This window comes from Ptychodera flava, assembly GCF_041260155.1.
Source record: "Ptychodera flava strain L36383 chromosome 23 unlocalized genomic scaffold, AS_Pfla_20210202 Scaffold_23__1_contigs__length_28996876_pilon, whole genome shotgun sequence".
NCBI classification, from domain to species: Eukaryota; Metazoa; Hemichordata; class Enteropneusta; family Ptychoderidae; genus Ptychodera; species Ptychodera flava.
Window position 1 is genome coordinate 4,180,982 of NW_027248277.1, and position 113,179 is coordinate 4,294,160.

The following is a 113,179-nucleotide window of genomic DNA, read 5'->3' on the forward strand; positions in this document are numbered from 1 at the left end:
CACTATTAGTCATACAAATTTATGATTATTAACACAGTAGATAAAAATTTAGTATTTCTGTCATTATTGCATACTTACAAAGGAGCCCTACTGTACTCAAATCCTGAATAATCAGTTTTTATACCAAATTCACACATTTGTAGTAACAGACCTTGTTATTTACATATTTATGATAATGAACAATTTTGCTAAAAATTTACTCATATTTCTGTCGCTATTGCATACTTGCAAAAGTACCCAACAGCACTGAAATCCTAAATGATGATCAGCATGTATGCCATATTGCCTAAATTGTATTGTAGCAGACCCTGAGAAATACAGTCAATATAATTACACCTGTAGCATTGTGGTCACAATATTCCCTTGGACTGAAAATCTGTTGCTTGAGGGCGCTGTCTACACTCTCCTTTGTAAGGGAAGGGAGTGTAGAGAGTGCCGTTGAGTGACTGATGGATCTTTCAGTTTAATACGCCTTCTGTACTCCCTTTAAATAAACAATATTATCAACTGTATTCATACTCATAAATTTATTGACTTTTTACACTTTCTATGACTCCTTATCCCCCTGTGCTTGTTCTCAACCATCTCATACCAAAGACACTTGTCAAAATATATTATTTGAATTTACCGTTTCTCTGTACAATGAACTTTTTTGAGGGTTATGGGAGTTTTATATCGTTTTACAAAATTTTATCAATGTAGAGTTTGTGTTTTATAAAAGTTTCAAAAGACAAATATTTTCTTTTTTCCCAAGAATTACTTCAGTTATCAAGAACCTCAAAAAAGTCAAAACGTATAATCCTTTTAGTCATTGACAATTTTCAGTGTAAAACTTAAAGTTCATTTATTTACGATGCTTATTTATTTATTTATTCATTCAGTCATTCATGTAATCATTACTTTATTTCCTTTAAGGTTATTTTGCTGGGATTCAGTGATTAAAAAAAAACTGCCATGAAGCATGATTTTATTTAAAAATACACAATCCTTGGGATTTTATGTAAGTTTGAATGAGACTTTCTTCATTTTCAATTTTTATCTTTCATTAGATTTATATTTCATATTTTGACTTTGCTGTAACTGGCTACCTATTGGCACTGTTACCAAGAATGAAATAAAATAAATTACATATGATATTGTCATTCAGCAATAATATTCCTTAAAATTCCGTCAGAATTGTTAATTGATCATTATACATAGGTATTCTTACCAAAGTCGAGCATTACAGATGGCAACAATCAGTAAAGAGCAGGATTCTCTTTTGATGGTCTGTAAAATGTGAAATCTCTTGGGACAGCCTAAAAGTGATCACTACCGCTATATATAAGTGGTTGTTCTGCATAATTGATCGGCAAGACAGGTTTGACAGTGAATGAAACATGAGAAATCACCACAGACACAATTTGCAAACGTAATAGACCAGTACTAAAATCATGTCAATAAAATATACACAGGTCACTAAACAATCTTACATCATTCTACTAAGAAATGTGGCAGATTTCTACAGCTTAAACACATACCTGTAATACTACCGGGTACACAAGCCAAAGTAAAGTTTTAGGTTTTATTAAAAATTCATACTAGAAATACCTCAAACGTTGAGAATGTATGAGTTTTGCTAATGTCATGAAGAAACAAGAATTTTCTGTCCTTAAAACAATTAAATTTTGTGTAAAGTATTTATTGCATCACTATCTCAAATGATTGCTGTGGTGAGAAGTCAACTTTTTACCAATAATGCATTTTAATATTCTGTGGTTTGCCCCTGAAGACGAGGCAATATTCAGCAGTGAAAATGGCTGATACAGAACATTGTTAACCACGCCGTGAAAGTAACTTTCTCGTTTGCATTGTTCCTCTTCTGTACTCATACACATGTATACACAATACATAGTATTACACAAAATCATAAGAAAAATCCAGCAAATGAGAAATATATCTATACTAGTGATATCATTTTTAATATTTACATACTGGAAACATATATACTGGTCACTTTTACAAAAATTTGAATAAAAAAATTTAAACTTGCAATGCAAAATTGTAACTAAAATAATATGGAGTTGTTTGTTCATCAGTCATGTCCCAGGACGATTATTTCACGGAGTTGACAATACAAGTCAGACATTCCTTTCCATACAGCAGTATTGCTTTGGCACATTTAACACCGATTATTGAGCAACTGTAGCATCACATGTATGTTTGAAGGCAGAGTATTTTGGAACTGTCAGAAACTGTCTAGAGCAAAATGCTATCTACCGTACAAGAATTTATATTGATGGTATCACACTCCTGTACCAGCCACATCCAAATATAAATTTAGGTGCTGTACATGATGAACTACACCAATGGAATAAAATGAAATCACCTTTGAAATGATAAGACAGAGAGAGAGATATGGATGTGGCTATTGCTATCACATGAAGCGCTGCTACCCAGTATATTCTAAACTAATTCTGTCTGGAAAAATATATGTCTGTAAGACAGACAGGTCCATATCAAGATAACCGATTTAACCATTTCACTATTGCGTATTTATGTTTGATTTAGGGTAAGCAGATTACCATCATTCTTTGTTCAGACCTGATGTGTATATTCTAGTGTATTGAAACAGATTTCCCTTCAGATAATTTACATTGATATCCAACAAGTTACATTGCCAGGGTTTCTCATCGCTATTTGCAGACTTAACATGTGAGTCAGCAAAACCTTTAAGTTTAAAACGCAAGGACATAGTTTGCATTTGAATATGGGCTTTTGATGAGTATGCAAGCATGGGCTCGTAAATTAGAAATTGATTTGAAGCAACGCCCACAAACATCACAAAGATATTCATGCTCGGTGCAGTCCCTAAGAAGATGCATGCTATTGTGTTCAGATCTCTTATAGAAACCTTTGTAGCATTTCTTGCAAGTTTATTCCTTGGACAACTCACCATGGCCTTTACTTTGAAATGACTATTCAATTTATCCTTACTGTAAAACCTCTTTTCACAATAGGAAATAGAAGTTTTTGGTACAGGTGCGCATGCATTAGATGGTTAGACATCTGTGACCGTTTGTCAAATTTTTCACCGCAGACTGTACAGACAGCCGACACTTTACTGTGCACCCTATTTTCATGTTCTGTTCTCATCCCTTGTGTTGTATTGTTACTAATGGAGTTGTCATCATCACTTGTTTCATCATTTTCTATGTCACTGTTTCCATTGTAACTTCATCCTAAGTTTGATGTTGATGCATCGAGAGAGCAGCTTTCCTTGTCGTCATCATTCTGAAAAGCAGTTGAGAAAAAAATGTTACATAATGCACAACTAGTGTGAAATTCAGTATTGCCAATTTTGTAATTGAAGCTTTTAAAGCATCTAGGTCATACATATCTTGTCTTTTGGGGAAAAAATCTGTAGGTTACCTTGGCTTAGTTTTTAACAATTTGGCAAAATGTAGTAAGCAATTCACAATTTGCATTATTTCTCGTGATTTTCATTTTGTGTGCTCTTCAGCAGGCTGGCCAGAGTAGGACTACTCAAGTCCACTTCTAGCAGTCGTGTAAATCAAAAAAAAACCAATAATACATTTAAAAATCAATCTACTTAAGAACTTGCTTTAGGAATATGGCTCCACAAATAGCTGATAACAGGAAATGTTGAACATCTGTGAGCAGAACTGTGCAATTCATGTGTATTTTCTGTGCATACATCCCTAATAAATATGCGGTTATATGATAATTTGGGAGGACTTGAAACTTTTGATCATATAAATTGGAGGGGGGCGTGGACACGAACATATTTTACATGAGTATTGAGGAGGGACCTGTAAAAAATATGATCAATCACGATCACCCCACCCCCCCCCCCCACCCCCACCCCCACATTGCAGCATTGTTCAAACTCTGGCAACCTAAAGCACGGTGAATGGAAAGAATTTTGTGGATAAACTAGAAATTCGGTAACTGGATTTGATATAAATAAAAGGATATTGCCTGTAGTTTTATTTGTAACAGAACAGCCATGTATTTATTACTCTGATTACAATCTGTACATTGGACATATACCTCTGAGACTATGAACTTTGGTACCATTGAAGACTATCTAATTATTTTTAATGGGAAACAAGAAACTTTCAGACGTAATACTTTAATGCCTTATAATGTAGACGCCAGTCAAGTCCAACAAAAACATTTCTTGCTGAATCAGATTATGATATAAAATCACAAAAAGCAAGAATAAACTGTTACAAATTGAAAATGTCAAGTTGTCCCTATGTTACACCCCTAGCCAAGATTTGGAATGTGCCATTGGAAGATTGCCAGGCATTGTCTTACCATAGACCCTCCAGAAAGGGTCTATGGTCTATTAAACAGCAGGGAGTGCCGCCAGCTGGCAAATTTTATGAATTTCGCAAAATCATCATCAAAACATGTTTTGAAGGCCGATATACCAATTTTACTTATTTTTGACCTTGGCCTAAACTTTGGAGGGGAAAATAGAGCTGTTCACAACTGCCCTCCCACTGGCATACACGGAAAATATGCCCTTCCACTGAATTTTAATGCCCTGCCCTCCAGTATCTATGGTCTGCCTGATTCTAACTCCCCACAACAATTTAAGCTCCCCACTGCCCTCTCCCCACTACTGAAATTCCCCATTGCCTAATAGATGCCCTCGAGGCGCCCAGAAAAACGCAAAACTGTGCGAGCAGCTTTTAGTAGACCTTAGAACACAATGTTCTCCTCTAAGTTAGGCGCTTATAATCTCCCCTCAAGTTATATCAACCAATGGCTTTCCCCTCCCTCTATATGTATTTTCCGGTACCCCAGTCAAAAATTTTCTCCCACCCGCTGAAAAAAAAATTCTTTCTGCACGCTGATTAGTTTTGAAATTTGCCTGCCTGCTGAAAAACTGCACAGGAACACCTTTTACACGAACAGCTTAGTTGGCCGCACCTGTAACAGCTAGAATCATGTGAATTGATTGTTGTATACAGTCTGTTGTGGTATTCATTATTGGTTTGCTGTATAAATTTCATAACACTATTGCAATATAAAGTTCATAATACTAAATTACTCCAGAACACAGATAAACATTGTTATTTTAATAAGAGGACAAAAATCTAGTAGTGAAATGACACGACAATGTGTTTGTGCCCACCTACTTTGTGGCATTTTTGTGTTACCTACTGATTATACATTGACAGTGATAAATAACATCAGATTAAACTGTCATGCTGCAGCGCTGGTTGGTATTTTGGTATTTATCATTCATCAGGACACTGTAAATGATTTATTGCAAATGATTTGCCAGATATGTGTCTGCTAACAATCGCTGTCACACACAGCTTGACCAAAAGTGGACTTTAAACCTATTACTTTACTGTTTAAACAAAGTAGCACAGTCAGTTTGTTATAAATCACATGACAGGTAATTCCAACATAGCTACGTGTGCTGACCAAACACAGAAACTTCCCTGACACCTTCAGAGTCAAATTATACCAAATTCAGGAATATTTCAAAACTTTCTATTCACATTCTGCTACTCAAAGCTTCAATAGAGTGATCTGTATCAGTAACTCCTTCTGTTGATAGAATCCATCAAGCCAAATCAACCAAGGTATGTTATATTCTCTCTACCAGGTGTCATTTAATATATGTTGGTGTTTTCATCAAAATGCAGCTTGTTCAGCTTCAATGGACCTCCTGACTTTCAGTGAATATTAACAGTTGAATATTTCTGCACATTCAAAATGTAAACCATGTTATGAGTCATCATTGCTACTACATGTATTTGAAATTCGCTAGGTTAAAACCAAAGGTATAAGAATATACTATTTATAGCAAAGTCAGCTTAAGACCATTTTCTTATTCACTACATTAGGTTGACCAAATATTTTGCAATCATTGTGATTGCGGATGTATTTTACAGGAAATGGGAGTAAGCAGGTAATAATTTGATCACCAACTTCTGCTTAAAATCATGTTGTGTCAAGACAATATCATATATCAGTTACTACAAAAAGCACTTTTAACATAAAGGAAATGGCTTGTTTACCACAGCTGGTTCATTTTGATAATGTGAAATCCTGCCTCATAAAATTTTGACATTTCTAGTCATTATGGCAATCAACAAAAACAGGTAATAACAAAGACATTAATCAGCAAATCTGTCATTACCCTTGAAAAAGTGTCCAGGGAGAGTCAGTTTACAGACTGACACTGCAATTTCATTGTTGTTGTTGAGAGATTATTATTTGACTGTGGTTGTTCTGTGTTTGAAGGAGCACTGTTTGCATGCATCAAACTGAGTTTGAACATTTATTTCAAAATGCACACATAATTGTTAAATACACTGGCACAGCTCCATTTGGCAGAACTAAGGAATGTAATCATTATTTATTGTGTTGCATTGATAAAAGGCACTCATTTCTATTTTCAATATAAACAAACATAACTAAATTACCAAATTGAAACAGGCAAAGTTACAACAACTGCTATGTTAGTTTCAGTACTGTTAACAGACATGACCTCCAGTAACCTTTTGACTTCATCTGTCTTTTTATGTCTTGTATATTATCTTATTTGACTTCTAAGTTTGACAGAAAATTATTATGCAAATCTCTTGCGATAACAAGTTCAGATTTCTTCAAATTGTGATGAATTCTGTAGACTTTTGCTAATTTAATAAAAAAATCTTATCATTCAAAACTATAAGAAAATTACGTTACAGATTTTATTTAAGTCCCCAGTAATGACATAGTTTAGATATGTGCAAACTGTGATGAAATCTGCAATGTGTTTAGGACTTGAACATCTTAACGGGACCAGCAAAGTCTGAATTTAGAATGTTAATCATTTTCACACATCTTTTTACCTAGTGTTGTAAACTATGAGTGTGACAGTGTAATTGCTGCTCTTGATAGCTATTACAAACATATCCAAAGACCTAACTTTTAACTGCTCTGCCAACATTCTTTAACCTTAAAATGAAATTTTCAAGTCCCTATGACCTTGTGGAGTCTCTTGTTATTGTACCTTATGCTTATTTTTAGCTCACGTGTGTAAACACGTGGGCTATTGTCATAGCGATGTCTGTCTGTCTGTCCGTGTGTGTGTGTGTGTGTGTGTTAGTGTGTGTGTGTGTGTGTGTGTCTGTCTGTCTGTTTACACGATAACTCAAAAACGCCTGAACGGATTCAAGTCAGATTTGGTACACAGGTACCATATGCTACTTGCAAGAACTGATTAGATTTTGGTTAGTGTGGCTTGCATATTAATGAAGTTATGCAATATCGTTTTTTTCCGTACAATGGTTTCCCTATGGAGACGGTAATGACAGTGTAGACACATATCAAGAAATACTGCACAAAATTTCATGAAACTTTACACAGATGACAATCTCAGAACATTATGATGATACTGTGAGTGTCATGTCAATTACCTTCTCATTTGCATATTTAATGAACTTTTGTTATTAGTGAGATAACTCTGAAATTACTGCACCAAACTTGATGATACTTGCAACAAATATTGATCTAATATATATCTAATTATACTTAGAAGCATTGGGCAGTGTCAAGTTAATAAATAGGTCATTTGCATATTTTATGAAGTTTTGTAATTAGTCATATAACTCCGATATAACTTCACCAAATGTGATGAAATCTGCTGCAGATACTGATCCGACTGATATCTAAATGTAGTGTAAAGCATTCAGTAGTGTGAAATTAATTAAGGGTTCATTTGCATATTTAATGAACTTTGTATTAGGTATATAACTCTGAAATTACGGCACCCAAGTCAGTGAAATTGGGTACAGATATTGTTTTGATAAATATCTAATTGTACTGAGAAGCATTTGGCAGTGTCAAGTTAACAAATAGGTCATTTGCATATTTTATGAAGTTTTGTAATTAGTGATATAACTCCAAAATAACTGCACCAAATGTAATGAAATCTGTTGCAGATACTGATCCGACAGATATCTAATTGTGGTGTAGAGCATTTACTTGTGGGAAGTTAATTAAGGATTCATTTGCATATTTAACGAACTTTGTAATTAGTGATATTACTCCAAAATTACAGCGTTAAATTTGATGAAACTTGCTACAGATGTTGATCTGATAAATATCCAATTGTACTGAGAAGTATTGAGCAGTGTCAAGTTAATAATTAACTCATTTGCATATTTCATGAAGTCTTATAATTAATCATATAACTCCGAAATAACTGCATCAAATGTGACGAAGACTGCTGCACATACCGATACGACAGATATCTAATTGTGTTGTAAAGCATTAAGTAGTGTAAAGTTAATTAAGGGTTCATTTGCATATTTAATAAACTTTGTAATTAGGTATATAACTCTGAAATTTCGGCAGCAAAATTTTGTGAAAAGATGCTACAGATATTGATTTGATAAATATTTAATTGTGCTATGAATCATTGAACAGTGTCAAGTTAATTAAGGGTTTATTTGCATATTTAATGAACTTGGTAATTAGTGACATTACTCTAAAATTACAGCATTAAATTAAATTAAACTTGCTACAAATGTTGATCTGATGGATATCTAATTGTCCAATAAAGCATTGAGCATCAATAAAGTTTTGTAATTAGTGATTAAACTCTGAGAGTACTGTGCGAAGTTGAAAAAAACCTGCTACATATAGTGATAACATATATCTCATTGTTCTGTGAAGCGAACTACTATTAATGAACCTGTTGTAAAACACGTGAGCATATTCAGTTCATATCTGGTTAAATAATTTTCATGACTTTCACAAATATTTATGTGTATTTTTTAAAATGATGAAAATGGCTTCAGACATACATTGTAAGCATCAATGTAGTCTAATAAACATGAGCTGTCATACTTGGAACACTAATTGGTTTACTCATAAAATACAATTATAATATTTTTAAATTTTAAAGCAATTTTATTGTCTATTGTTTAGTGTGTTATAGATGTTGGTTATACAAAACTTCCTGTAATCATCACCAATATTCACGGCAGGATGAAATGTTCTTTGTCTATTTGATGTTCTAGTGACAATTAACTGTGGTGAAAACAAGGATTGATCCAAAACTCTAGATATTGTATGACAAATATTTTTAAGTATGTAAATCCACACGTTAGCATATTTTAATTTTAATATATTTCAATTACAGATTGGAAACAAACTTCATGCCACTGTTTTTATGAAACATGTATGATAGTCATTGCTTATTTTACAAAAATCATCACATATTTCCTATGTTACTTATTAATTAATTAATTATTTATTGATTAAATTTTCATTCCTCCAGGGAGGATGGCAAACACACTCTCTGAAGCACTGCTTGTATTGACATCATGGAATACAGCATCAGATGACCTGACATCACAACCAACTAGAACACTGGTTAAAGATTTCTGTGAAAACACACTGAAGTCTGATAAAGTTTCTAAACTCTACTGTACTGTCCTTGATGTGGAAGTCAGTGAAAACAAGAAGAAAGATGCAGAGAGTGTTGGAGTTACTCTGATCCCAGCTACAAGATTTAAATGGTCAGATCCTGAAGGAGACCCACCTGCACCAAACTGGTTACTCCATCATTACACATACTACCCAGGGCTGAAGAAGTTGAAGCATATTAAACATGTAGTCAGCTTTTCTCCCAAGACAAAGAATGCAGCAGCTGCAATCCATGAAAGTCTTTTCCCTCAAGCTCAGCTCCATCAACTCTCTGTTCCAACTCCTCCTGGTGTAGTGTTTGCTTTTGATGCCTGGAGCAGAGATGCCTGTGGTCTGACTGGATATCACAGAGCTATAATCCAGGATTTCATAGCTAGGAAGGCAGAATCAGGAGAATATCTCAAAGCATATTCCACTGTGGTTGATGTTGAACTCAGTGCAGATCAGATAGAAGATGCTGAGAAGTGTGGTGTTACCTTGATAAAAGCAGAAAGACAGAAAGGAGTTGATGAGATGCCAAACATTAATTGGTTGATGTACCATTACAGCCACTTCCCTGACCTACAAAAGTTACAGAATATCAAGTATGTGGTTGGTTATGCTCCAAAGACTGGATGGGCTGCTATAGACATACGAAAGAAACTATTCCCTGCTGCAAAGCTGGTGTTGATCAACCATGTCTGTCAGGAACAAAACTGTCTCTTGGTGAAGGATGAATTTTCAGAGTTAGAACAGGACATGTTGCAGATGGCAAGTCAGGCTGATCTACTGTTTTCCATTGGTCCTCATTTATATGACCACTTCAAGAGTGCATACAGAGCTGTAATTGATGGAAGAAAGCTGTCTGATATCCCTCACAAAGAAATACTTCCAAAACCTGCGCAGGTATATTTTGACAATGAATCACAGGGCAATACAGAGGTGCTTGAAAGTGGCCATAGCATACTAACATATGGTCAGCTGAACACAGGGAAAGCCTTGAAAAGATGTGACTCAATAGCAGCTTCCATTGGTTCTGCAGTGGAAAAACATAAAGACTTTCTCAGAAAGCCACCTAAATGGAAGATACACGGAGTCTCTAAACAGGCGTACAAAGCAACAAAGAGATTTCTTGACAAAAAATTGGAAAATGGTATGATAACATCACACAAACATTATTCAGCAGGAACATTATTACAAGCTCTCCAGCAGTCTGACCTTTGCCTTCCTCCATCATGCTACACTGAGTACAGTTTTGAAGGCTTGGAAGCAATGGCAGCTGGTCTACCAACAACAGTCCAGGATGATTCACACATTGCTGCAATGATTGACAGACACTTTCAAAATCACACGCATTACTGTATTGTCAGTAATGACACTGTAAAATTGACTTCTAAGATAATTAGAAATCTGACAAAAAGCAATGTAGCTGTCCAGAATGCAAAACTGCTCAAAGAAGACTTAGCTGAGAGTGAAGCTGTGACAGAAAGTTTAGCAAGGTTTGCTTCATCATTGACTGATGAAGATACAGAAACACAAACCTCTGTTGAAAACGGTAGGTGTTTCCTTGATTGTCTATTTTTTATAGCAAATTGTGAGCATAAAATCACAAATGATGTTGTTTGTGTGTACTCGATAACTGACATTGTAATGACTGGTCACTTACAGTTACACAAATAAATTTCAGATTGTTTGAGCCACTGTATTTAGTTATATCTTCATGGCAGCAGTATAATGAAATACCGGAAAAGAATTTATACTCAAAACAGTTCTTGATTTATGTGCAGGTAAAACTGAAATGAAGAAGAATAGACAAGAAAAGTGTACAGCTCTGGTGACAGAACCTGTAATGGCAATTATCGAAGGTTCCACCACTACAGAAACTGATGCATTAATATCATCTAGGCCACCAGTCAACAACAATGAAAAGACAATAAAGACCACAGGAGTGGAAAGTGAGACCTGCACTGTCACAGATTATGTGGGGACTACAGAAAGCACAGCAATACAGTCTGGAATCTCAGTTACAGAAGTGATAGAGACAGCTGAAACCTGCAGAACTGTAATTCCAGGGATTTCAGTTACAGAAGATATAGGGTCTCGGTATACACAGGCCAAAGCAGTGCAACCTGGAATATCACTCACAGAAGGACTTGAAACTAAAACCACCACAGCACTGCAACATGGGATATCAATTATAGAAGATATAGAGACTGCAGGTACCACAGAAGTGCACCCTGGGATGCCAAGCACAAAAGATATGGATACTACAGCAAGAACTGGTAAAGCAGTGCACCACGGGATGTCAGTCAGAGAAGGTGTAAGTACAACAAAACCCACATCAGTGCAAAATGGGTCAGGATTTGAAACATTTGGACAAAAGGAGAGTGAAGCAGTGAAACCCAAAATACAGAGAATAGGAAGAGTCAGTAGAAACCCTGGAACACCAGCACCATCACCAGGGTCAATAGCAACAGGAAGTGACAATGGTATGTAATACTTTTACTTTTCACCATTTATAAACAATAATATCAAACTGTGTGACAGTTATGTTTTCATTTCTAACACAGTGAAGTGCATGAAATAAAAAATGTAATCTAACAAACGTTTATGATTATCGGCATCACTCTTTCATTATAGAGAAGCATTATTGTCATCAACAGATATGTAAAAAATTACAAACATATGTATTCATCTATGACACTTAAAAGCCTAATGCATGTTTTTCTCCTAATTATGTTTAGATTCTACTGATTTTTCGGTGCATATTGGCCTTAATGGGGAATCTTATGAAGAGCGGATGGGAGAGCTTGATAAACAGGAACCAACAGGTGGTGTTAGAGATGAAAAACAGAAACTTAATGCCACATGGGAGGAGTGCAATGGAGAATTTGAGACAAATGCACATGAGGTGACCATCAGTGAAGAAAGCCAGCAGATTATATGCTGCCATTGTAGGGAACACTTAAGTAAAGTCAAAGTCAAAGGCACTGAACAGGGTTCATTAGCAATCCACGTGGACCTACCCACTGTGTATAACCTGTACAGATTAGAACACACATGTCTATCTGGTAGTTTTCCTGACTCATTTGAACCACTATTGATAACTGATAAGATGAGAGAGGAGGCTGACAAAGTTGGATTACAACTCAAGTTGAAAGCAACATATGACCAAGCCAGATTTGATGAACTGGAACTGTTCTTCATAAATAGTAAGTTTACAGTGTATAGTGATGTTCCTCATATCTCAGTATTGTAACCACTGGACTTATCATACACCTGATGTTTCCATTTGTTTTATCAATTCTTCAAGGATGTTTACTTCTGGATATCAGGTAACTCTGACCTAGTATTTGAATGCAGGCAAACGTCTGTGTTGTATGCTAAATATCTGTCAGACAAACAATCTTAGACTTTGGATTACCTCACGATGAAAATGATAACTGATGTCATTCTGACATTCACTTCAAATTCAGGTTTGTGGTTGAAATTATTGTGAAACAATTACCCACCTTGAATATTTGCATTGTGGAAAATTTTAAACAGCAGTTTGTCTGAACAGCTTGTAAATTTTTGTCATTCAGGAGATGGTGGTGGACTTAAACCAGTCAAAGTCTTTGATGATGTCATAGAAGGAAAGGATGCTGAAGAGATACAAATTGATGTAAGTGTAAGCAATCAGTATGACCTTGGCGATACAGGAAAGTAAACAGCCAATTCACTGCAGCTGTAGAGAATTTACAATATCATACATCAAAATTTAATTGTCATAGACATGAGAATAATGATACCATTAAACCAATGAAACAACAAACACATAAACCCTGTTGTACTTTAACATGAACATTTCAGGATGAAGACACTGATGAGAAATCTGACACTGTAGTCACAGGAGGAGTTGATAATGGTTCTCAGATTGAACCTGGACAGTGTAAGTAACTGAAAATTAAGTTGTTTTATTTCTCATGGACAGAACCTGTATTCAGATGCAAATCAGATAAAATTTACGTCCTCAGTGTTAACAATTGTCTGCAGAGAAGTGTATCACTAAAGGCATATGGATCCTCATATATCCCACAATGCAATTGTTATCTTTTGCCACACTACCTTTCACTCCAGATTATAATCCACAGTACTGTTTGAGGTAGAGTGGGCCTCAGGGACAGATATTTAGACTCCAAACTTTTGAAATTATTTTTGATCAACCACTTGAGGGGCTCATTTTAAAGCTCCCTGAGAAAGAAAAAAATTCACTATCTTATTTTTTTTTAATCAAAGATTTTATTCTTCCAGATAAAGTTGACACAAGTCTTTGGCCATTATTAATTTAAAATAGAGGTATATGTTAGACAATTTGTTTTGCTAGTTCAAAACTTTGCGTTGTGACACCTGATTTTTCGTCTTGATTTGGTGAAAGAATAGTTTAAAGTTCCATTGACAAAATTTGAGCAAGTCTTTCACTTTGTAGGCCAAACAATGAATGCGGTCATTGACAGTGATCTCAGAAAACACTATTATAATTGTAGTAGAATATATTCTCTTAATTACACAAATTACCATTGATCAATACATAAAGTGAAATGTTTAACATTTATGATTGGTATAAACTTGTACATTTTTGTCGCTGCCAGCCCTGGAAAGTATCCAATCGAAATCTAAACTTGAGAGGGCAAGGGAAACTCTAGAATCTCAACTTAAGGAGGCAAATGAAGAGAAGGCTACGTTGGAAGAGAGATGTAAGGAACTGACACAGAAGTTAGAGAGTAGTGATAACTCTTTGGTCAGTCAACGGATTGAGAACAGTGCAAAGCAGAAGACACTACAGTCTGAACTTGAAGAGAAGAAGAGACTGCTCAATGGACTTCAGGATAGAGTGGCAGAAATGGAACATAAATTGGAACAATTTGAACTGAAGAAATCAGGAGAGAAAGGTACAGTGTCTTTGCATGTGTGTCATAGATTAATTTGGATATCTTTGAATGCATCATTTGCTGTTCAAAGTAACTGATTGACTCTGTGTGAGTCAATATGTGTCTTCTGTTTGGTTGTGTTTAAAGTCTATACTTCATGAAAATTAAGCATGAAATAAATTTAAAATGACGAACAGCGACCTATCATTATTTGGAATAAATTAAGTTTCCAATTACTTTACTTTCATTTCTCATCATTAAAAAGAACATCCTAAATAATTTTGGAAATCTGAAAATGTTGCCATTGTTAAATATCATTTGAATCCTTAATAATTTTAATGGTGTATACTCAAATTTGTTTTTTTCTGGTAACATTAAATATTTGCTGTGAAACAATAATTGTTTACCCGGTCTTTGGTTTTAATTTAACTGCCTTGGCTAACAGATGAAATCCACTGAATTAAATCCTGGTCAACATGCTTAATAGATTCTATTGTTTCACTGACACATCAGAGAATTTAAATCCGAGTAAAAATGTCTCCTACATCAAAATAGTGACATTAAATCCTTGTGAAAATGAATGCTTTTTCAGTAATCCTGCTTTATTTGCATATTTATATATCCCTTTGAACCTTGACCTCATTGTAACTTATGATAATATTGATATGTTTAGATTTACAGGAGGTATGTAAGGGTGCCAGAAATCGACAAGTGCGGGGCCAAAGTGAGGGCCAGCACAATCAAAGTGCGAGCGAATGTGAGGGCTTGAAGTGAGGGCTCTCACAATCGAAGTGCGAGCAAATGTGAGGGCTTGAAGTGAGGGCTCTCACAATCGAAGTGCGAGCGAATGTGAGGGCTTGAAGTGAGGGGCGCCTTGAACCGATCAAATTTGGGCTCAGGCATACGAAAAATGAGAGTCAAAGTCGTTTTCAACGTTGAATGAAAACTTACTATCTCCAGAACACAGTCGCGGCGCGGCATAGCTCTGTGAACAGTTGAACGGCTGAGCGCTGAACGAGTACACAATGACCTGCGTACAGATCATGACCCATTACATCACTTCCGTCTTTTTCGTTAACCTTTTCTTGTTTTTAGTCATTGCATTTCAAATATCACAGTTATCCTTTTTATTATTAATACATGCAACTCAAGGGAGCGATACTTCTTCTGGTACCATTGTACGACTATAGCGCAACTGATAACTGTGACTTCAGTCAAACCAGTTCACGACCTGGTCACGTGAACTCTGATACTGTTTATCCGACATGGCGTCGTATGCGGAGTTTTTGCCGGAGAATTTTCGAAGAAAGAGGAAACTTTTTTGAAGAAATTTTAGAGTGGCTTGTTCACCAGATAAAGTAAGATCATGCCTTGAAATAAACATTAACTCTGTGACAGGCATGTAGGATGCCAAAGAAATTTTGTGCATTTACGTTTTACACTATCGCCTACTCATTGCCGGGACTAGTTCAGGAAACGGACACACACAAGCAAGAAATGCCGTTCAAACAATAAATACATTTATTACATGAGAAAAACTATGTGCAAAATTGATAAAACATTAACAAAAGAAATTCAAAGAATTTTCAGTTCATGCACGGAAGAAACTTCGGATGTCGCGTTTGTCGATACAATTGCCCTCTTCATCGAAGTCAAACCCGTCGAAGTCTATATCGTCATCTTCCCCCTTGTCATCAAACACGAGTCCTACGGCTTCATTTGAGAAGTCGTCATCGAGTACCGGAATCTCCTCGGAAATCATGATGTCTTCAGTTCCGTCGAGCGCATTCGCGATACCCATGGAAAGGAACGATTTTTTTCACCACGTGAAATGAGCGAATCGTACTTGATCGACACGTTCAAAAACTCGACTATCGTAATGTTCATGTTATGGTAGCCAAATGGCATTGAAATATTCGATTCGTACTTGATCAAGATGTTCAAAAATCTGCTTATTTTGACAGTAGCAAAATGACAGTTACGAAAAGACGGTATTGTACTAGATCGAGACGCTCAAAAACCCAACTCTTATAATGTTCATTTACATAGCGAAATCCAAGTGGAATTTTATCGCCAGGAACGATAGAACCGTTCCCGATTGAAATGTTCCAACATCAAATAATAGTGTGCTTGTTTTGAGGTTTGATACTTCACTTTGGCACTTGTTTGTGACTTCGATAAGCAACATAGGTGTCTTGGATATCCTTGTCTCATTACATGACAATGGCTGTATTGTTCCAGTCAGAATTTGGGTGTACCCCCTTGGGGGCGTTATAAACGAACTAACAGCCAATTACGAATCGAGCGGGGTTTTAGAATCGGAGGAATACGGTACAACAACTTAATAAAAGACTTAGTCGATCGTAAGGTGGTGTTCAACTGAACGCAGTGGCTACTATTTCCCAGTAAGATACGTAACTTTCACAAACTCTCACAAACTCTCTCTCTCTCTCTCTCTCTCTCTCTCTCTCTCTCTCTCTCTCAGCTTGTATAAAAGTCGAAAGTTTTTGCTTCCGAAGGGGCGCACGCATAAAATACTGAACGTGTAACTAAAACTCACCGTTGAAAATTTTCTGACTTTCAAAATTAAGCCGGTTGTACTGTCAACAATAAATAAGACTTGGGTCTTGGGGACTTTAGTCCAAAGGTTAGTTTTCTGTTAATTAGTTGTAGTTAGGTTGCCGTATGTTGTGGGTTCGAATCCGATTGAAAACTATCCGTATTTGCAGTGTTTGCCCCATAAGCCAGCGACTAATGCGAAACCACATCACTCGGTTTCGAAACGCAAGCGTCAAAGGGCCACTCTATCAACTTTGTAACACCATAGGTCCGGCTGCGTCTCGCCATAAGCTTTCCCCACACAAACAAAACGTTACCGTACACACCAATCTAAACTTCCCTACAAATATCTGAAGCGAAACAAACATTTCAATAACACAAAAATCGGATAAGAATGTAGGAACACATGCATTTTCGAAACGAATCAAACACAAACTCGACACAAAAACATTTTGGATAGTTAGGTGGGGAGCCTCTCTCACATTCTTTGCATTCGAGTCAGTCCTTGAAAGTCGGGTTTGACGAGAACTGTAAGGTGGTGAAATCTCCGATATATATCGGATATTTACCCGCGATTTGACAGAATCTAGTATCGAAGCTAGAGTCATTTCTTAGAAGTCGGGTTTGGCCAGAACTGTGAGGTGGTGAAATCTCGATATATATATCAGATATTTACTTGCGATTTGACAAAATCTAGTATTCTCTAGTATCAAAGCTAGAGACAATCCTTGGAAGTCGGGTTTGGCAAGAAGTGTGAGGTGGTGAAATCTCTGATACATTCGGATATTCGATTGCGATTTGACAGAATCCAGTATCGTCTAGTATCGAAGCTAGAGTCAGTCCTTGGAAGTCGGGTTTGGCCAGAACTGTAAGGCACAGCGCAAGTCATACTAGTATCGTTTAGTATCGATATTTGTGGCGAAGGGAAATTCGTCTTGGTGTGACTGATGGAAAGACAAGCAGACACGATGTGTTCTGTAATTCTGCTACAACACACACATTTTATTCCGTGGTTCTACTTTTATATATACACCAAAGCATAGACCCTCGAGAAAAACGGGACAGGCAACTGCTGTGTTTTTTTGTGCGATCTATCTTGGAATATATTAAGTTTATTTGCCAAGCGGTCCCCGACAACAATACTTCGTACTTAACACTGAATCTCATTAACGATCAAACTGACGTTCTGAATATGTACACTTTGCTCTTGCATGGCACGTTCCGAGTAATGACACAGAGAATTTTGAGGGTTTTTTGATACCAGTCATGGTGAATGTTCTGGTAACGATGAAGATCACAGTTTTTCTCGAGGGTCTATGACCAAAGTTAAATGTCAAAGTTGACATAAAATAAAAAACAACGGAAAGGTCAGATTTGCATATTGTGGCTTCATTTAACTAACAAATAAACTAATAGATAAACTGACGCTGTGAAATCGTCATTAGTATGTGTACAGAACCCTGGATAATAAACAGAAAGTATACTATCTGTTTTGCATTATTTCTGTCGGATTTCCATTCCCGACAATATTAGAGTCCCCAAATCGCCGATAAATATCGGGTAAATATCGGAGGTTTCACAGATCCGGCGTGCGGAGGCACAGGGCAAGTCATTCTTGTATCGTCTAATGTCGATATTAGGGTACCCACATCGCCGAAAAATATAGAATAAATATGGAGATTTCACAGATCTGGCGTGCCGAGGCACAGGGCAAGTCATTCTAGTATCGTCTAATATCGATATTAGAATCCCCAATCGCCGATCGTCGATTTAACAGACCAGGCATGCCATTGCACCAAGCAATATATTCTGGTATAGTGTAGTATCGATATTACAGTCCCCCCAAACGCCGGTGAATATCGGCGGTTACACAGACGCGGCTTCCCATGGGACAACCGCAGTTCATTCTATCGTCTAGTCCCGAAATCGTCGATATGTCAAACTTCGATACTAGATTGTAAATATCCGTTATTTAAAAATTGTGCAAAGTCGCACCTTCCTGTGAGTCGAGAGACACTTGAGATTTTGAACGACGTGATCAGTCGTGTGTCATTGTCATGGCATTAATTTCAATAACGATAATCGCCCGATGGGATTGTCTCAAGTTTAAAAGCTTTACAAGAAAGTGTTTTTTCAGTCCTGACAGTGTATAACCTAATCATGGCGATGACTGATGTTTTAATATTTCTGCCTGTCGCACATATAGCGTTCGATTTCATTTTGACAACCACGTTGAATGTGCGATCCCTGCCCGATCAGTCAGTCGCCGATTTTTACAATCAGCCAGACATTATATTCTTAAAGAAACTCAACGATGTAAAGATTACAAAATGCCTCATTCAAATTTTACGGTGTTTGACAATTTTTTCCGTCAGGGACGTCATGTACTTTAATAGCCGTTCGCTCATATCGTGAACCTTCGATCGATGCTGTAGCTCCATGCATGCTCATACACAGGGCTGCGCCGTTTACACTTCAGTGGAGATCGTATCGCGCTTTTAGAAGTGACTTTGATCACAAGTCTTCATTCGATCAAGGTGAATTTAGTACTGTTTTTCGCAAGTCTCAACCCTCAAATACGCTCTCACTTCGATTGTGAGAGCCCTCACTTCAGGCCCTCACATTTGCTCGCACTTCGATTGTGAGAGCACTCACTTCAAACCTCACATTCGCTCGCACTTTGATTGTGCTAGCCCTCACTTTGGCCCCGCACTTGTCGATTTCCGGCACCCTTACATACCTGTTTACAGCCTAGAAGAGGGCTAAATTCTTAGAGAATTAATTTTGTCATATCAGGCAATGTGTTCCTTGATTACAAAAATACATAAATCCTTAAATATTCTGTCATCAAGTCAGCAGTACGGTATGACAAAGTCTGCCATTTTCATGAATTTTGTTTGATGCAAGATACTCCTTATATTGTTTCACATGTTGAAAGATACTGAATAAATGGGTGACGATGAATATATTCAACCCTGTTTAAGACAAATTTCTAGACAAATTTTTAGAAAAATTTTAGACAAACATGTATCGTTTCTAAAACCAAGCCCAACAATGGTTCCTTGTAGAATTTTGTACACTTCACAGAATTCAGTGACAGACAGAATTCTTTAAAGCATTTCTTTTTCCTGCTACAAACTATCATCTAATAATGGTGACAATGGTATAAACTTGAGTTGGCAATGAAAGCACTGAAACCTATACACTCACATAATCCCTATGGCACACATACCACATAAAGTATATGAGGTTAATACGAAAATACCGCAAAGGATGCACGAGGACATTGGCGCCGCGCATCGCCCTTCGCGTCGGGCGATACGCTGCGCCAATGTCCTCGTGCATCCTTTGCGGTATTTTCGTAATAACCTTATTATTATACATCTTACATTCCTTATCGGGGCATCAAAATGTCGGAGTAGTGACCGTTTTCGTGCAATGTCAACAATTTTTCTTCCGATTTATAGCGCAAGTGTGGAACGCTACTTCGGACGCGCTTCTGTAAGTTTTGGAGTGTGTGCACTACACACGTACGTACAGAGCGCGCGCGAGACTTGTTCTGGCACTCGTCCAAGGGGTCCCTTGAAACCGTTCTACAGTGAACGCGCAGATACAGCCGCAGGGAATGGGGCGCCTTGAAACCGTACGTGTTACAGAACGGGCGCGCGTTCCGTACGGCTTTTTTAGCGCACGCTAAATTCTATTGTTCTCGATGGTAGATGTATAATAATGTAATGTATTGTCATATACATACTACAAACATATAATTGTCACAAATTTGCCAATATCGGTGATGATTGGCACAGAGTTGATTAAAAATGTATCAGCAAATTTCTGTGGCATATTTTTACATGGTCATAATAAGTTTACACACCGTAATTACAGAAAATTCTTTCGGTACCAGAGGCTGTATATTAAGGTTGAGTCATCCCAGGCACACTTGCCAAATACATCACACTGCCTGATAATACCTATAGTACAATGACAGTTTCCAATCACACCAATTTGTGTCCATTCATTAAAACTGACACAAATCTGTTTGTATACCGCTTTGCCACAGGCATATGGCAACCAATTTGGGTCATTTCTGGTAGTGCCTTCTGTTAATGCAAAATTCATAGATTTGTCGCATTAGAAAAGGACATTGTTTTTATCAACTTCAAATATAGCAGTTAATTAGTTATTTTTTGAAGTTTAATCAGCAACACAGATCAGTGAAGCAGAAAACTGACAATTCAGTTTATTAGGGGCTGTGTCAACACATTAATGATTATCATTGCAAATGTCGCATCCTTGGTCCATTTCAAATTTGTAGTAAGTCCATGCTGGGACCATTAAAAACTCCTAGATTTGCATCTCAGCACGGACTAGGTCTACTTTGCTCAAATTGAACTCTAGTTCTGGCTATTACACTGCTGCACCTACACTGCACCTTCAGTTGTTGTTTTGGTTTGAGTTGTTGGCAGAGACCCACACATAAATGAATCTTGGTTGCAGAATGCTAATAAACTTAAAATCCTACAAACAGTTCCAGATGTCTGGAAATGCCACTGCAACTAGTTCAAGATATCTAAAATTGCACCCTGCAACCATGCGTCATGGGGGGTTAGGGACTGGACACAAATTACAGGGGGGGGTGGGCCGGTGTTTTTTGGGGGTGGGTCGCCATTTTTCGCGCAAGCATTTTTGAAGGGTCATAAAATTTTGTGCAAGCCTATGGGGAGGGTCACCTTTTTTCATGCATCAAAGCTGAAATTGCATGTGCACGTTATGGAATACTGAAAAAAGAAAAAATACCTCCTGGCACTTTCATTTTCTGCCATTACCATTTTCGGCGCGCCCTTCGGGCGCAAATTTCAGGTATAATAAACAATGTATTGATGATCCAAGCAGCCACATTGATTTAAGTTGTCATGATTTCTACTTATTCAACAATATTGTGCATAACTGTCCCCTACAATAACTCTTTCAATACAATTTGGGAGATTACTTATTTGACATCATTCTCCCATTGACAATACATTAGGTATAGGTCGGTGTCAAACATTCATGTCGCTGTATGCACATTTTTTAATTTTTTGAGGACATTGACAGAATACAAACTGTTCAGAATAGTGCATAGTGTCATCAATAACAACTGGAAGCTTCAGGTCGAACAACTTTTGAATAACAATTTAGGATCAGATAACCTATGAGTTATTTGTAGTTTCCTCATAGCCTACGATGTATAGTGAATCAACATTTTGGTGAAATTCCAAAATCAAATTTCTTGCACAACCATTGACTTGAAACCACTCTAGTCTAATCATGAATATTAATACTAATAATTAGGTGTACATAAATGCACAGGTTTACCAAGTTTTGTATTGGAAAAAAATTATTCATAGTTTCATCATAGACTGCCATGTATAGTGAATGGACATTTCAGTGAAATTCCTAAATCAAATTTCTTGCACACCCATTGACTTGAAACTACTCTAGTCTAATCATGAACATTAATACCAATAATCAAGTGTACATAAATGCACAGATTTTCCTATTTTTTATTGGAAAAAAATTATTCATAGTTTCATCATAGACTGCCATGTATAGTGAATCGACATTTAAGTGATATGCCAAAATCAAATTTCTTGCACAACCATTGACTTGAAACCACTCTAGTCTATCATGAACATTAGTACCAATAATTCAGTGTACATAAATGCACAGATTTACCTATTTTTGTATTGGAAAAAAATTATTCATAGGGTTTTACCATAGACTGCCATGTATAGTGAATCAACATTTCGGTGAAATTCCAAAATCAAATTTCTTACACACACATGGACTTGTAACCACTCTAGTCTAATCAAGAACATAAATATCAATAATCAAGCATACATAAATACACAGATTTGCCAAGTTTTGTATTTAAAAAAAATTATTCATAGTTTCTTCATAGACTACAATGTATAATGGATCCACATTTCATGTGAAATTCCAAAAACAAAGTTATTGTACACAGATGCACGTGTTACCACCCTCTTCTAATCAAGCACAATTATGTCAATTATTCAGGGTCATATATACACAAATAGCGCATATTTTTAATTCTGAAAAATTTTTTTTACAGTTTTGTCATAGACTCCCATGTATAGTGGATCAACATTTTATGCGAAATTCCAAAAACAAAGTTATTGTACACAGATGCACATTTTACCACCCTCTTCTAATCAAGCACAATTATGTCAATTATTGAAAATTTTTGACAGTGTTGTCATAGACTCCCATGTATAGTTTTGTCATAGACTCCCATGTATAGTGGATCAACATTTTGACAGAAATTCCAAAATCAAATATCTTGTTCACATGTGCACTTGTAAACAACCCATGCTAATCAAGTATATCTATATCAGTTATTAAACATCTGTATATGAACAGATATAGCTAGTTTTATACTGGAAAATATACGTTCGTAGTTTTCTTATAGTCGACTACATGTATAGTGAATCAACATTATCGATAAAATCTAAAAATTACATTTTTGTACAGGCATGCACTTTTTACCTGCCACTTCAAGCAAAGTACATTTACATGAATTATCACACACATATGATTTGATATTTCTTGGACAACGCGTTATATCGGCCACATTTTGCCTTCCTTTCGGGAGGGCGACTTAAAAAGTATAGCAAGTCAGAAGGGGGTCTTTAACACATTGCGGGTTTTTTTGGGGGTATTGAGTAACAGGGAAGGGTCACTTATTTTCATGCACGGATAAGGGGGAGGGTCACTGATTTTTGTGCATGAACTTTTGAAGGGTCACTATTTTTACGCAGCGGTTTTTCGAAAAACACCGGCCCCCCCCCCCCCCCTGTAATTTATGTCCAGTCCCTTAGAGACTTGTTCCACATAATGGACTCCCTGTTTGCTGTCATAAATTCATTTTGTACCTTACATTATCTTCTTCCAGGACATACAAATCACTCCCTTTGAATGTGTAGTACTGCAGTAAACCTCCAACTGGATGATGTCCCGGGCCTATATCTTCATGCAAATGTTATGACCTATGCAAATAAGATGACCCAGGCCTATCCTTAATACTCAGTACATTTACACATCACGGCAGAAGGTGACCCCGGCCTTAGATCCATAACTACTCGCCTATTCTCAATACAAATGCATGTACCGGTACACTATGGATGATCACCCCAGGCCTATCCTCAATATAAATGCATGTACACACTATGGAAGATGATTCGACCCAGGCCTATCCAGAACAGGTACAGACTATTTGTATTGATCATAGGCCTGGGTCGTCTTCCACAATGTATACAACAATCATGTAGTATTCAAGATAGGCCTGAGTCATCTTCCATACTGTGTGCATGTATGTGTCTGTAGATTGGCCTGGGTTATCTTCCATTGCATGTACATGTATTGTGGATAGGCCAGAGTCACCTTCTGCTATAAATGTGTACATATAATTAAGTATTATATAGCCTGTATCATCGTAATTGCAAAGGTCATAACAGTTGCATGAAGATAGGCCTGGGACATCATTCAGTTGAAGGTCTATGGTGCTGTCTGTAAGATAATGGCTGTTGCATGATGGGAAAATCTACTTACTTTAAAAACAATGTGTTTTGATTCAATTACCAAAGCTTTGACGCAATGAGGTAATCAGGAAATCATCTGTTTAAGTCCTGGAAACTTTCACTGTTGTATCAGCCATGGATGATCTACAAAACCACAGAAACATTATATATTTTCCTATCATTAGCCAAGCAGTGGCCAGCGGGCAATCAGTAAAAATTGACAGAAAAAGCTCCAGAATGTATTTTCTGGCAACTTCCACATGCGTCCATGGTTACGTAGGCCATAGTGTGCTGAACTCCATCTTGCTATAAACTCCTCCGCTGCACTATTCACATAACTTTCTTGTGTATTATCATAGATCCGTATCAAAAATATTGTCAGTTGTGAAAGAGGGGTTTTGCCGAAACACTTGGCCTTGCACATGGATTCATGGGAATATGGATGTAATTTGTGAACAAAACAATTAATCGCGGAGTTAATCTGTCATAATCTCGAACAGCGGCCACTCTGTCAACACACATTTTCAAAATCGCATATCATTTTTAGTCTGGCTCAGACAATCAAATCCCATATATTGCTTTGATGCTCGGACACTCTCCTGAAGTCCTGCTAAATATAAATCAAGTACCTACACAGATCGGTCAGAAAACCCCATTTATATTGGAGATGGCAGCTATCAAAAATTCTATATGATGTAGATGAAGGAGATCAGGAAAGGGGTAACGAAATGAATCGTAAATATCTTGATTGCTGCTTTGCTTGATGATCTTATTGTTTGACAAAGTGTTCTTGGAGAACATAGGATGATGTTCATCGTGAAAGAAGTGCAAAGTTTTGGATTTTACGGCCTACAAGAAGGCTGAAAGTAACTGATAGTGATTAATACAATGCTGGCAAACCTGCAGTGACTGCAATCTTATTGATGATGTAATCCGGTTGGTGATTGGCTGATCATTGAAATAAATCATGGCATAGCATCACCAATTTCGGAAATGACCCAGACTGATTATTAAGGTAGCGGTAAAGGCTAGAGCGTCAGTTATAAACTTCAATAAAACTATTAAAACATGAAAGAAGTCAACATTCTCTGTGGAATAAAAAAACTAGACATTTGGGGTCATAAGCATTGCAGAGTTATAGCCCATTGAAACTTCTGAAAAACTGACCAAATAAGAGGAAGTTGGGGAGTCCTTAGTGTATTAACTATGGTAGAGGTCCCCTAGCTTTTAAAAAAATGTTTGAAAAGGGAAAGTCATTTTTACTGTTTTTTAGGAAAGTTTGACAAGGCAGTGCTTGCATTCAGAATGCGTGACTGCTATTATAAATGCATTTTAGATTATTTGAGTGTCAAAGAGGTGTCAAAAGTGAGATTAACCAAAAAGACTGCTCTTTGACTTCAAAAGAGGGGGTGCAAATATGGCTTGTTTTCAACAATTTTGACAGAATAACAGTTTTCCTACATAATTTTATACCAATTAAATCCAACCTTTGAAATGAGATATGGACATGGAATTTTTACAGCCTATTAACAAGGTTACAGATAAGATTTGTACGGCATAAATTTCCTGTATTTGAAGTACTTTTTGAAAAATCACATTTTGAAATTTGAAAGAATTTTTAATAATTTTTTGATATGTAAACCCATGTAAAATCATAAAAACAAATTTTATTTACAAATCCTGCCGTACAAATCTTACAATTAATAGTGTCAACATATTTATAACTAATTTGGTAATATTAATTTATTATTAAATTCAAAGATGTAAAAAAATATGAAAAATTAAATTTTAATATTGATTGGTGTCATATTTCAAAATCATGGCTACAAACATACAATTTTTATATTCTTTGGAGAAAGTATTAACTAAGGGAGTTATCCTGAAAATTTGAACTAAATATCTTGATTCTAACACTTGAAACTTGACATTAACTCTGAGAAAAGAATTGGTGCAAAAATAGCCTTTACCGCTACCTTAAACTGTAATCACACTCCTTGTACAATTTCTCACAAAAGTACTATGACTATTCAATACAGAAAAGATCTATGGATTTATTCATATCTATTTGAGATATATTGATATCATGAGTGTTTTGTATTTAGTACATCAAAACTATGACGTGTACAGTTGAACTGACACAGAAGCTACAAGCACTCCTGTGTTCCACAAAGTCAAACATTTTAACTTATGATGGTATTGACATGAATTGACTCAGATTGTTGACTACCGGGTACAGTCCACCTTTAAATCATTGATGTCATGTCATGCCTGCATTCATGCCAGGAACAGTTATGACTAGTACATTGTTAATTAACTTAGCCGGCTATTGAACCACTCTTTTAGAGTGGGGATTTAGCCAAGCGGTTCTCTCTGTGGCCTCTCGGCTAGGCGACTGATGCCGTATGTTGTGGGTTCGAACCCGATTGAAAACTAGCCATATTTGATGTACTCACCTCTGAACTTTTATCATCACAGAACAACACGGGATATCATCATTGGAAGGCAATTGTAGAGTAACTTCACTGTGGTATTTTGTATCAACATAGTCTGGGAGGAAAATGTAAAGAAACATTGTAATGTCATAGTACCTGGTACCTTGTTTTATCAGAATTGATGGACTTATGGATAGATCTGCGGTCAGAGTGTACATTACAGCTTTCACAGAAGGTGTTAAAGTGTCTTCTGTTTTATAGAATTGTTACACCATTTAGAGCTGATTGTACAGTATGCATCAGTTGTTTACATTTTTCAGAATACCATGGCTACCAGTAGACCACTGACACTGACAAAGGATGTTTTAAACTGGACACTATCATTTTGTCAAGGTGTAACAAACTTACAAGAAAGAAGTCACTTTGAGTCCTTCTACTACAGCTGTAATGAACACACTGATTGGAGGAAAGGATATATATTAGCATTATTACATGTATCAATTCTGATCACATGGGAATAGTCTAATTGATACTACCATGTGTTGAATTTCATACATACTGTATCTGCCTTGTTGATCAGGTAAACCTGTCTTTGTTATAAATAGTAATCAGCTGTAGGCAGAATTTTGTACAAACCTATTTTATCAGAATTGATGCATCCCGGGATAGACCTGAGGTCAGAGTGCACATTTCATAAATAAAGGACTATTTCATGGTTTATCAAAATTTCATGACACTTCACTTAATTTTTCAGCAATCAGTTTCCCTTTCACTACAGATTTGAAAACAAACAGAGTAGCTTTCTTGAGAGAGGGAGACATTTTACTGTGAGGTGACTTCACAGCAATTTTAAAGTTAACAATAGGAATGCTGGAATTATGGAGCATTTACCACCATGATAAAAAACAAATTGATGATGAGGGTCTGTGAATTTAACAGAGACAGGTCCAGAGTTGAATCTAAGGGCATTGCCATGTTTGTATCATGTGTTCTGTTACACTTCAAAACACAAGCTGTTACAATTTACTCTGCTATAAACCCTGTGTTGAAGCATACCAACACTCAATCACTACCCCATGTGGTTCACATTGAACCCTGTGTTTAATGCAAACACTACTACTATTAAGGACAAGTGACTGAACTGGGATAGTGTTTGTCAACTCTCACCTCTGAACTTTGACCTTGTTGCATGTACTGCAGTGATCAGTCTTTGACATCTTTTAAATTCTCACCATTTAATTCAATTATTGCTGGTAGAATAAAATACAAAAATTGTAAAATCTCGTAATCTAAACATTTAATTGATGATGTTATCTGTGAATTTAACAGAGACAGGTCCAGAGTTGAATGTGAGGGAATTGTCATGTTTGCATCACGTGTTCTGTTACACTTCCAAACACAAGCTGCTACAATTTACTCTGCTATAAACCCTGTGTTGAAACATATATCAACACTCAATGACTGTCCATCTTCCCATTGGAATCTGTGTTAAATGTAAACACTTATTACTAGGACAAGTGACCAAACTAGGATAGTGTACATTTTTGAAACTCTCACCTCTGAACTTTGACCTCATTGCATGTACGGCAGTGATCACTCTTTGACATCTTGTAAACTTTCACCATTTCATTCAATTATCGCTGGTAGAATAAAAGAAAACAACATGTTAAAATTTAGAAATCTATACTGCCAAATCTAGGAATAGTTTAACATTTCCATATGATGTGAATCTATATTAATCTGTAAAATACTTACATAGAAACAAATTCCATGATTTCTAATATCTTTACCCAGTGGATTAGTACATGTAGGCAGAGAGTGACAGCCATTTTGTTTTGTTTTGAAAATGTAGCTCAGCGACACTCTAAAACTGATGACATTTATTGTGCATACCGCAATGTTTATCATAAAATATGGCTCAGATGGCATTTTACAGTAAATTTCACCAGGATGGAGGGCTATTGGCATGGGTGTATGATAATAGTGTTTATGTCAAATGACTTGAAAAATGGTTCACATCTAATATTGCAAACCACCAATAGACATTCAGAAGAAACAGTTACTTACCAAGAGACTGTCTTCACAATATAATTACTACCATTTTCAGTATTAGAGCGCGAAGCTACTTCAGTGAACTGCAATAAAACCCGCTTACACTAATTAGTTTCAGCTGCAGCTAGTGACAACATTGTAATGGAGTCAGATGACTCAAGATCGGCTGTAACTCTGCACGTGGGTAGTATAAATTAACAGAAACTGACCAGTTATAACACACTACACTGACACGCCAATCTGGTTTGAAACATTTTATTGCAGGAAAACAAAAATACTGGTTACACAAAAAGTTTCAAATTGTTACAATACAGTATAACAACATCAGCAAGCAAATGGGCACCTACTTGCGCATGAGAACTGACAGCTAACACTGCTTTGAAAAACTCGATAATCTTGACTTTGAAAATAAAAAAAATCGATGTTTGTCGAAAAATTAAGTACTGTAACACACAATACCACACAAAGATAAACTCTCTCTCTCTCTCTCTCTCTCTCTCTCACACACACAAAGTATTTTCCATTTATAGCTTTACATAAAGTAAGTACGTGCGATTGGCGGCGCGCAGCACACCAAAGACAGGGAATCGCGCAATCGCACAGCCTAGATGAAACACTGACTTATGTTGCCATGGTTACTTGTTATGCATAACTTTACTTATGTATTGATGCATAATAAACAAGCTTATGTCAGTCTGTAAACTTTTGCGAAAAAATTTTCAATCTACTTCATAAAATACAAAAGTTACAGAAAAATATATGTTTTTAGCCATTGTCATAAAAAATGTTGCCATGGTTACAGTAATAAGTGAATGAATTCATTTTTTGGTTCGTGATAGTTACATCTTTGAAAATAATGAAATGTACTCAATGCAAAGAATTTTGAATTTAGCATGCTAAGCTAAAATTCATGACAAAATACACTTGTACAAAATACACAATGTACTTATTTTGCCTATTTCTGCTGAAAATGTTGCTATGGTAAATTTGCAAAATGACCAATAATTCAGAGAATTTGCAAAAATAATATTATACTGTACCTAAAGGAATTATGTGAGTTTTCAAAAAATTCTGTTGCAGTGAAAACTTTATAAGAACTAATTATGTTTCTTTTTACAGCAGAATAAAAAGTAAGCTGTGTAACAATGTACACACTAATTTCCACAAATTTGACCTTTGACCTTTCAGGTAACTGGTCAATGACATTGGTCAATGGTCAACATCAAGGCCAAGGACAAAAGTTCAAGAGTCCAAGAGGTTTAGCCTTCCACCGTGATAAACTTGTGGTGTGTGACCGTGGTAACAATATTGTACAGATATTGAACAAAGATTATACCTGTGACAAAGTCATAGGAAGCTTTGATGGTCAGTTTGCAAAGCCATTCCGGCCAAGGAGTGTAGCCATCTCACGTTTCAACCACTATTTCATACTTGATGATGAAAATAAACAAATTGTTGTTTGTGATGAAAACGGTAAAATTATCAAAATAATTACTCTACCTGAAAACATCAAAGAAGTCTGTGACATAGCTCTGATGGATGACTTTGTTTTGGTCACTTTGCGTTTGACCTCTCTGGACACCAGTGTGAGACCTGAGGACAGAGGTGATAGACTGGTCAAGTACACTCAAAGTGGAGAATATCTAGCAGAAGTCCATGGTCAAATTAGTGGCCAAGGACAATTCGACAGGCCGGTGTCTGTGGTTGTAAACAGCAACAATGTCATCATGGTTTATGATTATTGGAATCACTGCATCAAGTGTTTTGACAGCGACCTGAATTTTTTACATCAATTCGGACAAAGTCAGCTACCAGGGAGGATTCTGGGATACATTGCTGTGGATGAAGATGATAATGTTTATGTTTGTCACAACGTTGATAGAATCCTAAAATATCGATGTGATGGAAAGTGGATCTGTAATCTATTGGAAGGTCATGTGAGATTACCTGTGTACATTGCAGTCATGGGTGATAAAATTGGTGTTGTAGAGTGTGGCAGTGACCAAATCAAAGTATTTTCCAAGTAGATAAAATACACCAACATGAAGTGTATGTCTACATGACATCAAAATGTCAGAATGGTTCTACTCCGGAATAAAAAGGACGCGATACGTACGCCGTTCTACAGACTCAGTACGCCCAAATAGTCACGTGATGCCGGTACAAACAAACCCACATGTGTACTGAACGCGTATGGAAATACACATACGTCTGTGCGCGTTTGCGCACATGGCTTTGTTTTTACACATTGCATGACTTAACTGCATTGTTGACAAGGATGTCATGGCAACAAGTTGATTGCAAGGTTATTTTTACAAATTAAGAATATGGTTGTGGACAAAAATGTGATTTTTGTCAGTCGATTCATCTCAGGGATGTTTTGTGGATTTATCATCAACAATTTTGACCAATTTTGTCATGGAGGTATTTGACTGCCATTGTACACGGCATACCCCAATGACAACATTGGTCAAAAATGTTTGTTGATATTTAAATATTGGCGTTATTTTTCATTTTGAAATTGAAATTTTGGACCGGACAATCTTAGAGATGCAGTCGCTCACTTATTTTGTATGCCAATGAAAGAATTTTACAAATTTTGTGAAATTTTCGCCGAAAATTTTGATCAATTTTGACAAGGGGTTGTCTACAGGCAACAGTACAGATACACCTTCCATCACATCGCCATAAATATCGGGCGGAATATCAATTGTGTGTGCAAAATAAGATGAGATAAAATACCTGCATATCTGATGATGTTAATTTTGTTGAAATCTGTCGATATTTCCATCCGATGGAGGAAGATTACTCCGATTTATGGTTTATAAACAACGACTTCAACCTTGGCGATCACCGCCATTCTAAGTTCAGGAATGCACGTTGAGGGCGTTGTATCCAGGTCGATCTCACTTTGTTGAGAGGGGCACGCGAGTTGGATCAACTCAGGGCATTACTTCGTTGTACCAATTGTACAAACTTTTCAAGGGTAGTTTTGAAATATTCACAATGCTTTCGTTCTGTATCAGTGTGTTTTTTGTCTACTTTTATTGTAAATAGTGACTCTAGACAGATCTTACTGGTCATGAGAAAAGTGGTTGCTGCCGTATGAAATTACAATAGTGTCGAGAAACATTGTATCAAAGTTAGAGCAGTAACTAAGGACGCTTACATCCCAGACGTGTGTAAGATGTAAACAAACATGAAATGTGACACCAGCGTTGATCACGATTTTATGGCATTGTCGTTTATTTCTCGTGACGTTCATGAGAATAAACCTTTGTTTGAGATTTCAATCCAACTTTTACCAACATGTACAGGAATAGGTGAGCGTCACCTCGTGATTTTGATATCTACAACAGCCATGTGATGATATTGTACTTTTATCTATACTGACTGTAGTATCAAGTTTTGATCTGAAAATAAAAGATATATTTTATACTCTCCTACAAATTTCACAAAGAGATATTTATATCGTTTATATTTCTTCAGATTTCTTCAGACATTTGTTGGTGAGTTACAAAACCATATGAAAATATTTTCAATGCATTGTTGTGCTGTTTACTGATGGAAATCAAGGTATCAACAATCTAAAGACGCAAGTTGTTTGAAAATTATTGCATAAGACTGACTGTTCAGTAGATCCATCTGTCAGCCCGTACAATTTGAAGTTTATGTATCTTATAAATTTTGTAGTGTTGTGTAAATACATTGAACCAGTACTGCAGTGTAGTAGTGGCGATATTTTGTCTGAGGGAAGTCATTCAAACAGTGGTTTATTTTGAGTATGTTCAGATTTTAATTTTTATACATCTATGTACAAATGTCAATTTTAAACGATCTGAAATAAAAGTCAATTTTAATCGTTAATGTTTTGTTATCTGCATGTTTTGTTACACTTGCCATGATTGTTCCTTGTGGTTTTGATGAGATACGTGTTTTAAACTGGGGTCATGGTAACGTGTTTTCCATACACTGCGTACGCTTGAAATCTGCCGCCACATTCTTGCAGAAACAATGACATAAAGTTGGTAAGACACTGTGGACGACGATTAGTTGATAGCCATGGATCAGGCAGGAATAAATCACTGAATTCTCCACACATGGTTTTGTTTTTGATGTTGAATCAGGGACCATCAGCGTCGTAGACGTCTTTATAATGAGAAAGGGGCTTTGCAGTATTAACAAAACCATGGCATCTGGGCATGCATGTTACATGACGGAGAGTAGAAGCAGGTCTGTACATGGTTGCATTCAAGAATGGTGGATCAGATTTGTGTTGTTAGATTTTACAATTTGACTTTCAAATGTGTCGTGATACCCAATCGTTTGTTTTGTACGTGGATTGTGTCCGTCTCATACGCTGAGTTGCGGTACCTAGGTGAAACGCACCACAGGTTCTTGACTCAATGCAGGCGAACTAGCCGTCACTGATACTATAAAAATCAACGCACTGTATTTTGATACTGAGATACCGACACGCCAGTCAGCTCTAGAGTACTGTAACACTGTGTGTAGTGGTACTCACCGTTGTATGGAGTGAAGTTTATCGAGCGTCTAGACATTCTGATTGAAACCATGATTGACAGATGTAAAGTTACAATGTATACAAATTTACAAGTCCACGTGACTGACTCCAATTCTCTGATTGGTAGCTATGACTTACAGTGTATCAAAGTATCAAGTTGATGTGATTTATGAATGAATGTCAGAGCAAACGTGAACGATGCTGCGTAAACAGCCTCGAACGAAATTTTGCTCAGCGAATTTCTCTCGTGTGCGGCACGACTCGACTAAACATTTGTATCTGTCTTTGCTGTGATGGTTCGTTTACACACAAGATCAAATGTGATACTAGTCAAAATATTACAGTATCCGCATATAATTCTGTAAGTTGTTTTTAGATTTTGTTTATAAAAGGAAAGTTTATTTGATGAACATACATACAAACTGTACACCGCAACCGTTTCTGTTCCTACGTTTAATCGAAGGGTCGCTTTGTAATTATGGCATTCATTTGAAATTATAGACATCGTCTTTATATTACTACAAAGGTTCGCTTGCAACTATAACAAAGACGAATAATGCATTGTTTTAAACCTAGCTGTAATTATTGTAGCCCTCGGGCCGAACACCAGTTTCGTGTTGACTGTGAAGCGCAGGTCGGCCCTACCACACAACAGAAGAAACTAGCGCACGGCCCGATGGCTACAAATTATCACTTCATCACTTTATTGCATAACAACACACTTCGGAAAGTGCGGTATAGCAAGAACGAAACTAAACATTAATATCGCAGTATATATCTACAGTACAAAGCATGAATAATTTTACTCATATAGTTCACTTGGTTCGAGGGATCTGGTCTGAGTGAAGTCAGATGTATGTTCATTATCTGAGTGCAGGGCTGACAGTTTGTTTACTATGTATGTGATGTAGCCACTCGATAGTTAATATTATATGATATTTTATGACTTGAATTTAGTTTGTATAAACTGACAATGCATGACCGACAGTGACCCCTGCTCGTGGTGCATCGTGAGAATCCTCTCTCTTGTTTATTTTCGTGACCTCTGAAGGAGAGTCCATCCTCTCTTAGTGAACGTATTGTTTTGACAACTGTTTAAGTCATTAACGTTGACCGGACGCTATGTTGACAGATAGTCTCAGCCATGCTCGGCGTTGAGAGATACTTCCATCCTGTTAACCTTGTACTTAGATTTGAGTGACGTTCCTCATTATAGACGCATACCAAAGTCATGACAAAGCCAGATATTCACCCAATATAAACTCTGCATTTTAGTGTGTTAAAGTAGAAGCTGTGTAGAACCTGTAGAGAACCTGTTGCGACGCTCGAGACGACACTGACCGTGACCGACGCCTATTATTAGACTAGTGTGAGACATAGAAGTTTTACAGTGTAACTTTATGTTACTCAGCTGAATAAAGTGCTACGACTTAGAACATATTTGCATAGTGTTGCCCGTCGCCGTGTCTACTGCCTGCCACAGTTCAGTGTACGAACCCGATAATAGCCACATCACAAGCCACGCTACGTGACATATTTGGTGGCAGCGGTGGGATCGACTCAAGCCAGAAGCCTTCGCCGTTATTGCTTCATCGGTATGTATGCTGTTCGCTGTTCTACCGTTTGTTGTGTGCTATTCCCGAAGACAGAGATCAGATTGAACTTTTGTAATGGATGGAATCTTTTGATGAAGAACATTGACTAGATGGAAATGACAACTGATATGATTTCATGGCAGCAGAAATACGGACATTTAACGATCTGAGAATTTGTGGATATTACGAAGAGGCATGTGAAATTGAACCTGTAAACGAACTGTTGATGTAATTCACATTGTTACCGACGACGACGACGACTATGGCGCGTGTAGCAGTAGACGACAGTAGCAGTAGTAACCGGGTGATGATTCCAGCGCGCGGAGACGATCATCAGCCCACGTTCCGGTCTGTAGTGGACGAAGACCGAGGTTCCGGCAGAGGCTTATTACTGTCAACCGGCCACAGGAGGCGTTGACCCGAAGGTAATTTGTAATGCCGAGGAGATGTGTTTTGAAGTTTCTGACGACGATGATGTTATTGTATGTGTATCGAATTTGGGTGCTGGAAATGACGACGCGTGTAATAATGATGATCACCCAGTGAATGCCGGTTCTAGGCAGACGTGCCTTGACGAGGACCGATGAAATTGCGACCCAGGCGAATTACTGGCAACCGGCCCGGATGAGGTGTTGCCCGAAAGGTAATTCGAGGAGCCGCGTGAATCTGTGCGAGACGACAGATGTGTCTGCCGAGCAGACAGGACAGCTGGATGAGCTGTGTGTAGATTACGACGTTTTTACGGACATTGACGAAGATAAAGAAAACGGACATGTGTAATATTGTAGTGACAATACGAGAATTAACCCACCTGACAATGCAACCCTGTTTGATGTAAGTATCTGCTTGCCAGTGAACTGTTAGAAGCGAATACAACCCATGTACATATGAAAGATAATGACACTGAAAACATCATTTGTGACTCTGTAATTATTGTTTACGAACAGACTATGTGATATTGAATTTGAATCATCATTTGAGAGTATTGACAACATTGAATTTAAAAGCGAATATACATCGAACTCTTACGAACTCTAATGATCGCAACTGTTGTGAAAGCTGGTACATATTGTTCTGTAACACCTGTATTCATTGATTACTTTCTGTTGTATTTTTATGATTTTGGACTTTGTTGATTTTGTTTTGTTTTGTTTTGTTTATTGTTTTGTTAATTTTTGATTTGTAGATCGAGCGAGGACGCCTTTCGATCTTGGTTGGGAGGTGTGATGTAGCCACTCGATAGTTAATATTATATGATATTTTATGACTTGAATTTAGTTTGTATGACTGACAATGAATGACCGACAGTGACTCCTGCTCGTGGTACATCGTGAGAATCCTCTCTCTTGTTTTTTTCGTGACCTCTGAAGGAGAGTCCATCCTCTCTTAGTGAACGTATGTTTTGACAACTGTTTAAGTCATTAACGTTGACCGGACGCTATGTTGACAGATAGTCTCAGCCATGCTCGGCGTTGAGAGATACTTCCATCCTGTTAACCTTGTACTTAGATTTGAGTGACGTTCCTCATTATAGACGCATACCAAAGTCATGACAAAGCCAGATATTCACCCAATATAAACTCTGCATTTAGTGTGTTAAAGTAGAAGCTGTAGAACCTGTAGAGAACCTGTTGCGACGCTCGAGACGACACTGACCGTGACCGACGCCTATTATTAGACTAGTGTGAGACATAGAAGTTTTACCGTGTAACTTATGTTACTCAGCTGAATAAAGTGCTACGACTTAGAACATATTTGCATAGTGTGCCCGTCGCCGTGTCCTACTGCCTGCCACAGAGTGTACGCACCCGACAATAGCCACATCACAAGCCACGCTACGTGACACTATGTATGTTCATCAAAATGAACTTTCCTTTTACAAACTTGATGTATGGACATACATGTATTACACCTATGAACAGACTAGTCAAAACATACTGCCGCACACAAGTGTTTTCCCTCAATTTTCGTTTTTACAAACTTCAAAGACGGGTTTCTTTCCTGGTGTCTAGATTTGTAGTGAACAAGTGTCACGGGGTAAAATTTACACGACCATCACTGCAGGCGAGCGGCTGTGTAGAAGGGCGCCCTCACGAGTCTAATACTTTCTACTACTTTTGTTTGACATGGAACTTTTCACTTCGCTCGGCGATTGCCAGATATCCTGAATACAAACTGTACGCCCTGCTTAGTAACAACTCTAACAAAACCTGTTTTAGAGTCAAATTGGAAATTACATAATCTTGTACTGTACATAATATTTATGTGAAAATTACATTAATTTTGCCTCAAATTGATTTTGAAGTAAATCTGGACAAAGTACACACGAAAACGACATTGACGATTTACTGAAAGAAAATTGTCGAACATCCAATTATTGCTCTTCAAAACTAGACAAAGGAGAGACAAAATTTCCAAGTTACCTGCTCGGATTGATGATTTCAGTGATTTACCAGTGCCTATTACCGTTGTCTCGTCTGTTGATTGATTCAGAGGTGACATTTCTGCTGTCGAGCTACATGGGCTTTTGAACAGAACTTTATCCTGCTTTAAATTTTTCCAAGTACTTTCTGACTGTTGTCATCAAGAACCTTTGCAACATCATGACTGACTTTTTCATTTCTCCATTTTCATACTTTCATCTTTCTGTTCATCTTCTTCACATTTAGCTGATTACAAATTCCAGTTTTGATTTTCAATAGAAAACTGTCATGTGTGCCTAGGAACATGAACCTTGTAATGTCCTAATCCTTGGGAAAAATAGTGAGTAGTGGTACTGCCGTCGCATGTTGATTGTTGCATGAGCTGTTCAGTCAATCATTTCAATCTTTTTTTTTTCAATATGATATATATATATATATATATATATATATATATATATATATATATATATATATATATTAACACAAAATTACTTCAAGTTCTTCTGTCTGATGATTGCAGGATGCATGAAACTTAAGTAACAGATATCATTACTTTTTACTTGAAGTAATTTTGAGTTTTTATTTATAACACCCTGCTTTAGCATCGAGCATTATAATTTCCCACGGGGACATCTGCGTGTGTGTATACATTTGTTTGTTTGTTTGTTTGTTTGTTTGTTGTTATTTATTCAATGTTTTATGATACTGTATGTTTATTTACAATTTGTTTCTGTTTGTATGTTGTTTGTTTATATTTATTTATGTGTTTGTTTTTTGGTTTATTTATTTATTTATTTACTTGTTTGTACGCTTGTTTGTTCGTTTTTCCCTGGCTTCCCTGTGGTTCTACACTGGCTATCGAAAATCAAGAGCTTTTCCAATTTAAAAACTGGTAGCTTCAGAGATTGTGCTTTCACCAAGCGCGAGCACCGTGGAGTTCTTGAAGCATGCGCAAACAGCATTGCGTGTGACCTTTTGGGGTTAAAATAAAGAGTTCAAAGTTCAGTCTGTTTTCTGCATTGTTTTGCATATCACGCTCTAGTCAAGCCGAGGACCTCCGAGATATATCTCGTATAATCAACCATGGCGTGGCATATCTCGAAAACTTCAACTTTATCAAGGGCGGTCATGATAGACTCACTCTTTGATAGGGTAAGTACAGTTCTGAAGACATTTTAGCAAGATTCCAAGCGGTGTAGTAAATGAGGAATGGAGAGAGACGTCGAGAAAGTTGTTACACATGATGAGGTTTCATGTTACTGAAGTTGTAGGACTAGCTGCAGTACAGTAGCTCGAGGTTTTGCCTGGGTATTTGGGTCGGACGGCAAAACCAGACCCAAATACCCAGGCAAAACCTCGCGCTACTGTACTGCAGCTATTGTAGGACTAGCCCTGCGTACAGGCCTGTGTGTTCCCGGCGTTATACGGCCTCCACCACACGCCGGGAACACACAGACTTAAAGAGGCCCGACGATTCACTTTCGTCTCCATGTAGAAAACAGAAATAACCAACCATGGTCACGGGGTGCCAAAATAACTGTAGTTACAATCGATGACTTCAGTTCTTCTCTTCGACGGAAACACCTTTTGCCCAGGCCTTGTCTCTCACCGGTATGGGGTTTGGTAGATCTGCGTACGATGCTGTGTGTTCCCGGTGTGTAACGTCGGAACACACAGCATCATACCCAGGGCTAGGGGTTGGGTGGGGTACAGTAACCGTGCTGCAGCACTGTAGCTCGAGGTTTTGCTTGGGCATTTAGGTAGGATGGCAAACATACCAAGGCAAAACCTCGAGCTAAAGTACTGCACCTACGGGATTGGTGTTATTGTTTGTGTTATTGTTTGTGTTATTGTTGGTGTTATTTGTTTTTCTTGATGATGTCAGTATCTCTTTCTATAAATTCATTCTAGGAGTTTCTAAACATGCCTCAAATGCTGGTGTTATTGGAGAGCTTGGTAGATATCCAATTCGGTTTACAGTTATAAAACACATGCTCAGGTATTGGCATAGACTGGTTTTGACCGATGACATTTTACTTAAGTCTGCATACATATCATCGAGGTTTACTTCAAAATGGTCTGATTTTGGTATAAACATTTTGAATTCTTACAGTGAAAGTAATGTATGGTCTTCCGTATGTAATATCAATTCCACAGTAAGTGTTGTTGTTGATAATTTATGTAAGAGTTATCATCAGACTTGGCTCAGAAATTTGCATAATGATTCACGAAACAGTCAACGGGTTCGGGAAAAATAAACTCAGAACATATAGAGAATTTAAAACTTCTTTTCACTTTGAAATTATTTAGTGGATATAGAAATTTTACTTATAGGAAGTGGCTTACAAAACTTCGAATCTCTGATCACAACTTACAAATTGAATTAGGTCGGAGATCAATTCCAAAAATCCCTGCAAATGAGAGATTTTGTAAGTATTGTAAATCTTCAGTAGAGGATGAATTCCATTATGTAATGATCTGTCCAAAATATAGCACTTACAGAGAGATGCTATTTTCCTCAATAACTATGTGCAGTCCTGGTTTCGTTGACTTAGACCAGAAAGAGAAGTTCATTTACATCTTTAGTCTGCCAGATAAATTACCCCTTGTTAAGTATATTTCAAGTACTTACTTTCTCCCCAGCAGCAGCTACAACCAGTGTTTGTTAATCCTTGTAATGTTGAACTGTAAAGGTATTTTTGCCTTACCACACTTCTTAAGTGTGTTGTTGCGCAATAAACATTATTATGTATTACTGGCTGCACTTGTAGTGGGATGCACAGCCGGTAACACAGTCCTGCCTCGCAGGGATGATTGGGAGGGGGGGGGTGCTTTGACCAGGAAGTTACAGAAATGAATGAAAACACTGAAAGTGGCAGACGTTTGATTTCAGAATCAAGAATTAGATAAAGGCTACAACGAATGAAAAGTGGAATATTTGTGTTTTTAGTGCATTTTTTGGTGAAAACTTCACAGAATTTGATCACTTTGAAATTGGGTATATAGATTCCTTGGGATGATGTCAGATTTGTTCAAACTCTGATGAAATAAACAGAATTGTACATTGCCAGTTTCAGTAGAAAAGACCCCGCTTGTCTCATTGCATACACAGGTTCCTGGGGTAGATGGAAGTTATTAGTGTTGTTGAATTTTGTGATAAAATATGCAATATTTCGGCCTAATTATTGGCATTTTTTGGTAAAAACACTTCTTCTTTCCATGTGTTGGTCTAAAACTATTTACAATTATGATTTACCACTATAGTTAAACTTTTAGTGTTCATGGTAACACGGGTAGGTTTTATTTTCACCCGTTTTTGCGGAAAATGCAGACAAATATTTTGCATATTAATGGAAAAAAAATGACATCATTTGCGATCAGCGCTATTTTGCTATCTTTGGAGTTCAAATATAGTAGATAGGGTTGTTCTGTGTTCATCTTTTGTGAAATTATACCTGAAAGCACATGTAATTGACTCATTTGTATATATAATCATAGTGTTTGAAAAATTATCGTCCTAAAATGTCAGCTTTTAATATTAATTGTTCATGTTCATCACCAATTCAACGGCTGATGTGTATGAAAATAACACAGCAAAACTCTATCAGAAGTTTGGTCACATCTGTTTTCTGTTTGATGAAATCTGACGCTAGATTGCGCTAGCAGGGTAGACTAAACACTTTAATGTTATGACAACTGACTCAATAAGTACTTGGGTTTATTTGTGGTGGAACTTAAATGGCCAGTAATGCTAACTTTTTATGATTTTTTTCTATATTTTTATTTTTAATGTCAAAGATAATTTCTTGTTCTACTCCCTAAAGAATGTTGATATATACAGCATTCAACTTGTCGACTCAGCCTGTACATGTGTAAACTAGCTGTGTTGTTATTGTTAGCAGTTTAATTCTGGTCTGGACTCAAATTCAAGCGTAAACAATAACAATGCAGTTTACACATATAGATGCCATGTTCACAGATAATGAGTGTTTGAACATTCTTAACCCTTTTCCTGCCAAGTCCATATTTCACCACCAGGTCAAGATGGTTAAAACATATTACTGTACATTTGAAGGCTGTTGAAAACATAATACTGTAAAGTTGATTTTTTTTGGTCAAAAGATGCTATATTAAACATACCAAGCCAAGTGGGTGAAAATAGATCATGTTTTGGCTCAATACCACTTTTACTGACTTGGCTGATGGGGAAGTGATACAGTTATTACTGTCTGGCAGGAAAAGGGTTAAATTAGGAGTAGGATAATGACTTGATATTGACAACACACCCACAATGCTAATGTTCTGGTGCCAACATTTTCTTCAAACATTTCCAATTAAATTCTTACTGTTCTTTTCACAAGTCGAACTTTGCAGGCAGTAATTTTGCAAAATTTTGACAAAATTGATTTGGATCGACAATTCAGATGACAAGTCCATGAATCCTTATCTTCTTTTACATGCACAGTATCTCAGTCAAGCACAAGACCTATTCAAATTTATTGTTCTAACTTTTTCCAGGGAGAAGAATTAATGGAAAAGCTTGGATGTCAGGTGTTTATCCTTGTCTCGGAAGATGGAATCTGTTCCAGTTTTATGGGAAGTGAATTCTTCATTAAAGATTTCTGCTCATCTGGACTTAAAATAAAACCACGGGATGTTCCCAGAATGAGGAAAATTATTCAGACACAACCAAACTTTTGGATTGCAGAAGACAATGGATGTAGTCAACAAATATTGTACAGAAGTAAACAACAAGAAACAGACAGTAACATTCAAAATAATCAATCTGTAAAGTGTGAAATGGTAGAGACATCCCATTGCTTGTATGATACAATCTCCATGACAACTGTTAATGAGAAAGTTAGAATTGGTGAATGCCTTGCAACTAATGATATTTACAGTGCCATGGTAGCTGGCTTGACAAATTGTAGAAAAGTGTCTGACAACAAACACACAAAACAGCAGTATGTCTCGGAATCAGATGTTGCAACTCTAGATGAAGAGGAAAGGACAACTAGTGTTTCCATGGAAACTGATGCAAATTGGGAGAATTCTGACACAGAAACAATATCAGATGTGAATGATGAAGCAATAAGCACTGCAAGTGGGAATAGAAGTGATGTAGCTTTGTTGCCATGCAACCAGAGTGATGATGAAGAAAGTGGTAAGAGTACCCTTGATAATGATGTTGGAAAGGCCTTTGAAAACATTGAAATAATGACAAAGGAAGTAAACTTTGCAACACAAGAGGGCACTATTCACAAACCAGACATGTCAAAGAAGAGTAACATGACACCAAAACAGAGGACGAAGGCGAAAAAGACCAGAAAGAAGAAGAATTTGAGTAGCAAGGAAAAACACAGGAAAAATACTGGAGTAGTTCCTGGGCGGAGACGTCATACCCGTCCAAAGATAACTTCAGAAAAAGATCTTGAACATCACAGAGAAAAAGTAAACAAAATCTTCACAGATGCTTACAATAATGCAGTATATTTATGTGAAAGATGTGGATTGTCGTTTAAGAGTTCCAGCAAATTAGAAGTTCACGGACAGAGAGCAGCTTGCTCTGAAAGGAAATGTCGATTTTGTGGAATAAAGTTTCCATACAGAGAGTGGCAAGAACATTTGCTGAATCATCATGTGACAGAGTTAATTGTCTACGGGTGCCATGTCTGTGAAAAACAGTTCTTGCATCGTTCAACGTTTCATGATCATTTGAAGGGTCATGAAGTGGATGGAAATGTTTTCACTTGCAAAACATGTGGAGCCACATATACATCGTTGCCGTCTTTACGAGACCACAAAGTGAGACATGTCCGTTCAGAATTAAAGTGCAACTACTGTGAATATACGACTTTTACAAAATATCAACTTAACGTTCACATGAAACGACATAGTGACAGTGAAGCCTTTGACTGTAAATTCTGTGGTAAGCATTTGGTCAGTTCTACTTCTCTGAACACCCACATCCAACGATTTCACATTCAGTCTAAACATCAGTGTACAGATTGCAAGAAGGAGTTTGCATTTCCAAGGAACTTAAATGAACACATAGCACGACATCATCAGGACAACATCAATCGTTTCATCTGTGAAAAGTGCGGTAAAGGTTTTCACACTAAGACACTACTTCATGGCCACTTGAGACAAACACACAGTGAACGCCCTGTACAGTGTGAGGTCTGCGGGAAACAATTTAAACACCGCTCAAAGCTTTTGGTGCACTCACGAATTCATAACAAAGCCATGTATCAATCACACCAGTGTGAACTTTGCCCTAGAAAGTTCTTAAGTAGGTCAAAGGTCAAAGTGCACATGATATCAGCCCATTCTGATGAAAGACCTCATCAGTGTGAGCTGTGTGGGTATTCCTGTAAACTTAAAGGTAACTTGACAAAACACATGAAAGTACACAACAGATAGAACTTTGTAGCAGTGAAAGTTTGGGAGGCATGTCAAAGGTCAAAGTGCACATAAGGTCAACCCATTCTAATGAATTGGTTTATCATAAGACTACACAACAGATCTTCCAACTTTGACCAAGTATAGCCATATGTTGCTGAATATTCAGGGTTATGACACTAAGTTACTGCACTCATACATGTGTGTGAGTGACATTTAGTGTTTTGATGAGTGTCTCAGCAACAACGCAAAATACAGACTCATGATGAGTGTATTTAAGAAATAAAGCACACCCAGCGACAGTATACCATGACATATATGCACGAGCGGTAGCGAGTGTAGATATGAAGTGAACTGGTCAAAATTATATATAGCTCGTGCATATATGAAGTGAACTGGTCAAAATCGAGTGGTATACCTTTGCTGGGTGTGATTTATTGCTATTATATCATAACAGTATATTGAAATTATGGCATGGAATGTCAAAAAAAGGATTTTTGTCCTTGATGAGAGCTCGCGTGCTTGCCAGGCGTGGTTCAATTCTTTTTGCGTCTCGACCAATCAGATCACTGCATTTGCGCCATCAATATACAGGTATGATATAATACAAAATATTGAAGATATTTCACATTGTAAACCCTTGTATTATACGTGGAGGTTGACCTCATTTCTTGTATTCGTATGATATGTGTAGCAAAATACAAGTGTGTAACTTTTGATATTATTTGGCAATAGGGCCATACCATTTCATTTGAGGGGTTGTACCCTTTCAATTAGAGTATTTCAATATGTTTATCAAGAGATGTTTCCACAATATGAAGGATACTCAATGTATTTACTCTTTGCAGTGGGAATAAAGTGAAGAATTGAAAGGCAAAATGGTGCTTTCTGTTTGAAAAATACTTAAGCCTTCACAAGAGGTATGTGTAGTGAAAGTTTGAAATTGTTGAGTGTTTTTGTTATGTTTTCATAAGCTGCATTTTTTGTATGCTATAGCTTGATGTTTAAATAGGATTCTAAACTTGTTTGACCATAGGGAATTCAGGCTCCAATGATGATGATCGGATGGTGATGATGATGATGATGATTAAACATTAAAAATGAAAAATAAAAATATATTTGGACTCAGTAAAGTTGTTGTTGTTGTTGTTATTGTTGTTGTTTGATAGTATTTGTAGAAAAGACAAAAGTATCGCCTTGCAAATTCAATACAGCCAAAATATACACATGCACTGCAAAATTCAATACAGCCTTTATAGTATACCATACACATGCGCTGCAAAATTCAATACAGCCGGGGTAAAGTTAGGCTGTATTGAATTTTGCAGCGCATGTGTATAACATGGAGGTAGCTTACCTCCATGTCTACAGTAAGGCTGTATTGAATTTTGCATTGCATAATTTGTTCCTTTCTGCAAATACTATCAACTACAACAATAACAACAACAATAACAACTTTACTGAGTCCAAATATATTTTTTTTCTTCATTTTTAATGTTTAATCATCATCATCATCACCATCTGATCATCATCATCGGAGCCTGAATTCCCTATGGTTTGACATCACCGTGCGAACGTCATTGAAAACCAGTATTTGTTTCCATACATGACCTTGGAGAATTAGCAAATGACGTTCATGTTATTCTAACTTGATACAAAGTTCTGTGCTGTCTTTCCCGCCGTTTTGGGAAATAAAAGCGAGGTTTTCCACGTTTGGCTTACCGCTCGTTTTTTTAGTCGTCCGGGGGGACTTATAGATTTGGTCATGTCCGTCCGTGCTTTCTCGCGTGCGTGCATGCGTGTGTCCGTGCGTCCGTCCGTCCGTTCACGCAGATATCTCAGACATGCCCAGGTCAATTTCTTTCAAACTTTGCACAAGGATAGTACCCTACCCCACACAGATGCACGTCGATTTGTTTCACAATGCGATCAAATTTGGCCGTGTTAGAGGACTTTTTAGTTTTCACCTCCATAGACTCCCATGTATAAGGCAGTCTCCATAGACTCCCATGTATAAGGCAGTCCATAGACTCCCATGTATAAGGCCAAGAAAAATAAAAATTTAGTTTCTCATCGTATTCATATTGCAAAAAGGATGCAGTGACACAGTTTTTAGTCCCCACGGATGAAGTCCAGGGGGCTTATAGATTGGGTAATGTCCGTCCGTGAGTCCATCCGTGAGTCCATCCGTTCACGCAGATATCTCAGATATTTTGACAAAATGTCACGTGACCTTGGTGACCTTTGACCTCAAATATATATATATATATATATATATTATATATATATATATATATATATATATATATATATATATATATATATATATATATATATATATATATATATATATACAGGGTTTACATGACGCGCATTTCTGCGTCCTTTACGCACAAAACCGGACGCAGGACCCCTCAAAAACTAAACCACGCGTCCCTTGGGACGCAGAAATATCTGTTGCTGGTGTACACCTCACGAAGCCGCTGAACACGTAAAACACATCCCAGTAAACCTTACCGACCCCATACTTTAATAGAATGCTCCGTAGTGCATTGGCCTCCACTGTTTGATGACCAATGGTACCCGCGGAAACAATTTAATGACTTTCAAAATGTAAACTGATTCTTAATTGGTCGATTTCCTGTTTGCGTCGATCAATACATGTTTATATGCATCATGGCAGGTCGTGTCAAACACCCAAAACAGGCCGATCTGCGAAAGTTTTTCGGCAGCCGCAGCAACCAGCACGATGCGGGTTTGGTCGAGGCCGAAACAGCAGCTACGCCATGCGATACTGATACATGTACATCAAGTCCCCCGGCCAAGTCAGCAAAATTACGAACATTAAACAGAAGTTGGCTCAATAGGTTTAAATGGCTTCGATATTCTGAAGAGCGAAACGTCATGGAATGCGATGTATGTTTGAAAGCGAATGTACATGCCCGTTCACGGAAGGTTGTTACAATTTTCAACATTCAACTCTCACTCGTCATCAGGACTCGAAAAGTCATCTCACAAGTGTTAAAATCCTAAGCTTCAGGTCGCAATTTACTACTGCTTGCAAATCTGCAGAGGACCGGCAGTTGCAGGGTAAGAGTAACGAACTCGAGGCGTACGCTGCACAATTACGTACTGTTTACCTGATCGCTAAACGTGACCTTCCGTGCGATGTATTCACTGACATCATGCATCTACAGAATCTGAACGGCTTAGACATTGAATATTACAAACTTCCGCAGATAGTTATGGAGTTTGAAGAGTGTATTCAACGTGTGATCGAGAAGTCCCTGATTGATAGTATACATGCAAGTGACTTCATCGGTATAATGTTGGATGAGACTTGTGACATTACCGTTCATAAGAAACTTGCTATATATGTTCGATATATTCAGAATGGCGAGGCGAATGTTTCTTTCCTCGGTAACCAGCAAATACAGATGCCACTGCTGCAGGCGTCGAAACCGCCTTGATTGAATTTTTGACTAGCAAAGAAATCTGTGACGCGGCCGTAGACAAAATATATGGACTGGGAACAGACGGGGCGGCCGTAATGACCGGTCGTTTGAACGGGTTGGGTGCAAAATTAAAAGCCAGAAATCCCAACCTTGTTCAAGTGCATTGTGTTGCACATCGATTGAATCTTGCTGCTTCTCAAGCAGGCAGAGATATTGAATATTGCAAAGAATATCATAATATAATCCATTCATTGTATAAATACTTCAATGACTCTAGTGTGAGATATGACAAACTTAGAGAAATTCAAACTCTGTTGAATGGGAAGGCAAAACAATTACTGAGCCTACATCTGTTCGCTGGTTGTCGGTTGAATCAGCTGTCAAGATGATTTTCATCAGTTTTGAGCCCATTGCCCTGGCACTTGCGAGTGACAAAAAAGGGGAAAGGCTGATGGGCTGTTGAAATTTGTCTCTAATTCATTGTTTCTGCTATTCACTGCCTTATTGATTGATGTCCTTACTGTGATTGGAATTTTGAGCCTTACATTTCAGAAAGATTCTGTCAACCTATCCCATATCAAAAAAAGTGTTCAGTCTATTAGGGACACATTGAATACAATGACTAATGATTCACACACTGTCAGAGAAGTCTTTAATGATTTGGGTGATGTTTCCTGGCAATGGTCAGAAGAACACATACAAAAACATTAAATCACTGACAATCAGCCACTCAGACAGAGCTTCTGTAGTGTACGAGCAAATTATATCAACAAACTGCTGCATAATTTAGATAGCAGATTTCCAGATGATGAGATGAATATTCTGGAATGTTTTGATGTGATTCTCAACCCACACAGATATCCTGAAAATGTGGCCAACCTACCTGACTATGGGGTCAACCAGCTTGATCAACTGTTGAATCATTATAACAATACACCAGGTATTGATGCTGATAGAGCTAGGGCACACTTTCTTGTTTACAAACACTTCACAAGATCTCATAGGGACGCACTGAATTTTGATATGTATATCAAGCTGTTGCTAACTGATTTTACAGAGGAGTATCCTGATTTTGCCATTCTTGCTAAAATTGCTCTTGTCATACAGTGTCCTCTGCCCCATGTGAAAGGGGCTTTTCAGTACAAAATGCCATCAAACAGAGGGCACGAAATAGACTCAATCCTCAAGGCTTAATAGACTAATGTTCATCAAACTGGTTGGCCCCATCATAGATGATTTTGACTTCATGAACACTGCTAGGTTATTTGCCGAAGGAGCTGCTGGCAGAGTGTGAACTCAACCTACTGGACTTGCTAGGTGAATGCCATTTCAGAGTATGGAATTACTTACCTTCTTGTCAATTTGCCAAATTGAATACTTCTTCAAATTTCACAACGTTGTGAACTTGTCATTAAAGTCATGAGATAATTTCAATCATGGATAGTGTTCTTTGAATTGATCAATGAGGGCCTCAGTATGAACTAGAATTTTCATGCAAGAGTTATTTTAAGAAATGTGCAACAATTTGCCGTGTTTTATAATACTAATTGAACACAGTCAAGACCATGGCATGGATAAACTATAAAACATTTTTGTGAAATAAATTGGGACCCCCATATTTTGATGTAGGACTCCCATTTTCTAACACCAGGGGTCCCAGGGACTCTCAAAAGTAAAAAAGTGATGTAAAACCCTGCAATTTTTTTGACAAAATGTCACATGACCTCAGTGACCTTTAACCTCAAATATACATATTTGTCCATAAATCAGTACTACAAGTGCTACACCCTTGGTATGATGGGTCAGCTTATGACGCCACATATTGTACCTCATTAATTATGCACATATCTATTTTGAGCGAGTCAATAGAGCTAGAGGTCTGATTTTTGGTATATAGGGATAACTTAGCAATACAATTCTTTTGACAAATGTCACATGACCTCGGTGACCTTTGACCTCAATATACATATTTGTCCATAACTCAGTAACCACAAGTGGTACACCCCTTCATATATGGTATGATGGGAGAGCTTATGATGCTTCATACTGAACCTCATTAATGGTTTCTACTCCGGAATAAAAAGGACGCGATGCGTTATGCCGTTCTACATACTCAGTACGCCCAAATAATCACGTGATGCCGGTACAAACAAACCACATGTGTACTGAACGCGTATGGAAATACACGTACATCTGTGCGCGTTTGCGCACATGGCTTTGTTTGTACCGTGGTCGATTCGAATTCCGGGTTTGGCCTATTATGCGTACATCTAATTCTGAGCAAGCCATAGAGCTGGATTTTGGTATATAGGGTTTTCTGGTTTTTGGTAGACCGGTATATGGATAACTGTAGGATAGAAATTTTTGACCAAATGTCATGTGACCTCGATGACCTTTGACCTGAAATATACGTTTATGTCGATAAATACGTAACCACAAGAGCTATGTCCTTTATATTTAGTAGGGTGGGAGACCTTATGACAACACACGCTTTACCTCATTAATTATGCACACATCTAATTCTGGGCAAGCGAATAGAGCTAGAGGTCTGATTTTTGGCATATAGGGATTAATTAGCAATACAATTTTTTTTTCAAAATGTCACGTGACCTTTGACCTTGATTATACATATATATGCATAACTCAGTAACCACAAGTTCTATACCCTCCAATTCTGATAGGATATTAGACCTTAAGATGTCACATCTTGTACCTCATTATTATGCGCATATGTATTTCTTGGCTGGCCAATACAGCTAGAGGTCTGATCTTTTTTCCCGATTTAGAACCATAACTTAGACATGCCTCATGTGTTTCAAATTGGGAACAACGACATAGGACCTATGTGCCCATAGATCTCAACATATACACTGTAGTGATACTTCTTAATGACATTTCCCTGCCCCATCAAGACTAATACTCCCCTATTACAAGTGGGGACTATGTCATTGTCAATGACTTGTTCCATGTAACTTGAGGAGTTCAGGATCCTCTCTCAATGTTTTCAGTAAATAGTTACGTGTTTATTGCTAACTATTTCGAGTCCGGCTGTCTTCTGACGTCTGATATGAAAGAGCCTGACCCCCCCCCCAACAGTATGTGGTCTGTCAAAATTGAGGCAAACTCAAAGTAATTTAATGTTTTTCATTTCATGTGTTTTGTTTTTTTAGCCTCATAAAGTAATATTTCCAGTGCATCTATGAATGCATTCAGTGTATGACCCAGAATATTGTGTTCTCTGATGTTTGCTTGAATCGCTACATGTAATTTGAATTTATTATCTCAGAAAGAAAACCAGGAGAGTTTCATCCTGTCTGTTTTATCAAAATAGTCAAAATGTAGTCAACCATGGATTGTGTTTTGGAATTTAGAAGTGTGAGGAAGTCTAGCTCTTCATCTCCATAAAGATGATTTGAAATAAACAAAATGATAATGCTATCTTTTTTACACATTTGTATGATGATACTGATTTGGCAAATATAAACAACACAACAAATAATTGTAGTGTATTTACTAAACCATAAAAGACAACAAATGAGGCTGTTTCAAATGTTATCATGAACAACTCATATAACCCTATGTTTCCTGTGTCTTTGATTATATCACTCAGAAAACGATGAACTCACAAACCAATCAGTCAGCTGACCATATCTACACATTATATTACCGTTCCCTGTCAGTTGCATTTTAATTGGTCAAGCTAAACCATGTGACTGACCACAAATACACCACAATGGTGTTCCATTGTCTTTCACGCGGGAAATTTTCATAAATTTGATAGTTTTCTTGGGCTCTGTGATAATATAATGGAAATAACAGACTTCGCCCTGACCATTAGTGTTTGTTTATGGTCGTAGGTGAGAGGAAATCCAAAATAAACGGGCCCAGCAAGTCTCGGCAGTTAATTTTTGGCTTTTCTCCTGCTCTTGCCCATAAATAAACGTTAATGGTCAGGTGACACCTTTTATTTCTAAAATCAAAAGGGATAAAACCTTTGATTCAGCATTTCAATATGTCAAGTTTTTAGCTACTATAGACTATAGTCTATAGAAGCTATTGGGATGGGTATCCGTCCATCGTCTGGCATCAGTCTGTATGTATGTATGTATACATGTATATATGTATGTATGTATGTATGTATGTATGTATGTATGTATGTATGTATGTATGTCCGTTTGTGAGGCGTCCGTCCACTCAAATATCTTGAGAACCGCAGTACTTACTGATTTGATATTTGTTGTGTAGATGCAAAATATGATTTGGAGAAACCAATTTTTAGCTCCGCTGTCAGCGACGCGGAGTTTATCAAATAGGTTGATTATCCGTCGTCGTCCGGCGTCCGGCGTCAGGCGTCTGTCGTCCATCAACAATTGCCTTCTCCTCTGAAACCACAAGTCCAATTGCTTTGAAATTTTATATGCAGTTCACTTGGGGTGACCTTACTTCAGTTTGTTCAAATCATGGTGATATTTGCATATTTGTATTTTGGGGCATTTTTTGTGTTTTTGGTAAAAAAATCTTCTTCTCTGAAACCGCTCATGCGATTGCTTTGAAATTTCATATGCAGTTTGCTTAGGGTGACTTAAATCAGATTTGTTCAAATGGTGGTGAAATTTGCATGTTTGTATTTTTAAGGCAATTTTTTGTCATTTTTGGTAAAAAAATCTTTAAAATCTTCTTCTTCAAAACTACTGGTCAGATAGCTTTTATATTTGGTACATGTGTCTCTAGGGATGATCTATTTCAGATTTGTTCAAATTGTGCAGAAATATGGAAATTTGCATTTTTAAGGCAATTTTTGCCATTTTGGTCAAAAAATGTATTTCTCAAAAAGTACTGGTCTGATAGTTTTGAAATTTGGTATACAGGTTTCTATAGATGAACTAAGTAATATATATTGAATTTCTGATGAAATCTGTAATTTTGTATTTTGGGGGCAATTTTGCCATTTTTGGTCAAAAAATGTGTATTTCCAAAACTACTCATCTGATAGCTTTGAAATTTGGCATAGAGGTTTCTACAGATGAACTAAATGATATTTATGGAAATAATGATGAAATCTGCAATTTTGTAATTTTGGGGCAATTTTTGCCATTTTGGTCAAAAAATGTGTTTCTCAAAAAGTACTGGTCTGATAGCTTTGAAATTTGGTATACAGGTTTCTACAGATAAGCTTAGTAATATATATTGAATTTCTGATGAAATCTGTAATTTTGTATTTTTGGGGCAATTTTTGCCATTTTTGGTCAAAAAATGTGTATTTCCAAAACTACTTATCTGATAGCTTTGAAATTTGGTATACAGGTTTCCATAGATGAACTAAATGATATTTATTGAAATAATGATGACATCTGCAATTTTGAATTTTTGGGGCAATTTTTCCCATTTTTGGTCAAAAAATGCGTTTCTCAAAAAGTACTGGTCTAACAGCTTAGAAATTTGGTATAAACTAAGTGTGATATTTTGAAATTATGATGAAATCTGCAATTTTAATTTTTGGGGGGCAATTGTTGCCATTTTTGGTCAGAATATTTTATTCTCAAAAAACTACTCATCAGATAGCTTTGGTTGACATGTTCTTAGGGATGATCCGATGTGATATATTCAAAGTATGATGAAATCTTCAATTGTGTATTTTTGCAGCTTATTTTAGCCACTTTTTTCTGGCCACTGCATTGAGCTATCAAAGATTTCCAGCCTTCTTCATCAACATGTGTCAAAAATAGTTATTCTCTACATAAACACAGCGGAGCTATATCGGCCGCTAGGTCGCTTGTTTAATTTTTTGATATTGTTGAAAATAGGCAAATTAATGCCAAAAAAGGCGTTTTTGGTAAAAAATCTTCTTCTTCATAACCGCTGGTCAGACAGCTTTGTTATTTGGTATACAGGTCCCTAGGGATAACCCAACTTAGATTTGTTCAAATTGTGATGAAATATGCAAATCTGTATTTTTAAGGAATTTTTTTGTCATTTTTGATCAAAATTTGACTTACATTGTATGTAATTCTTGTACTGTATAAACCCTATCAATTCACCCAGAAAAAAATAATTAATATGATTTTAAATAATTGAATTAATTAGGAAATCATCAAAGCCAAAATAATTTTAGTGTAGAATTATCAGAAAGTTCAACTTTTTTTGACAGTTCATAGTGAAATGTTTACCATCCAGGAGGATTAAAACATGTAAAGGCAACTTTCCTGTACCCAACTTTGACATATTCTGAACCGTCATTTATTGTGCCCTGTATGTTATCTAAATGAAATTGCTCAAAATAGTTTGTCATGATAGGGTGGTCAAATAAATAGAGATAGAGAAAGTTCTGATCTCCATTTATGGTTGACTTAGTACGGATAAAATAAAATTACTTTTTGAGGAAAAAAATAGAGTGGTCAATTAAAAGAGTGGTCAAAGTGATAGGGTTTTTATGGTAAAGCTGGGCTGTAAGATTCCTCATGTGCTATTTATAGCAATTATGCAATCTGTGTAAACAGTGCAATGAAAGTGTTACATGATGCTTTTGATGACCTTGAACTTCTTACGTTTCAAACATTTGTCTCTTCAGTTTGCTTTCTCTGAGTACGTACAGTCTCAACTTATTCAACAGAACTTACTTACAATGTTAATTTGAAAGTTAAAATGTGCTTGGTTAATAGGATGAAAATACTGATAAAAAGATAACCAGCTTAAGATTCTTTATAACCTGACAGATATGCTGTTTTTTTTATGACGAAAATCTTGATTTAAGCAAGTCTTGTTTACTTTAATTAGAATGTAATTAACTCTCGTTTATTAGCTACTATAGACTAATATAGTCTATAGAAGCTATTGGGATGGGTATCTGTCCGGCGTGCACTGTCAGTATGAATGTATGTATGTATGTATGTATGTATGTATGTCCGTTTGTGAGGCGTCCGTCCACTCAAATATCTTGAGAACTGCAGTACTTACTGATTTGATATTTGTTGTGTGGATAAAATATATGATTTTGAGAAACTCTTTTTATTAATTTTTGATATTGTTGAAAATATGCAAATTAGCACCAAAAAGGCGTTTTGGTAAAAAATCTTCTTCTTCATAACCTGGTCAGACAGCTTTGTTATTTAGTATACAGGTCCCTAGGGATAACCCAACTTAGATTTGTTAAAATTGTGATGAAATATGCAAATCTGTATTTTAAGGAATTTTTTTTCCATTTTTGGTCAGGCCATCCTGAAATGAGCTATCAAAGATATCCACCTTCTTCATCAATACATGTGTCACAAAAGGTTATTCTCTACATAACACAGCAGAGCTCTGTCAACTGTTGAGTCGCTTGTTTTTTCAAAACCGCTGGTCAGACAGCTTTAATATTTGGTTTACAGGTCCCTAGGATGACCTTAGTGAGATAATTTCATACAGTCAGGAAACACTTAATTTTGTATCCATGTCTATAGTAGCTTCAGGGACTTTGGCCCTATGTTTTAAGTGTAGTCTTTGTCAGCACTAATCAAACCACAGAGATGTTGGTCACTCAAAGACCAGTATCAGAACATTCATTAGTCTTCTGTTGCAGTTTTATCCACAAGACTGTAAAATACTGGGTCCACATCAAGTAATAACAATCCTAGGGGTTCTTTTATGAACTATGGGAGGGCCCCCCTAAGACGTGAGATATCCACATTGTTTTTTATATGGCAATAGTGGTCTCAATCATGGTGTGCAGTTTTACCAAGCAGCAATATACACATTAGTCCATGGGACTATAAATTGTGAATTCACTGAAAAGAGGTGTGAATTCACTGTAAAGAGGAAATTGTATTTTATGGTTCCTAGATCAAGACTTCTGACAGCTAGTTATACCTCAGGGGATAAGGCACTATTAGTCATACAACTTTATGATTATTAATACAGTAGATAAAAATTCAACATTTCTGTCATTATTGCATACTTACAAAGGAACCTTACTCAAATCCCTGACTGATCAGTTTTCATACCAAATTCACACACTTGTAGTACAGACCTTGTCATTCATAAATTTATGACAATGAACAATTATTAATAAAAATTTACTCATATTTCTGTTGCTAATGTATATTTGCAAAAGTACCCAACATCACTGGAATCCTAAATGATGATCAGTATTCATGCCCAATTGGGTGAATTTGGCGTAAAAACTGATCATTCAGACCCTCAGAAATATAGCCAATATAGTATACAGCTGTGGCAATGCACAGTAACTTAATATATGGTCACATGAGTCGACTTCCTTAGACTGAAAAATCCATTGCTTAAAGCCCCTGAGTGCTGCTAACTTTCGATGGTTTCTTCACTATTTTTATTTTATAAATCAATTGCAACTTCTTATTCTACTCCCAAAGAATGTTGAAACACCCACTATTTAGCTTGTCAACTTAGCGTCTATATGTGTAAAATGCATGAATATTGTTTACATATGAATTCTAGTCTGGACCAGAAGTCAGTTTTCAACAATAACAATGCAGTTTACAACCATAGGGGCTGAGTTGACAAGCCGGATACTGTGTATATCAACATTCTTTGGGGAGAAGAACAAGGAATTATGATTCACATTCAAAATAAAAATGGTGAAATTATCATCAAAAGTTAGTAGCACTGGGGCTTTAAGGGTACTCTAACACCCCCTAAGTAAGAAGGGGACATACTGCAGAGTGTCCTCAGGCAATAGATTTTTCAGTCTAAGTACTTCCTCTGCAAGCTCTCTAAATCAATTGTTTTATCAACTCTATTCATACTCACACATTTATTGAATATTTTTTTTCACTTTCTATGACTAATAGCTCCTTATACCCCTGTGGTAATTCTCCACCATACTCTACCAAAGACTCATGTCAAAATATATTAATCATTTGAGTTTACTGTATCTCCGTATAATAAACTTTTTAAAGGTTTATGGTAGTTTTACATCTTTTTACTAAAATTTACCAACCTAGAGTTTGTTTTATGAAGTTTTCAAAAGACAAATGTTTGCTTTTTTCCCCCAGAATTACTTAAGTCATCAACAACTTAAAAAAAAACGTAACATTGAATCCTTGTAGTCATTGATGATTTTCAGAATTGCTATGCCACAAAGTGTAAAAATTAAAGTTTATTTATTTATGATGCATAATCATTATTTATTTATTCATTACTTTATTTCCTTACAGTCTCATTCAAACTTACACAAAATCCCAGGGATTTGTGGATTTTTATATCAAATCATGCTTTACCGCAGTTTTCTCAATCACTGAATCCCAGCAGAATAACCTTTAAAGTACAAAACTGAAGGGAAAGTTGATATTGTACATGTCAGGGAACATACCAAACGTAATTCTCGTGCGCCCCTAACGACTGCCGGAAGAGTAGGGATCCTTAGGGTTAAAGTTCACGCTGTTGGGTCTGTGGCCACCTCTGTTTACTTCACCAGCCGCTCGTAGTCTTTTAAAAACTCACCCTCGCGAAGACCACCATGGCAAGTAAAATCCTTACGAATTCAAATGTGCAAAGGAAGATTATGGTAGACTCACTTTTTGATCAGGTATGTACACGTCAAAAGCTGGAAGTTAGAGATCTACAATTCCTCGCCGGAGCGAGCTGTGTTGGGGGAGCAAACCAGCAAAGGGAGTGGTACTAGGGCTGCGGATCCGCAGCAACAGCAGGGGGAGATTTAGCCCTACGAGTATGGCGAGAGTGTCCGGCTTTGGCTACGCCGCCTCCCATCTCCGCCATACAAACGCCTGCGCAAAAAAGTGGAGATTTGCGGTGCCGATCGGGACCGCAGCGATAATAATAAATTTGTAAGAATCTTGTGTCTCATTGCTTCAGTCGCTGTGGCAGTCAACATCACAACATCACAACAGGACAGGTAATCAAGCTTCTCAAGACTGACACTTGCTTGTATTCAGGTCTGAAGTCGTCACCCCTGTAGAGAAGGCAAAGTTAAAGTAAAATGTAACCTGCACATTCGTAATATGTATGATATTCTAACTGCTATTCATATCAGAGGTAAATACAGAAGTATGGTAACAATTCATATCATCATACCTACCACTCTACAATGCAGTGTGCTTCATCACAAGCTAAAAATGATAGCCTGGTCTTGTATATGTCACTCCTCAACATTGATTGCCATGGATCTCTGCAAATTGATTCTGGTGATGTGAAGACAACTGAACACTTTCCTCCAGTGATGTCTAAATAAAAAAGCAGTTCTGACCCATTAGTCAAAAGAGTCTTTCAGTGCTAACCGATATACGGTAGGTACCAAAATTATGAACAGATGTCCAGTAATTAACAGGAGAATTACCAGAAATATTTTTCTTGACCAAACTATATTTTTGGAACACCATGGCAGTGGTCATTCAAGCAATTTTGACCTGTGTATGATCATCTAACATCTATTGACAAGAAAAGTTATGAAAATGTGGTATGGGTTTAAGAAGTCAGATTTTATATAGCTTAATTGTTTTACCCTCAAAATACTTGTTGCTTCCATAGACAAACAGTCAATAGTTTACCTATTAAGGATCAGGAGGTGTTTGTGTGACTGACAGAAATGTTCAAGACTTTCATATGTAAATCAGTAAATATTATCATGCTTCAAAGACATACCATCTATTTGGTCTGATGTCATCTCTGACATCGTAAGAATGCACCCAGATTTGATTCCTTGATCAGTCCATCTCTTTTGTTGATCTATCATGAGACTTCTTAATGGCGATACAACTAAACCAATGTGTGGCCTGAGTTCTGGTTTCATCTGTTGAGTATACAAAGACAATTGAACCTTAATCCAGGAATGGTTAATTGACAGGATTGAATTCCTGCAACCCCACCTACTGACACTAATCTTACCACTGGAGTTAGGAAGGTTATTTTCATCTTTGTTTCTCGTAACTTAAGAAATTACGTGTTTACAAGACCTGTGCAGATGTTCACTCTGAACTCCAAACATGTAATAGAACAAAAGCCATTTCCTATTGTGATATAATTTTTCTATGGTAACTATAGTAAAAATATATTGGAATAATTAGATATTATTCCCTAATATTTTTCTTCGTTCAGCGAAGGAAAATACTCGTGACGTAATGACCGTGTCACCACTCGTCTTCGACTCGTGGTGACACGGTCATTACGTCACTCGTATTTTCCTTCGCTGAACGAAGAAAAATATTAGGGAATAATATACTTATCACATGCACAAGCCAAGAATTCGTTATTTTTTTGCAAAATAAAATAAGTTTTCCATGACGATTCCGCGTTTAAACTTTTGAACTACTTTAGGAATAATATCAGTACGCGGTGCACAAGTTGTCAATCATTTCCAGTCGTCCGTCGTGTGCGTTAGCGCTCACGTTCGTTCGTGTGTGGAGCAAATGACAGCTCTCGGTATACACGTAGGCTACCTTCCGCAAAGTTATACTATATTTCAAAGATAGCATAGTCCTAGAAATTTATCACAGACGAAGATACGCTATTTTTCGGGAACAAAAATCGACTGAATCTCCAGGGCGCGAACACTGTAGGCCTAAAGTCGCGCCTGACCCTGTTTGCAATGCGTACGGAACCCAAGGTATATGCGACCAGCTTCGAGTTCGTTGTTTCCGCAAATTATCCACGTAATTCCTTCTGAATATACAGGCGGTACACTCTTGTGTTTACATTGTTCGGATTATTAATGTCGTAGTCTGTGAAAATATCGATTTCATTACATGACTTTTGATCGTGGGAGAAACATCGGCCGCCATGTTGTTGTTTACATATTTACGAGCACACCGAAGATCGACAAAAAAAAGATCCGACGTACCAAAATTGATGACATAGACGCGGGTTGTCGTGACGTAGAACGACCAGAGAATAAATCCCGTATTTTTTGTTCGGAGACGACAAACTTGGCTTGTGCATGTGATAAAAACTAAAATGTCACTTACCTCATCCAAAACCAGTTGTGGCTCCACAAAACAGTCACTTTTTCCGTAACCTGTTGGCAGGATCCCACATGTATGATTGCCATCAACAATATTCTTAATTATACTCACTTGTTCAGGCTTAAATTCATAGGGAAAATTAAATTTAGAGTGAACTTTCTCCAACAAATCCATAATGAAACGAAATACCAGTGAGTTCTACTGTTGTTGATACTTCCCTGAACAAAGGTTGAATGGCAGATTTAAGAAACTGCTTGGATCAAGTTAATGTTTACTTATTTAAATGCAATGCTACCACATTTGCTAATGAAGCTATGCATATGTTTGACCTTAAAATTTGACCTGATAGCATAGGATAATTAACGCCTTTTCTTATAACTTTTCAGTGCGAGGAATCTTTCCTTAAACCTTGTAAAGTTTTCTTTTTGACAAGTTGTAACCCCTTTTTAGCATTTCGGATCATGTGTGTTGAAGTAAATTTACCACTGGACAGCAAAGTTTAGATAGTCATTGTTCTTTTGTTTTAAACATCAGCAAAAAAGTTTCGCAGTCTTTTAGCTTTCGCGCAATGTTTGCTGGGTAATCTCGTATAGCGAGAATAAAAATGGCGGCTCACATCTACCGATCTACCGCTCACGGGTAGTTTTTGGTAGTTTTTAAGTAAATGAAGACATTGTTGTGATCGCAAACCCTGTCCAACATCCCTCGTGCTCACGCGGATCGTCCGACCCAGGTTTCAGGTACAATTTGCTGATTTGTACACGTTATCGCTGCGGTCCGATCGGCACCGCAAATCTCCACTTTTTTGCGCAGGCGTTTATATGGCGGATGTGGGAGGCGGCGTAGCCAAAGCCGGACACTCTCGCCATACTTGTAGGGCTAGAGGAGATTCACATGTGGGGTGACTCGTTTACAGTGCATATTATAATACTAGCAAGCTGTCGAGTGGTTAGTTATTGTATGATTGTCACCAGTGACACTACTAACCAACCCACTTGCTCCCGACACCGTTTAGCTCCACTCCATGGCCTCCAGTCCGAGGTACTAGGCCGACTAGCCCTGCGTACAGGTCTGTGTGTTCCCGGCGTTATACGGCCTCCACCACAGGTGCTTAAATCAACCAGTGACCGCGAAGCCTCCTATAAACGTAGCTATTATGTACGTTTACAGGAGGCTTCGCGATCACTGGTTACCTGTGCCCTCCACCACATGTGGTGGAGGCCGTATAACGCCGGGAACACACAGACCTGTACGCAGGGCTGTAGGCCGACAATCGACTAAAGCTGGACTATGCATGGTGTGCAGGCACAAGACATGGACTTTGAAATTTTTTTTTTACATTGTGAGGCGCACTTTTGGGGCTGGAAAAGGGTCGTACGAATCATAAGAGTCAGTAGATATGTAACTGAATATGTGCCGGTTCAACAAAGGCTTTTCTCTTCCTTCTTAAACGAACTAGAATTTATAACAGACCATGGACCTATAGTATGATTTCCAAAATAAGTATTTCTACCATTTGCACCAAACTCTTTCTTAATCGATGCATATTAGGTGAGCCGTACGACAGATGACTCAAAAATAATCAACCAGCTTTGCCCAGCCTTGCATCTCTAACTGGTAGTGATGTAACTTTACTGTGGTTCATACCGGGGGGGGGGGTGTCATATGATATATCATATATTGTCAGTAAGTAGAGGAAATTGATGGCATAGGTTTCCATGTAACAGGTCAGGAACCAAAAACCACATCCTGTATTGAAATGCTTAATACACTGCTGCCTTCAAAATTGACCATGAGACCATTAAATTATATTATGCTTTCATTTAAATGGGAACATCTTTTGTTTATAGAGGAATTAGTGTTGACATATCAACTTTCAGTTGGTAGCTGCAAAGAGGGAACTCAGACTGAATCTGATGTAGACAAACTGTGCTCCAGTACAACAGTACTCTGTTGTGTCTGAAACAATGTCATTCAAAATTATAACCATTTGCATTTTGGTGTATCAAAAAAATGATAAGAACAACAGTAAAATCGATGTGGTCAAGGGTTAAAATCGATGTAGTCAACAATTTTTTGAATTGTATCTTATGAGGAAAGACTCCATCACATTACATTGTCAGGTGCAATTATCAGCTAGGCGGTAATATAAGTCAAGCATAAAGGAATCAACTCTGCAAAAGAGGTATGAAAGTCATTTTGGTCATATACTATTATCGGTCATTTTGTAAATTTGGCCTCTGATGTGTGTTGTGAATTCCAAATGATGTACATACATGCCTGAACTGATTTCTTTCAAACCCAGCATTAAAACAGCATGTGACAGCAAACATATGTACATCAATCCTTACATCGTCGTAAACCACACGCCTCTTTACAGCAACAGCTTAGCGTGACCCACTTGATTTTACCAAGGTCAGTGGAGCGGAATTCATGCTCTGGCTTACACTGGTTATTGAAGTAATGCATTGGTTATTGAAGTAAACTGATCCAATGCATTTAATTGACAGTCATTAAATACAAAATTCTGTATGCTGTTACTCTGTCTCAGCGTGAATGAAGTTTACTCACATGATTGAAATGTGAACTAAAAGCTCACCATGTTAATAAAAAGATTAGGAAAGAGACAACACATCGGTTTCTTTGGTACACACAGAATAAGTTCTTTAAAACCTTTTGAATGCAAATGTCAATTTTGTCAACTATGGGAAATATAACCAAGCAAATTTTCTTTTCAAATACTGACAATTTTTTAAATATTTTTCCAAAATTTTGTCCCAAAACAACATTCACTGATGGGTAATGTCAATTTAGTCCAAAATTATCAAAAAAGAACAGAAAAAAAAAATTAGGGAAACTTTTGTTCTAGAATTTTAGTGGGAAACATTACAGCACACCGGCAAAATGAATTACCCTTAATTCAGTTTGATTTGCACACATGACTTTAGAATTTTTATAATATTTTCAGTTCTGCCTGAAAGCAATAATATAAAATCGCTGGATAATTGATTAATTATATCTGTTAAAAGTATGTTTAGATGTTTCAGTATAAATTTCAAAGAAACCATTAAATAACCGTAAAAGTCACATTCTGCAGGTACTACAAATGCCATACTTTTGGGAAGCATGTTATGACAAACTGAAGGGGTCGTTCTCTGTGAAAAGTCAGCATGTAAATTTGTTATTTCAATCGCCACAGATTCTTATTAAAGTTTGTTGTTCTACCTATTTCCAGGGTGAAGAATTAATGGAAAAGCTTGGATGTCAGGTGTTTATCCTTGTCTCAGAAGATGGAATCTGTTCAAGTTTTATGGGAAGTGAAGTCTTCTTGAAAAAGTTCTGTTCATCTGGATTGAAAGTAAAACCACACGATGTTCTCAGAATGAGGAAAATTATTCAGACACAACCAAACTTTTGGATCGCAGAAGACAATGGATGTAGTCAACAAATATTGTACAGAAGTAAACAACAAGGAACAGACAGTAACATTTACAATAATCAATCTGTAAAATGTGAAATCGCAGAGACATCCCATTGCTCATATGATACAATCTCCATGACAACTGTTAATGAGAGAGTTGAAATGGATGGTCACTTGGCAACCAATGACATGAACAGTGATTTGATAAATGATAGAAAAGGAGTCAATGATGATTATACAAAACAGAAGCTGGTCTCTGAATCAGATGTTGCAACTTTGGATGAAAAGGAAAGGACAACTAGTGTTTCCATAGAAACTGATGCAAATTGGGAGAATTCTGATACAGAAGCAATATCAGATGTGAGTGATGAAACAATAAGTACTGCAAGTGGGCATAGCAGTGATATTGCTGCATCACCATGCAACCAGAATAATGAAAAACGTAACTGGGGGAATCCCTTAGACTGTGGGGATGGAAAGGTGTGTGAAAAAGATGACATAAAGACAAAGGAAGTAAATTTTGCAACACAAGAGGGTGCTGTTGACCAGCAAGACATGCCAAAGAAGAGCGATATGACGAGAAAGCAGAGAAATTTGACAACTAGAGATGCGAAGAAGACTAGAAAAGAGAAAAAAGGTGATAGCAAAGAAAAAAGGAAGAAAACCACTAGGGTGGTTTCTGGAAGAAGACATTATATCCGTCGGAAGATCAGTTCAGAAAAGGATGTTGAACATCACAGAGAAATGGTAAAGAAGATCTTCACAGAATCAAATGATAATGCAGTATATTTATGTGAAAGATGTGGATTGTCATTTAAGAGTTCAGGATTATTAGAAGTTCATCAACAGAGAGCAGCTTGCTCTGAACGAAAATGTCGATTTTGTAGAAAGAAGTTTCCGTACAGAGAGTGGCAAGAACATTTGCTTAATTATCATGTGACAGAATTAATTGTATATGAGTGTCATGTCTGTGAAAAACAGTTCTGGCAACATGCAACTTTTTACAATCATGTGAAAGTGCATCAAGTCAACGGAAACCCTTTCACTTGTAATGAGTGTGGCGCCACATTCACATCAACGAAGTCATTGCGCCGTCATAAAGTGATACATAATGGTAGAGAACATAAATGCGATTTCTGCGAATATAAGACTTATTATAAATATCAACTAAACATTCACATGAAACGACATAGCGATAGTGAAGCGTTCGACTGTAAATTCTGTGGTAAGCATTTGGTCAGTTTAGGTAGTCTGAGCATGCACATCCAACGATTTCACATTCTGTCGAAATATCAGTGTACAGATTGTGGGAAGGAGTTTGCATTTCAAAGGATCTTAAATGAACACAGAGCACGACATCATCAGGACAACATCAATTGTTTCATCTGTGAGAAGTGTGGTAAAGGTTTTCACACTAAGACACTACTTCATGGCCACTTGAGACAAACACATAGTGAAAGTCCTGTACAGTGTGAGGTCTGCGGGAAACAATTTAAACACCGCTCAAAGCTTTGGGTGCACTCACGAATTCATAACAAAGCCATGTATCAATCACACCAGTGTGAACTTTGCCCCAGAAAGTTCTTGAGTAGGTCAAATGTCAAAATGCATATGATATCAGCCCATTCTGATGAAAGACCTCATCAGTGTGAGCTGTGTGGGTATTCCTGTAAACTTAAAGGTAACTTGACAAAACACATGAAAGTACACAACAGATACTGATAGAGGGTCATGTCCAGCAGGGTGAACTTTGTAGGGGAAAGTTAATTAGCAGGCAAAAGGTCAAAGTGCACATAAGTCTACCAATTGTTATGATCGATCATGAGACTACGCAACATTTAACCCTTTTCCTGCCAGACAGTATCACTTCCCCATCAGCCAAGTCTGTAAAAAGCGGTATTGAGCATGACGTATTTTCATCCACTTGGTCTGTTATAGCATTTTTAGTCCTTAAAAATCAATTTTACGATATTTATGCTTTCAACAGTCTTCAAAATGTTGAATATTATGTTAAAATACACCATATGGATTATGTTGTATTTCATTAATTTTAACCATCTTGACCTTATGGTGAAATATGGACTTGGCGGGAAAAGGGTTAATTTCTTCCAACTTTGACCAAGTATAGCCATATTTTGCTGAATATTCAGGGGTTATGACACTAAGTTACTACTGTCATTACATGATGTGTTGAGTGACATTTTGCTGTTTTGATGAGTGTCTCAGCAACGAGGCAAAATACAGATTGATGATGGGTGTATTTCATGATATTGACCAAATTTCACATTGTAAATACTTGAGGTTGACCTTGTTTCTTGTATTCTTATGATATTTGTAGCAAAATGCAACTGTGTCACTTTTGATATTATTTAACAATAGGGCTGTTCCATTTCATTTGAGGGGATTCAACCTTTCAACGAGAGTATTTCAATGTTTATCTATCAAGAGAGGTTTCCACAATATGAAGGATACTCAGTGTATTTACTTTCAGCAGTAGAAATAAAATCAAGGAAGGAAAAGCAAAAAAGAATGGTGCGTTCTGTTATTTAAAAAAATACCTCAACCCTTCACAACAAATATGTGGTCTGTCAAAAATTGAGGTTTTGTGTAGGAGTGGTGGCAATGACTGAAACAGCCTACTCCACTGACCTTGAGTCATTTCCTGTCATTGTTCATGACATATTACATAAATTGGGAAAATACATATATACATGTTTAAAACTCAGACAAGAAAAAATGAAAACAAAAGTAAAATATTTATGAAGCTGTAATATATTGACCTTATATATATATATATATATATATATATACATATATATATATATATATATATATATATATATATATATATATATATATATATATATATATATATATATATATATATATATATATATGCTCTTTCGCTGTTGCTACTTTATGATAAAGATCCCAACTGGGATACTACTTCGATAAAGGCTTACTTTACTTTACTTTACATATTGGCAGAGCTGCTGAAACCGTGAAGGACTGTGTTGAAACATTCCTCTGCTAAGCCTGTTCCTAAAGTTGACCTCCAGTACCTAAAGTTTCAGACCTTATTTACTTTTGTCATTCTTGTTTTTCTGCTTTAAATATTTCTTGATGAACAAATTCAAACAAATTATGAGCTCGCTGTCATTGACGGTATTTTTAGCTCATATTTGGTTTTGTATATAAATACCAAAAAGAGCTTATATAATGAGTCGGTGGCGTCTGTATGTATGTATGTATGTATGTGGGTATGTATGTGCAGATGTATGTCCGTCACACACAAGGCTCCCATACCGCCAAAGCTACCATCTCAGTATTTGGTGTACAGGTAGATGCAGGGGTTGAGTTGTGACGTCGTTCAAATGAACGCGTCAGTGTCAAAAATGTGCAAATGAAGTAAGGAAAAGGGAAATCCTGCAAATGTGCAGGAGTGATGGTATGCCAGTGACTACAGGCTAACTCCACTGTCGTTTATGAACTGTTACATATTAGCAGACCTGCGCAAACCATAGACAGTACAGGGGTGAAGACTAAACCATAGACAGTACAGGGGGGAAGACTGTCTATACTCAAACTAAGACGGGCTAGCTGTTTCTGCTATGCATGTTGCGAAAGTTAACCTCCAGTATCTAAAGTTTCAGACCTTATTTACTTATGTCATTCTTGTTTTTCTGGTGTAAATATTTCTTGTTGTTTTTCTGGTTGTACTGTGCAGAAATCATTGTCATAACATCAACGTAGAATTTTCCTGCACTGAACAGATAGAAGCAACATTTATTGTTGATCATTGGTAACCCATACTGGTATATACCAATTCTGATCAAATTTGAGCGACACCGTATAATTGCGGTATTTTTTACACATTTGTATGATACTGATTTGGCAAATACAAACAACACAACAACAACAATGACAAATGACAAATAATTTAAGTGTATTAACAAACCCATAAAAGACAACAAATGAGGTTATTTCAAATTTTATCATGAACAACTCATATAACCCTATGTTTCCTGTGTCCTTGAGTATATCACTCAGAAAACGATGAACTCAGAAACCAGTCAGTCAGCTGACTATAACTACACATTACCAGTATATCACTATTCCATGTCAGTCGCATTTTAATTGGTGAGGCTGGGTGACTTGTAAATTTCGATGGTTTTCTTGGATTCGTTGATAATACAACGGAAATAACAGGCTTCGCCCTGACCGTTAGCGTTTGTTTATGGTCGCAGGTGAGAGGAAAGCCACAATAAATGGGCCCAGCAAGCCTCGCCTGTTAATCTACTTCTGTCCTCTTGCTCTAGACTGAAAGATCCGTCACTCAAAGGTGCTCTCTACGCTGCCCCAGAGTGTTCTCAAGCAACAGATCTTTCTATCTCGTTTTTGCCCATAAATAAATGTTAATGATCACGGTGACGCCCTGTGCTTGTTCTCAACCATCTCATACCAAAGACACTTGTCAAAATATATTAATTATTTAGGTTTACTGTTTCTCTGTACAATGAACTTTTTTGAGGGTTATGAAAGTTTTAGATCTTTTACCAATCTGGAGTTTGTGTTAAGTTTTCAAAAGACAAAAATTACAAAAGACAAGAATTACTTCAGTCATCAACAACCTCAAAAAACGAAGAAACATTAAATCCTTTTTAGCCATGATTGTCAGAATTGCTATGCCACATATTGTAAAACTTAAAAGTTTGTTTATTAGTCCCCGTGGACGAAGTCCGGCGGGGACTTATAGATTGAGTCCCGTCCGTGTGTCCGTCCGTCCGTCCGTCCGTCCGTCCGTCATCAACAGTTTCTCAGACACTGCTAAACTAATTTTGTTCAAACTTGGTACAAAGGCACAGCAGTATGACCTACAGATGCACATCGATTTATTTTGTGATACGATCCAATATGGGCGCGAGGCGGCCATTTTATTGCGATTTTTCATGTCTTTGGACCATAACTCAGACATCCTTGAGCACATTCTGCTCAAACTTGGCACAAAAGCATAACATTATGGCTTTCATATCTATGTGAAATTATTTCGCGATATGTTTCAATATGGGCGCGTGGCGGCCATTTTGTTGCGATTTTTCATGTCTTTGGACCATAACTCAGACATCCGTGAGCACATTCTGCTCAAACTTGGCACAAAGGCATAACACTATGGCTTTCATATCCATGTCAAATTATTTTGCGATATGTTTCAATATGGGCGCCTGGCGGCCATTTTGTTGCGATTTTTCATGTCTTTGGACCATAACTCAGACATCCTTGAACAGATTCTGTTCAAACGTGCCACAAAGGTATAACACTATGGCCTACATATGCATGTCAAATTATTTTGTGATACAATCCGATATGGCCGCGAGGCGGCCATTTTGTTTGTGATTTTTCGTGTCTTTGAACCATAACTCAAAGATCCTTAAACCGATTCTGTTCAAACTTGACACAAAGGCATAACACTATGTCCTACATATGCATGTCGAATTATATTGCGATACGATCCAATATGGGCGTGAGGCGGCCATTTTGTTGTGATTTTTCATGTCTTTGAACCATAACTCAGACATCCTTGAACCTATTCTGTTCAAATTTGGCACAAAAGCAAAACATTATGCCCTTCATATGAACACCAATTTATTTCGTGATATGATCCAATATGGCCGACAGGCGGCCATTTTTTTGCGATTTTTTCATGTCTTTGAACCATAACTCAAACATCCTTGAACCGATTTGGTTCAAACTTGGCACAAAGGCAAAGCACTATGGCATACATATGCATGTATCAATTAAGCTTGCGATAGGATCCAATATGGCTGCAGAACTGCCATTTTGTTGGAATTTTGCATGTCTTTGAATCATAATTCAAAGGTCATTACACCCATTTTGTCCAAACTTGGCACAAAGATCAAGCACTATGGCATACATATACATGTCAATTTACTTCGTAACATGTTCCAATATGGCTGCCAGATTGTCATTTTTTCCAATATCGCTGTCAGATGGTCATTTTTGATTTTTTTCATGTCTTTGAGGCTTAATCATATGCAAATATTCTTTAACCAATGTTGTTGAGACTTGGTACAAAGATAAAGTACTATGGCATACATATGCATGTCTACTAATTTTGTGCTATGATCCATATGGTCAATAGACAGCCATTTGATTTAAATTTTGGTGTGATTGTTTTATGTCTTTGAAACATAAACATAGGTCACTGTCCCTTGATGGACTGATTTTGTTCAAATGTGATACGAAGATAAAATACTATGGCTGCATTCTTGTGCACATTAATTTGTTTTATTATATGATCCGAAATAGCTGATTACAACAACATACCCGATCCCATACCATTTCGAAAATTCCACCAAACCATGTGCATAGTATGTGCCATCATGACACTGGAGGCAGTAAGGGCATCGTTATGTGTGATGTAATCAAAAGTTCCTTGAGTGGTCATTACCGGCAGAGATGAGTCACTTATTGAACGCTCCTCAGATTACTTTATTATGCAAGTCACAGGCCTGATGCACCCGTTGCATCAATGTCATTCCACAGCTACCTAGACCACAGCTACCTAGACTCCAAAGATTATAACAAAATGGACAAGCGGGGACTGTGTCATCAACGATGACTTGTTTACTATGCTTATTTATTCATTCATTCATTCATTCATTCATCCATTCATTAATTCATTCATCCATTCATTCATTCATCCATTCATTCATTCATTCATTCATTCATTTATTCATTCACTCATTCATTCATTCATTCATTTCCTTACAGTCTCATTCAAGCTTACACAAAATCCCAAGGATTCAACAAATTTACCGATAACGTATCAAATCAACTGATAATGTATTGGAGCAAGTGATTCATGGGAATAGATTCATAGGGATAGATCTATCCTCGATCGATCGATCAATTCATCGATCATTCGATAGATCGACCGATTGATCGATCAACGTACAGATCTATATTAATCGATCGATATTTCTATCGATTGAATGATTGAATGAATTGATCGATTGCTCGACTAATAGAAAAATCTATCTATCTATCTATCTATCTATCTATCTATCTATCTATCTATCTATTTCGATCGATAGATAGATCGATCGACGTATAGATAAATGAAGAGATAGTGTATCAAGTCAACCGATGATGTAGCCAAGTGAACAATAACGTATCAAATAAACCGATGACGTAATATTAATCAACCAATTATGTATCAAATCAACCAATAGCCTAGCCAAGTCCAACAGTAAAGATTCCAATCAACTGATAATGCATCAAGTCAACAAATAAATTATCAATCGATCGATAAAAACAAATGGAAACTAAAGATAAATGGAAACTAATTGAATATAAATCAGAGTTGTATTTTTCGTTTTTTTTTCAAAATCAATCAGTTCCACCTTCAAAGTTACATATATTTAGACTATACTGTTTAACACTGTGAGTGTCTTTATCGACACACTAAGTTGGGAAGACTTGGAAAAAAGTTTTCTTCATGACTGATTATAAAATTTCGTTACTTACAACGTCAGTATATCAAAATGACAATAAGCCTTTACAAAATAATTGCAATCATACCCATCCGTAGTCCGATAACACTAGGTCAAAATTCGTAATACACTAGTAATAAACATAGACACAAAACAGCACAGAACAGACAGTAAAGCACCGGTACACACTCATGTAACCCTCATTCTGGGACTGAATTACAGGTAAATCTGGACTCACTGCTCAATTGAATTCCTTATAATCAAAATTCATTAATTTTGCAAGTTACTCCTGTAAACAAGCCAAGTCAACAGAGTTGCTTTTTCTTTCCTTTTTATCATTCTGTCGTGATTCACGTCAAGTCACATCTTATTTCAAGTAGGATTACTAAGACATCGCAAAATTATTCGGAGTTTAGTAGTCGTATGTAGTATAGTACTGATAGAAAATACCGCTTATGCCAAGAAAATAAAAAGTTTGTTTGTCCTCGCGCGCATCAATTGAGACCTGCCGCTTCAACCTTCTGCTCATGGGGAAATAAAATGAAAGAAAACCAAAGACGCGACGATAGTGCATAACACCGTGCTGTGTAAAACTGAACTGTAAACAAAATAACTGACACTAACAATGAATTCAGAACTGTACACATATGTCACTGTTATATTAAGCTGTCAAAACTGTGCATTTCTGCACTAAAAGTCAAACCTCAGAACTGTTGCTGTACAAAAATACAAAAGCAACACTGCTGTGCGTTTATCTCTGCGTGCATTCCTATGTCGTTTTCATGTTCTTTGCGCATTCTTGTTGGTTGAACAGAGAAAAAAAAATTGAAGAGCAAAAAATTCCGCATCACCACATCATTTTTGCAATATGTCTAGGATGAGAAACAATCTTATATTTGTAACAATTTATGCTAAACGGACAAATAAATAGAATAAAAAAAATTGAGCAGGAGACAATGTGATAACAAATCGATCTTTAGATCTATTTATCAATTTATCCATTGACCCATTTATAGAATCGATCGATCGACCTATCGATGCATGATCTATCTTTTTATCGAATGGATAGATCCTTCGTTCTATCAATCGATCTGCCCATCAATTTATCTATCGATCGATCAGTCGATCGATCGACCGACCATCTAACAAACATCGACAGATAGATCGATCGATCGACCAATCGATTGAGTGATCGATTTATCTCTCGATACATTGATCGACATATCTACCTATCTACCTACCTACCTACCCATCTATCTATCTATCTATCTATCTATCTATCTATCTATCTATCTATCTATCTATCTATCTATCTATCTAATATTTATCGATCTATAATTTAATCGATATTTCGCTCCCCATGAATCGCTTAATCGGATATTATCAGTTAATTGATACGTTATTGTTTGTTTTGATGCGGTATTGGTTGACTTTTCTATGTTATTAGTTGATTTAATCCGTTATTGGTGCATTGATTCGTTATCGGTAAATTTGTTGATACATTATCGGTTAAGAAAAATTACTACGTTATCAGTTAGAAAAATTTACTACGTTATCGGTTCGTTACTACGTTATCGGTTGATTTACTTTGTTATCGGTTCGTTACTACGTTTTCGGGTTTGATATGTTATCGGTCAGTTACGGCAGTTACGGCGTTATCGGTTGTAACACGCCCCCAACGACTGCCGAAAGAGAAGTGATCCTGAGGGTTAAAGTTCACGCTGTTGGGTCTGTCACCTTGACTGTTTACCAGTCGCTCGAAGTCTTGCAGTCAACATTACGAAGACCACCATGGCAAGTAAAATCCTTGCGAATTCAAATTTGCAAAGGAAGATTATGGTAGACTCACTTTTTTATCAGGTAGGTACATGTAGACGTCCAAAGCAGTAAGGGATTTACAATTTCTCGCCGGAGTGAGCTGCAGCAGGTGGGATTCACAGTAGCTGCAAAATTGTAGCGCAACGGCACGGTCCCTCCACAAAAGGGACCGTGGCTACAGTGAGGCGGTCGGTGATTTTTGGTTTTTGCGACTTCGTTCACCGGTAGCGCTACAAGGCCGATGGCCCTGGTGAGTATCAATATAAGCGCACCCCACTGGACAGGCGTGTTGATGTGGAATGCAACATATTTACTGCATTTGGTCGTACCGATATATCACTATGACTAAACAGTATACTGCACTAACTTTGTCGTTTTATGGGGTTTCGAATTTGTTCAAACACGACGATCGCGTTCTGAAAACATTGAGCGTGGGGCGTCGGTGTTTGTGGGAGCCGCCATTACCGGAAGTTGGTAATGACGGCTCAAGAAATGTTTCTGAACACGATCGATCGTCGTGTTTGAACAAATTTCAAAACCCATAAATGACAAAGTTGGTGCAGTATACTGTTTAGTCTTCAGTAATGATAAATCGGTACGACCAAATGCAGTAAATATGTTGCATTCCACATCAACACGCCTGGTCCAGTGGGGTGCGCTTATATATGATACTCCCCAGGGCCATCGGCCTTGTAGCGCTACATACGCGATTGTGCAGAACCTTAGTCCAAGCTTGGCGGTACTCTAAGCTTGGGTGAAGGTTTGCCAATGCTCTTCGGCCAAGCTTGTCGTCGATAAAGATTAATCCAAGCTTGTTTGCAAATCTTGAGATAAGGATTGTGTCCAAAGCTTGGAACAGGGTTATTGCCAAATCTTAAATCAAGCCTAGCTGGGATTAAGCTTCAGTGAAGCCACAGGGTCCGGCGAGCAATATTCGTCTAGAAATTATGAATATGATCAATAAATGTCTTGTATTAAACTTTTTTTTTCATTATACAAGCCTTACCTGTGTCTAGTGTGTGCCTATTACTTTACCCTAGCTATCTGTGGATAGTATTTCAAAGAAAACAGTCTATATCTGTTAATTGCCCTCCCTAATCCCCTTCATTAATTTGTTCTGCCGATCGCCAACGCGGGGGCTTATCGCCCTGACCAAATAACTCGTTAGCAGCTCATAAGGTAGTAGACGGAAAGGGCTGAAACTCTCAGGGTCCGATTTCAAAAAATCTTCATTTTCGAAGGGTTAGGTGACGTAAATTTTCGAAAAAAGTCGGCATCAGCTTTGTACTTAAGCAAGCAAGAACACTGACTAGTTATTTTCAGGATTCCAATGGCCGAAGACGGAGTACAGCGATCGAGTGGTTCTACCAGTCGATGGCATGAGGATGGGAGTAACGCCGGAAGACGGAAGTTGCGACCTTTGACACTATGCTGGCTCATATCTTGTTTACGGGAGCGAGCAAATGGACAAGTTGTAAACAAAATTTGCATACTTCCACAAAAGCTTCGCTTGTGTCAAGGTCGATTGTTGTACTGTCAGTTAGTCTCCCCACTGTATTTCAGTGCATTAAAATACTCCGGCATCAAAGTTGGGATGTTAAGTTCGTTCAAATTTCCCAGGCTTTCATTTGGTAGACGCAACTAAAACACTAATAAGCCACAAACACTAAAAACACCGTGTGAAGTAATTGCAGTGTTTGCCCCCGTTTGCAAAGTCGGGTTGATTAAATCATGATTAAATCTAGTGAACATTTCTAAAAAACACGATGTCTCGGATCGAAATGAATTCGTCTGTCTGTTTATGATTTGACCAAAGACAGCGTAGTGGACGACCAGTTTTACTGCCAATGGCTTGACAGTGATGCCGCGCCTACTCTCGTGTCTGATCCGCAAAACAGAAAGGATCGCGTTGAATTTTCTAGCAGCAGGCACAAGTCGGCAACAAGTAAATTGCTTTGTAGAGATTTATCGTGAAGGAAAGACAACGGGTGTGAGAATGAACACGAATAGAAAACCAATACTATCACTAGGAAAATTCTCATGTCAATGAAAGCAACTCGGATCTACAAGTTACGCATTTGACATGCCTTCTTTTCGTTGTCGATGTTATGAAACACAAAACTTTTTCTTTGACTCTTTGCAAGTCCCCCACCTTTCTAAAATGTCAACTGTCTGATGTGACCCAAGTAAAATTATTGTAGCTGGAGACATATTTTGGTGAAAATACATTGATTTGTTTGAGATTTTGCTGTGACATCATCGTGAAATAAATGATCGGCAGCGTTCTTTGTGGCGATGGAATAACCACAATTTCGTGGTTAGTTGCCACATTCAAAAACTTTCCTATTTTAAAGTATGTCCGACAGGTGCACGTGATACACCACGAGAGAGAGAGAGAGAGAGAGAGAGAGAGAGAGAGAGAGAGAGAGAGAGAGAGAGAGATTTTATCCGAGAAGCCGACTATGCTTGTCTTTGTAGTGACTCTATAGGTTCGTTTATTTTTTTGCCAGTTGTTTTTTGCTTTTCTTTGCAATTTCGCTGGTTTAATTGCTTGACGAATGTGTTACAGATTCATTGACATTACTGGATCTTTGCGTTGTTCATTATGTTCCCTCCTTTGGATAAATGTAACGGAGATAGGTTTCGAATCAAGTATTACGCAAAGAAATGTTTGATTTATATAAGTGATGAACCTTTGAATAAAAAAACGAGAATATTTTGATCCATTTTGACTTTCCCCATTGATCCGGCTCAAAAGTCAAGTAGTAAACCCAGCGATGACTCGTGGAATGATGGATGTTGATGTTTACTTCGGGAAGTGTTTTTGAAATGTTACGAAATTCTATCGGGAAATTAGTAGTTTATACTAAATGCTATATTTTTACGACCATGGTTTATTGTACAAAGGCAAAGGAAGTCATTACAAAACAGAATAGCAGCCTTAATTTCGTTTTAATTCAATCAAATTTCCGTAACCATTTGCGCGACATCTCCATCATAAGATCGTTATTGGTCTGTACGTGGTCTGTACACGGTCCTGCGGGCCAGACCGTGGTCTGTATACACGGAGGTAGAAAGAAAGAGGGACCTCCATGGTCTGTACAATGACCGACGTAGAGAAAGGAGGTATAGGCCTATAGCTTCACTTGCCTAAGTCTGACGCATCTGTGGCATTTAGATATCAAAAGAGAGTAGTAGAATTACAGGAATTGACTTCAGCAGACTGTCGCGTTAGTTGTTAGGTGGTCGAGAGATGGGAGCAACACGTACATGTCGCGTAGCTCGTGGAGTGGCGTAAGGAGAGCCATGCTATAGCGTCCTGCCCGAGAAACTCCGAACGACCAGGGCCAGTCCATAATCTTGGAGGTAACATATCACACCTGTACGCTTCATAATCAGTTGATTTTCTCTCACAATGATAAGGAAAGTACTTTATTTGGCCTCAATTTTATTAGACATCAGGGGACAAAATATGTCTTCCTGACTCCAATATGTCCGTATCCATTACGTTACACCACACGAAAATTCAAAGCGGACACCATCGCTGCTGAACTACATTTACTTTGAAGATTACGTAATGGCGTTCGCGCATACATGCATACCTAATAGTATACGTTGTTTATTTCTGTTTATCTATGCATACATGCATAAATTAAGTGTCTAGGTACTTTACTCCCATCCTCTTGCCACGGACCCTGAGAGTTTCAGCCCTTTCCGTCTACTACCTTATGAGCTGCTAACGAGGTATTTGGTCAGGGCGATAAGTCCCCGCGTCAGTGATCGGCAGAACAAATTAATGAAGGGGATTAGGGAGGGCAATTAACAGATATAGACTGTTTTCTTTGAAATACTATCCACAGATAGCTAGGGTAAAGTAATAGGCACACACTAGACACAGGTAAGGCTTGTATAATGAAAAAAAAGTTTAATACAAGACATTTATTGATCATATCATAATTTCTAGACGAATATTGCTCGCCGAACCCTGTGGTGAAGCTTGGCATTTAACCTTCACCTAAGGACAAACAACGGAGCTGTTACGTACGGCGGAAAACGCAGACAGGCAGTTTGGTCGATATCGTATTGTATTCGAGTGATGTGTCCAAAATGCAAACGCATTATGTGTAATAACCCCTTTATCATACATGCATACATTGGTTATGATCATTTTCCTGGCGGCATTCCAATACTGAAGTTGATACGAAATCGACAGAAATAGGCCCTTGCTTATTCATTCTATTCGCGCTGTACTCATATAGAAAGTTGGTTGCGAAGGAGTGATGGCAACTGTTTCACTTGTTGATATTATTCCGCTTTTGGGCCATTTCACTTCACTGGGTGGTTGTGGTAAAATTTCAAATTAAACAATTTAATTATTAACATGTCAATCCGGGTTTCCATAATTTGAAGGATGTTAATATTTATGTGAACTGCCGCATTAAATGTGAAACATGGGCTGGAGTCTGTAAAGTGAGTAATTTTTCAGCTCTGAAAAATATTCAAAGCCCTTCATGAAAGTTACGATGCCCACCAAAAATCCAGTCAAAATTGACCTTGCGCAGCTCCCAGAGGAAAACCTACAGATATCTGTACGGCCTCGCCTGTTGTACGACTGCAATGTGGATGTACGTTTAATAGTAACACAATTGGAACTATTTTGTGATTATAAGATCTTGAGCATTTTGTTGTAATCTATTTAAAAATCACGAATCTAACAGTGTTTTTGTGTGAAGACGAGGGCAAATTTTATAAATTATTGATAATTGCACAATCATCAAATACACCTATAACAAATTTTACACTTTTGTCTAGCTTTTCGCACTCTCAGGAAAGGAGAACCCATTAAATGTAACTGATTTGTCAATTTTGTTTAGGTTTAAGTGAAAATACAAATTTCCTTTCCAAGGCTTATTTGTAGGCATTTGCTTTTCTCACCGAACGATGCATGATAAAATTTTAAATTTTCGATGGTAAAATGGCCTTCTACCTCTACCCAAATCAGTTCTGCTGTAGTGTATGTTTTTTTGGTGATCTCTCTTTGAAATGATTTGGTAGATGTTAAGAAAATGACATGTACATTTATTTATTTCATATACAAGGAAATGAGACCTGGTAAATTTGATAAAACTACCCTTTTCTTGTGCTTGTGCTAATTAATGCTGGAAAATTTTTAAAAATCACTGAACTATTTCAGCCCTTCTATTAAAAATGAACTCTTTTTGGTAGATTCAAAGAAATGTAATCAATATCATCTGTCTGTTGAAACCTTAAAATATTAACGGCAAAAACCAACAGTTTTTGTCTGGAATCTTTAGGGACTGTGCAGAGATGTCTTTGCAGCTTTCAGGGACCACTCCGAGGAGACCCTAAATCTTTTAGAGACCACACTGACATGACCTTGAAACTTTCAGGGACCACCCAGATGAGTCCTTGAAACTTTTAGGGACCACCCAGATGTGACCCTGAATCTTTCAAGGATATCCTAATGTGACATTGAAACTTTCAGGGACCACTCAGATGAGTCTTAAAACTTTCAGGGACCACCCAGATGAGTCCTTGAAACTTTCAGGGACCACCCAGATGTGACCCTGAATCGTTCAAGGACTATCCTGGTGTGACCTCGAAACTTTCAGGGACCACCCGGATGAGTCCTTGAAACTTTCAGGGACCACCCAGATGAGTCCTTGAAACTTTCAGGGACCACCCAGATGTGACCCTGAATCGTTCAAGGACTATCCTGGTGTGACCTCGAAACTTTCAGGCACCACCCAGATGAGACCCCGAACCTTTCAAGGACTATCCTGATGTGACCTTCGCTCGTCAGCTGTGCATTCACAAGCATTACTTGGTAAAGCTGACAGGCAGACGAATCACTGAAAAGATTTGGTCCAACTTCCTGCACATACAGTGTCAATATTCATGACGGTCGAAGCTAAGATTATGTAATGGCTTAACACAGCGTCCTCATCGCTCCCATATGTGACTGGTCGGCCGGCTCCAAAACACGTCTTTGCATATTTATCACGCGACGAGATCTACAAGGCATGTTCTTCCCGGCATAAATGTGATAAACTGGGCAGTGGCTGAACCTTCAGTCGACTTAGACGAGCAAGCCTTGACGATTAATGGTAATTTACTCGCTGGTTGAAGTATGCTGTTACTGGCTGACGCACCGCTGGTCTGAACAGTAAACAATTAATTATTCGCAAACAATCAGTTCATAATGGCACATTCCATTTTAACCTACAGGGGCATCTAGGATTGTGCGATTGTGTAAGGTCCCGGGTAAGGTACATGTTACTCTTTTATGCTGTAAAGTTTCCCCACCATTTAAAATACTATGGTTGTATGTTACAGTCTTCATGATTAATTTGGAGATATAGTCAATGATACAATTCTCTTTAAGCGACACACTGAATCGTACACCAACTAATATGGTCCTTGCTAATTTACATAGTAAAGGTCACGGGTCACATTGTTGTGAGGCTCTGTATTGTTTCAAAGTCGAGTGTGTAAACAGCGTGATGTTCGAATGGATTTTGACTACTGCACTAATTCCGAGCGGGAAAGGTTGCCGATTCTGAATGTAGGACGTCCATTACCCCAATTATTTAATGACAGGACTACATGGAAAGCAACGGAATACTGGATATCTCCGACGAATTTGATGTCTGTTACCACGGTCCTTTGGAGTGACACTGACAGTGCTGTTCCGATCTCGACAATGATGTCAGCGACTGTGATTGTAGCGTGAACATGACTAAGACTATGAGTCCTTGAAACTTTCAGAGACCACCTGAGGTGTCCCCGAATCTTTCAAGGACTATCCTAATGTGACCTTGAATCTTTCAAAAACCGCCATTGCAAGACGAGTCTTTGAAACATTCAAGGACCACCCTGATGTGTCCCTGGATCTTTTAGAGACCACTCTGATGTGACCTTGAAACTTCCAGGGACCACCCGGATGAGTCCTTGAAACTTTCAGGGACCAACCTGAGGTACCCTGAATTTTTCAAGGACTATTCTAATGTGACCTTGAAACTTTCAGGGACCACCCAGATGAGTCCTTGAAACTTTTTTGGACCACCCTTATGTGTCCCTTAATCTTTTTAAGGGACCACTCAGTGTTCTCCCCAGGAATTTTTTAGAAGAGGGCGAAGATGTGGTGCAAAGCACCACAGGCGACCGCGTAAGCGGTCGCAGGGGGAGGTCAGGAGGGGGGGTGTCCCCCCTCCTGCCGTTGGAGCTTTTGAAAAACAGAGATTAAATGGTGTTATTTGGTGGCACTTTGGGAGTATTTTTTCAGATTTTTTTCGTATAAAAAATTCAAAGGAAAGGAGATCTGAGACAGTGTTTCATAACTTTTATTACAGTTCGCTGATTTCAATTATGAAGATTACATTTTTGAAAACGAAAACATAGCGAGAGACATACATTTATTCATCGATGTCAAAATGATCACGGTGACCATAAAACTCAGGCTTGGGGAGCATTTTTTCAGATTTTTTTCTTATAAAAAACACAAAGGAAAAGAGATCTGAAACAGTGTTCCATAACTTTTATTACAGTTCACTGATTTCAATGAAGATTACATTTTTGAAAACGAAAACATAGCGAGTCTAGAAACATACATTTATTCATCGATGTCAAAATTAGCACCATAACACTCACGTGTTCTCATCCTGATACACGTCCGACCGAGCCTAAAATTAGGTTGTTTTGCTTTGGGAAGGAATACACAAACGAAATTCTAACCTCCTATAAAAACTTCAGTGTACTCTGCTGTCCTTGGTTACCCTCCAGCTCCTTGCCATGTTTACTCAGCTAAGTCGGTTACCTAATGCACGGTCCCTATAGGACCGTGGCTAACGTAACGTTACGGACTGAGCCATGCAAATATGGCTGCCTTCGATGAGTTGCACATGGGCTTATGATTCGGATGACATCACAAACTCGCGAGATTTGCAAGATCGATGAGAATTACGTTTGCAGTCTGCAGGATCGACGCTCACGCTCGCATTTTGCTTGTAAATCACTGTCAACTTTTTTCCCGTACATTTTATTGTTTTATTTTTCAAAAAAAATAAATCTTTTTCATTTCTGGCAAGGGGGCGCTCGGAATTTACAAGAGGGCACCACGACCCTGTTACCTTATTCAGGGAGAACACTGCCACTTACGGTAGATATGACCCCTAAACATTTTAAGGACTGGCCACAGGGTGTTGTCTACATGCCCTTCCCCAGGGTGGGTAGGTGTTTCGTTGTATCGCTAATAAAGATATATACCAACCTCTGGTGTTTCGGTCTTAACTTAGCTCTGCCCTGACAATCTTGCGTAAACGTTTTATCAACATGCTGCGTCTATTATCTGATGAATTTGAGTGCCTAATTAACCAAAGTAATCAAGGGTAAATTACTAATCTGTGGACGCTCTCACCAGATTATCACCGGATTAACTTTGCCAAAGTCAACAACGTACGCACCAGCAAGGTATAACTGAAGAAAGGGCTGAAACTCTCAAAAGCCGTGTTCACAGAAATCTACTTTACAATAAACATTTCCTAATTTTTTCGGACGTCAACAGTTTTCTGGCATGTTTAAACGGGGACAGGCCAATTTATGCCTTCGTCGGTTGCTTCTTGAGCTGTAGAACGCTAATCGAAGCGGTGGAGTCGTGTCCCGATGTGGTCCGTCAGACCGGAAGCCGGAACTGCAAACCTTTAACCTCAGAAATGTTTACTTTAAGCCCACATGATCGATAGAGGTAAACAAATTAGCCAACATGCTTTGGAATCTAGGGTCAAGCTCATCGGTGTTTCTAAACACGGATACGGACATGACAATCTATATGTGTTTTGACTACAGTCGGTCATCGTTTGCAGGAAGAAACTCGACGCTTGTGACATAAAAACTGACTAGTCGGCAAAAGTATTTTTAGTCCCCGCGGACGAAGTCCGGCGGGGACTTATAGATTGGGTCCCGTCTGTGCGTCCGTCCGTCCGTCCGTCCGTCCGTCCGTCCGTCCGTCATCAACAGTTTCTCAGACACTGCCAAACCAATTTCGTTCAAACTTGGCACAAAGGCATAGCACTATGACCTACAGATGCACGTCGATTTATTTTGTGATACGATCGAATTTGGCTGCGAGGCGGCCATTTTGTTGCGATTTTTCATGTCTTTGGACCATAACTCAGACATCCTTGAGCAGATTATGTTCAAACTTGGCACAAAGGCATAACACTATGGCTTTCATATCCATGTCAAATAATTTTGCGATATAATCCAATATGGGCGCGAGGCGGCCATTTTGTTGCGATTTTTCATGTCTTTGGACCATAACTCAGACATCCTTGAACAGATTCTGTTCAAACTTGGCACAAAGGCATAACACTATGGCCTACATGTGCATGTCAAATTATTTTGCGATACGATCCAATATGGCCGCGAGGCGGCCATTTTGTTTGCGATTTTTCGTGTCTTTGAACCATAACTCAAACATCCTTGAACCGATTCTGTTCAAACTCGGCACAAAGGCATAACACTATAGCCTACACATGCATGTCAAATTATATTGCGATACGATCCAATATGGGCGTGAGGCGGCCATTTTGTTGCGATTTTTCATGTCTATGGACCATAACTCAGACATTCTTGAACCGATTCTGTTCAAATTTGGCACAAAAGCAAAACAGTATGCCCTTCATATGAACACCAATTTATTTTGTGAAATGATCCAATATGGCTGACAGGTGGCCATTTTTTTGCGATTTTTTCATGTCTTTGAACCGTAACTCAAACATCCTTGAACGGATTTTGTTCAAACTTGGCACAAAGGCAAAGCACGTACTATGGCATGCATATGCATGTATCAATTAACCTTGCGATAGGATCCAATATGGCTGCAGAACTGCCATTTTGTTGGAATTTTGCATGTCTTTGAATCATAATTCAAAGGTCATTACACCCATTTGTCCAAACTTGGCACAAAGATCAAGCACTATGGCATACATGTCAATTTACTTCGTGACATGTTCCAATATGGCTGCCAGATTGTAAATTTTTTTCCAATATCTCTGCCCGATGGTCTCTTTTGGATTTTTTCATGTCTTTGAGGCTTAATCATATGCAAATATTCCTTAACCAATGTTGTTGAGACTTGGTACAAAGATAAAGTACTATGGCATACATATGCATGTCTACTAATTTTGTGCTATGATCCATATGGTCAAGAGACAGCCATTTGATTTCAATTTTGGTGTGATTTTTTCATGTCTTTGAAACATAAACATAGGTCACTGTCCCTCGATGGACTGATTTTGTTCAAACGTGATACGAAGATGAAATACTATGGCTGCATTCTTGTGCACATTAAATTGTTTCATTATATGATCCGAAATGGCTGATGGCTGATTACAACAACATACCCAATCCCATAGCATTTCGAAAATTCCACCAAACCATGTGTATAGTATGTGCCGTCATGACACTAGAGGTAGTGAGGGCATCGTTAAGTGTGATATAATCAAAAGTTCCTTCAGTGGTCATTACGGCAGAGATGAGTCATTTATTGAACGTTCCTCAGATTACTTTATTATGCAAGTCACAGGCCTGATGCACCCGTTGCATCAATGTCATTCCACAGCGACCTAGACCACAGCTACATAGACACCAAAGATTATAACAAAATGGACAAGCGGGGACTGTGTCATCAACGATGACTTGTCATGCCTTATATATGCTTATTCGTTTCAAGACGAGATGAAAGCTGCGTAATACTCAACCAGGTTGATCTATACATTGGGGAGATATTGATGTCACAGTCTTGTCGAACGAAAATGGGGATGTTTAGGCCATAGCAAAGACGGTAAATCAGTCAGCTGAATAAAACGAATTTTTTTGACACCATATCTTTTTATGTCAGTTTTGAACCCGCGTGAAACCCTGCGTAACAATGTAATAAAGTATAATCAAAACATTTTGGACATATCTTTTTATGTCAACGTTTGGACACGCTTTAGAAATGCATGATATAGCATACTGTATATGTCTGACTGTCGGGGAAACACTTCTTGCGCCGCTGTCGGACTCAGTCGCGCGATCACGGTGTCTTTCCCCGTCCTTCCCTTGCACATTCGCTTTACCAAAATGTGTTTTTTGTATAAAAACCGCAGCTTTACAGTTAAGGACGTTAGACTTCGAAGTTTATGCAATCTATCATCATATGGCCACTGGCTCACCTTTACATGTTTGTGGGACTTTGCTTGGAGTTCACTACCATTTGACGTAGGCTTCGTCGACTGATAGAATGGAATAACAGACAGATGTGTACATCGGACACAAATGCGAATGCACTGTTTTTTGCGCCTCCGTCGGACTCAGTTGCTCTGTCTTTCCCTTGCACGTCAGCTTTCTCGAAAATGTGTTTTGTATAAAAACAACTTTACAGTGAAGGATGTGATCCCTCGAAGTTACTAATACACTTGTCGATTTGATATGCGAAGACACAATAACGACCAGTTATTTATTAGTTCTCAAACCTGGTGAAAATCATTCCGCGACACTAATTGATTATATGTCTTTTGGAGAACGTCCTAAGAACCTGACATGACCCTTGTTTGATGCACTAGATAGTTGAGTATAAGGATTGATAAAATAATGTATCAAAATATACACAGATTCACGCGACTGCACTATCATATTCTTGGCAGCTCAATGACGTTTATGGCCGAGAGGGCGGGAGGCGGGAGTCTCGGACCAAAGGGAGCATAAGCAGTATGCAGTACATTGCATGCTTTCCATGCAAAATCCAGCTTTGACTAATGTTCCCATCCTGTTTCCGAGCATACCTTTCGAGCTGCGTAGCTAGTAATAATGAAGTCAAGATATCCGAATCGTTCGTGTTCGAAATGCTTCTTGATTTGCAGAGAGAACACTCGACCTTCTTGTTTGTGTTTTAACTTAGCACATGGGGTCAATTGAAAAATTCAAAGCAAAATACCGCGGTGTATAAAATCTGCAGGCATGTAGTCACCAACCCACAACACTGCTTGTACTGCAGAGCACACAATCGGTCGTATGTAAAACATGTATTTTGTTATTTGAAAAAAAAAGACTAATACAAAAGTGTACGTATTGCAAGAACGCAGTTGATAAACTGGACAAGTTGAAGGCGAGCTCGAACGTCGAGTTAATAAAGTCTTTTCCGTTCTTGTTCTCGACTAACACGGAATTTTTCAATATACCCGTGAAGTCTGATTCAATTCGATGCGGTGTTAGGCACTTCGACCATTACGCGTGGTTTTTGCCAGGCCAGCAGGAAAAGTATAAACACATCTCCGATACGTTACCAAGGTGTGTTGAACATATATATACCAAGCATTCCTGGGAGGTCCTCCTTTCGGACCTGTTCGTTTTATTATTTATTTTATTTACACTTTTACTGAGCGACCGAGTTACATTACAAATGAATATTCAAGTTTGTTGTGCCTTCTGTTTGTTTCTGAATACATGAATATAAAGTGTCCACTAGTTTTACGGACCACCTCTGGACACGGCTTTTGAGAGTTTCAGCCCTTTCTTCAGTTATACCTTGCTGGTGCGTTCGTTATTGACTTTGTCAAATTTAATCCGGTGATAATCTGGTGAGAGCGTCCACAGATTAGTAATTTACCCTTGATTACTTTGGCTAATTAGGCACTCAAACTCATCAGATAATAGACTAAATTACCACCTTGCTTGCTTTGGCGAATTAGGCAATCAAACTGGTCAGATAATAGATGCAGCATGTTGATAAAACGTATACGCAAGATTATTAAGGGCAGTGCTAAGTTAAGACCGAAACACCAAAGGTTGGTAGAATATATCTTTATTAGCGATACAACGAAACACCTACACATCCCTGGGGACGGACATTTAGACAACAACCTGTGGACTGGCCTAGAGAGGCACTTTGAAATAGTAAAGAACCAATCAGATATGTTCCCGAAACCTTCAAATGCATCCAGGTCCTCTAAACAATACAGCAATCATCCGGTTTTGACTTTAATCTTGACATTTTTTAAGAATGTGTATCAATGAGATAAATTATCTTTAAAGAATTGTCAAAAGGGATAAATTTACAATTTTGAAAAGCAGATTGCTTTAAATACTTAATTTTTATATACTACTTGAGCATTAAATTCGATAATTAGTTTTGAAATTTTCACAAGAAAAATTGATAATTACTAAATGCTTTGAGTTAACCCTCTCTTAGAGAGCATATTCTGTTACTTTTACTGTTCATCTTATAATCACAAAATAGTTCCAATTGTGTTTAGTATAGTTGTGCCAGTCAGTTCATCTTCAAGAATTATCCATGCCCTTCCTTACACATCCAATGTGCCGAATTATCATCTTAGAAAGGATTTGTGAGCGGATAAGGGTAAACTTGAAGTGAGTACAGCTTGTATACTGATTACTGTACATTTTGTTGCAGTATACGAATAAACCATTTCAAAGGTATTTACATCGTCTGATCGTATATTTTTGTCACTGGCTTACCTAAATATGACTAAACTTGTTTAGACGACTTGCATTAAAGTTTGTCTTTCGTGGGAGTATCTTTACTAGTAAGGGATGGACCATTAGATCTTGGGAGGGGGGGTGGTCACAATGAAATTGTGAATTTTTTTTTACTATTGTAAATTTCTAAAAAAAAAAATTTCCAATTGAGATTAGCTGTGCAATTTTTTTTTCAGAGTAAATTTTCAGATTTATAATTTTTTTTTTAGTTCGTCGCTGTCTGAGGATAAAGAGGGCAAAGATGTGGTGCAAAGCACCACAAGCGGCCACGCAAGCGGTCACGGGGGGAGGTCAGGAGGGGGGTGTTCCCCCCTGCTGTTGGAGCTTTTGAAAAAAAAGAGATTAAAATGGTGTTATTTGGTGGCACTTGGGGAGTATTTTTGCGGGGGAGGTCCGTTGGAGTTTTTGAAAAATAGAGATGAAAATGGTGTTATTTGGTAGCACCTGGGGAGTATTTTTGCGGAGGAGGTCAGGAGGGGGGTGTCCCCCCTCCTGCCGTCGGAGTTTTTGAAAAATAGAGATGAAAATGGTGTTATTTGGTGGCACTTGGGGAGTGTTTTTGCGGAGGAGGTCAGGAGGGGGGTGTCCCCACTCCTGCCGTCGGAGTTTTTGAAAAATAGAGATTAAAATGGTGTTATTTGGTGGCACTTGGGGAGCATTTTTTCAGATTACACATCTTCCTCTGAAACATGGTCTTCTTGCTCCTCAGTAGCTTCCTATAGTTTTGAAAATTGACTATTTTGGTTTCCTGGCTTCCCTTTCTACAGCATTGTGAAATGCCTACATTCACCCCACCAAATATCATGCATATCTCATGATTTACAATTGATTTTGACAAGTTGAGAAGCTGTTTGCAAAATATAGTGAAGTTTGCATATTTGTGTTTTCAGAGCAATTGTTGCCCTTTTTGATCAAAACATCTATTTCTCTGTAGCAGCATGTCCAAACTGATTGGATGTGTATAGATGTGGTGAAATTTCAATATTTGTCTTTTTAGGGCAATTTATGCCATTCATGGTCAAAAAATCTGTATTCTCTGAAAGGGCTTGTCCAATTTCTTTGGAATTTGCTACATAAGTCCCTTAAGATTTGTTTAAATCATGCTCTTTTTTGTGGTGGAAAAATTCTTCAGATAATTGTCATTCAGCATTTGCTACACACAAATGATTATTCATGCAGATTTATTCAGTATTTGCTATCGAGAAACTTTTAAATTTCAACCCTATTGTGTGTTTTTGTGTTGGGATTTGTCGGATAGATGGCACTCTACGTAGTGTATTGTTCAGCCATTCTTGCATTCATCATTGCAATAAAATGCTGAGAAAAAAAATGAACCTGATGTGGCCTGCATCTGTTTACCTTGATCTTAAAAGGCAAATATAACTTTCTGTCTTGACAACCATACCATAGTTTCAATGTTTTACCTAGTGTACCTGCTTGGTTTGTACGCAGGAAACAAGTAGAAAACAGGCTCTATAATTTTATAATTTTCAAGTGATCAGAATACAAAAGTCCTGAAAAGATAAGATAATCACATCTTCCAGTATAAGGGATACAGTCACTCTAAATGTATAAATTAAAATTAAAAATGTGCCTGGAGGATCTACTAAAAATACAGAAAGTTGCTTCCTGTCGGTAAAATCTAAAAAAATTCAAGATTTTAAAGACTTTTGCAGATTTTTTTTTACGCATTTGTCTTCTTATTTATTTTTTTTTATTTTGCAAACTAGTTTGAAGATTTTTTTTTCCCTAACTTTCTGCTCTGAAAATTTTTTTTTCTGTTTTTGACCACCCCCTTCCAAGGTCTAATACCGGTAGTCCATCCCTAATATGATTTGTGTCAAAAACTTACAAGGAACAGAATCACAAACTTTCTGAGTCACTACAAATCGTAAAGTGTGGTGTGGTGCATCTCTTCGCTGTCGTGTTTTTTCAGAAGTGTAGTTGGATTTTTGCGGCCTATTTATGGCTATACTCGATTTAATTCAGTACATCGGTATTAAACCTTGTCCACAAGAAATTTGTCATATAGCGGTTAATTCATAAAAGTCGTGATGCAGTCGATCAAGCTGCACTCTTCAGCTGTGCAGACGACATGAGCACCGGCGTACTGGACCTTGATGACAAGAGGTGTTCCTGTCGCGGATGTCGGTCTCAACGCAAACACATTTCAACGCGTACGTTCGTGGTTATTTTATCCAAAGCCCGCTTACTGGTCTATACTTTTACTTAATGTGGATCATAACTTTCAAACCAATAATTTGCCAAGACTCGGCAGCAAAATCGGCTCCCAAAACTGAGCAAAAAAATAACCCTTTAGGTCAAATGCTTGGGTCAAGGGACCAAAAGCTACAGTGGAAACGAGGATGATAAAAAGCTTATCCGTAAAGTTCGGCCCAAGGTTTACTGCCCAAGCTTGGAACAAGATTTGGAAGTTAAAGCTTTTATAAAGGTTAGTTTGCCCTAAGCTTCAACAAAGGTGTGCAAGGATAAGCTTCAGCTAATCTTGGGCGTCCCAGTCTTAATTTAAGGTTGGCACACAAACCATTGTTCTAAGCTTCGGCGCCAAGCTTCATAAAAGCTTTGACTAAGCTTGGACTAAGGTATTGCACAATCACGTGTGTACCGGTGAGCGAAGTCGCAAAACCCAAAAATCACCGACCCTCACCGTAGCGCTACAATTTTGCAGATCGATTCACAGGGGATTCACATGGATAAAGTGTGGCCTGTGGCGTGTGGGCCGGGCAGCTGCAGATCTGGTTTTACCGTTCGACCCAAATACCTAGGCAAAACCTCGAGCTACTGTACTGCAGCTGGGGTCGGGGTGACTCGTTTACAGTGCTTACTCATTATAATACTTCTATCTAGCCGTCGAGCGGTTAGTTGTTGCATGGTTGTTGCATGGTTGTCGCCTGAGTGACACTACTAAATATATGATTATTATCACAATATTGCCAGTAGCTGGAGAAAATAGTGGCATACGGTAGGTTTTCATGAAACATGTCAGGAACCAAAAACTACATCCTGTGTTGAAATGCTTTACAGCTGTCTTCAAAATTGACCATGAGACCATGAAATTGTATTATGCTTTAACTTAATAAATGGGAACATCTTTTGTTAGTCCCCACGGACACCGTCCGGGGGGACTTATAGGTTTGGTCATGTCCGTGCGTGCGTGTGTCCGTCTGTCCATCCGTTCACGCAGATATCTCAGACATTCCCTGGTCAATTTCTTTCAAACTTTGCACAAGGATAGTACCCTACCCCATACAGATGCACGTCGATTTGTTTCCTAATGCGATCAAATTTGGCCGTGTTAGAGGACTTTTAGTTTACACGTCCATAGACTCCCATGTATAAGGCAGATCTCCATAGACTCCCATGTACAGTCCGGGTCAGCTCCAAATTGGAGACGCTATACCATAATATTTCCCCCTCTCATTAGCCAATCAGCGGCCAGCGCGCCATCAGTAAAAATTGTATTTCCTGGCAACCTCCACATGCGTCCTTTGTTACGTACGCCATACTGCGTCGAACTCCCGCGCCGTATTCTGTCATAATGTCGAACAGTTGTGTGGCCACTCTGTCAAAACACAATTTCAAAATCGCGTACCAGTTTTTTCTGGCTAAGACAACCAAACCCCATACATCGCTGTGATTCCTAGACTCTGGCTTGAAGTCCTGCGAAATATAAATCGTGTACCTACACAGATCGTTCAGAATACCCCATTTGTATCGGAGATGGCAGCGATACAAATTCTACCGTATGGGGAACAGTTGTGTGGCCACTCTGTCAACACATTTTCAAAATCGCGTACCATTTTAGTCTGCGTTTGACAACTACAAAACAGGTATCGTTTTAAAGCTCTGACATTGCTCTTCTTTCTTGCAAAATGTTATACGCATACCTACACAAATAACCTTTATAACAGTATTTCTAATAGAGATGACGAACATCCACAAAATGATTCTCGGTACTTGAGCGAAATCGATAAACTGGGGGTAGAAATGAATCGTCAATATTTCGAATATTTGTTCACTAATCAGACTCCTTGTTGGACATGACCTTCTGCAGAACACGTGGATTATGTTGACTGTCGAAATTCGTCGAAATTCACAAGACTGGGGCTTAATAATCGGCCCAAAACTGCCGATCACACTTGGGGGTAATTTGTGACCCAGCGTGACCTGTACTTTATTAATGATGTAATCTGGTCGATGATTGGCTGAATGCCGGAATACATTATCATAATGATCTCCAATTTTGGAGATGACCCGGACTGATGTATAAGGCCACGAAAAATAAAAATTTAGTTTCTCATCGTATTCATATTGCAAAAAGGATGCAGTGACACAGTTTTTAGTTCCCATGGATGAAGTCCAGGGGGCTTATAGATTGGTTCCTGTCCGTCTGTGAGTCAATCCGTTCACGCAGATATCTCAGACACTTTGACAAAATGTCATGTGACCTCAATGACCTTTTCGCAAGCTGGTAGATAAATACAATATCTCTCTTCGACAAATGATCACTGATGGCATCGGTGACATTGGGCCTTAGTGAGCGACCACTACCTATCTGACTTATAGATTGATATATGGCGGGTGCCACATGTGGGGCAGGATGCGCTTACTATTTTCGAAACACCTGACATCACTTCCTGGTCTTCTGGCCAGAGGTCCATATATATCTTTCTTTCATATTATGACTTTGTTTGTGTACCGTCTATTTACTGTCTGTTCTGTGCTGTTTTGTGTCTATGTTTACAACTATTGTCTTGCGAATTTGACCTACTGTCATTGTATTATGGATTGGTATGATTGCAATTATTTGACTTCAAATATACATATTTGTCCATAACTCAGTAACCACAAGTGCTATAACCTTCATATGGTATGATGGGACACCTTATGACGCCACATATTGTACCTCATTAATTATGCACATATCTAATTTTGAGCGAGCCAATAGAGCTAGAGGTCTGATTTTTGGTATATAGGGATAACTTAGCAATACCATTTTTTTTGACAAAATGTCACGTGACCTCAGTGACCTTTGACCTCAATATACATATTTGTCCATAACTCAGTAACCACAAATGCTACACCCTTCTTATATGGAATGATGGGACACTTATGATGCCACATATTGCACCTCATTAATTATGCACATATCTAATTTTGAACGAGCCAATAGAGCTAGAGCTCTGATTTTTGGTATATAGAGATAACTTAGCAATGCACTATGGGTCATACCGGGGGGGTGTCGTAATATGATTATTATCACAATATTGCCAGTAGCTGGAGAAAATAGTGGCATAGGTTTCCATGAAACATGTCAGGAACCAAAACCACATCCTGTGTTGAAATGCTTTACAGCTGTCTTCAAAATTGACCATGAGACCATGAAATTGTATTATGCTTTCACTTAATAAAATGGGAACATCTTTGTTTGTGAGAGGAATTAGTGTTGACATATCAACTTTCAGTTGGTAGAGGGAACCCAGACTGAATCTGATCTACTAGATCTAGACAAACTGTGCTCCAGTACAACAGTGCTCTGTTATGTTTTAACCAATTTCATTCAAAATTATAATTGTGCTGTATCAAAAAAATGATAAGAGCAAGAAAAATCGATGTGGTCAAGGGTTAAAATCAATGTAGTCAACAATTTTTGAATTACATCTTATGAGGAAAGACTCCATCACATTACATTGTCAGGTGCAATTATCAGCTAGGTGGTAATATAAGTCAAGCATAAAGGAATCCACTCTTCAAAAGTTGAAACATTGTCTAGCAGAAAGCCAGATGAAGTCAAAATAACACAAACATCAACACACTGGTGTCTGACCTCGTGGTGGACAATGTTTCAACTCTTGCAGACGAGAGTTGATTCCTCTATCACAGCCCAGCTGATAATTGCATGTGATAAACTCTTTCCTCATAAAATGTCATTAAGAAACGGTTGACCACATCGACATTACTGTTGTACCACATCAATTTTTACTGTTGTACCACATCAATATAAGTGTTGTTTTTATCAGTTTTTCAACGTACTAAAATGCAAATATAGTACAGGGAAGAGCTATGATAGTCATTTTTGTTGTATGATATTATCAGCTGTTTTGTAAATTTGGCCCCTCATGTGTTTTGTGAATTCCAAATGATGTATACACACATGCCTAAACTGATTTCTTTCGAACCCAGCGTTAAGACAGCATATGATAGCAAACATATGATATGAACATCAATTGTTATTAAAGTAACTGATCCAATGCATTTAATTGACAGTCATTAAATACAAAATCCTGTATGCTGTTACCCTGGCTCAGCATGAATGAAGTTTACTCACACGATTGAAATGTGAACTACCGGTAAAAGCTCACCATGTTAATAAACAGATCAGGAAAGAGACAACACATCAGTTTCTTTGGTACACACAGAATAAGTTCTTTAAAACCTTTTGAATGCAAATGTCAATTTTGTCAACTATGGGAAATATAACCAAGGTAATTTTCTTTTCAAATACTGACAATTTTTTAAATATTTTTCTAAAATTTTGTCCCAAAACAACATTCACTGATGGGTAATGACAATTTAGTCCAAAATTATCAAAAAAGAACAGAAAAAAAAAATTAGGGAAACTTTTGTTCTAGAATTTTAGTGGGAAACATTACAGCACACCGGCAAAATGAATTACCCATAATTCAGTTTGATTTGCACACATGCAGGGGTTTCGTTAAAAGCCGGCCACCGGCCATATGGCCGGCTGTAAGGCGATTACGGCCGCCTGTAATTACCTGAAAATCATGTAATTGTTGTGCCGCTTACAGGAATGAATAGCTGGTAACAAATACAGCATATCGGTAAAAGTTTACAATGATCTGTATCCTTCATGCTGAATTACTTGTTTTCAACGCTTTTGCGAGGTTTTCAGTGAAAAGTTTGTGGTCGTTGGTTCACATCGGATACTGGTACAGCTATACAGCACGGAACCCGTCTGTACAACGTACACAGGGTGATTGGAGGTTAGGGGTCATCGAGCGTGTGCAGTAACGCAACATAATGTCGGCCATACGTAGTTGAAGTTATTCTGTTCGGTCGAAATGGAAACAGTTAGACGGGTTGGTTGATTAAGAAGGGTACAGTGGATGGCAATTTCTCAGATCATTTTGATACTTATGCGGCGTTTTATGAATATCTCTGAGGAAAGGTTTCTTCTGAATGCATCAGCAATCGCCCACAGCTATCCGTGGCCGCAGATTGTGTTAAACAACGGCTTGCTTGTCAATGTAGTCAACGTTCGCGTTCGTTCTTGGATTTTAATGACTGAGAGCCAAACGTTTGACTTGCTTCAACTCTGTGGGCATATAAATATCAAAACAGAATAAATTGAAGGTGTAAACTTTAGCAGACTGTGACGTTGAGTGGTAGGCTGTAAAAACGGTCCGGAGAGACAGTGCTTTAGCACAGTTGTTTGTGGTTTCATACCACAGGCGCGATGTTTTCCGGGTAGTTTCTATAAGTGTAGTTTATAGGTTTTGACGTTCTCTTCCGTAGCCTAATCACCAAGGTAAGAAACAGAATTATCCGGCCTGCCAAGAAAACTGCACGTTCTAGTCGAAAAATAAACACAAATCCTTCATTGAGTTACCTAGTTAGATGTGGAAGGATCTCGGCTGTCCAAAAAACACACTCATGTCACGGTAAAATGAAAACTTTCGAAGAAATCTGCCGCGTTTTGACAACATCGGCGTATCTGATGGCCACCATTGTAATAACGCAACTCATTATCATAATGGACGGTGTCTGCATATATAAAGTGTGAATCTCAGTCTGATGCCGTTGATGGCGTTGCTCACGGACCAATCAGCGATGCGGACGGCTTACAATTATGATAATGAGTTGCGTTATTACAACGGTGGATGCCAGAAATGCCTAGTTTGTCAAAACACATGAGAGTGTTTTTTGGACAGTAGAGAGCCTTCCGCGTCGAACGAGGTAACTGACTGTAGGATTCGTGTTTATTTTTCGACTAGAACGGGCAGTTTTCTTGGCAGGCCGGATAATTCTGTTTCTTACCTTGATGATTAGGCTACGGAAGAGAACGTCGAAACGTATAAAATATAACTTCTGGAAACTACCCAGAAAACATCACGCCTGTGTTTCATACACCGTACACGGCAATGCAGGAAGTAGGAAAATTGAATTTAATATACCAGCCACTGTACACATTTATCGCCAAGTTCGAGACGGATTTCGCGCACCAAAAGCCACAATAATTCTTCCAAAAAACCAACATCGATGGCTCCAAATACATCTCTGAATTCATATTTTCTATGCTCTTTGCGTCAAAGATGATCTCCAATGCATTTTTGAGTGTGGTTTCCGAAGGGACCCATGCTTTCAACATAAAACGAACACTTTTTTACAACAGTCATTCATGATTTGAAAGTAGCGGCACCTTGATTCAGGCTATCTATACTGTTGTCTCTGATCGTTTGAAAAATGCAAATACTTTTTTAATAAAGTTATCATGTGTGATTGATGTACTGTTTTGTCGAGCTATTATAGCTAATTTGGAACTGTGTTGGGGGGGGGGCTGCCGCAATATCCAAACATCCTCATGCTTGAACATTGGTACGGCTTGGCCGCCTGTAATTTTCATTTGGCCCCCTGTTTCAAAACTTAGTGAAACCCCTGACATGACTTCAGAATTTTTATAACATTTTCAGTTCTGCCTGAAAGCAATAATATAAAATGGCTGGATAATTGATAAATTATATCTATTTAAAGTACGTTTAGATGTTTCAGTATAAATTTTAAAGAAACCATTAAATAACCATAAAAGTCACATTCTGCAGGTACTACAAATGCCATACTTTTGGGAAGCATGTTATTACAAACTGAAGGGGTCGTTCTCTGTGAAAAGTCAGCATGTAAATTTGTTATTTCAATCAGACACAGATTCTTATTAAAGTTTGTTGTTCTACCTATTTCCAGGGTGAAGAATTAATGGAAAAGCTTGGATGTCAGGTGTTTATCCTTGTCTCAGAAGATGGAATCTGTTCCAGTTTTATGGGAAGTGAAGTCTTCCTGAAAGATTTCTGTTCCTCTGGATTGAGAGTAAAACCAATGGATGTTCTCAGAATGAGGAAAATTATTCAGACACAACCAAACTATTGGATCGCAGAAGACAATGGATGTAGTCAACAAATATTGTACAGAAGTAAACAACAAGAAACAGACAGCAATATTCAAAATAACCAATCTGTAAAATGTGAGATGGTAGAGACATCCCATTGCTTGTATGATACAATCTCCATGACAACTGTTAATGAGAGAGTTGAAATGGATGGTTACTTGGCAACCAATGACATGAACAGTGAGTTAATAAATGATAGAAAAGGTGTCAACGATGATTATACTAAACAGAAGTGGTCTCTGAATCAGATATTGCAACTTTCGATGAAGAGGAAAAGACAACTGGTGTTTCCACAGAAACTGATGCAAATTGGGAGATTTCTGACACAGAAACAATATCAGATGTGAATGATGAAACAATAAGTACTGTAAGTGGGCATAGCAGTGATATTGCTGCATCACCATGCAACCAAAGTGATGATGACCAAAACTGTGGGAATCCCTTAGACTATGGGGATGGAAAGGTGTGTGAAAAAGATGACATAAAGACAAAAGAAGTAAACATAGAAACACAAGAGGGTGCTGTTGATAAGCAAGACATGCCAAAGAAGAGCAATATGATGAGAAAGCAGAGAAATTTGACAACTCAGGAGTTTAAGAAGACTAGAAAAAAGAAAAAAGGTGATAGCAAAGAAAAAAGGAAGAAAACCACTAGGATGGTTTCTGGAAGAAGACATTATATCCGTCGGAAGATCAGTTCCGAAAAGGATGTTGAACATCACAGAGAAATGGTAAAGAAGGTCTTCACAGAATCAAATGATAATGCTGTATATTTATGTGAAAGATGTGGTTTGTCATTTAAGAGTTCCGGATTATTAGAAGTGCATCAACAGAGAGCAGCTTGCTCTGAAAGGAAATGTCGATTTTGTGGAAAGAAGTTTCCGCACAGAGAGTGGCAAGAACATTTGCTTAATTATCATGTGACAGAATTAATTGTTTATGAGTGTCATGTATGTGAAAAACAGTTCTGGCAACATGCAACTTATTACAATCATGTGAAAGTGCATCAAGTCAACGGAAACCCTTTCACTTGTAATGAGTGTGGAGCCACATTCACATCAATGAAGTCATTGCGCAGTCATAAAGTGATACATGGTAGAGAACTTAAATGCGATTTCTGCGAATATAAGACTTATCATAAATATCAACTAAACATTCACATGAAACGACATAGCGATAGTGAAGCGTTCGACTGTAAATTCTGTGGTAAGCATTTGGTCAGTTCAGGTAGTCTGAGCATGCACATCCAACGATTTCATATTCAGTCGAAATATCAGTGTAAAGATTGTGGGAAGGAGTTTTCATTTCAAAGCATCTTAAATGAACACATAGCACGACATCATCAGGACAACATCAATTGTTTCATCTGTGAAAAGTGCGGTAAAGGTTTTCACACTAAGACACTACTTCATGACCACTTGAGACATACACACAGTGAAAGCCCTGTACAGTGTGAGGTCTGCGGGAAACAATTTAAACACCGCTCAAAGCTTTGGGTGCACTCACGAATTCATAACAAAGCCATGTATCAATCACACCAGTGTGAACTTTGCCCTAGAAAGTTCTTAAGTAGGTCAAATGTCAAAATGCATATGATATCAGCCCATTCTGATGAAAGACCTCATCAGTGTCAGCTGTGTGGGTATTCCTGTAAACTTAAAGGTAACTTGACAAAACACATGAAAGTACACAACAGATAGAGGGTCATGTCCAGCAGGGTGAACTTTGTAGGGGAAAGTTCATTAGCAGGCAAAAGGTCAAAGTGCACATAAATCTACCAATTGTTATGAATTGATCGATCATGAGACTACACAACATTTAACCCTTTTCCTGCCAGACAGTATCACTTCCCCATCAGCCAAGTCAGTAAAAAGCGGTATTGAGCATGACGTTTTTTCATCCACTTGGTCTGTTATAGAATCTTTAGTCCTTAAAAATCAATTTTACGGTATTTATGCTTTCAACAGTCTTCAAAATGTTGAATATTATGTTAAAATACACCATATGGAATATGTTGTATTTCATTAATTTTAACCATCTTGACCTGATGGTGAAATATGGACTTGGCGGGAAAAGGGTTAATTTCTTCCAACTTTGACCAAGTATAGCCATGTTTTGCTGAATATTCACGGGTTATGACACTAAGTTACTGCACTCATTGCATGATGTGTTGAGTGACATATTACTGTTTTGATGAGTGTCCCAGCAATGATGCAAAATACAGATTGGTGATGGGTGTATTTCATGATATTGACCAAATTTCACATTGTAAACCCTTGTATCATACACGGAAGTTGACCTTGTTTCTTGTATTCATATGATATTTGTAGCAAAATGCAACTGTCACTTTTGATATTATTTGACAATAGGGCTGTACCATTTCATTTGAGGGGATTCAACCTTTCAACGAGAGTATTTTGTCGTTAATCTATCAAGAGAGGTTTCCACAAAATGAAGGATACTCAATGTATTTACTTTCAGCAGTGGAAATAAAATAAAGGAAGGAAAAGCAAAAATGGTGTTCTGTTTTGTAAAAAAATACCTCAACCCTTCACAACAGGTATGTGCTGTCTCCAGTGTTTTCAATAAATGGTTACGTGTTTATTGTTTAATTATTTGCGAGTCCGGCTTTCTTCTGACGTCCGATATAAAAGAGCCTGCCCCCAAAAGTACGGTAAGTGGTCTGTCAAAAATTGAGGCAAAGTCAAATTAATTTAGTGTTGTTCATTTCATGCATTTTGAGCAGGAGAGTGCATGACTAGCCTTGTACAGTAACCATTTCCAGTGCATCTATGAATGCATTCACTGTATGATCAAGAATATTGTGTTCTTGGACGTTCGCCGGAACCACTACATGTAATATGAATTTATTACCTCAGAAAGAAAATGAGAAGAGTTTCATCCCATGTGTTTTATCAAAATAGTCAAAATGTAGTCAACCATGGATTGCATTTGGGAATTTAGAGGTTTGAGGATGTCATGCTATCCATCTCCATACAAGTGATTTGAAATAAACAAAATGATGATGTTATCTTTTTAGCTCATATTTGCTATGTCCATAAATACCAAAAAGAGCTTATATGGTGAGTCGGTGGCGTATGTATGTATGTATGTATGTATGTATGTATGTGTGTTTGCATGTATGTTTGTCTGTATGTATGTATGTAAGTATGTATGTATGTATGTATGTAAGTATGTATGTGCGGATGTACAGTATGGGTTGCGATGTGACGTTGTTCAAATGAACATGTCAGTGTCAAAAATATGCAAATTAGGTAAGAAAAAAGGGAAATCCTGCAAATGTGCGGAAGTGGTAGCATTAACTGAAACAGCCCACAAATCTGAGTCAGAGCTTCTATGACCTCTAACCTATGTGTATGAAGTGTACCTATTATGTGTATGAGTGGTGGCAGTGACTGAAACAGCCACGGGAACAGCCAACTCCACTGACCTTGTGTCATTTCCTGTCATTGTTCATTAAGTGATACATATTATTACATACCGTATATTATGTGAATTGGGAAAATACATACTCATATGTTTAAACTCAGACAAGAAAAAATGAAAAGAACAAAGTAAAATATTTATGAACCTGTGTTTTTTAAAACCTTTATTGTACTTTATGATCAAGATCCAAACTGGGATACGATTTCAATAAAGGCTTACTTTTAAATTACTTTACTTTACTTTACTTTACTTACATATTGGCAGACCTGCTGAAACCATGAAGGACTGTGTTGAAACATTCCTCTGCTAAGCGTGTTCCTAAAGTTGACTTCCAGAACCTACAGTTTCAGACCTTATTTACTTTTATCATTCTTGTTTTTCTGCTTTAAATATTTCTTGATAGACAAACTCAAACAAATTATGAGCTCACTGTCCTTGACGGTATTTTTTACACATTTGTATGATGATACTGATTTAGCAAATATAAACAACACAACAACAATAACAACAAATAATTGTAGTGTATTTACAAAACCATAAAAGACAACAAATGAGGCTGTTTCAAATTTTATCGTGAACAACTCGTATCACCCTGTGTTTCCTGTGTCTTTGATTATATCACTCAGAAAACGATGAACTCAGAAACCAGTCAGTCAACTGACTATAACTACACATTACCAGTATATCACTATTCCATGTCAGTCGCATTTTAATTGGTGAGGCTGGGTGACTTGTAAATTTCGATGGTTTTCTTGGATTCGTTGATAATACAATGGAAATAACAGGCTTCGCCCTGACCGTTAGCGTTTGTTTATGGTCGCAGGTGAGAGGAAAGCCAAAATAAATGGGCCCAGCAAGCCTCGCCTGTTAATCTACTTCTGTCATTGGATTATTGCGATTATTGTCCTCTTGCTCTAGACTGAAAGATCCGTCACTCAATGGTGCTCTCTACGCTGCCCCAGAGTGTTCTCAAGCAACAGATCTTTCTATCTCGTTTTTGCCCATAAATAAATGTTAATGATCACGGTGACGCCCTGTGCTTGTTCTCAACCATCTCATTCCAAAGACACTTGTCAAAATATATTAATTATCTGAGTTTAATGTTTCTCCGTACAATGAACTTTTTTGAGGGTTGTGAGAGTTTTAGATCTTTTTACTAAATTTTACCAATCTGGAGTTTGTGTTAAGTTTTCAAAAGACAAAAATTAGAAAAGACAAGAATTACTTCAGTCATCAACAACCTCAATAAAAAACGAAGAAACATTAAATCCTTTTAAGCCATGATTGTCAGAATTGCTATGCCACATATTGTAACACTTATAAGTTTGTTTATTTACTGTGCTTATTTATTTATTTATTCATTCATTCATTCATTCATTCATTCATTCATTCATTCATTCATTTATTCATTCATACTTCATTACTTCATTACTCATTTCCTTACAGTCTCATTCAAGCTTACACAAAATTCCAAGGATTCAACAAATTTACCGATAACGTATCAAATCAACTGATAATGTATTGGATCAAGTGATTCATGGGAATAGATTCTTAGGGATAGATTTATCCTCGATCAAACGATCAATTCATTGATCATTCCATAGATCGACCGATTGGTCGATCGACGTACTGATCTATGTTAATCGGTCGATATTTCTATCGATTGAATGATTGAATAAATTGATCGCTTGCTCAACTAATAGAACGATTGAAAAATTTATCTATCTATCTAATCTATCTATCTATCTATCTATCTATCTATCTATCTATCTATCTATTTCGATCGATAGATATATCGATCGACGTATAGATAAATGAAGAGATAGTGTATCAAGTCAACCGATAATGTAGCCAAGTGAACAATAATGGTATCAAATAAACCTATGATGTAATATTAATCAACCAATTATGTATCAAATCAACCAATAGCCTAGCCAAGTCCAACAGTAAAGATTCCAATCAACTGATAATGCATCAAGTCAACAAATAAATTATCAATCGATCGATAAAACAAATGGAAACTAAAGATAAATGGAAACTAACTGAATATAAACCAGTGTTGTATCTTTCGTTTTTTTCAAAATCAATCAGTTACACCTTCAAAGTTACATATTAGACTATACTGTTTGACACAGTGAGTGTCTTATCGACACACTTTCTAAGTTGGGACTTGGAAAAAAGTTTTCTACATGGCCGATTATAAAATTTCGTTACTTACAACGTCAGTATATCAAAATGACAATAAGCCGTAAAATAATCGCAATCATACCTATCCGTAATCCGATAACACTAGGTCAAAATTCGTAATAGGCCTACACTAGTTATAAACAAAGACAGAAAACAGCACAGAACAGACAGTAAAGCACCAGTACACACTCATGTAATTCTCATTCTGGGACTGAATTACAGGTAAATCTGGACTCATCGCTCAATTGAATTACTTATATTCAAAATTCAGCAATTTTGCAAGTTACTCATGTAAACAAGCCAAGTCAACAGAGTTGCTTTTTCTTCCTTTTTTATCATTTCTTTCATGATTCACGTCAAGTCACATCTTAAGCTTATTTCAAGTAGGATTATTAAGACATCGCAAAATTATTTGGAGTAGTCGTACATAGTATAGTAGGCCTACTGATAGAAAATACCGCTTATGCCAAGAAAATAAAAGTTTATTTGTCCTCGCTCGAATCAATTGAGACCCGCTGCGTCAACTTTTTTTCTGCTCATGAAATAAAATGAAAGAAAACCAAATTATAATACGACGATAGTGCATAACACAGTGCTGTGTAAAACAGAACTGTAAACAAAATAACTGACACTAACATTCCATTCAGAACTGTACACATATGTCACTGTTATATAAAGCTGACAAAACTCTGCATTGCTGCACTAAAAGTCAAACCGCACAACTGTTGCTGTACAAAAATACTACAGCAACACTGCTGTGCATTTATCATATAGGCCTACCCATGCCCATATTGCTACATCCTAGTGACGTTCAACGTAAAATATCAGCCGTGATATTCACGATAAACGTCGAGATATGCACGATGAACGTCATCAGTTTTAGAGTTTTCCCGAACTACATTAGCAGTTTGTTGGTAAATAACGTAAACAACAAAATGGCTGCCGCTCCCCGCCTGCGATGCGATGTCGCCGACGTAAAAACTTGAAGGGCTTCGAGGAACACGGGTAGGCCTATTTCTGGTTGCAAAATACGGAAATATCACGTTGAGTCTTGAAATGTTTTCCCATGGTATTTTTTTGGTCAAGATCTAGCAAACATTCTGCCGTTCGCACGGCGCCGGCACTGTGCACGGTCTCCACCGAACAGGTAGTGAGCGCGTGGCGTGACAGCGATGTCGCGCGCGCGACGACTGTTGACATGGCAACTCTAAAGGTAAACTAACAAAATGGCGTCCCCTCTCCGCGCGAGCTCCATGCCGTACGACGATCGAAATCAGGATAGATTTAAAGTTGAGCAGTTTTTGATCGGTTACAGTTGTAATAGCATATTGCACCTTAAAATGTTCCTTCTGTATGACGATTTTTGTATCCCGGTGTCTTTCTTCTTGGGTTTCATTGAGATATGGACGACTTGCAGCGATGTCGCGCGTGATGTTCACATCTTCGTCGTATACTTTATGAATGAAGCCTGTTCACCTAAACATTCTGATATTTATGCGCAAGGCGAAATAAAGTAAAGCCTCAAAATTAAAGGTTTTTCGTTCTATTAGTAAAAATTCCCTAAAATTATGGGCATGGGTGTGATAAATCGGTTATAGGGCCTAAACCAATATCGCCTGTTCCTTGTGTCGTATCAGCATTCGTGTCATTTGTGCTGCGTCAGAAACTCGACTTCGTCTCGTGTCTGACGCAGCACAAATGACACTCATGCTGATACGACACAGGAACAGGTGATATTGGGTAATAACCTCTAATTATCGGTTCGTTACTACGTTTTCGGGTTTGATATGTTTCGGTCAGTTTCGGCGTTATCGGTTGTAGGCCTAACACGCCCCCAACGACTGCCGAAAGAGAAGTGATCCTAAGGGTTAAAGTTCACGCTGTTGGGTCTGTCACCTTGACTGTTTACCAGTCTTGCAGTCAACATTACGAAGACCACCATGGCAAGTAAAATCCTTGCGAATTCAAATTTGCAAAGGGAGATTATGGTAGACTCACTTTTTTATCAGGTAGGTACATGTAGACGTCCAAAGCAGTAAGGGATTTACAATTTCTCGCCGTAGTGAGCTGCAGCAGGCGGGATTCACAGTAGCTGTCACCTCGCAGCTGCAAAATTGTAGCGATACGGTGAGGCGGTCGGTGATTTTTGGTTTTTGCGACTTCGCTCACCAGTAGCGCTGTAACTTGTAAGGCCGATGGCCCTGGGGAGTACATCATATAAGCGCACCCCACTCGACCAGGCGTGTTGATGTGGAATGCAACATATTTACTGCATTTGGTCGTACCGATTTATCACTACTGAAAAACAGTATACTGCACTAACTTTGTCGTTTATGGGGTTTGGAATTTGTTCAAACACGACGATCGCGTTCTGAAAACATTGAGCGTGGGGCGTCGGTGTTTGTGGGAGCCGCCATTACCGGAAGTTGGTAATGACGGCTCCAAGAAATGTTTCGGAACGCGATCGTCGTGTTTGAACAAATTTCAAACCCCATAAATGACAAAGTTAGTGCAGTATACTGTTTAGTCTTCAGTAGTGATAAATCGGTACGACCAAATGCAGTAAATATGTTGCATTCCACATCAACACGCCTGGTCGAGTGGGGTGCGCTTATATGATACTCCCCAGGGCCATCGGCCTTGTAGGGCTACTGGTGAGCGAAGTCGCAAAAACCAAAAATCACCGACCGCCTCACCGTAGCGGTACAATTTTGCAGCTAGATTCACAGGGGATTCACATGGATAAAGTATGGCCTGTGGCGTGTGGGCCGGGCAGCTGCAGATCTGGTTTTACCGTTCGACCCAAATAACCAAGGCAAAACCTCGAGCTACTGTACTGCAGCTGGGGGCCGGGGTGACTCGTTTACAGTGCTTATTATAATACTTCTAGCTAGCCGTCGAGCGGTTAGTTGTTGCATGGTTGTCACCTGAGTGACAGTACTAAACCAACCCATACAGGCGCCCGACACCGTCGCAGCTCTGCTCTTTTGGTAGCCCAATGGCTCCACGGCCTCCAGTCTGAGGGACTTCGGCCGACATTCGGCTGGAGCAGGACGACATGAATGGTAATTGATACCCACAAGACCATGGATTTTGAGAAAAGTTGTTTACATTGTAAGGTTCACTTTTGGGGCTCGAAAAGGGTTTTACGAATCATGAGAGTCAGTAGATATGTAACTGAATATGTGCCGGTACAACACAGGCCTTTCTCTTCCTCGAACTAGAATTTAGAACAGACCATGGACTTATAGTATAATTTCCAAAAGAAGTATTTCAACCGTTTGCACAGTGAAAGGACCAAACTCTTTCTTCATCAATGCATATTAGATGAGCCGTACGACAGATGACTCAAAAATAACCAACCAGCTTTTGCCCAGCCTTGCATCTCCAACTGGTAGATGTAACTTTACTGTGGGTCATACCGGGGGGGGGGGGTCATATGATTATTATCACAATATTGCCAGTAGCTGGAGAAAATAGTGGCATAGGTTTTCATGAAACATGTCAGGAACCAAAAACCACATCCTGTGTTGAAATGCTTTACAGCGCTGTCTTCAAAATTGACCATGAGACCAGGAAATTGTATTATGCTTTCACTTAATAAAATGGGAACATCTTTTGTTAGTCCCCACGGACACCGTCCGGGGGGACATAGGTTTGGTCATGTCCGTGCGTGCGTCCGTCCGTCCGTTCACACAGATATCTCAGACATGCCCTGGTCAATTTCTTTCAAACTTTGCACAATGATAGTACCCTACCCCATACAGATGCACGTCGATTTGTTTCACAATGCGATCAAATTTGGCCGTGTTAGAGGACTTTTTAGTTTACATGTCCATAGACTCCCATGTATAAGGCAGATCTCCATAGACTCCCATGTATAAGGCCACGAAAAATAAAAAATTAGTTTCTCATCGTATTCATATTGCAAAAAGGATGCAGTGACACAGTTTTTAGTCCCCACCGATGAAGTCCAGGGGGCTTATAGATTGGGTCATGTCCGTCTGTTCGTCCATCCGTGAGTCCCTCCGTTCACGCAGATATCTCAGACACTTTGACAAAATGTCATGTGACCTCAATGACCTTTGACCTCAAATATACATATTTGTCCATAACTCAGTAACCACAAGTGCTACAACCTTCATATGGCACAAGATCACTAATTCACTTCCGGGTTCGTTACCCACGAAGATAGTTCGGAAGAAAGATAGTGCAGACCTTGAAGTTTTGATATCTGCATGGATGCTTGTTTAGTTTGAACTTTAACGTCAAGAATTTTTGTAAAGATATTTTTCTGCCTGAATCAAAATGCAGACTATTGTGAATAATGGCTGAAGCATTTGGTGGTAATATGAGGAGTTCTAGGGCTAATAGAAATCATAACAATAAGCCTGAAATTTCTAAAAAAACACCACTGAGGACTCTATTTTCATCGCTATCTCAAAATTTCCGTGGACTTGCCCACACGAAAAATTAATCAGTAGTCAAGCTGACATTGACCTAACACCTGTTAAGAGGATTCGTGCTGCTGAATGTTTTAAAATAGGAAAATCGAGCTCAACGCTACTGTGGTGGCCTATGGGAAATGAATTAGTGGTCTTGTGCCATATGGTATGATGGGACACCTTATGACGCCACATATTGTACCTCATTAATTATGTGCATATCTAATTTTTGGCGAACCAATAGAGCTAGAGGTCTGATTTTTGGTATATAGGGATAACTTAGCAATACAATTATTTTGACAAAATGTCACATGACCTCGGTGACCTTTGACCTCAAATATACTTATTTGTCCATAACTCAGTAACCACAAGTGCTACACCCTTCATATTTGGTATGATTTGACACCTTATGACACACATATTGTACCTCATTTATTATGCACATATCTAATTCTGAGCAAGCCAATAGAGCTGGATGTCTGATTTTTGGTATATAGGGATAACTATAGGAGAGAAATTTTTTGACCAAATGTCATGTGACCTTGATGACCTTTTACCTAAAATGTATGTTTATGTCAATAAATAAGTAACCACAAGTGCTATGTCCTTTGTATTTAGTAGGATGGGAGACCTTATGACAAAACACGCTTTACCTCATTAATTATGTACACATCTAATTCTGTGCAAGCGAATAGAGTAGAGGTCTGATTTTTGGCATATAGATCATTGATTAGCAATACAATTTTTTTTTCAAAATGTCACGTGACCTCGATGACCTTTGACCTTGATTGTACATATATATGCATATCTCAGTAATCACAAGTTCTATAGCCTCCAATTTTGATAGGATATGAGACCTTAAGATGTCACATCTTGTACCTCAATTATTATGCACATATGTATTTCTTGGCTGGCCAATACTGCTAGAGGTCTGATCTTTTTTCCCCGATTTAGAACCATAACATAGACATGCCTCATGTGTTGCAAATTGGGAACAACGACATTGACCTATGTGCCCATAGATCTCAACATATACACTCCAGTGATACTTCTTAATGACCACATTTCCCTGTTCCATCAAGACTAATACTCCTATTACAAGTGGGGACTATGTCATTGTCAATGACTTGTTTGTGAGAGGAATTAGTGTTGACATATCAACTTTCAGTTGGTAGAGGGAACCCAGACTGAATCTGATCTAGACAAACTGTGCTCCAGTACAACAGTGCGCTGTTATGTTTTAACCAATTTCATTCAAAATTATAACTGTTTGCATTTTGGTGTATCCAAAAAAATGATAAGAGCAAGAAAAGTCGATGTGGTCAAGGGTTAAAATCGATGTAGTCAACAATTTTTTGAATTATATCTTATGAGGAAAGACTCCATCACATTACATTGTCAGGTGCAATTATCAGCTAGGCAGTAATATAAGTAATATATATAAAGGAATCCACACTTCAAAAGTTGAAACATTGTCTAGCAGAAAGCCAGATGAAGTCAAAATAACACAAACATCAACACACTGGTGTCTGACCTCATGGTAGACAATGTTTCAACTTTTGCAGACAGAGTTGATTCCTCTATCACAGCCTAGCTAATAATTGCATGTGATAAACTCTTTCCTCATAAAATGTCATTAAGAAACGGTTGACCACATCGACATTACTGTTGTACCACATCAATTTTACTGTTGTACCACATTAAATATAACTGTTGTTTTTATCAATTTTTCAACGTACTAAAATGCAAATATAGTACAGGGAAGAGCTATGAAAGTCATTTTGGTTGTATGATATTATCAGTTGTTTTGTAAATTTGGCCCCTTATGTGTGTTGTGAATTCCAAATGATGTGTACACACATGCCTAAACTGATTTCTTTCGAACCCAGCGTTAAGACAGCATATGATAGCAAACATATGATATGAACATCAATTGTTATTAAAGTAACTGATCCAATGCATTTAATTGACAGTCATTAAATACAAAATCCTGTATGCTGTTACTCTGGTTCAGCGTGAATGAAGTTTACTCACATGATTGAAATGTGAACTAAAAGCTCACCATGTTAATAAACAGATCAGGAAAGAGACAACACATCAGTTTCTTTGGTACACACAGAATAAGTTCTTTAAAACCTTTTGAATGCAAATGTCAATTTTGTCAACTATGGGAAATATAACCAAGGTAATTTTCTTTTCAAATACTGACAATTTTTTAAATATTTTTCTAAAATTTTGTCCCAAAACAACATTCACTGATGGGTAATGACAATTTAGTCCAAAATTATCAAAAAAGAACAGAAAAAAAAATTAGGGAAACTTTTGTTCTAGAATTTTAGTGGGAAACATTACAGCACACCGGCAAAATGAATTACCCATAATTCAGTTTGATTTGCACACATGACTTCAGAATTTTTTTAACATTTTCAGTTCTGCCTGAAAGCAATAATATAAAATCGCTGGATAATTGATTAATTATATCTATTTAAAGTATGTTTAGATGTTTCAGTATAAATTTCAAAGAAACCATTAAATAACCATAAAAGTCACATTCTGCAGGTACTACAAATGCCATACTTTTGGGAAGCATGTTATGACAAACTGAAGGGGTCGTTCTCTGTGAAAAGTCAGCATGTAAATTTGTTATTTCAATCAGACACAGATTCTTATTAAAGTTTGTTGTTCTACCTATTTCCAGGGTGAAGAATTAATGGAAAAGCTTGGATGTCAGGTGTTTATCCTTGTCTCAGAAGATGGAATCTGTTCCAGTTTTATGGGAAGTGAAGTCTTCTTGAAAGATTTCTGTTCCTCTGGATTGAGAGTAAACCAATGGATGTTCTCAGAATGAGGAAAATTATTCAGACACAACCAAACTATTGGATCGCAGAAGACAATGGATGTAGTCAACAAATATTGTACAGAAGTAAACAACAAGAAACAGACAGCAATATTCAAAATAACCAATCTGTAAAATGTGAGATGGTAGAGACATCCCATTGCTTGTATGATACAATCTCCATGACAACTGTTAATGAGAGAGTTGAAATGGATGGTTACTTGGCAACCAATGACATGAACAGTGAGTTAATAAATGATAGAAAAGGTGTCAACGATGATTATACTAAACAGAAGCTGGTCCCTGAATCAGATGTTGCAACTTTCGATGAAGAGGAAAAGACAACTGGTGTTTCCATGGAAACTGATGCAAATTGGGAGAATTCTGACACAGAAACAATATCAGATGTGAATGATGAAACAATAAGTACTGTAAGTGGGCATAGCAGTGATATTGCTGCATCACCATGCAACCAAAGTGATGATGACCTAAACTGTGGGAATCCCTTTGACAATGGGGATGGAAAGGTGTCTGAAAAAGATGGCATAATAAAGACAAAGGAAGTAAACTTAGAAACAAAAGAGGGTGCTGTTGATAAGCAAGACATGCCAAAGAAGAGCAATATGATGAGAAAGCAGAGAAATTTGACAACTCAGGAGTTTAAGAAGACTAGAAAAAAGAAAAAAGGTGATAGCAAAGAAAAAAGGAAGAAAACCACTAGGATGGTTTCTGGAAGAAGACATTATATCCGTCGGAAGATCAGTTCCGAAAAGGATGTTGAACATCACAGAGAAATGGTAAAGAAGGTCTTCACAGAATCAAATGATAATGCTGTATATTTATGTGAAAGATGTGGTTTGTCATTTAAGAGTTCCGGATTATTAGAAGTGCATCAACAGAGAGCAGCTTGCTCTGAAAGGAAATGTCGATTTTGTGGAAAGAAGTTTCCGCACAGAGAGTGGCAAGAACATTTGCTTAATTATCATGTGACAGAATTAATTGTTTATGAGTGTCATGTATGTGAAAAACAGTTCTGGCAACATGCAACTTATTACAATCATGTGAAAGTGCATCAAGTCAACGGAAACCCTTTCACTTGTAATGAGTGTGGAGCCACATTCACATCAATGAAGTCATTGCGCAGTCATAAAGTGATACATGGTAGAGAACTTAAATGCGATTTCTGCGAATATAAGACTTATCATAAATATCAACTAAACATTCACATGAAACGACATAGCGATAGTGAAGCGTTCGACTGTAAATTCTGTGGTAAGCATTTGGTCAGTTCAGGTAGTCTGAGCATGCACATCCAACGATTTCATATTCAGTCGAAATATCAGTGTACAGATTGTAAGAAGGAGTTTGCATTTCAAAGGATCTTAAATGAACACAGAGCACGACATCATCAGGACAACATCAATTGTTTCATCTGTGAAAAGTGTGGTAAAGGTTTTCACACTAAGACGCTACTTCATGACCACTTGAGATATACACACAGTGAAAGTACTGTACAGTGTGAGGTCTGCGGGAAACAATTTAAACACCGCTCAAAGCTTTGGGTGCACTCACGAATTCATAACAAAGCCATGTATCAATCACACCAGTGTGAACTTTGCCCTAGAAAGTTCTTAAGTAGGTCAAATGTCAAAATGCATATGATATCAGCCCATTCTGATGAAAGACCTCATCAGTGTCAGCTGTGTGGGTATTCCTGTAAACTTAAAGGTAACTTGACAAAACACATGAAAGTACACAACAGATAGAGGGTCATGTCCAGCAGGGTGAACTTTGTAGGGGAAAGTTCATTAGCAGGCAAAAGGTCAAAGTGCACATAAATCTACCAATTGTTATGAATTGATCGATCATGAGACTACACAACATTTAACCCTTTTCCTGCCAGACAGTATCACTTCCCCATCAGCGAAGTCAGTAAAAAGCGGTATTGAGCATGACGTTTTTTCATCCACTGGGTCTGTTATAGAGTCTTTAGTCCTTAAAATCAATTTTACGGTATTTATGCTTTCAACAGTCTTCAAAATGTTGAATATTATGTTAAAATACACCATATGGAATATGTTGTATTTCATTAATTTTAACCATCTTGACCTGATGGTGAAATATGGACTTGGCGGGAAAAGGGTTAATTTCTTCCAACTTTGACCAAGTATAGCCATGTTTTGCTGAATATTCACGGGTTATGACACTAAGTTACTGCACTCATTGCATGATGTGTTGAGTGACATATTACTGTTTTGATGAGTGTCTCAGCAATGATGCAAAGTACAGATTGGTGATGGGTGTATTTCATGATATTGACCAAATTTCACATTGTAAACCCTTGTATCATACACGGAAGTTGACCTTGTTTCTTGTATTCATATGATATTTGTAGCAAAATGCAACTGTCACTTTCGATATTATTTGACAATAGGGCTCAGCTGTACCATTTCATTGAGGGGATTCAACCTTTCAACGAGAGTATTTTGTCGTTAATCTATCAATAGAGGTTTCCACAAAATGAAGGATACTCAATGTATCTACTTTGAGCAGTGGAAATAAAATAAAGGAAGGAAAAGCAAAAATGGTGTTCTGTTTTGTAAAAAAATACCTCAACCCTTCACAACAGGTATGTGCTCTCTCCAGTGTTTTCAATAAATGGTTACGTGTTTATTGTTTAATTATTTGCGAGTCCGGCTTTCTTCTGATGTCCGATATAAAAGAGCCTGCCTCACAAGTAAGTGGTCTGTCAAAAATTGAGGCAAAGTCAAATTAATTTAGTGTTGTTCATTTCATGCATTTTGAGCAGGAGAGTGCATGACTAGCCTTGTACAGTAACCATTTCCAGTGCATCTATGAATGCATTCACTGTATGATCAAGAATATTGTGTTCTTGGACGTTCGCCGGAACCACTACATGTAATATGAATTTATTATCTCAGAAAGAAAATGAGAAGAGTTTCATCCCATGTGTTTTATCAAAATAGTCAAAATGTAGTCAACCATGGATTGCATTTGGGAATTTAGAGGTTTGAGGATGTCATGCTATCCATCTCCATACAAGTGATTTGAAATAAACAAAATGATGATGTTATCTTTTTAGCTCATATTTGCTATGTCCATAAATACCAAAAAGAGCTTATATGGTGAGTCGGTGGCGTATGTATGTATGTATGTATGTATGTATGTATGTGTGTTTGCATGTATGTTTGTCTGTATGTATGTATGTGCGGATGTACAGTATGGGTTGCGATGTGACGTTGTTCAAATGAACATGTCAGTGTCAAAAATATGCAAATTAGGTAAGAAAAAAGGGAAATCCTGCAAATGTGCGGAAGTGGTAGCATTAACTGAAACAGCCCACACATCTGAGTCAGAGCTTCTATGACCTTTAACCTATGTGTATGAAGTGTACCTATTATGTGTATGAGTGGTGGCAGTGACTGAAACAGCCAACTCCACTGACCTTGTGTCATTTCCTGTCATTGTTCATTAAGTGATACATATTATTACATACCGTATATTATGTGAATTGGGAAAATACATACTCATATGTTTAAACTCAGACAAGAAAAAATGAAAAAGAACAAAGTAAAATATTTATGAACCTGTGTTTTTTAAAACCTTTATTGTACTTTATGATCAAGATCCCAACTGGGATACGATTTCAATAAAGGCTTACTTTTAAATTACTTTACTTTACTTTACTTTACATATTGGCAGACCTGCTGAAACCATGAAGGACTGTGTTGAAACATTCCTCTGCTAAGCGTGTTCCTAAAGTTGACTTCCAGTACCTAAAGTTTCAGACCTTATTTATTACTTTTATCATTCTTGTTTTTCTGCTTTAAATATTTCTTGATAGACAAACTCAAACAAATTATGAGCTCACTGTCCTTGACGGTATTTTTTACACATTTGTATGATGATACTGATTTAGCAAATATAAACAACACAACAACAACAACAACAACAACAACAACAACAAATAATTGTAGTGTATTTACAAAACCATAAAAGACAACAAATGAGGCTGTTTCAAATTTTATCATGAACAACTCATATAACCCTATGTTTCCTGTGTCCTTGAGTATATCACTCAGAAAACGATGAACTCAGAAACCAGTCAGTCAACTGACTATAACTACACATTACCAGTATATCACTATTCCATGTCAGTCGCATTTTAATTGGTGAGGCTGGGTGACTTGTAAATTTCGATGGTTTTCTTGGATTCGTTGATAATACAATGGAAATAACAGGCTTCGCCCTGACCATTAGCGTTTGTTTATGGTCGCAGGTGAGAGGAAAGCCAAAATAAATGGGCCCAGCAAGCCTCGCCTGTTAATCTACTTCTGTCATTGGATTGTGGATTGGTATGATTGCGATTATTTTTCTGTCCTCTTGCTCTAGACTGAAAGATCCGTCACTCAAAGGTGCTCTCTACGCTGCCCCAGAGTGTTCTCAAGCAACAGATCTTTCTATCTCGTTTTTGCCCATAAGTAAATGTTAATGATCAGGGTGATGCCCTGTGCTTGTTCTCAACCATCTCATACCAAAGACACTTGTCAAAATATATTAATTATTTGAGTTGAGTGTTTCTCCGTACAATGAACTTTTTTGAGGGTTATGAGAGTTTTAGATCTTTTTACTAAATTTTACCAATCTGGAGTTTGTGTTAAGTTTTCAAAAGACAAAAATTACAAAAGACAAGAATTACTTCAGTCATCAACAACCTCAATAAAAAACGAAGAAACATTAAATCCTTTTAAGCCATGATTGTCAGAATTGCTATGCCACATATTGTAAAACTTATAAATTTGTTTATTTACTGTGCTTATTTATTTATTTATTTATTCATTCATTCATTCATTCATTCATTCATTTATTCATTACTTCATTTCCTTACAGTCTCATTCAAGCTTACACAAAATCCTAAGGATTCAACAAATTTACCGATAACGTATCAAATCAACTGATAATGTATTGGATCAAGTGATTCATGGGAATAGATTCATAGGGATAGATCTATCCTCGATCAAACGATCAATTCATTGATCATTCCATAGATCGACCGATTGATCGATCGACATACAGATCTTCATTAATCGATCGATATTTCTATCGATTGAATGATTGAATAAATTGATCGATTGCTCGACTAATAGAACGATTGAAAAATTTATCTATCTATCTATCTATCTATCTATCTATCTATCTATCTATCTATCTATCTATCTATCTATCTATCTATCTATCTATTTCGATCGATAGATAGATATATCGATCGACGTATAGATAAATGAAGAGATAGTGTATCAAGTCAACCGATAATGTAGCCAAGTGAACAATAATGGTATCCAATAAACCGATGATGTAATTAATCAACCAATTATGTATCAAATCAACCAATAGCCTAGCCAAGTCCAACAGTTAAGATTCCAATCAACTGATAATGCATCAA

The 113,179-nt window shown here is 37.7% G+C and overlaps 3 protein-coding genes and 2 long non-coding RNA genes across 7 annotated transcripts; 4 read left to right on the forward strand and 1 right to left on the reverse strand.

Annotated features, from left to right (window-relative positions):
• Nucleotides 1–1,545: 1,545 nt before the first annotated feature.
• Nucleotides 1,546–31,989, reverse strand: LOC139123489 (uncharacterized). Its single transcript, XR_011549695.1, has 8 exons — nt 31,702–31,989; nt 30,460–30,552; nt 28,465–28,547; nt 28,075–28,157; nt 26,929–27,022; nt 24,480–24,619; nt 12,942–13,156; nt 1,546–3,273 (listed from the first exon to the last, which is right to left on the reverse strand). It is a non-coding gene; the product is annotated as an uncharacterized lncRNA (long non-coding RNA).
• LOC139124278 (uncharacterized) lies at nt 5,479–11,926 on the forward strand. The gene is made up of 3 exons (XM_070690419.1): nt 5,479–5,609; nt 9,302–10,984; nt 11,217–11,926. Exons 2-3 carry the CDS (start codon nt 9,307–9,309, stop codon nt 11,924–11,926), a joined length of 2,388 nt encoding a protein of 795 aa, XP_070546520.1. The 5' UTR covers nt 5,479–5,609; nt 9,302–9,306.
• LOC139123480 (uncharacterized) lies at nt 12,215–13,603 on the forward strand. Its single transcript, XM_070689642.1, has 3 exons — nt 12,215–12,641; nt 13,014–13,093; nt 13,282–13,603. Exons 1-3 carry the CDS (start codon nt 12,230–12,232, stop codon nt 13,366–13,368), a joined length of 579 nt encoding a protein of 192 aa, XP_070545743.1. The 5' UTR covers nt 12,215–12,229; the 3' UTR covers nt 13,369–13,603.
• Nucleotides 31,990–38,311: 6,322 nt separating the features above from the next.
• On the forward strand, nt 38,312–65,251 carry LOC139123465 (zinc finger protein ZFP2-like). 3 transcript variants are annotated; one of them, XM_070689617.1, is made up of 2 exons: nt 38,312–38,654; nt 42,021–44,103. In XM_070689617.1, the coding sequence occupies exons 1-2, from the start codon at nt 38,586–38,588 to the stop codon at nt 43,923–43,925; spliced, it is 1,974 nt and encodes a 657-aa protein (XP_070545718.1). In that variant the 5' UTR covers nt 38,312–38,585; the 3' UTR covers nt 43,926–44,103. The 3 variants fall into 3 exon arrangements, with proteins under 3 accessions (XP_070545718.1, XP_070545717.1, XP_070545716.1); XM_070689616.1 differs by lacking the exon at nt 42,021–44,103 and adding an exon at nt 62,522–65,251 and having other exon boundaries at nt 38,317–38,654; XM_070689615.1 differs by lacking the exons at nt 38,312–38,654; nt 42,021–44,103 and adding exons at nt 56,737–56,897; nt 62,522–65,251.
• A 6,677-nt stretch (nt 65,252–71,928) lies between these two features.
• LOC139123491 (uncharacterized) lies at nt 71,929–97,316 on the forward strand. The gene is made up of 2 exons (XR_011549696.1): nt 71,929–72,081; nt 94,600–97,316. It is a non-coding gene; the product is annotated as an uncharacterized lncRNA (long non-coding RNA).
• The last annotated feature ends 15,863 nt before the right edge of the window (nt 97,317–113,179 follow it).

Bases quoted from the DNA above. Each gene is read 5' to 3' on its own strand.
- LOC139124278 (XM_070690419.1), top strand. From the start codon at position 9,307: ATGGCAAACACACTCTCTGAAGCACTGCTTGTATTGACATCATGGAAT. The intron at 10,985-11,216 runs GTAGGTGTTTCC...ATTTATGTGCAG, and splicing joins ACAAACCTCTGTTGAAAACG to GTAAAACTGAAATGAAGAAG.
- LOC139123480 (XM_070689642.1), top strand. From the start codon at position 12,230: ATGGGAGAGCTTGATAAACAGGAACCAACAGGTGGTGTTAGAGATGAA. The intron at 12,642-13,013 runs GTAAGTTTACAG...TTTGTCATTCAG, and splicing joins GGAACTGTTCTTCATAAATA to GAGATGGTGGTGGACTTAAA. The intron at 13,094-13,281 runs GTAAGTGTAAGC...TGAACATTTCAG, and splicing joins CTGAAGAGATACAAATTGAT to GATGAAGACACTGATGAGAA.
- LOC139123465 (XM_070689616.1), top strand. From the start codon at position 38,586: ATGGCGTGGCATATCTCGAAAACTTCAACTTTATCAAGGGCGGTCATG. The intron at 38,655-62,521 runs GTAAGTACAGTT...ACCTATTTCCAG, and splicing joins TAGACTCACTCTTTGATAGG to GGTGAAGAATTAATGGAAAA.